At 42.8% G+C, this 127,731-nt stretch overlaps 3 protein-coding genes and 1 non-coding gene across 9 annotated transcripts; all 4 read right to left on the bottom strand.

The window, feature by feature from the left end:
• Positions 1–10,544: 10,544 nt before the first annotated feature.
• Positions 10,545–77,104, bottom strand: LPCAT2 (lysophosphatidylcholine acyltransferase 2). 6 transcript variants are annotated; one of them, XM_086350711.1, is made up of 15 exons: positions 76,732–77,104; positions 70,720–70,859; positions 69,056–69,273; positions 67,447–67,559; positions 65,250–65,310; positions 64,304–64,362; positions 62,791–62,825; positions 60,090–60,144; positions 50,202–50,284; positions 46,773–46,898; positions 44,767–44,920; positions 28,514–28,633; positions 22,830–22,928; positions 17,046–17,181; positions 10,545–13,260 (listed from the first exon to the last, which is right to left on the bottom strand). In XM_086350711.1, the coding sequence occupies exons 1-15, from the start codon at positions 76,915–76,917 to the stop codon at positions 13,076–13,078; spliced, it is 1,770 nt and encodes a 589-aa protein (XP_086206837.1). In that variant the 5' UTR covers positions 76,918–77,104; the 3' UTR covers positions 10,545–13,075. The 6 variants fall into 6 exon arrangements, with proteins under 6 accessions (XP_086206837.1, XP_086206840.1, XP_086206838.1 ...); XM_086350714.1 differs by lacking the exons at positions 28,514–28,633; positions 76,732–77,104 and adding exons at positions 74,875–74,976; positions 76,624–76,720; XM_086350712.1 differs by lacking the exon at positions 28,514–28,633.
• On the bottom strand, positions 29,665–32,908 carry CAPNS2 (calpain small subunit 2). Its single transcript, XM_086350718.1, has one exon. It carries the CDS (start codon positions 30,588–30,590, stop codon positions 29,850–29,852), a length of 741 nt encoding a protein of 246 aa, XP_086206844.1. The 5' UTR covers positions 30,591–32,908; the 3' UTR covers positions 29,665–29,849.
• On the bottom strand, positions 36,106–36,212 carry LOC147353244 (U6 spliceosomal RNA). Its single transcript, XR_015146766.1, has one exon. It is a non-coding gene; the product is annotated as a U6 spliceosomal RNA (small nuclear RNA).
• A 6,000-nt stretch (positions 77,105–83,104) lies between the features above and the next one.
• Positions 83,105–110,168, bottom strand: MMP2 (matrix metallopeptidase 2). The gene is made up of 13 exons (XM_086350710.1): positions 109,824–110,168; positions 106,425–106,651; positions 105,316–105,464; positions 104,127–104,255; positions 103,734–103,907; positions 100,986–101,159; positions 99,948–100,121; positions 97,618–97,773; positions 96,250–96,385; positions 91,891–92,027; positions 90,231–90,390; positions 85,785–85,894; positions 83,105–84,022 (listed from the first exon to the last, which is right to left on the bottom strand). Exons 1-13 carry the CDS (start codon positions 109,977–109,979, stop codon positions 83,919–83,921), a joined length of 1,986 nt encoding a protein of 661 aa, XP_086206836.1. The 5' UTR covers positions 109,980–110,168; the 3' UTR covers positions 83,105–83,918.
• Between the last annotated feature and the right edge of the window lie 17,563 nt (positions 110,169–127,731).

Genomic DNA, 127,731 nt, shown 5'->3' with positions numbered 1-127,731 from the left:
AGTACTTAGGGTTAGGACTTTAACAGGTCTTCTTTGCAGCGGGGATACAATTCAACCCACAACACGTACCAAGATCTCTTCCACTTCTAGCCATTGCTGTTTTCCAAACTGATGACTGAACAATGTCCTTAAAGGCAAAGGCAATTGAAATGCTGCCATGAATGACCCAAGACTAACAGGGCTCAACAGCCTACACTGGTCCACCCAGAGGTCCATTAAGGGGAGGTGTGGATGCCAGATGCAGGGTTTCCTCATCTCATTTAATCTGCATGCTGCTGTTCTGGCCAGGACATCTGAGCATGCGTGGTGCTAGGTAATGCACCAGCCTCTCTGGGCAGTCTGTGATTTGGTTCCAAAGCTCAGGACCCTGAGATTGTCACGTACTTTCTCCTCCCTGCATGCATGCATGCTAAGTTGCTTCAGTCATGTGCAACTCTTTGCAACCCTGTAGCCCACAAGGCTCCTCTGTCCATGGGATTCCCCAGTCAAGAATACTGGAGTGGGTTGCTCTGTCCTCCTCCAGAAGATCTTCCTGACCCAGGGATCAAACTCACATCTCTTATGTCTCCTGCAGTGACAGGTGGGTTCTTTACCACTAGTGCCACCTGGGAAGCCCTTTAATATTCTGAGCTGTTTCAGATGGAGCCTGAAAGCTTTCTGGTGGCTTCTCCTGATTGGTATAGGATTAAGGATCCTAGGCCTCTGGTGCTATCTGAATTGAAGGTTGGTCTTCTTTATGCGATACAGCTTCGAACCAAATCCATTCAGCTTAGATGACATCATATGATATTTAGATTTTTTTCCTCTGGTACACTAGTTATAAAAAGAATTAAAATTTGACTCCTATTGGAATGGATTTATTAGTGGATGTTGGGGATAAACAGGAAGCCATTGCTTAGCTTTCCTTTGTGATTCAAGGGGGAGATAATAATTGGTTTGTTGAAAGCTCTAGGAAATGAGTTGATTTTTTTTCCCCCCAGTTTGGAGTTCTGGGGTTCATGTCACTGAAGTATCCCTTTTAACAAAACTGAAAAGCATGCTTGTTCTGAGGAAAGGAATTCATACTCAACAGAAGGACATAGTAATACTTAAGGCTGCTGCTGCTGCTGCTGCTAAGTCACTTCAGTTGTGTCTGACTCTGTGCGACCCCATAGACGGCAGCCCACCAGGCTCCCCCGTCCCTGGGATTCTCCAGGCAAGAATACTGGAGTGGGTTGTCATTTCCTTCTCGAATGCATGAAAGTTAAAAGTGAAAGTGAAGTCGCTCAGTCGTGTCTGACTCCGAGCGACCCAATGGACTGCAGCCTATAAGGCTCCTCTGTCCATGGGATTTTCCAGGCAAGAGTACTGGAGTGGGTTGCCATTGCCCTCTCCGAATAACACTCAATAGACCTCCACTTTCCCACCCCTACCCCTCATCCAAACTACATTAATAGCTGTTGTTTGGCCCCACCTGGGATGAATCAGAGAACGTCCCTTGGTTCCCTTCGGCTGCTGCCTGGAGGGAGAATGAGCACCCATCTCTCCCATTCCCCCTGGTTCTACCTCTGCCTTTCTCCATGCATCTGCACAGTGGGTGTCCCAGGGCAGGAGGACAACATAGGCAAGATTTCTGCTAAGGTCTGAGATCCTTGGGAGGAAAATACCAGATTATATCCACCCGAGTCTCCAGCTTTCCCAAAGCTCAGACAGTAATGTCAGCTTTCAAGGAAATACTTTGTATTTGCATAGGATGTTACACTTTGCAGGGTTTTCTCTTGCTCTCTCTCACATGCCCTCTCACGCCTGCTCTTTCTGTCTCCCCTCGTCTCTTTCTCTCTCTCTCACACACAGAGTCTGGTCTGAACTGATTCACAAAATCTCAGTGACTTTATGCAAGTGAAGTAACAGCCCCTTTTTACAAATAAGGAAACTGAGAGATGTGACAATATGTCAGAAGGGAAGCCCCTCATAGCTCAGTTGGTAAAGAATCCTCCTGCAATGTGGGAGACCTGGGTTCAAGTCCTGGGTTGGGAAGATCCCCTGAAGAAGGAAATGGCAACCCACTCCAGTATTCTTGCCTGGAGAATACCATGGGCAGAAGAGCCTGGCAGGCTATAGTCCATGGTGTTGCAAGAGTTGGACGTGACTTAGCGACTAAACCACCACCATTATAAGTGAACTCAAGGCAGAAAACGGAATCATTCTCCAAAATGTCCTCTAGGGGCCAGACAGCTGTAGAACAAGACCTGTGATCTGGTTCCTTCACTTCTGAGCAATTTATGGTTTACGTTTGAATGTTCCCACAACTGTCCTGCATTTGCCAAACTAGCTAGTAATGCCTGTGGTGCAGGCATTGCAGGGTGATGATGGGGAAGGGGGTAGTTTTGGCAGATTTAAAGGCAGCTTACTAGCTGGTTGGGTTTCTGTTTACACACAGTTGAAACAGAGTGAAACTGTCACTGGGGAAAGTGACAGGGCATCTCTTTGGAGATTTCTATGCTTTGTTTCTTCATCCAGAAACTCTGAAGTTGAGAGTATTCAGTTACTTATTCGTCCAGAAATAACATGTCAGAGTTGAGGAAGTCACGCAAGGCCTCTAAATGTGGCAGAATTTGGACAAAGAGGAAATATGATGTGTGAAGATAACATTGACACAGTATGAGAGGGTTGGGGGATTATTGAACAAATGTTGGGTTTTATTGCAGGTTGAATCTACTGTCTGAGGAAATACTTGTGCTCAAATAAATTTCCTGCATCAGAAATCTGTTTTAGCCTCCTAAACTTTCCCTTGTTCATTTTGTTTGACAAATCATTTGTTCTCCTCCAGTCTGTGAGTCAGGAAAGTAACCCTGAATAGGGTGAAAAGTGATTTCAGCAGTCCCTGCCAACGCTGTTCATAAGGCCTGTGTTTACCTTTCAAAGGAAATTGCTTTTCCCCAACAACGATGCTGCACACAGAGATTTGGCTTCAATTCTCTCAACTTAGGGGCCCCTGGTAGCTCAGAGGTAAAGAATCTGCCTGCCAGTGCAGGAGACACAAGAGATGCGGGTTCAATCCCTGGACTGCAAAGATCCCCTGGAGGAGGACATGGCAACCCACTCCAGTATTCTTGCTTGGAGAATCCTATGGACAGAGGAGCCTGGTAGGTTACAGTCCATAGGGTTGCAAAGAGTTGTGTCCGACTGAAGCGACTTAGCATGCATGCATCTCAACTTAATTTGGAGCACCTTCTAGTTTAAAACATTGACAAGCAAGTAACTGAATCTAAGAAACTTAGAAAAATTTGAAAATGTACATTATGAATGTTTTCCATTGAAGAAAACTGTGTGTGTGTGTGGAAAATAAATTTAGGGGATACTTCCAGCTTTTCTACTATCAGTTCAGTTCAGTTCAGTTCAGTCGCTCAGTCGTGTCCCAACTCTTTGCAACTCCATGAATCGCAGCACCCCAGGCCTCCCTGTCCATCACCAACTCCCAGAGTTCACCCAAACCCATGTCCATCGAATCAGTGATGCCATCCAGCCATCTCATCTTCTGTTGTCCCCTTTTCCTCCTGCCCCCAATCCCTCCCAGCATCAGAGTCTTTTCCAATGAGTCAACTCTGCGCATGAGGTGGCCAAAGTACTGGAGTTTCAGCTTCAGCATCATTCCTTCCAAAGAAATCCCAGGGCTGATCTCCTTCAGAATGGACTGGTTGGATCTCCTTGCAGTCCAAGGGACTCTCAAGAGTCTTCTCCAACACCACAGTTCAAAAGCATCAATTCTTCAGTGCTCAGCCTTCTTCACAGTCCAACTCTCACATCCATACATGACCACTGGAAAAACCATAGCCTTGACTAGGCGAACCTTTGTTGGCAAAGTAATGTCTCTGTTTTTGAATATGCTGTCTAGATTGGTCATAACTTTCCTTCCAAGGAGTAAGCGTCTTTTAATTTCATGGCTGCAGTCACCATCTGCAGTGATTTTGGAGCCCCAGAAAATAAAGTCTGACACTGTTTCCACTGTTTTCCCATCTATTTCCCATGAAGTGATGGGACTGGATGCCATGATCTTCGTTTTCTGAATGTTGAGCTTAGAAGTTGAATTCCAATTCAGCAATGCTTATTCAAACAACCACTTTGGAAGGAATTTAATTCTTCCCCCAACTCTAGCTCCCCAAATTATCACTCACTTTAACTTTCTCCATCAGACACATTTGCTTCATCTTTCTATCAATGCAGCAAAAATGCATCCAGCGACCTGTGAAGCTACCTACTGGGAAAATCAGTCCGGGTTAAAACTTACTAATGTTAAAAAAAAAAAAAAAAACTTACTAATGTTAAGAATATGAGAGTATATCATTAAGATTATATGAACATCAACAGGATAACACAGGAATATTAAGAACAAATTTATTGCAACAAATTCAACAACTTAAATAATATATATAAATTTCCTGCAAAACATGACTTATATTGACTTCACCAAATGCTAGTGAGAATGCAGAGCCATCAGGGTTTTTATTCATTGCTGAGGGGAATGTAAATTGGTACAGCTACTTTGGGAAAACGTTTTACAGTTTTATGCTTCTGGTGTCAAATTTCAAAACTCTTTGCTTCTCCATAGAGCACAAAGATTTTCTCACACATTTTTCTCTGAAACTTTTATAGTTTTGCATTTTACATTTAAATCTGTGATCGCTTTGAATTAGTCTTTGTAGAGGGTGTGAGGTTTAAATTGAATTTCATGTGATAACATGCAAGTAAATTAATTACCTGTCAGAATAAAACTCAAAACTCTGTTAAGGATAATAGCCAAGTCTAGACACTCGATAAGTTGGCATCTATAATGTACAGGATAAACTGTACACATTTGTGTACATAAAATAATTTGCATAAAGACATGTAAAGAAGGAAAATATGACCCATTACTTGGAGAAGAATCAGCCAATGTAAATAGACTCAGGAATGACACAGATGATGAAATAGGAAACAATGACTGTAAAACTACTACTAATATTATAAATATATTCCTGACGATTAAGAAATCTGTGAACATAATGAGGGAACAAATAAGGATTTCTCATTAGCCAAGTGGGCTTCCCTGGTGGCTCTGGTAATCCACCTGACAAACAGGAGATGCAGATTTGATCCCTGGGTTGGGAAGATCTCCGGGAGAAGGAAATGGCAACCCACTCCAGTATTCTTTTGGGAAATCTCATGGATGGAGGAGCCTGGTGGGCTACAGTCTATGCTTGGTCACTCAACTGTGTCTGGCTCTTTGCGACTCCGTGGACTGTAGCCCACCAGGCTCCTCTGTCCATGGGGATTCTCCAGGCAAGAACACTGAAGTGGGGTGCCGTGCCCTCCTCAGGCTACAGTCTATGGGGTTGCAAGAGTCAGGTGCTATGTAGCAACTAAACAACAACAAACTAGCCAAATAGAAACTAAGAAAAGAACCAAACAGGACTTCCCTGGTGGTCCAGTGCTTAAGACTCCAGGCTCCCAGTGAAGGGGGCATGGGCTCCATCTCTGTCTCCAAAGAACTGAAAGTTTTACAAAAAGTTATCAGAGGAGGATTTTTTTTCCCCCAATCTAGAACCCAGGCCAAGACAGAAAAAATTTCCTCAGTCTTTATTTACCAGAAGATTAATTTTTTTAATTCATTCTTTTACTGAGAGTAGCCCTTCAAGATCTTTTTTTTTTTTTTTTCTTCCCCGAGATCTCAGTTCCAAATCCCCACATCATATAACACCTTTTGTCTCCCATAGCCACAAAATACAACCCTCCTGGTTATTAAGATTGCTGAATGCCCCCATGTCAATGGTAACTCAAGCCTTCACACAGTTCCAGAGTCCAGCTCTGTTTTCATTTTTGACTTCTGAGCATTTCCTTTAGTTTTGTGCATGCTCAGTTACACATTTCAAATATGTTGGTGACATTTTGCTTAACATTCTAGGGGATTTGAGGCCAGAGGGTTCTCAGATTATCTAGTTGCCATGCTTCTGGAACCTTTAATTTTTTTACTTATTTTATGGGTTCAGGTTACATTGGCCTAATCAAAAGTTCCCTCACTTAGAGCCAGGCAGCCTTGGGTTTGAATTTCAGCTCCTGTACTCACCAGTTATATAACTCCGAGCAAGTGACAAAACCTCTCTGAGACTTATTCTCTATATGAGTTTTAAGGATCATAATCCCAGGTTTTCAAAGTTTGTTGTAAAGATGATCTCTATTCTAAATACAAGGCACAGTAAGTGAAAGATACAGTTATCATTATTCATTCTTCAAATACTGAGTGTTCACAGGTATATCCTCTAAATGCTAGGAATAACAGACAATAAATACATGAATAATATATTATATAAATATTGTAATATATAAATATATATTTGTTATACATATATATATATATAAACAAAACTCCCAGAAGTTTAAGTGCACTAATAAAAAGAGTAATAAGAAGAGAAGTGAAAAGCAAAGGAGAAAAGGAAAGACATAAGCATATGAATGCAGAGTTCCAAAGAATAGCAAGGAGAGATAAGAAAGCCTTTCTCAGCCATCAGTGCAAAGAAATAAGAGGAAAACAACAGAATGGGAAAGACTAGAGATCTCTTCAAGAAAATTAGAGATACCAAGGGAACATTTCATGCAAAGATGGGCTCGATAAAGCACAGAAATAGTATGGACCTAACAGAAGCAGAAGATATAAAGAAGAGGTGGCAAGAATACACAGAAGAACTGTACAAAAAAGAGCTTCACGACCAAGATAATCATGATGGTGTGATCACTCATCTAGAGCCAGACATCCTGGAATGTGAAGTCAAGTGGGCCTTAGAAAGCATCACTACGAACAAAGCTAGTGGAGGTCATGGAATTCCAGTTGAGCTCTTTCAAATCCTGAAAGATGATGCTGTGAAAGTGCTGCACTCAATATGCCAGCAAATTTGGAAAACTCAGCAGTGGCCACAGGACTGGAAAAGGTCAGTTTTCATTCCAATCCCGAAAGGCAATGCCAAAGAATGCTCAAACTACTGCACAATTGCACTCATCTCACACGTTAGTAAAGTAATGCTCAAAATTCTCCAAGCCAGGCTTCAGCAATACATGAACCATGAACTTCCAGATGTTCAAGCTGGTTTTAGAAAAGGCAGAGGAACCAGAGATCAAATTGCCAACATCCGCTGGATCATCGAAAAAGCAAGAGAGTTCCAGAAAAACATCTATTTCTGCTTTATTGACTATGCCAAAGTCTTTGACTGTGTGGATCACAATAAACTGTGGAAAATTCTGAAAGAGATGGGAATACCAGACCACCTGACCTGCCTCATGAGAAACCTATATGCAGTTCAGGAAGCAACAGTTAGAACTGGACATGAAACAACAGACTGCTTCCAAATAGGAAAAGGAGTATGTCAAAGCTGTATATTGTCACCCTGCTTATTTAACTTTTATGCAGAGTACATCATGAGAAATGCTGGACTGGAAGAAGCACAAGCTGGAATCAAGACTGCCGGGAGAAATATCAATAACTTCAGATATGCAGATGACACCACCCTTATGGCAGAAAGTGAAGAGGAACTCAAAAGCCTCTTGATGAAAGTGAAAGTGGAGAGTGAAAAAGTTGGCTTAAAGCTCAACATTCAAAAAACGAAGATCATGGCATCTGGTCCCATCACTTCATGGGAAATAGATGGGGAAACAGTGGAAACTGCGTCAGACTATTTTTTGGGGCTCCAAAATCACTGCAGATGGTGATTGCAGCCATGAAATTAAAAGACGCTTACTCCTTGGAAGGAAAGTTATGACCAACCTACACAGTATATTGAAAAGCAGAGACATTACTTTGCCAACAAAGGTCCGTCTAGTCAAGGCTATGGTTTTTCCAGTGGTCATGTATGGATGTGACAGTTGCACTGTGAAGAAAGCTGAGCACCAAAGAATTGATGCTTTTGAACTGTGGTGTTGGAGAAGACTCTTGAGAGTCCCTTGGACTGCAAGGAGATCCAACCAGTCCATCCTACAGGAGATCAGTCCTGGGTGTTCATTGGAAGGACTGATGCTGAAGCTGAAACTCCAGTACTTTGGCCACCTCATGCGAAGAGTTGACTTATTGGAAAAGACCCTGATGCTGGAAGGGATTGGGGGAGGAGGAAAAGGGGACGACAGAGGATGAGATGGCTGGATGGCATCACTGACTCGATGGACATGAGTTTGAGTGACCACTGGGCGTTGGTGATGGACAGGGAGGCCTGGCGTGCTGTGATTCATGAGGTCGCAAAGAGTCGGACATGACTGAGCAACTGAACTGAACTGAATAAAAGGAGTAAAGGATAAGCAGGGAGACCAACAAAGGCAATGCTTTGCAATAGTTAGAATGAAGGTCCTAGATGCTCCACTTCTGGCTTTATCCTCAAGTCCCTCAAACTCTCCTTTATTCAGCATTTACTTTGTTCTGAGAGCAGAGATGTGACTGAAAAGGCCGCTACAGCAGAGGGACCCATGAGAACTAGAAAATGCACTCTCCATCACTGCCCACAAAGGAAAAAGTTTACTGTAGTATCTGGACATTCACCTCATCTTTGGTACAGTAATTGGACTGTTCCTATAGGAAGGTTTCAGGGTTTTCAGCTGACCTATCCTGGGCCACAAGAAGGGGTTGGGAGGGTTTCCTTGGGTAGGCTGTGGTTCGCCAATCTTTCTCAGCCACTGCTTGGAAGGAACCATTCTGAACCACCTCTGTTTCTCTTTAAGAACTAAGTCAAAATTTCGCACAAGGATGAAAATAAATGGCAGATGCTCAACCTACAAATTTTATAAATCAGGCAGCTTTACTACTTTATGTAAATTATTGGAAGCATGACCTTTGGAATCAAGACAAAATTGGGTTTAATTGCAAGCTCTATCATTTAATGAATGACTTAGGGGTAGTTCTCAATTTTGCTTAATAAAACTAGGGACAACAATACCTTTGCTTCATTGAGTGTTTAAGTGTGTATTTGCCTGTAAATCACTTAGCATAATGCCTGATACATAGTAAGGACTCCAAATTGGTATTATTATTACTTATTGTAATAATTAGTAAGTCTGTTACTTTCACAAAGGTAAAAATTCTCTTAAAAAGATGAAGCCTACTTACCTTTAAAAGATATGAACATGTAAACTACTACGTGAAGTTAGAATTACTCTACGGTATCTAGGATAATAATTCAATTTTTTCCTGTAATGAAATTAGTTTAAAATAAAGTTAATAATTTTAAAATCTTTAGGAAATTTTTCACTTTAGAATTCAGAAAGTATAAATAAGCCCCTTAGCAAACTATTCATAATTCAAAACTTATCATGGAATATAGAATTGGTTATTTTTAATAGTCCCAAGATGAAAATGAAACTCATAGTTTCAAAATCTGAAGTATGATCACATGATTATGTTACAGTTATCTGAAGGGAACTTAGGCATACATTTTAAAATTTACATTTCCAGAGTTTAAGGATACTGGAAAATGTTACATTGCAAGTGGAATAGTAGGATATAAATAGCATATACATTGTTAATGATATGTATACAAGACATGTATGTTGGATATATGTTAAGAACTTCATGACGGCCTTTCCCCTCTATCAACTCACAGCATGGCATTGACAGAATACTCTGGTCTAACAACTAAGCAAAAAAATGGCAAAGTCAATCCAAGTGAACAGAAAAGAAAATAAGAATTATAAATACATCTGCATTCCTAGGAAAGGGCTTCTTACTAGTATCTTTTTATCCTCTGTAGTGATACCCTTATAAGGATTCCATAAGGACCTTTGTGGTGAGGAGCCCATGTATTCTAATAGAGTCAGTGGTATATCAATTAACTGCTACCAACTAACCACCTTGCATTTGTAACAGTCTGATAGGGAGAGTTCCTGAGTCTGAGAATCAGATATCCATACTGCCGTGCTTCATACAGATAGCACACCATACGTCTTCTAAAAGGGGCTCTTTTAAGTCTCCATTAGAGGTAGCACTGCTAGCGATCCTATTCAGCCTTGCAAGACTCTAAAAACAGTGGCAGAAGATAATTAAATATACATAAAGCAAGCAACTTGCTCTGTAAACATTCAGTGTGTCGTTATCCTTCAACAGAACTGTTCTGATCGAAAGTTTTATGGTGTATAAGTCTTAGGATCTAGTATTTCTCATTTCAAAGAGTAACTTGGGTCTTTCAAACTATTATATAAAAGCACAGTGCATTTAACTGATTTAATGAAATTTAATTGCTTAACTTTAAATTCTAAGAGAAGAGCCGCTTTGAAGAAAATCTTTGTTTAGATGGCATAAAAGCAGAGGCCTAGTTGGTAGTAATACTAACAGTAATAACTTGTGTTATTACATACACTCCATCAGTCAAAAGTCAACTTTAGGAATACTATTGCTGCTTTGGCTAAAATTTGAGTCATTTATTAGAGTAAAATTATGTGTGATATTTCATAAGGCTTAAATGCAAACAAAATTGATCACATTCACAAATATACAAACTTACATTCAAACCATATTAAAAAAGTATATTACGTTTGAGACAAAAATGGCAAAACCAGAATTTTTAATTGCCAAGAATTTTATGTAGTAAGTTTGTTCAGTAACATAATAAAAGAGGAATAGTACATTGGCAGAAGTGGAATTAAAGAACATAAATATTACTCTAAAACAGTAAAACAATGGGATCACTTTCAAGAGCCTCATAGAAAGCTTGTAATTTAAAATGCTACTTTTTCATGGTTAATGGGATTAACATGTGACTTTTCCATGATAAAAATCAGGGTACCTGAGTATTATATATATTCAATTCCATGTGATAAACAATATTATAAAGATGTACTTTCCTAATTACTTAAGCAATTGCTTTCAGCTCATTCCATTCTTTGTCTAAATAGCTTGCTGCTGCTACTGCTACTAAGTCGCATCTGACTCTGTGCGACCCCATAGACGGAAGCCCACCAGGCTCCTCTGTTCCTGGGATTCTCCAGGCAAGAACACTGGAGTCGGTTGCCATTTCCTTCTCCAATGCATGAAAGTGAAAAATGAAAGTGAAGTCACCCAGTCGTGTCCGACTCTTAGTGACCCCATGGACTGTAGCCTACCAGGCTCCTCCATCCATGGGATTTCCCAGGCAAGAGTACTGGAGTGGGGTGCCATTGCCTTCTCCCTAAATAGCTTAAGATATGTAAAAAGCGAACAATCATACATATATACTTAAGGATGAAACTTTTTAGTAAGCATGCATGACATCTAATAAAATGGCATTTGAGGGAAATTATTGCTTAAACTAAAGGAAAAAAAATGCTAAATTCCTGCCTGGGGACTAAATAGTGGTCTTGCATTAATAAAATAGGTTTTTGGATTCCCTAGCTTTTGGTGATAGTTTGGAACCTTCCTATTTTTCCTGTTGATATTTCAGGCAAGCTCTCAGATGTTAAATAATTTGTGTGCAATGCAGGAGACCCAGGTTTGATCCTTGGGTCAGGAATATCGCCTGGAGAAGGCAATGACAACCCACTCCAGTATTCATTCTTGCCTGGAGAATTCCACGGACAGAGGAGCCTAGTGGGCTACAGTCCATGAGGTCGCAAGGGTTGGACACAACTGAGTGACTAACACTTTTCACTTTCATTTTCTCAAATTTGAGAGGACACTTAATAAAATTCCCACTTAGATGGTAAAATATATTAATTCTGCTGCTAAGTCGCTTCAGTCGTGCCCGACTCTGTGCGACCCCATAGACGGCAGCCCACCAGGCTCCCCCATCCCTGGGATTCTCCAGGCAAGAACACTAAAATAAAGTAAATCTGATTCATTTACTGGGCAAGCACTACATTCTAAACTACCCAACTAAAATGAAACTAAATTCTGTGGCAAACAATTTATTTTCTCATTATACAATTAATGTTACCTTCAATAAGGCAATTCCTACATAGCCTTTGGCCACAGTTGTTGTCTTTAAAACAAAGTTCTAAATCTGTAGATCTCAAAAAAAGGTATGATTTCCTTAGCAGATGGTTAAGGAAATCAACAATAGGGATGCATGCTCAAGAGAATATGAGTTTTTAAGGAGTCTTTGCCAACAAAGGTCCATCTAGTCAAGGCTTTTCCAGTGGTCATGTATGGATGTGAGAGTTGGACTATGAAGAAAGCTGAGTGCAGAAGAATTGATGCTTTTGAACTGTGGTGTTGGAGAAGACTCTTGAGAGTCCCTTGGACTGCAAGGAGATCCAACCAGTCCATCCTAAAGGAGATCAGTCCTGGGTGTTCATTGGAAGGACTGATGTTGAAGTTGAAACTCTAATACTTTGGCCACCTGATGTGAAGGGCTGACTCATTGGAAAAGACCCTGATTCTGGGAAAGACTGAGAGCAGGAGGAGAAGGGGACAACAGAGGATGAGATGGTTGGATGGCATCACCAACTCAATGGACATGGGTTTGGGTGGACTCTGGGAGTTGGTGATGGACAGGGAGGCCTGGCGTGCTGCGGTTCATGGGGTTGCAAAGAGTCAGACACGACTGAGCGACTGAACTGAACTGATCCAATTAACAGAGCTCTCCCTTCCAATCCCCCCACATTCAGTGATCCAAGAAACTGAAATACAAATGGAAGAGATGAATCTGTGAAATTAAAGGTATAAAATTATGCAACATTCCTCAGGCTCTTCATTCTTATTTCCAGAATGGGAAGAAACTGGAGTTAACAGAATACAACCTTATTTCTTTAGAGGAAGGTAGATGAAAAAGTGTTTATACTTAAAATTTTTTTTACAGTGTTGATTAATGCTCCTCAGTAAACAAGGGAGGTCATTTCATTTATTTGGATATGCAAACTAACCTGGAAAATCCATAAAAATACCTTTCTCACCAGTAAGCCAATCAGTATAGCAAAATATTATATAAAAGAAAAGGAATATTGATAAATACATGTGAATAGAAGCCTTTCAATAAAGAAAAATCTATCATTTTTATAAAAAAGCTATCTATTTTAAACATCATCCTTACTCAATCACAAGTAAAATACTACCAATACATGCCTTTGAAGTTTCAAATAAAAGCCACTGTGGTTTCCTTATTAGGAATATTTGTTTTCAGTCGTCCTTTTTATCTGAGGTACTTTCTTCATGACTTTCAGGGCTGACTTTATTACTTACAACTGAGGGAGTTGCTTGGACTTCTTTTGGCAATGAAAACACATGGCACGTCTGGAGATCTAAGTAGGTTGTAAATATCTTAGCGTATTCTGGATGCTTTAGGGCAAAACTTTTAAATTCCTCTAAAAGAGTAGAAAAAAAATTCAATAAATTGAGATGAATCTTCTTTTGGCATGATGCAGATTAACACATGATCTTAATAATATAATGATTGCAAAAGTCTATTACTCAACCCTTATAAATTATACAACAGCTTTGGCAGATAGTTTTTTCCATTATCTAGTCAAGTTGAAGATATGCATACTTGATTCTCAGATAAATAAGCTAGAGGATTTGTGCATACTGTATTCTGGGAGACATGCATGAGAATAGTCACAGCAATGTTATTCATAATAGGTGAAAAATGGAAACAATTCAAATGTTTGTTAACAGTTGAAATGGAAAAATAAATCCTGGCATATTCAGAGAACATAATGCTGTACAGCAATGAAGATGAATGATTAGCTGTGTTGTAACAATGTGGATAAATCTTAAAACCATAATGTCGAATGAAAAAAGCCAAATACACAAGAACACATGTGGTATGAGGCTACTATGCAAGGTTCAAAAACTTAGGCAAAACTAAAATATATTTAAAATTTGTACTTTTGTGGCGAGATGCTAAAGCAAAGCAGGCAGAGATTCCTTTTTAAGTCAGGTCAGCAGTTCCCTCCTTTAAGACAGAGGAAGGGGTTGTATTTTTGGAAGGGGTGCATGGAGGCTTCTAGAGTTACTGAAAAATTCTATTTCTTGATCTGAGTGGTAGTACACAAGTGTTCATTTATAAACCTTCATTATGCTCCATGATTATGTTTTATTGTTATATATAATTTTACTATTTCTCTGTAATAAAAAATGTTTAAAAATTTATTCTCCAAGACTTTCTATTGTGCTGTGCTGTGCTTAGTCACTCAGTTGTGTCCAACTCTTTGCTACCCCATGGACTGTAGCCCACCAGGCTTCTCTATCCATGGGAATTCTCCAGGCAAGAATACTAGAGTGGGTTGCCATGCCCTCCTCCAGGGGATCTTCCCAACCCAGGGATGGAACCCAGGTCTCTTGCATTGCAGGCAGGTTCTTTACCAGCTGAGCCACCAGGGAAGCCCAGGACTTTCTATTACTGACTTTTAAAATGATTTTAACCTTTAAAACTGGTAAAGAAATGAACCATGTTGAAAAGGTGAGCCCTGCCTGACTTATGATCAGTAAGAACAAGTAGAGTGTACAATATAGAATAATCGTATCACAAGACCCCTCAGTCATGGGCCTCCTTTTATCTCAGGTGTTTTGATTTGCGACATAGGTAGAGTACAGAAATTAACTTACTAAATTAACCATCAGAATTTGAACCTTAAGCCCCTAATAGTTTCTGAAATATGATGCTTCCCTCAACTTTGAAATTTCTCTCTCCTTTTCTGTTAGGATGGAGAAAGCTTTATTGAATTTATATAGCAAAGGAAGCCTGGTCTTTGAATAAGCTTGCTATTTGACTCTCTAATAAAAGGCTTTTAACCCAATATCCTATTTCTATCGATTAAAAAAAATCCTCCTATAACCAAGTGTCTACTTCATGGCACATTAGAGTACCTAGCAATTCTTGATGATATAGACAGGTCTTAGTGATGAGGAAGTCACCAGATTGAGCCCAGATCATTCTCTGTAATTACAACATTATTTTGTATTAATAGACTTTATATTTCCAAATCAGGTAAGCTATTAATTATTCTTTCTTAACACCCAAAATAAAGACTTATCTGCATGAGTCTATTTCAGTGATGGAGGTAAAGTAGACATTAAGTGATTTCTAAGATACATAGGCAGGAGAGTTGATCTACAGAAACCATGAGCTTTAATTTTAAGACTTGTGCTCTGGTCAGAAGATGAAGGTCTCTGTCTTCTTTGGGGATGCCAGTGGCATTAAAGAGTAACTCATTTCTAGAAGTGCTATGAACTGGTGATAAGTAGAATTTGGGCATTTATTTTGCTAAAGGAAAACCAAGAATAAAAACTTAAATGATCATATTTAAATAATGTAAATGGCCACATTCATGATAAATTTTTATACCTACTCTTTCATAAAATCATATTTAAATACCTCAAATGTTCCTGCAAAAAAAAAAAAAAAAGTGGGCTTGCCTAATATTGGGGAAGAGGAGATATTCTTTGTATTCTAAAAAGAAAAGTATTGAACTCCAAAAAAAATAAAGTATATTTCTATTAAAAAAAATATTAAAATCAACAGGTAAACATATGACTACCTACAAGTAATTCTCAGGATTAGCTTCCATTGAAATAATAATTCAAAATAGTTTTTCAAAATTTGGTAGCTTTGAGACTTCTTTGTGGTCCAGTGGTTAAGACTTCATCTTCCAATGCAGGGGATGCGGGTTTGATCCCTGATAGGGGAGCTAATGGCACCCCACTCCAGTACTCTTGCCTGGAAAATCCCATGGACGGAGGAGCCTGGTAGGCTGCAGTCCATGGGGTTGCACAGAGTTGGACACGACTGAAGCAGCTTAGCAGCAGTAGCAGCAGCAGGGGAGCTAAGATCCCTCATGCCTTGAGGCCAAAAAAGTCAAAGCATAAAACAAGTAATATTGTAACAAATTAAATAAAGACTTTGAAAATGGTCAACATCAAAAAAAAATTTTAAAAGAATACTAAAAAAAAAAAAATGGTAGCTTGGAGTAATACAGTCTTAATTATGCAATGAAAATGGCCAGAGAATTAGTACACATGAGGTTTATGACTCTTTAAGTTTTACATCAGTATACACTTTCCATTTTATTCTTTCTTTTTTTTTTTTTTAATGAACTTTGAGTAAGTGTCCTAGGCATTTAATTATCTAAAATAGAAGAAAAGATAGCCAAATGACAGTAATTAAAAACAGAGAGTAAGCGTAGTATGTGATCTAAAGCCCCCATCCAATGAAAGTTATCAGGCAGAGACTCTTTGAGCACCAGAAGGAAAAAGGCATTCAAGAGGAATCCTCCTCCAGCCCACCAGAGAAGACTGGGGAAGATAAGCCATGTCTATGACCACATCAAAGCTCCACCAAGTTGTGTTTCCTAAGAACATTATGAAATACATGGAAACTGATGAACCATCCCTTCATCCCTTACAGGACTTATTTTTAAATTTTTGTTTTTATTTAATTTTATTTGTTTTTATTTTTTGGCCACATCATGAGGCATGAGGGGTCTCAGTTCCCCAATCAGGGATCGAACCTGCATCCTCTGCCTTGGAAGTGCAGAGTCTTAACTACTGGATTGCCAGGGAAGTCCCAAGGGCACTTATTTTAATGCATGGACTTGAGTCATTAGGAGAAAGGCTGGTGGACAGACCTGCCGTCTGGCCTCAAGGTCTTCCTCCATGATAGTCCCTCCCTCACAGGGGTGCCATCAACGTGACATGATATAATGAATGTGAAAGCTCACCTAAGCTACTAACAGGAAACATTAATAGACGGTTTAATTACTGTTATTATTACTGTGGGTCCCCCAGCCTGTATCCCTCTACTGTGGCTACAACTCTGACATTTTCTGGTGAATGATCTTAGATAAGTCACTTAGATTCTTTGCATCTTGATAACATAAGAATAATGAAGAGTACTGATTGAATAGGCATGCTGTAAAGAATAAATGAATTAATATATATAAAATGTTTGAAGAGTGCTTAGCATATGGTAATTTCCCAATAATTAGCTTCTACCATTACACCACTACTACTATTATTGCTATCATCATCATTGTTACTATTATTTCTATCATTAACATATTAGAGGAGGGAAACAACACTTGTATGAGGGTCAGTCATAGTCTGCATGCCCTCCTCATACACTGAATCAGGAGCCAAACTGCCTACTCACCATAGGAGACAGAATCCCCCTGGGCTATTTCCTTGAAGAGACCAGAAACATCAAGGTCAGGCACTCCAAGGGAAGCCTGCAGGATGGTGGAGAACTCTTCCTCTGTTATGAAGCCATCCTCATCAACATCAAAGAGCTGAAGGAAAAAGAAAACAAAGCCTAAGAACGAGCTCCTCCAGAGCAATGACAGTATGGAATAATCTTGGAAAATAAATTCTTTAGTAATTCAGACATTCACTGTGCCAGGGGCTTGGGATATATGTCCATATGTATGATCTCTGCTGCCTTCACAATACTTAGAGTTTAGTGGTAGAAAGACATAAAAATAAAATAGGGGCTATAACCACAGTAAGCACAGAAGCACATGGGGGTCCTCTGTAGAATGAGATGAATCCTAGCTGGAGAGGTCAGGAAAGGCTTTATGACATTTGAGTTGGGTCTTAAAACATGAAGAAAATATACAAGGAATATGCAAGGAATATATAGATATTGGTAGGTGATTGCTTGGGGCTCGAGTCAGGAGAGAGAAAGACAACCAAGAATCAGATCATAGTGTATCATCTAACCCTTCAGGATGATGATGGGAAGGCCTGTGGCGTGATCGACTGTGAACTGAGGAAGCTCTCTAAGGAAGAGCGTGGAGGATGGATTGGAGGCAGAAGGTTGAAAAGACTTCTGTTCTTGTTCAATTGCTAAGCCAGGTCCAACCCTTTGCAACCCCATGGACTGCCTGTCCTTGGACTTCCAGGCTGCCTGTCCTTCAGTATTTCCTGGTGTTTGCTCAAACTAATATCCATTGAGTCTATGAGACAAGAAAAAAAATTAAGAGTCTTGGGTGGAGAAGCATGAAGGGCAGGAAGAGAGAATTTATAAGGAAACAAAGGTGGGACTTGCATTTCAGTTAGAGGTCTGCAGTGATAGAAAATAAGGAGCCAGTGATGGCCGAGGTGTTCCGACTTGAGCAAGGGATGAAAACATTATGTTACCCAGAGTGGGAGAGCAGGTACCCAATGAGATCAAGGGTTAGACCTGGAGAGATAAATTTGAATCAGAAGTGTCAGTTAGAAGTAAAGTCTAGCACATCAGCACAGGAGAATGATGAGCTGTGAGATATGAATTCAGTTAAGAACTGAAACTCTAAGTGTGTTTGAGCTTCTCTGTGGAAAATGCACAAAGTAAGGCAGAGTCCTGGAAACTAAGAGTAGAGGTGTGTGCAGGAAAGAGGAGCCAGCAAAAACAACAATAACAAAAGCAGTCAGAGAGATGGAGAAGCAGAAAGAAAGAATATGCATCTTGGAAGCTAGGGGAGGTTTTTAGGAAAGAGGAAGAAACTCTGACTGTGGTAATGGCCAACACAGTAAAATGCCATTGGAAGCAAGGTAGCAAAGAGGTTTGCTGGATTTGGCAATTAGGAGATCCTGATGACAGATGGTAATGGGAGTCAAGGAATGAATAGATGATCCAACCAGTCCATTCTGAAGATCAGCCCTGGGATTTCTTTGGAAAGAATGATGCTAAAGCTGAAACTTCAGTACTTTGGCCACCTCATGCAAAGAGTTGACTCATTGGAAAGTTTCTGATGCTGGGAGGGATTGGGGTCAGGAGGAGAAAGGGACGACAGAGGATGAGATGGCTGGATGGCATCACCGACTTGATGGACGTGAGTCTGAGTGAACTCCGGGAGTTGATGATGAACAGGGAGGCCTGGCGTGCTGCAATTCATGGGGTCGTGAAGAGTCGGACACGACTGAGCGACTGAACTGAACTGAACTGAACTGATGGAGGCAAAGGCATGGGTTCTTCTTTTAAGAAATTATGGAGGGCTTCCCTGGTGGTCCAGTAGTTAACAATCTACCTTGCAATGCCTGGGATACCAGTGGGTAACATAACTCACTTTTACCCATTTGCTCAAGCCAGAACACCTCAGCCACCACTGGCTCCTTCTTTTCCAGCACTACAGACCTCAAACTGATATGCAAGTTCTGTTTTTGCTTCCTTATAAATTCTCATTTCCTGCCCTTCCTGCTTCTCCACCCCAGACTCCTGTTTTTCCTGTTTGATCCCTGGTCTGGGAAGATCCCACATGCCACAACTACTGAAGGCCGCTCACACTAGAGTCTGTGCTCCACAACAAGAGAAGCCACCACAATGAGAAGCCCACACGCTGCAACTAGAGAGTAGCTCCTGTTCTCTGCAACTAGAGAAAAGCCTGCTCAGTGACAAAGACCCAGCACAGCCAAAAATAAATCATTACTTTAAAAAGAAATTATGGATAAAGGGCAGGAGAGAAATGGGATAACAACCATGCACAAAAGGAGGCTGCCTACAGGAAGGGAGAGACTGAATATGTTTATAGGCAGAGGGGAAAGGGTGGGATACACTGAAAGTCAAGTTGCAAATCAGGGATAGTTGATATGTCATATTCAAAATCTTCTCCAGGGTATTCACATTTTTTAAATGATATCAACACTAACTCTTTGCCGGCACTGATCCAACATGTTCAAATCCCTTTACACACTCATTTAACCCTGATGACAGTCTCCCCTAATGAGTCTTATGTAGGGAGGGGTTGTTATTAGTCCTATCTCACAGACGAGAAAGCTGAGGAACACGGAAGCCAGGCAACTTTCCCAAGGTCACAGAGCTTGTCGGTGGTCAAGCTGGCACTCAAAGGCAGGCAGATAATATCTAGAGCTCCTGCTGTTAAGGTATCCACTTCTGACTAAACACATAATCAAAAACAGGCATAGGGTAAGGTGTGATAATCGAGAAATGAACAACAAGCAAATATTGAATAGTGCTTTAATCATCCACTAGGGTGGGAGGAGAAAAACAGAATTTGAAGTTGTGATTTCCTGTCCCTTGATGAGAAGACACAGACTCCTAGTCCATTTCCTACATTGAGCCCCTGAATGGAGGCTAAGACAGTTGGAAAGTACAAAGTGCATTAGCATTTGTTTTTACAAATGGTAGCCCCAGGGCTCTTTATGGGCCTCAGACTTCAGACATGAACAGCCAGGTTGTCACACACCCCACTCCCATAAATTCTAAGTTTTCTATAAAAGTCTTCCATTCCTAAACAATTCTCACCAACTCATCAAATCGTCTAAATTCCTGCCACATTTGGTTCTTTGACGGCTCTCTCTTCTGTATAAGTTCCCTTCACACATCCATCCTGGGGCTTTTACTTCCTATCACAGTTGTTGTGACAAAGGACATTTTGCCACAACGACCCCATAATACCCCTCCATTTCTCTCAATTCCTCATGTTCCCAATAGTCTCTTTGCTACACAGTTCCCAGATCTCAGGTAAATCCCATCCTCTGGGCTCTGGTAGAAGGTTTAACACCCCAGTTTCCTTGGAGAATGGGGGAGTGCTCTCTCCCCAGTGCACAGAATGCTGCAGGATTCTGTATCCATTCAGCCAGTCTGTGTATTTTGGTTGGAGCATTTAATCCATTTACATTTAAAGTACTTATTGATATATATGTTCCTATTGGTATTTTCTTAATTGTTTTGGTTTTGTTTTTGTAGGTCTTTTCCTTCTCTTGTGTTTCCTTCCTATAGAAGTCCCTATAGCATTTGTTTGTAAAGCTTATTTGGTAGTGCTGAATTCTCTTAACTTTTGCTTGCCTGTAAAGCTTTTGACCTCTCCATCAATTTTTAAATGAGATCCTTGCTGGGTAGAGTAAACTTGGCTCTGAATCAAAACATCCTGTCTTCCCTAGCAAGCCCATGGTTCAAGACCACCAGGACCCTGCCTGGCATCTGAATGATGAACAGAGTTTGGAGTTTGTCTCTCTGACAGCAGTGCCCAAGGGAGACGTAGAGCAGTTCCCGCAGCTGGGACCTCTGGAGCTGCCTGCTTCAGGGTCTTCCCAGGGGCCTGCTTCTTGTCCTCACAACTGATTCCTCAGCCAGTCTACTGCTAATGACTGAAGAATGCTGACTAATATTATACCTCTAAAGGTCACCATGGTGATGAAATATGATCAAAGATGGGCAGTTAACTGTGAAGCATTACTCAAATAGAAGGATGAGAAGGGATCCTGTATATATAAAATGATACTGCTAAATGAAAAACATAGAAGCCTGCCAAAATCATTTTCAAAAACATCAAACACCCTTGAGAAGGTTAAAAAAATAACCAAAATAAAGCGTGACACTTGCCTTACTGAAAAAAAGAGCTAATTATAGTTTTAAGTTCTCCTTTCCTTTCCCTACCTCTCCACCCCCAAAACCAAGGTCTAGGCTAGAGAAAAATCTCAGGACTTCTTTAAAAACAATAATTACTATGATTAAGGGCCAAATTTTCTATCAGGTCTTTCATTGGTAAGCCCAAAGTGACCACTTGCCCAGCTGAACTTATAATCACACAGACAATCCCAGAACGGGAACAGAAATAACTGGATCGGAATAAGTTAGCTATGTGCATAATTTTAGGTTTTACGATGAATAAGTCTGTAAAAGCCAAAAGTTTTCAACTTGGAAAGTGTTCTTGCCCTTTCCTTGTGACCATCTGCTAAGCATCAGCCTCTTAGGTTCTTTATAGACCCAGCAGTTAATTCTGTTGAAAACAATCTGAAATAAAAAGTCAACTTGGGGGCTCTCTGTCAATGACAAAACACATGGAAATTCCTGAGGCTATCCAGGACAGTCTCTACGATGTGAGAAAGGACTCTGGGAGGAAGAGTCTTCCTGAATAATAGAAGGGAAGACACTTGTTGAGGACACAGTGGGATATTCTTCTCTGAGAAAATCAGGAAGAAATAAGAGTAGGAAACAGACATGGGAAAGGTCCTCAGGCATATGGTGGATGAAGCAGAGACTCAAGGGGCTGAATGATAAAAGAGTCCACATACACGACTTAAAAGACACATAGTGAAATCAAGCTTTTATTTTACTTGAGAACAGAGCATGTATGATTATCCCATTCAAATACAAATTAGATGAAGCACCTTTCATCTCTAAAGAATTGAAACATACTTTGGGAATGTATTCTTCCCCTCTTTTTGCACATATAAGTGATAAATGAAATCTGAGTTCTCATCATTTAAACCTCCATTAAGTTCTGCTGGGGATGGGGGACATGGATTTTATTCATTGCCCCCTAATCCCCTGTCCTGCTATGACAATATATATGATACAACAGGAAACATACAGGGTGGAAATCCAAGACATCATGGTACAGATGAAAGGTGCTTCATCTAATTTGTATTTGAATGGGATGTTCCTTTCCGAATTCTAATCATACATGCTCTGTTCTCAAGTAAAATCAAAACTTGATCTTACTATGTGTCTTCTGAGTCATGTATGTGGACTCTTATCACTTGATACCACCACAACAAAATAAACTTCATCAGGAAAAGATCGCCAAAAACATCTCTGACACATAGAGTGAGAAAATAAGGATGGATCAAAACTTTCTGCATGGCAAACTAGGATGACAAGAGACAGGTCGTGTTTATTTATAAACCTCACTTTGGGGCTCCCAAATAGGGAGGCTGAAAAGAAATAATCTTTAAGCTAATTTATTAAATCACCTGCTCTTCAATCTCGATGCTGCTAACTGGGCTGCTTCCAAAGACTTTTTTTTTTGCTTAAACGGATGCTTGTGTTTTCTTTATTCTCAGTAGCGACGGTCTTAATCACATTATTCTTGTGTTCATGTCACAGCAAATCTATAAACACTTGTAATGGATGAACTGATTTTCAAATAATACACTTAGAGTCAACACTTGTTTATGAGACAGATCTAGATGCTTTCAGTGGGGCTGACAGTACCTTAAATGCCACCTGGATGATCTCCTCTGTGTTGGCGGGGTTGCACAAGACAGCCAGGCCAATTACATACTCTCGGAAGTCGATACTGCCATCGTGGTTCTGTGAAAGGATGGGTGAAATCAATTAGCAGGGCCATTGGTTGAATAACTATTAATCACAAGGCGAAATTCAGGCAGGCCATGCAACTCAGCATCATCATGCACTGAGTCTATTTGGAAAAAAGCTTGCACTGAGATAGAACAGCTAGTGAGCAGCCCAATTCAGAGGGAAGAAAAATAGATTTGTGTTCAGTGATAAATATAAACATTTTATCACTGACGGTCATTAAGAGTGATTCTATGGATATCAGCATGGGGTTTTGAGCTCAGCCTTGATGGGAGTCTCTCTGGGAAGCAGGATGGAGGATTCATTCCTAGGTGAGACCAAAGCCTTCATCCCACCATTGATGGTGGGCATGCCAGGATGGCCAACACTCAGTGGGTCACGAAGAGACCCTCTACAGGTAGGAAACAGAAGGGAAAGGAAAAGGGCCAATTGAGGCAATAATCATAGCTACATTCTTTCTTCTTTCCAGGCTTAATTTGCAATAAAGCAGGAGCAAGTAAGCAAACATGAGCAATGGCAAGGGCCCCTTAGTGATATCAGGCCCTGGAAGATCCTGCACTTCTAAGCCTCTGGAAACTAAAACTAATTCATATGATGTTAATATCTATACACTTCATCAGGTATTTCATGATGGCAATACAAAAGGATGGGTTGATAATTCTAACCCATGCTGACTGAATGCAGAGTTTTTCCTGCACATGAACTACTCACCTAGACAGGAACACTGAGGGGATGAAATGTGGAGAAAGGAGAGCTTAAGGAAGACAGGGAGAAAAGAAGACAGAGGCAAGGAAGAGAGGGAGGGAAGACAGAAGGAAGAGATAAAAGAGGCAAAACAAACAACAAGGAAAGGGAAAGAGGAGAAAGGAAAAGTGAGACGGAGAGTGGAAGAGAAAGATGGAGGAGGAGAGAGAGGAGTAGAAGGGAGAAAAAAAAACCAAAACAGAATAACAAGCACAATAATTATAATCCCAGGTGTGAGATCATTTTGGCAGCAAAATCTTCAAGTGATGAGTTTCCAGATAAGCTATGAACTAGTAACAACAAAGTTAGTGTGCTCCTTGATAAGTAAGCAGACTTTTGGTACTGATAAGACCATAATCTTTAACTGTGACTAAGTGTCTACATTTCAACTATTAGGAGTTCCCCTAGGGCAAGGGTTGCCTTCCTTCTGTACAGTGTGTTCTCACTGCCTAGCACACACAGGTAGGTGATAAAAACCATGCTACCTTTTCCTCATCTACCCTTACCTACTACTTTGGGTTCACCTTAACACATTCAGGCAGTGTTCTTCACTAGGGTTTCACAGATGAGCTAGAAAGGGAACGCTTTGAAGCCCCTGAAAGGGTGTGCCTTTTCTATACGTACATTATTTTAGGGAAACATTTTGCAGCTTCTGTGAGTTTTGGTTTTGGCTGTGTCATGGTGGCATGTGGGACCCAGTTCCCTGACCAGGGGTTGAACTCATGCCCCCTGCAGTGGAAGCGTGGTGTCTTACCCACTGGACCACCAGGGAAGTCCCCCGTCAGCTTCTCAAAGCAAGCAAGTCTGTCACCATGTTACCTTTATTTTGCTGCAGGGTAGGAACGAAAAAAAGTAATTTACCTTCACTAATCAGCCCACTGGATAAGGTAGAAACAGAGGTTTCAAGAGTTCCCTGAAGTAATAGGGTTTCTTGCTGAGATTAAAAACTCAGATCTGACTTCCATTTTTGTCTGATTTATTGTTGTTGTTGTTGTTGTTTAGTTGCTAAGTCATGTCTGACTCTTTTATGACCCCATGAACTGTAGCCTGCCAGGCTCCTCTGCCCATGGGATTTCCCAGGCAAGAATACTGGCGTGGGATCTGCAGTATTTCCTTCTTCAGGGACCTTTCCGACCCAGAGACTGAACCCATGGATCCTGTATTGGCAGGTGGGTTTTTTACCACTCATACACCTAGGAAGCCCTTTTGTCTGATTATCAGCCTCTAAAAGAGTTATTTTTTTTTCCCTTAATCAACTTCATTGAGGTATCATTTACAGTCAATAACAAGCATCAGTTTTCAGGGTACAGTTTAAGGTTCTTTGAAAAAATGTAGACACCAGGGCAACCACTACCACAACTGACAGCGACACTGTCATCACCCCGAAGTTTCAGAGATGGGAGACTTTTAAGGGACATAAATTTTCCTTGCTGTGACTCTATTTAATTTTCTTATGTACTATGGAGGGCTGTTGTTCATTAGGCCTTAGCGGTTGAACAGCTTATTGAACTGTGGATATATGTCTAATAAGGTAAATTTCTTGTGCAATTGGTTTTTTTTTCCACTAAGAAACAAAGAAGTGTTAAATACAAGTTCTGAAGAATAGATATAAGAATGATCCAGGACTATATTCAATATCCTGTGATAAACCATAATAGAGAAAGATAGGAAAAAGAATGTATGTATGTATGTGTGTGTATATATATATATATATGTATAACTGAATCACTTTGCTGTACAGCAGAAATTAACACAACATTGTAAGTCAACTTAATACACTGATTAAATAAATTTTAAGAAAGAGAATATCTATGGACACTGAAGATACAGCCATAGGTAGTACGGTTACCATCTATTGAAATACTCCTTTGAATTTATTGTGAGGCATCCAATTTTTATTTATACTACTAAATCCAATGTTATAATACAGGTAAAGCATTATAACTTATTTTTGAATGGAGCACCAGAAATCTAAAGAACTCTTAATATTACTGCTATTAATATTAATTAGTAATACTACTGCTATTCACAAATAAAGGTAATATTCTGGGCCCCTGATTTTCATTAACAGTTTTATATGAGTGGCTTTGACCAAAAAAAGAATATTAAAGCAGACTCTTGATAATCAATCACATGAGAAATTATATGTGAGTTTTTATCCTAATAATGTGAAGGAAAAAACATATTATGGAAATTATTCTGAGATATTTTATTACTGGACTAATAAAAAAAATACATTTTTTTTATACCATACAAATTCAGAATAACAAAATTTCAAACTGGGGGGTATCTTAGAAATCATCCAGTCAACTTCTTTATTTTTACTAATAAAAAATTAAGACGTAAGTTTTACTTGAGGTCACAACACTCATTATTGCTATAACGACAATTAACATTTAGGTAATCTGACTCTCATTCAAATTAAAGCAGGTAAATGATAAAATATATTCAAAAACAGATAATAAAAAAGTGTAAGTAAAATGCAGTCCTTTAATTTTCAAGTTCAAATTAGTCCCATAGTAAAAAAAGAAATGATTCCTCAAATCTGTGGGTTTTTTCCTGTAAAAATCAATTGAACTTCTCAGGAAAAGCACTATTATTCAAATTCAATAAACTCTCAGTTATACAGGAGAGTTCAGGAAGAGGCACTGTTTCCCTCAGTATTCTTATTAAGAGCATATTTCTACCCATCTGCATAATTATATTATCAATTTCTAGGAATTAAATTGTTTTAATCCACTTAGCATTAAAAAGACATTAAAAAAAAGTAATTCTGAAAGCACTGCAGGATCAATCAGATCAGATCAGATCAGTCGCTCAGTCATGTCTGACTCTTTGCAACCCCATGAATCGCAGCACGCCAGGCCTCCCTGTCCATCACCAACTCCCAGAGGTCACTCAAACTCATGTCCATCGAGTCAGTGATGCCATCCAGGCATCTCATCCTCTGTCGTCCCCTTCTCCTCCTGCCCCCAATCCCTCCCAGCATCAGAGTCTTTTCCAATGAGTCAACTCTTCACATGAGGTGGCCAAAGTACTGGAGTTTCAGCTATAGGTATATTTAATATCAGTGCCCTGCAGGTGCTTGAGCAAATATTTTTTAAGGTCCTACTGTAGTTGAGTTGTGTAGTATTACTGGTGAAATTTCTGACTGAAGTTGATACATAAATAAACTTTAAAAAACACATGCACTATTACTCAAAAAATATTTTTAAAGTGAACTTTGAGATGATATACAAATTTTGAACGTTTTTGAACATTTGCTGTGTTTAGGTACAGAACACACAGTTCTTTTTCCTGCTGTTACAGGTTATCGAATTCAGTGGATTGTATCAAGATTAAGTGTATTCCAAAATCATATGGGATACTTCGCAATTTAAAAGTGTAAATGTATAATGTCACATTTAAACAAAATCATTATTATTTTCTACTTACTACATTGATTGCATTGCTCTTAAAAATTTTTAAATGATAGAGTTATATAAATCAAAGTCCTTCATCTTAGGCTATCAGTAGCTTTCCATGTAGGAAAGGCAAATTTTTTAAAAAAGTATTAGGTAAACTCTTCCTTTTATATTGAAAATCTGCCTTTAAAACATCAACTTAAAAAAAAAATTGAATGGAAACTAAGAAATCCAATCACTTCTTAAGCTATTGGTTTGACACAATGCCAAAGGTTGGGTTACTTAGAAAAACCCAGACTTTGAACTAAATTTTCTGGGGTCAACTCTAGAGCCTTGGGTAATCTATACAAGTTTTATACAAATTCATAAGAGAATAAAAGAGAAACTTAAGTAATATCAGAATGTTTTGCCCTGGCATGCAGGAAGAGAATCGTAAAAGTAGTAATCCTTTAACGTGAAGAGGAAGAGAATACTCAGTACCACTCTAGTGTGAGATAATTGTCTTAACTTTCATAAAATATTTAGAACGAAGTGAGGGGAGAAAAGTGGGCCTACATTTTCTTTTCCCCAGCCATCACATGGAAAGGTTAAATTATAAACTTAATATTCTTAGACCTTAAAAGGCACCTTGGCAGCTCTCCCCTTTCCTGGCTACATTACTACATCCATGCCTAACATATTAGTGGCTTTATTCTAAAATAGGGATCCTGATATTAATGTGTGGTTTCTGGCAGCAGCCTCACTCTTATATAACCACACCTGGTTTAAGTAGCTCCCCAGACCAAGCTTAAATTACAACTCTCTTGAGGAAAGTGGACATGATCTCTGTGCTTGGCTCAACTCAGAATCACACATATGTGGTATTCAATAAATATTATAAGATGGTGATGATGGTGTACGCAGAGGCCAAATGCCAACCTCTCTCAATTTCAATGGGGATTTCTAACAGGCAGCTGAGTCTGTTAATAGGCCAATTACATCATTTTGAGAGTTACAATTTTCCTCTAAATGAGTCAGAAAGGAAGGATTTATCTTTGAATTTAGGATGATCTTCCAAAGTAGAGTAGGAGAGAGGGAATGAATTAAAAACTAGCGAAACAGGAGGGATAGAAATCAATTATACAGCAGGCAGATGAATGGAGCACTTGCAAATGAGCCCTCTCTAGCTGAGTCCACTGGCCAGGGGATTCCAGATTCTGGTTTACCCTGCTATCAACACCTGAATCAAAACGAAGAAAGCCAGGGACTTCCCTGGTGGTCCAGATGTTAAGGCTCCAGGCTCCCAATGCAGGGTGCTCGGGTTTGATCCCTGCTCAGAGAACTAGACACATGCTGAAGCTTAAGATCCCGCATGCTGCAATGAAGATCCCGTGTGCCACAACTAAGACCCGGCATAGCCAAATAAATATTTGAAAAAAGAAAAAGCCAAACCAACGGGCATCCACAAGGAAGGCCTCCGCTTTTTGGGTGGCGGTTTCTCCATACTCCTATCTTCATTCTTTTGGACACTGGCAACACTGACTCCTGCAGGGCCTCAGTTTTCAGCTGAGGCTGATATGAAAAATACAGTAAAATAGCATAACCTTAAAGCACTGTCAGACAACCTTGCTTGCTCATCAGAATCATTTAAAGTTGGGGAGCTTTAAAAATACTCATCTTTGAGCCCCACCTCTAAAGCTTTTTCTTTAACTCGTGTGGAGTGGGACTCAGCTATCACTATTCCTGAAGAGCTCTCCCAGTGATTCTATGTTGCAGTCAGGGCTGAGAAACACTGCAATAAAGACTCAGCAACATGTATATACACATAATGATTTATATAAGTGTACATTTATGTACACATATGATTTGTGTACATGTTCTTTTTTTTTCTCTTTGTTCACTTTTTTCCCTATCTGCGGTTTTCAAACAAATGAAAGAATATTCCTTGCTAGGAGGCAGGGAAAGACATGACAAGAGCTGGCTAACATCAGCTGGGCATGCCTGATTTTGTGTGTGAAGTACATGTAAGAGGGATCATTTTGATTCATTAAGGCAATCAGTGACATTTCAACTATGAGTATACCCTTTCATTCCTCAACACTCTTGTCCTCCATAAATATATCAAAACAAAACTTTTACATTTTATTTTACTGAAAAAATAAGACTAAATAATTCTAGATTTTAGATAGCTGCTCCACCATTAAAAAAAAACTACCTTATATAAAACTGCTTAATTTCACATTTCTGAGCCTGTTTCTGTACAGTTAAATATGTTTCCAGGAAAGCATATTTTTAATGTAATGGGAAGACCAGACATGAATTAAGAGAAAGACAGATTTTGAATTTCCCACCTCCTCACCTTTTTGAAGGAAAAAAATATGTCTCTTGAGAGCTTTCTTGATTTATCCCAGGATTTTTTTCCAAATCTCATTCTTAACAGTAACAACAACAAATTCCCTGCTCTTTGGAATTAATCCACCAAACAAGCAATGTACTCTTAAAATGTACTCCATGAGAGCCTGCCCTGCATGCCTCCCCATCAGATATATAGGTCCATATAAATTCCAAATCTCAAAAAGCCAACATACAAACCACTCAGAATATTTTTCATGAAAAATCTGTTTTAATTAAGCAATAAAGGGCAACGCAAGTTCAGAAATAGGTCCTGTTGTGCAAGAACTCGGCAGAAAATGACAGCTCCAGATGGGGTATCTGCAACCATGCAGAGAGAATGGCTAGGCTTCTAGCAGTCCTATCCTCCAGGGAGGGTCCTGACTTAATGCCCACTTCAGGAATACATGGTCAGCTGCAGCCACTCTTGGATAGAAACCTGAATCAGGCCATCTGCATCTCTATCCAGGGATTTGAAGGCACGGAACATGGCATCCAGGCGAACCAGGCAGCTGATGAAGTTGTTAAAGTCCATACTTCCATCCTCCTCGGCATATCGGCGGACAATCATTTGATAAAGTTGCTCATTTAGCTGGAAGCCTGCTGCCTGCAGAGCCCCCCGAAGCTGAGAACTTCCCAAAAATCCAGATTGGTCCCTGTCATACTGCTTGTAAACACATTGCCATTTCTTGATGTTGTTCCAGAGATACTTAAATTCTTCAAAGCCCAGCTTCCCAGTCGTGTCACTGTCCATGACAGATACAATGCTCCGGCAGGTGTCAAGACTAAAGCCGTCAGACTTCAGATCCTTGTGCTTAGAAAGGACTTTGTTGAGAATATTCATTAGGTCAGTGGCACCCACCTCCATGTCTGGTCCAGCCAGCTGAGCAAACTGTTGCCGAAAACGCCTAACTTCCTCACTTTCATTGGCCTCCACGTTGGTGAAATGTTGCTGAGTAGGTGGTGGTTCTGGGGTATACTGAGCAGCCGCAGCTTCACTGATAAAGTTCACAATTCCTCCAACTATCCCTCCAATATCCCCTCCTCCTCTTCTCTGATCGCCTCCTCCAAGAAGGCCTCCAAGGGCTTGTCCAAGACCTTGATTTGCTCCTTCCAATATAGCCTTTGCAAGAAACATGCTTTTGGTTTACCCAGCAAGGATAAAACCTGCTGAAATCTTGGAGGTGGTATGAGAGATGAAATGGAGTCTAAGTAGCTTACATGTGGAAGAACTGGCTTTTCTGTACCTGCCTGCACTGTACCACACCCTGGGGTGTGATGCTTCACCTCCTACTGAAGTTGCCTGAATTCCACTAGGTCCTAGCACCTGCCATTTTTCAGAGGGCCTCAATAAAATATTCCTAAATTACAGTATATCTGACAAATTAGAAGAAATCATATTTTAAGTATAATATATTAAACTACAGATTTTTATATGCTGTTAATTATTCTTAGTTCTCTTTCTTAGCAGATGACATGGATTTTCCTACCAGAAGAAAGTAAATGACCTAAGGATATCAAGAATTTCTTCTCTAAGGAATATTTATTGCTAGGGCACAACTGAAGAATTTTTGGGCATTAGAAAAATATTTATCTAATTCTCTTCCTTCAGCAGATTTGCAATATCTAATGTTCTTAAGAAAAACTTGGAAGGGAGATTTTTTAAATGCAGGGTCCCTAGATCCCATGCTCTGAGATTTTGATTCTGTGCAGTTTGGTGTCGCATTCATGATCTGGATTTCTGGAATCTTTTGGAAGTGTAACATTCACATAGAAAACTGTAAAAATCACAAATGTATAGCTCAAAGAATTTCACAGACTGCAATAGCCCATGTTATAAGACCCAGATCAAAACGTAGAACACAAGCAGGACCCCTGAAGCTTCTTCATGTCTCTTTCTAGGTACTCTCCTCTTCCAAGGGTAACCATTATTCTGACCTCTAACACCACAGATTCAATTTTGTACTTTAAATAAATGGAATCGTACAGCATATGTTTTTTTTGGTATCTTGTTTTTAAATTTTAAAAAACTGTGGTAAAATACATATAACATAAAATTTACCATCTTAATTTTTAAGTACACAGTTCAGAGGCATTAACTACGTTCACATTGTTGCATAACCATCATCACCATCCAACTCTAGAAATTTTTTTCATCTTGCAAAATAAACTCTGTCCCCATTAAATATTTCCTTCTCCCCCTAGGCCCTGGCAAGCACCATTCTACTTCATGTTTGTATGAGTTTGACTGTTTTAGGTATCTCATATAAGTGGAATCATACAGTATCTGTCCTTTTGTGTCTGGCTGATCTCACTGAGCATAATGTCTTCAAGGTTCATCCATGTTGCAGCATGTGTCAGAATGTATTTCCTTTTTAAAGCTAAATAATATTCTATTGTATGGATATAACACTTTGTTTATCCATTCTTCCACTGATGGATGCTTGGGCTGCTTCCACCTTTGGGCTTTGGTGAATAATGCTGCTATGAACATAGGTGTACAAATATTTCTTCAAGTCCTTACTTTCAAATCTTTTGGATATCTACCCAGAAGCAGAATTGCTGGATCAAATGGTAAATCTGTTTTTAATTTTTTGAAGGACCACCATACTATTTTCCACAGTGGCTACACTATTTTACATTCCCACCAACAATGTACAAGGGTTCCAATTTTTCCTCAGACTTTATTTTTTTTATCATAGCCATCCTGATGGATATGAGATGATATCTTACGGTAGCTTTAATTTTCATTTCCCTCATTTTCATATACCTGTTGGTCACTTGTATGCCTTCTTTGGAGAAAATGTCTATTCAAGTCCTTTGCCTATTCTGGATAGGGTTGTTTGCTTTCTTGTTGCTATTTTGCAGTTCCTTCTACACTCTGGATATTAACTCCTTATCAGTTATATGATTTGCAAATATCTTCTTCCATTCCATGAGCTGTCTTTCCACTCTGTTGACAGTGTCCTTCAATGCATAGAAGTTTTTAACTTTTATGTAGTTAGTCCAATTTATCTAATTTTTCTTTTATTGCTCATGTTTTTGGTGTCATATCCAAAAAATCAACAAGGAATCCAATGTCACAAAGCTTTTCCTCTATGTTTTTGTCTAAAGCAAAACATAATAGTTTTAGCTCTTATGTTTAGGTCTTTGATCCATTTTGAGTTAATTTTTATATATGACATAGGGTAAGAGTCCACTGCATTCCTTTGCTTGTGGTTATCTCAGCACCATTTGTTGAAAAGATTATTCTTTCCCCATTGAATGGGCTTGGCACCCTTGTTGAAAATCATTTGTATGCACACACATGAGTTTATTTCTGGGCTTTCTATATTATTCCATTGGCTTATATATCTGTATTTATGCCAGTACCACACTATTTGGATTACAATAGCTTTGTAGTAAGTTCTGAAATCAGGAAGTGTAAGACTTTTAACTTTGCTCTTTTGCAAGACTATTTTGGCAATTCAGTCTCCCTTGAGATTCCATATGAATTTTAGTATGGATTTCCCTAATTCCGTTAAAAAATGTTGTTGAGACTTTGATAGGGATTGCACTGGTTCTGTAGACCACTTTGTGTAGTACTGACATCTTAATATTGTCTTCTAATAGATGAACATCAATGTTTTATCACTTATTCATGTCTTCTTTAATTTCTTTCAACAACAGTTTGCAGTTTTCAGTGTATAAGGCTTCCACCTTCTTGGTTATATTTATTCCTAACTATTTTATTCCTTTTAATGCTTTCTTACTTCCCTTTTCAGATTGTTTATTGTTTACAGAAACACAACTTAGTTTTGTGAGTTGATTTGTATCCTGCAACTTGGTTGAATTTGTTTATTAGTTCTAACAGTTATGTGTGTGTGTTGTCTGCAGGGTTTTTTACATCTAAGATCATGTATTTTGTGAGCAGAGATAATTCTACTTCTTCCTTTCCAACTCACATTCCTTTCATTTCTTTTCTTGCCCAACTGTTTTGGCTATGACTTCCAGTACTATTTTGTATAGATGTAACAAAAATCAGGCACCTTTTCATGCTCCTAATCTCAGAGAAAAAGTTTTTAGGCTCTTACCATTGAGTCTGATGTTGGCTGTGGGCTTTTCATACATGATTTTTATTATGTTGAGGTACTTTACTTTTATTCCTAGTTTGCCAAGTGTTTTTATCTGAAAGAGTACAGAATTTTGTCAAATGCTTTTTCTGTATCAGTTGAGATAACCATGTTTTTCCCCTTCATTCTGTTAATGTAGTTTATTACATTGACTGATTTTTCCATGTTGAACAACTCTTGCATTCAAGGAATAAATCCCACTTAGTCATGATATAAAATCCTCTTAATGTGCTATTGAATTCTGTTTGCTAATATTTTTTTCAGGATTTTTGAATCACTATTCATATGGACATTGGTCTTTAGCTTTCTTTTCATGTACTGTTGACTCTTGAACAAAATGGGTTTAACTATGTGGGTTCATTTCTACTAGGATTTTTTTCAATATGTATGTACTACAATACCACACCATCTGAGGTTGTTTGAAACTGTGGATGCAGAACCATGGATATGTAGGGCTGATTTTAAAGTTAAATGCAGATTTTTGACTGCACAAGGGGTTGGTTCCCCTAACCCCTGCATTGTTCAAGGGTCAACAGTAGTATCTTTTTCTGACCTTGGTATCAGGATAATGTTGGCCTCACAGAATGAGTTAGGAAGTATTCCTTCCTCCTCAATTTTTGGAAAGAGTTTGAGGAGGACTGATACTTAATTCTTCTTTAAACATTTGGTGGAATTCACAAGTGAAGCCATCTGGTCCTGGGATTTTCTTTGTTGGGAGGTTTCTTAAAAATTACTCATTCAATCTTCTTACTAGTTATAGGTCTGTTCAGATTTTTTTATTTCTTTGTGATTCAGTCTTGGTAGGTTGTATATTTCTAGGAATTTGTTCACTGTATCTAAGTTACCCAATTTGTTGGCATAGAGCTGCTCATAGTACTCTTTCCTAATACCTTTGTTTCTGTGAAGTTGGTAGTATTGTCCTCTCTTTTCTGATTTTGTGTGTCTGGCTTTTTTGCTCGATATTACATTTGTGAGATTTGATTTTATGTTTTTAATATCTATCTTGAAAAGTCAGTCTATGACAGGTAGTCTCAGACAATATCTTGAGAAACCTCAGCCTTGATACTAGGTAGAGTCAGAGTACAAGTCCTCCAGAAGTCTCTGGAAATTCTATTGGTAAACTCAGGGAAAAGTAGCCAGGATGTAACTAAATCATTATATCTCTCAGCATTTTGGACCTTAATTTCAATCTCCAAGATGATAATAATAGTATCTCCCTGTCTACTTTATAATGATTCAATTTCATTTATCATGCTTCAGGACTTAGACTCAATATTTAAGAGAGATAAATGAATGCATCAGGGTCACTGTGCTTATGGGTAAGAAGACCTATAGAAACCTAGGTGTTGTAATTATAATCTGAAGTCTATTTCACATCTATACCATTAATACTAAACTATTACATTTTTATATAATATTTGCATATAATATTCTTTGGTATCTAGGTCTCATATAATTCCTCTGAAAGACACAAACATTCAAGATAAGGAAAGAAAAACTCAAGAGATGTTAAGCTACTTTGAAAAGGTCATACAGCTAATATATTATCTAAACAGTGGATTATCAAACCACTATGAGTCCCCAAAGAGGGTAGCAATAAGTTCTGTTGAGGCAAAGGATAGGAGAACATTTATCTATAGAAAAGATAATGTGTAGGCCTAACTATAGGCTAAGTCAGAGTTCTCCAAACAGACAAAGGATATACATGAAGGGGTGGTATTGTGAAAAGACAGAGGAACTAAAGGATGTGTGGAATTCAATAGATGGTGAATAGTTCAACAATGATGAGAGTTTATTGCTGGAAATGATAGGAGATAAAGGCTCAATAGGATAGAATGAAATTGGAGAGGACTTTGAATAGCCATTTGACAGAGTCTATCTCACAGGCTACTGTGGAAACTCCTAAGCTTCAAGTATGAAGTCAAATAGTACTCCATTATATGAATATATCACATTTTTGGTTACTCATTCACCTGTTAGTGGATATTTAGGTTTTCAGTTGCTGCTGCTGCTGCTAAGTCGCTTCAGTCGTGTCCGACTCTGTGCGACCCCATAGATAGCAGCCCACCAGGCTCCCCCATCCCTGGGATTCTCCAGGCAAGAACACTGGAGTAGGGTGCCATTTCCTTCTCCAATGTATGAAAGTGAAACGTGAAAGTGAAGTTAATCAGTTAGGTTTTCTACTTTGGAACTACTATGCATAGTGTTGCTAATAGCAATCATGTGTCACTGTTAACTTTTTTTTTTCCCCAGGAAAACCTTTTATTTATTTATTTATTTTGGCTGTTTGACCTAATAGTTTTCTTTCTTTCTTTTTATTTTATTTTTTAACTTTAAAATATTGTATTGGTTTTGCCATATATCAAAATGAATCTGCCACAGGTATATACGTGTTCCCCATCCTGAACCCTCCTCCGTCCTCCCTCCCCGTACCATCCCTCTGGGTCGTCCCAGTGCACCAGCCCCAAGCATCCAGTATCGTGCATCGAACCTGGACTGGTGACTCGTTTCATATATGATATTATACATGTTTCAATGCTAAAAAATATGGAACGCTTCACGAATTTGTGTGTCATCCTTGCACAGGGGCCATGCTAATCTTCTCTGTATGGTTCCAATTTTAGTATATGTGCTGCCGAAGCGAGCACCACTGTTAACTTTTTAAGTTCAATAACTTAATAACTTTTTAAGTGCAAATAGGAGATTAAATGAAAAATTACTTCATAAACTGTATAATTCTTGAATTAAATAATGATTATTCTGTGTATGACTGGGGAGAGAATAGTAGCTGGGAGACCCTGCTCTACGTAGGACATGGGGGCAAGGTCTCCTGCCACACCTAGTGTTTTGTATAAAATTCTCTGCCAACTAGTTTTATGGCACTAGGACTCCAATAACTGGTCTCAGGGGCACCATGAAATGGTCTCTGTAAATACCAAAGGCGAAATGTCTTCCTTTACCACATTGAGGAAGCACCACAAAAGGACTTCTTCCCTTTAGGGGATTACAAGGGGCCATCTGGCCTCAGACAGATTTAAATCCATTCATATAAGCTTCTCTCTGAGGAAATTACATGGGCTTTGTTTTTATAATATTGCAAAATTAACTTGACAGCATCCATTGCCATATAAAATGTGCCTCCTTATGCCCATCTGAAGTGTTTTTTGCTGAAGTTTAAATCCAATTCTTCTCATTTATTTTCTGTGAAGATAGAGAGCATTTGGCTAACAGTTTCTCATAAGCCATCATGGAATAAAAGACTGTTATTAGATTAACAAGCCTTTTCTTCTCTGGACTATTTAATCCCCTATGGCTATTTATTAGACCATTAATAGGAACTTTGGTTGCTGTCTGGGAAAACTCTACTGTCCAGATCTGGAGAGAAAGAGTAGGGGAAGAGGCCACATTCAATGGAAAATTTAACCTCAGTTTGAGGAGGGAAGAGTTACTGAACTTATTGAACTTAAAAAGTCAATAGTGATACTCAGATGCTATTAGCAACACTATTCATGATAGTTCCAAAGTAGCAACAACCTAAATATCCATTAACAGGTGAATGAATAAACAAAATATGATATATTTATATAATAGAGAACTACTTGGCAATAAAAAGGGATGAAATTACTGATACATGCAACAACACAGATGGACCTCAAAAACTGCCAGACACGAGACTATATATCATAGGATTCCATTCATTGAAATGTTCAGAAGAGGCAAATCTATACAGACAGAAAATCTCTAGTCTTGATTCTAGACCAAGTCTAGAATAACACACGGGGACTTACAACTCTACAGTGGTTGCCTAGGGACGGGAGATAAGTAGGTAACAGGAATGAACAGTTAAGGACACAAGGAATAATAATAGAAAAACTCTAAAACTGATTTATGGTAAACAGTAAAAAAGTCACAGAACTGTATGCTTAAAATAGCTGAATGTAAAATATGCCTCAAGAAAGTTATTTTTTAAAAAGTCCAGAGACAGTCTGTAGTAAAAAGAATACTGAACTAGGACTTCTGCTCCCAGTCCTGTAACTAACTAGCTGTGTAGTCTTGAGCATGCAACTTCCTCTCTTGAGCTGGAAGCTTTGTGCAAAATGAGGAAGATGGGCAATTTCACACTAATCATCCTTTCAGCTCTAGAATTCTGAGTCTAGATCTTCATGTGCTATGAAGTAGCAGCTTCATTCTTGCATTCTGTTTCCTTCTCGTGCCTGAGTATTTTTATGCAATATATGAATTTAATCTCATCTTTTTCTTGGGTCTGATTCTATAACTTTTAAAGACATCCTTACTTACTCTTATTTTTGCTTTGACATACTGTCTTGTTTTCAAAAGTATTTCGACAACCTATCAAGTATGTTGCTCCTCCAGACAGGATTCCAAGGTGGGGGGACTGCAGTGGGTAAAACACAGAAGGACACATGGCTCCCACTTTCAGTGAAGCCTCTCTGTCAAGTGGGGCTTTCACCTCACTGCAACATGATCTGAACCAGACCTTCCTAATTTATTGATGAGAATGTCATGTTGCATGAAATCAAAAGCCTTTCTAGAGTCCATATAGATAATATATATTTCTTCTTTATCATCTTGGACTGTCACTCTGTCATAGGAGGAAATTAAATTGGTCTGACACAATTTGCTCTTTACAAAGCCCTATTCTTTACCTCCTTACACTCTTTGAGGAGGCCAGCAACTGCTCACTTGCTCCAATAAAAAAGTTAAGCTTTAATCAATGCCCTCTCCTTCCTGTTTCCTCTAAGTGTCTCCTCGGTAGATTCACACTGCAAAGCCAAAAAGAAAGCATATAATTCTCATGCTTGGAAGAATATTTCTAAATAAAACAGATAACTGTATAGCACAGGGAACTCTACTGGGTGCTCTGTGGTGACTTAAGTGGGAAGGAAATCCTTAAAAGAGGGGATATATGAACACTGATTCACTTTGCTGTGCAGCAGAAACTAACACAACATTGTAAAGCAACTGTGTGTGTGTGTGTATGTTCAGTTGTATTCAACTCTTTATGACCCCATGGACTGTAGCCTTCCAGGTTCCTCTGTCCATGGGATTTTCTAGGCAAGATTACTAGAGTGGGTTGCCATTTCCTCCCCTCCAAGCAACAATAATCCAATAAAAATTCTTAGTACATAAAAAAAAAAAGGATATTTAGAACATTCAGGGAGGGAAAATATTGGGTTAGTCAAATGTTACAGAAAACTCAAATGAATGTTTTGGCCCACCCAATATTATGATGGACTACACGGGGAGACTGAGTTAACCTGAGAACTGAAGAGGGAAATGGTTGGTCATATAGGACCGTCCAACTTTCAGGATGGCTTGTACAACTGGATAGAAATGTTCATCTAGTCCACTCAGAAAGTTATATCCTTCTTCTGTTAATTATATCATATGAGCTTTAGAGTATATTTCATATAACAAATTCTATTAAATGAGATTAGAATCAAGATGAGTTCTTTTCACATGAGTTATGAAATATTAAAGTACATATCAAACCTGAACTGGAAGTTTAAAGGGTAGAAGAAAGGGGAGCTAGGGGAGGGGTAAATTAGGAGTTTGGGATTAACAGATACCTACTACTGTATGTAAAACAGATAAACAACAAAGTACTACTATATAGCACAGAGAACTATATTTAGTATCTTATAATAACTTATAATGGAAAAGAATCTGAAAAAGAATATGTAAATATAGCTGAATCACTTTGCTGTACACCAGAAACTAACACAACATTATAAGTCAACTAATACTTCAATTAAAAATTAAAGGATAGAAGACTTCACTCTTTGTTGCAACTATTCATGTCTGGCATTGTGTAAGAAAGCAGACATGGGCAGTACGTAAATAAATGAGCATGGTTGTGCCCCAATAAAGCTTTATTTATAAAACAAGCATCAGACTGGATCTCATCCATCAAGTGTAGTTTACTGTTACTTTCTATATTTTCTAAACATATGAAAATAAAATATGCTGGTAAATTTTAAGGACTGGATTGAAGGACTGCAGTCAGGGTTCATGGTGACCACTGTTCCACATCTGATTTAAAAGAGGTCACTCTGAATCTTTATTCTCGCCATATCTGTCTACTTCTTATTGACATCCTCCCCATTTCTAATTAGTGGTATATCATTCATCTACAAAGATGACAGGAACTAATCACTCAGCTATAGTCTGCCACAAGTTCAGTCTTTTTACCAAAACCATTATGTACACGAGAGACCACAGGCTAAGAAAATTTAGATATTTCCATTTTGTAAAAAAATGTGAAAAGTATCATGATTTTTCCCATTTCTGCCTTCTAGCCAGTACTTAATTCTTCTGGTTTTACTATGTACTTTGTTTAAATATTAGACAGGAAAGATGTGTGTGTACTTTAGCCCTTTGACAATCCAGCACTTTTGACTATTACAAATTTTCTGGAGATCTTTTAGGACTGTTTCTCATTGTGTGGAATGAATGTGTTTCTTTATCCCAAGTTCTTCCTGTATGCCCTGTTCTTGACATTAGTTCAAGTGTTAAATCATGAGCCAACAATAATAAGCATCCTTGTTTGCCATTCCCTGTAGGGTGCTGGGGAGAGAAGGTAGGGTGCTGTATTATACAGATTTCCATGCTGAGAGTTAGGAAAGGGTACTTAAGAGGCTTAAGTGACTGGAAATAAACAGAAAAAATCTTCTAAGTGGGGTGGATTAACAATTTTATTCAGTTGTGCAAGTTGTGCTCAAAGTTTAGGACCAAATGTCCCACAGAGTCAAAACCATTTACTATCTAGCTCTTTGCTGAAAAAGTCTGCTAACTGTTGAAATACAGGTTTGCCAGCAGTGAACACGAGAGATGTGGGTTCAATCCCCAGGTTGGGAAGATCCCCTGGAGTAGAAAATGACAACCTGCTCCAGAATTCTTGCCTGGAAAAATTCCAAGGACAGTGGAGCCTAGAGGGCTACAGTCCATGCGGTTGCAAAGAATTGGACATGACTGAGCACACATATACATATGCATGGTGATAGGTGCCAGGTGGAGCATTACACTGAATGTATCATGAGATGTAGCCTAGACGAGATGTGACTTGTCCCTAGTAAGAGGTGGATAACATGGTATATTGTCAAACTAGCAACAAAGAGACAACATGCGTTCTAAAACATTTGAGAACTTTGTCTCATGGGTATATAAAATACTGCTGGCAGGGCAGCACAGGTTCAGCTCAAGGATACAGCACTGAAGAATGAATGAAATAAAGTGATGCTGTGTGGACACTATTATAACTGTAAAAATGACTGTGTTATAATCATTTCTGACTTAGCCAGTATTGTTTCTCAGTCCCATTAAGTGCATTTAAATCCCTTTGAGAGTGCTGGCAAAAAAATCTAGTCTTGAAAACTGAATTATGAATATAAAAAATATTGAGAAGCCACTATTTTAAACTATTGTCTCAGCTCTCAACTCTAACTCATCTGAACTCTGTGACTAATCCAAATCACCCTCTGATCTAGAGAGTTCAGTGTACATTCAGGAAAATAAAGAGGGTGAATGAAACCTAACGAGCAAAAGGGTATTTTTCCTTTTTTGTCAAAGAGATGAGACTTCTCCTAAGGAAATGATCCCAAACTACTGAACCATGCCATGCTTTGGATCATGAAGGCCATATTTCTGTTGAACCTTTAAATTATCTGCCATCACATATCTGACAGTCTAAAAGAATGTGTGAGACTATCAGAAGGAACTGAATAGACAGAATTTTTTTTTTCAGGAACCAGACTGAAATGAAAACCATTAAGAAGTTTTTTGCAGACTAGCCAGGAATGTATGTGGGAAAAAAAGAGTAAGGGAATGTGGAGAGATACTTAGGTCTCTCTGCTTCCCCCAAATACCAACCACAACTGCACAAGACTTGGGGAGAGACTGAGAGAAGCAAAGAAAAAAAGGGGGAAAGGAGGATAAATTGGGAAAGGCACATGGGAGGAGCCCTCTGCCCTGCAAGAATTTATAGCTACTGAAAGAACAAGAGGAACACCCCACCCTCTCTCTTTCCCACCCTTCTTCCTCCCCCACCCCTCATAAACACTGAGTTTAGGAAGATAAGCTACTCAGACAGAAACAAACTATGACATTACTGAACTTCTTTGTCTTTCCTGTGGAACACACACATACACACACACATTCCCCAGCTAAATCTCTCAGAGAGCCTGGGATATGCACAGGGTGTGGCAATGACTGCATAGTTCAGCTTCTCAAAACAAAGCAAATCTTCACAGGCTCAGACATGCAGGGATATGAAAAACAAAAAAGGAAAGAGAAAGAAGAGACAGAGAGAAAAGAAAGGAAAGAAGGAAAGGAAGAAGGAAAGAAAGGTCAAATGCATTCTTTGTTAATTCTCCAGATTATCTTCTCTACCTTCCAGGGTGCCGGAGATCAAAAGTGTTTTAAAGACCAACTCATGGTCTATATCTAAAGCCAAGTCTACACACTACACAAAGAAATGAAGAAAACTCACAGAAATAATTGGTATGTGATGAAGGAACGCATGCAAAATTGTGATTGATCACACTGGCCACAAAGGCTCACCAGTCTCCAAACTGCTTGGAGTCAATTGTATTCTCTAGATCAGAGTGAGTCACTCTGGCTTACTAGGGTTTATTGTAATCCTTGGTTTACACTCCCTTCCCTACTCCCAAATCTTCCCGTACATCCAGTGCTATAGAAACAATGAGGCCACTGGCAGGTATCATTAGTCACCAAAGACAGAACTGGTGTCAATACAATCCTCTCACTGCTGTTATGACACTTCAACACCTGAAAGGTGGGGCAACCTCTATAGAGATTATTTTTAATCTTGATTAAAAATCTTGACAAGCATAACGTCTGCTGTGCTCTGAACTTCCTTGGTCCCTGTTTCATGTCACTTTCCATTTCCGCACTTTCTGTCCTTATTTGTACGTCCCTGCCATATTCCTTCCTGTCACCAAGGTCATATTTCTAAAAACTTTAAGATTGCTTTTATTGTTCCCAGAGCCATACCAAAAGATGCTATATAAATCTCACAGAAACACAAGTAATGGTACAAATGAAAAGAGCCTTTCTTTTCCCAATTTGCACAGTTACATCTAGTAATTTATCTCTCCTTTCCCTTAAATCTTCATTACACTTTTTAGCAGCACCATCACAGTGATACATGACCTGTTCTTGGACAAGGAAAGATTATTTGTATGCTGCAGTAAGCCCGGAAGGGAGGTTTGCACAATTCATACAGAAGACGGTTGCTTATCTGCCTCATGTTAAAGAATAGTTCATCTAAGAGATCACAGAGTAAGTTATTAGGAACATTAATGAGCTCTGGGTAAGAAGAAAAAAAAGCAAGCTCTGTCCTGGTTTCTGTCATCAAGCTATAATTTCTTTGCAAAGTATCTTTTCCCAATGGTAGATAGAGAACTGGGACTTCTGGTGCCAGCCAGGATGGAATGATCCCAGGGCAGCCTATCTCTCCTTCTCACTACAATCACAGACTCTCATTGAAATTCAAAAATCACTACTTCTGGGATTTCCCTGGCAGTCCAGTGATTAAGACTGCAGGGGCATTAAGACTGCCCCCAATGCAGGGGGCATGGGTTCAATCCCTGGTCGGGGAATCTAAAGATCCCACATGCCTTGTAGCCAAAATAATAATAATAATGTAAAAAAAATTTTTTTTAAAGACTTCCCTTTCCCCTACAGAAGGCGGGGCGGGGGAGGGGAGCGGGCGGTGGAAGCAAGCACTAACTCTTGCAAGCAGGAGGTAGTTGAAAAACAACTAGTTAAGCAGTGCAATCATGGAGGCCTGAAGGCAAAAGATGAAATTATTAAATTGTTGAAAGGGAAGAACTCTATACAGAATTCTATATATGTACAACCAAAATGTCCTTCAGGAATGAATGCAAAATAAAAAGATCACAACCCCAAGTATTTAACCAATCCTAAGTGTTTGCCCAAGTGAAAGGAAAATCTACATTCACCCAAAAACCTATATGTGAACACTTTGAACAGTTATATTCATAATAGCCCCAAGCTGGAAACCAAATGTTCCTCAATTGGGGAATGGATACACCAAGTGTAGTACACAATAGAAATACCACTCAGCAATAAAAGGAGACAAATTACTGATACAGGCAACAATATGGCTGGATCTCAGATGCATTATGCTGAATGAGAGAAGCCAGACCCAAAAGGATATACAAATGATTCTATTTGTATGGCATCTGGAAAAGGTAAATCTAAAGGGATGGAGTGACTGCCAGCAGTTAAAAGTGAGGGAAGGGCCTGACTACAAAAGCATACCTACAGGGAATTTTTCCCCCAATTATTGTGTATCTTGAATGTGGTGGTAGTTACACGCTTCTACGCATTTGTTAGAATTCACAAAACTATAATCATAAAGTGAGTTTTACTGTAAGTTTTACGTATTAAAAGAACAAATTGAAAGAAAGAGAACTTGAAGTCTTGATGCATTTTTCCTAAGGAAACTTTTGACAATTCAGTTATCTAACTCCGTGTACATACATATTCATAAGCAGAAAACTGAATCCCCACTATAAGGACAAACAGTCAAGCTTTAATTAAAAACTTTGTTATAAATAAACTAAAATCTATTTGGTCTTCAGATGTTTTGGGGAAAGTCCAGAAACCTTCAGAATAGAACAGTGCCACCAATGTCATCAATGCATGATTTTGACATAAATTTTAAAATTCTTGCTAATTATATAAACCTTTCCAATTCTATACACAAATATGGTTATATGGTGACAATATTTATTTCTGACCTGGAGTTTAAAAGAAACAGAAACCACAGTTGTTTGGGGGGTGGGATGGGAAGGAGGCTCAAGGAGGGGATATATGAATACATATAGCTGATTCACCACAAACTAACACAACATTTGTAAAGCAACTATATTTCAATAATAAAATAAAAATAAAAAATAGACACTCATAATTGTTGCCATACACATATTCACAATTATTATTCATTACTATTATTATTACTACTAGTACTACTACTACTGTTAAGGGGAAAAAATCAAAATCATGCAATTTAACTATGGGCTCAGTCTTGTTCTTTAACAGTGACCTAGCAAGTTTTTCTAATGCCTGCCATGCTGATTTATATTCTGCAGGGACTTGTGAAATAAAAATGTTAAAGATTAAACTTTAACCTACCCTGTCAAAGAGTGCAAAAAGTTGTCTCAAGACATCTGAAACAGGCAACTTCAAATACTCTGCAAATTCTTCAATTCCAATTTTTCCTCCTTTTGAGGAACTTGCAATAGCGGCATACTCATCCAAATGCTTTCGAATTCCATCCCAATCCAATCTAAACAAAGAGTTATGAAGACACGTTATTAGCCCTTCACAACCCACATGGACATTTTGTGAGTGCTATTTTATTCATGTGTCTGTGTTTGAAGTGTTAATATCTGAAAAGGAGAATAAAATGAATTATTTTAAAGCACATATTGGATATGATTACAGACTTCTGATTTTTTTTAAGAGTATTAGCATAACTGTAATTATCCCAAGTATCTGAGAGAAAGAAAAGTAACTGGGAGGATGAGCAATGTGGTAGGATAATAAATGATTCCTGAGAAGAAAACAAGGACTCACATTTTAATCTAAATAGTACTTAGTAAGTCAACAATACTTACTGAGTTGTTTTAAAAAAAAGATATAATTCTTGCTTTCAAGGTGTTTTCCAGCTGATAATGGGCTCACATTTCACAAAATGTTGTGATGGGGGATTCATTAGACTATGCACACTTCCTCCAATGTTAGTTATAAAAAACTTTAAAACCCTGGAAAATATACTGTGGCTTATATCACATCCTATAGAATTAAACAGGTGACTTAACACATACTTCTACATCTAAGTTCATTGACTAACTAAAGTTTTCATATCTATAGGAATATTGTAAAAATATAATATCACAACATTGTTATGTAGAAGATATAAATAGTATTTCCTACATCAATTATCAAAAAATATTCTTTTTAAATCTTATTTATTTATATGTGGCTATGCTGGGTCTTTGTTGCTGGACTCAGGCTTTCTCTAGTTGTGGTGAGGGCGGATGCTATTCTTCATTGCGGTGCCTGGGCTGCTCATTGTGGTGGCTTCTCTTGTTGCAGAGCATGAGCTCTAAGGCACATGGGCTCCAGAGCTCAGGCTCAGTAGTTAATTGCCCGCGGGCTAAGTTGCTCCTTGGCATGTGGGATCTTCCCAGACCAGGGATCAAACCCATGCCCCCTGCACTGGCAGGCAGATTCTTAATTTAGACCACCACAGAAGCTCCCAAAATATTTTTTTTTATTTTTGAACTTTAATACAGTAACTGGTTCTGCAGCTCCCTCCAAGAGAGGATGCCAAGGTCTACTGAAGTAATAAATTCTGCAGATCCCTGATGCAGCTGAAAACAATGAACTGTAATCAGAGAGGGATGAGGAAGCTACACCTTCATACCATGAACTACAAAGGGAATGTTCTAAACAGTCTTAAACTAGATCATAAAATCACAAAGGAGTATTTTGCCTTAAAAAAAAAAAATTATGTGCCCAGAAGGAGAAGGTTGATCTAGGGAAGTATTTAAAATGTAATGATGATCAGAGTTGCTACTCTGCAAGTCAATTCCTATTTCACATGAGAAGTTCTGACCACCTCATGCCAGTACCATATAACTGTGCCATCCTTCTCTTTTTTTATATAGACCATTTTTAAAGTTTTCATTGAATTTTTAGAATATTGCTTCTGTTTTATGTTTTGATTTTTTGGCTGTGAGGCATGTGGGATCTTCACATCCCAACCAGGGGTGCACTCCAACTCCTGCATTGGAAGGCAAAGTCTTCACCACTGGACAGCCAGGGAAGTCCCTATGCCATACTTCTCATAAGAAGGTGGCAGGACTGACTGACTGCTCTGAGCCATTTCTGAGTAGAGAGGCAGATTTGTGCTGACCCATGTTTACTATCTCTTGTTCTCCCACTACTAACAAACATTTCTGAAGTAGCATTTCTTTAAAAAACAAAATTGTATAAACTAAATGGCTTTCCTAATAAACACCATGTAGGTTCTAGAGCTAGGCATTAATGAAACCAGAGAAAATAAACATACAGGATTTCAGATCTCTTTCAGACACCTTTAGGAAAGTGTGGTGATTTAAAAATATGCTTACTTCAATTTCCGGCTGATTTTGGTAAATTCCACCAACCCAGCTTCCATAGGCAGTGTCAACTGGCCAGCTGAAATCATCAATCTGCAGTCTTCGTAGGTGTGATCTGTTACTGGAATTTTCAGAGCTCTATAAAGTATTAAAAAGCAAACAAATTCAACTTTTTTAAAAAGGTGATGATTTTTCAGTAAGCTTGAATTGGTCAACAAACAGTAAATGGAAAAGTATTTACTACCTTTTGAACCAGTGGCTTTGGCTTGTTATTGCCAAAGACACATATTTCTTTACTTCACAGATTTACTGTGGCCCAAGTCAATCTCCTCATGTCTGTGTGCTCTGCCAGTTCACCAGTTTTGTGTTTTGACTACAATGATAATAGTAGTTGACTTCAGTCCATGGAAAGTAATGAGAAAACTTAAGTTCAAGACTCTATGGAGTCTTTTACCAGCTGTGGCACTTTTGGCACTTAACCTAAGCCTCACTGTTCTCATCTGTGCGTAGGAATAGTCACTTCCTCCACTGGGTTACTGTGGGCTTCCTTAGTGGCTCAGTGGTAAAGAATCCGCCTACAATGCAGGAGATGGCTGGAGCCACGGGTTTGATCACTGGGTCAAGAAGATCCCCTGGAGAAGGAAATGGCAACCCGCCATTTCCTTAAATAACCCTGGTTATTTCCTTAAAATAACCCTGGTTATTTTAAAGACCAACTAAGAATCCCTATGGACATGCTATTTAAACAGATAAATGACACCTAGATATTATAAGTGAATAGTTTATACAGATCACTAGTCATCTGCATTTTTTCATCTTTTAAGTTTGAAGATTGTCTTCTTGCTACCCAGCAATCTTCAACAAATACTGAACAGAACTGATAATAAGATCATATTTCTTACAAACCTAAACACCCTCCATCCTCAAAGAGGTGCACAACTCCAACCACCTCCCTCCTGCTCAGAGATCTACTAATAGGGAACCAGACTTGGCAAAAATACATATTAACAAGAACTTGAAAAGACACTTGATTGATGTTTGGCAAAACTAATACAATTATGTAAAGTTTAAAAATAAAATAAAATTAAAAAAAAAAAATAAATAAAACCAAGGCTGGCAAATCCAAAAAAAAAAAGACACTTGAATGACAAGAAGAACACCTGTGCAGTACATAAATTTCCTGCAGATCCCTCTTGGCTAAAGTTTTATTCACACCTATTCAGTGACAATCATAACATTATGTCATCAGCTGTTATTTGATTTTGCTGAATCATGGCTAAGAACATTAAATTTTCAATGAATGCAATATAAAGAAACATTTTTTTCTTACCTGCAACTAAGCTGTTTTGATTAATAACTATTTGGTGTAAAAAATATGAAGAATTAAAAAACACTTCAGGAATTATAACAGTGAACAGAACAAAACAGTCAAGAACTTGGGCTTTGGTAACATGAAGTATGGCTCTGAATCCCAGTCAAGAGACTCTCACTTCCCTGGTGGCTCAGTGGTAAAGAACCTGCCTGCCAATGCAGGAGACCCAGGTTCAAGCCCTGGGTGGGGAAGTTCCCCTGGAGAAGGAAATGGCAACCCACTCCAGTATTCTTGCCTGGAAAATCCCATGGACAGAGGAGCCTGGCGGGCTACAGTCCATGGGGTCGCAGAAGAGTTGAACCTGACTTAGTGATGGAGCATGCATGCCAGAGACTCTCACTATCCACCATGGTCTTGAACAAAACACTTTGCCCTCAGAGCCTCTGTTCCTCACCTGTCTCAGAGCTGCTGTGAAGATTATGTTACATAACACAAGTAAATGGTCTAGCATAGCGCTTGGTAAATATTTATTGGTGGTCGACCACCATGATTTACTTTGACTTGGCTCTTTACCATTTCAAATGCATTCAACAAATACTTTCCTACTTGACTCTCATAATAACCAAAACCATGAGAAAGGCCAAGCAAGGATTAGAACTCCCACTTTTACACATGAGGAAAGGAGCCTTGGAGGGAACTTGTCCAAGCTTGTGCAACTAATTGAGGTCTTTCTTGCTCTTTTTTTTTTTTTTTTGGTCACCCTATGCAGCATATGGGATCTTAGTTCCCCAAACAGGAATTGAACCCGCACCACATGTGCTGGAAGCATGGTGTCCTAACTACTGGACCACCAGGGAAATCTGCTTCCTTATTCTTTATCCAAGGCCCTTCTACCTCCATGCCTCCAAATCCAGGAAAAGGATGCTTAAACAAATCCTTCCTCTGTTTTTAGGCACACACAAAAAAATGTTTTTAGACATTTCAGGAAGCCAAAATATCTCATATAAATTATGTCATTTCCTTATACTTATCTTCCTTCCTAACTTTTGGACATAAGCTACTATGAAAACACAAGGGAAGAGGGAAGAAAACAATATCAAAGCAAATTTTGTAGCTGCTCAAGAAACTAGGTAAATCAACTACCTGCTGGGACATACCGTAACAAAACTTTTTCAGCCAAAGACTTAGACATTTATTTTTTTGAAAATAAAGTTAGTTTCCTGTGAAGTATTAATATATATAATATACATAAACATACTGATATAATGTATATAATCTTGTTTATAATGCCAAATTCAGCTATGAAGCTAAATTCAGAGTTCTCATTGCATTTTCACTAAGAGAATAAATACAGCTGGTTTATTAGCTCCAAACCCACTGCTGGACATGACTGAGGGAGGTGGTGCTGGGAAAGCGTGTACACACCTGGAGGGCTCTGAGACTGCCTGGGTGGTGAGGACAGTATTGGGTTGGCAAAAAAGTTCATCAGGGTTTTTGAGAAAAAATGAACTCAATATAACACTCTTTCATTATAGGAGGAGAGGTAATTTATATAATCAGAAGAGCAATCAGTTAAAACTCCTTTATGTGCAGGAAAACACTTGGCTTATGTTTTGCAGTTTCTAAATCCTAAATTATAGCCATCCCCTTAGTGAGGGTGACTTTTCCCCTTTTTTAGGCAGCTAGTGCATTCCTTGCAGACTTTTTCCTTTTCAGTGCTGTAATCATTTATGCCTTTGAAACACCCAACCTCAGCAGCTACATGGAGGCTGAGAGGATAGAAGGTGGGTCATGGCACGAACGGCTCAGACCATCTTTGGCTGATGGTGACAGGCCAGGTTGGGGGAATCCATCCTTTGGAAGTCACTGGCTGGTTTCTTCTGGGTCATGTACCCTTCCTGCTCCCATTCTGGCAGAGGCACGTTACCAATAGTTTGGGGTTACATCTGGGAAAATATTTATAGACTGTCTTACTGACTACATTCCTGGGCACATTCTTTTTCCTTACCAAAATGAGTTGGGGAATGAGGCCCTCAGAAAGAAAAAACAAAAACTTCAAACAATAGTAAATGTCATTTACCAATAATTTAAAAACTATTTACTGATTACAATCACATATAGATACTTACTCTGCCATTACATTCCGGATTGTACTGGCAAAAAGGACAGGATCACGTCTTTCTTCATCACTTGGTACTTGAACAGGCATAAACTGAAAGGCAAATAAACCTTTCCATTACAATTGTGAGGCCTAATACTTTAATTGCTAAATAAATTAGTTTATAAGCTGTCATTATATGAAATCCCCTGCCTTTCTAGCACACAGGTTACAAGATAAAATGTAAAGAACACACTGTCCTTGGACTCAGGAGATGTGAATTCAAGCTCTGGGTCTTTCTGTATGTTAACTATTATGACCTTTAAGTTTTCTGAACTGTCTCCTCAACTCTAAAAAGAGGGCTATGATCACCCACATCCCTGGTTGTGGTGAGGATGAAATGAGTCAATGTCTGGAATTCTGGAAGTCGTAAAGCTGAAACTGCTCAGATCTTATTCTCAAAGCTGCCTTTTCTCCCACCCAGCCTTTGTGTTTGAAAATGTTATTAGGAATAGCACTTTGTTTTTTGCAGTTTATCTTCTCTATCCATTCCTATATCAGTCATACTTTATCACTTGATCAAATTTTGTTTTATCATTTCTTCTGCTTGTTTTTTAACCCTATGTGGGCTTTCTATCTTTTGTCTAACATCATGTTTTCCTTTATCATTTTAAATTTTACTTTTTTTCTCCACGTGATATTCTGTGATACCTCATTGATACTACCCTTGTTTTTGATTATAGTCTTCTAACATTAACAAGGTTCTGGTACTGTATTTAAGTCATTTTAGATTTTTTGAGCACCTACTATGTATCAGGTAAGAACAGGACCCTAACTCCTGCTCTAAAGAAGATACATATCTTAATAGGGTAGACTGACACAACACACACGAACTATCATTACCCTTAATGATAGGGCTTAATTAACTTACTTAAAGTTATATAGGTCACATGACCAGGATTCAGCCCAAGGCCTGTCATATTTTACAACTCTCCTGGAGTCTGAGCATGAGTGACAGGAAATGATTAATTTGGTCAAGGGGCTGGAAAAAGCAATCAAAGAGGTTTTACAGAAAAGCGAACACTTGATCTTGAGTTTTTGAGGATAAGCATGATCTTGTCAATAGCTGCCGTTGCTAAGTCGCTTCAGTCGTGTCCGACTCTGTGCAACCCCATAGACGGCAGCCCACCAGGCTCCCCCATCCCTGGGATTCTCCAGGCAAGAACACTGGAATGGGTTGCCATTTCGTTCTCCAATGCATGAAAGTGAAAACTGAAAGTGAAGTCACTCAGTCGGCCCGACTCTTGGAGTGGATAACCAAAGGGGAAGAGGCTCAGAGTTTTTGAGCAGTAACTTCGGTGGCAGGGAGTGGATAACCAAAGGGGAAGGGGCTCAGAGCAGGGAGGAGCCCTGGAGACAACTGCAATCAACGTGAGTGATGGTAATAACATGAGCAGAGGGAGGGAGGATATAGAGGCCAGAATGGACCCAAGGGACATTTTTAGGATAAAATGGACAGAAACCATAGGATAATGTCACTTTACTTCTCACATTTTTTTTTTTAACATCCTCTCCAAGAGGACAATGTCACAGTGCGGAGACAGCATGGGCCTGGGTTGACGCCTTGGCTCTGCTATGCGAGATCCTGGAAAAGTCATTTAGCCTTTATAGGCCTCAATTACCTCTAGTGTCAAAGGAAAAAAATTGACTAGATTCCGTCCTTTTCAACTGGACTTCTAAGTCTAGCTTTTCACTTAGTACCCAGTCATTCTTTAAGCTGGAAAAATAAACTAAGCCACCAGAGGTCCCCACATCACTTATATATCCAGAGCAACAAACAATGCAAATAAATATTTCCAAAAGTTCCCTCCATCATGTTCAGGTTAAAATCTCTTACAGTTGCTTAGGATAAAATCCAAGGGAGAAAACTATGTTAAAAGAGATGTTCACAGAAAAACTAACAAAATAATATGATCAATTAAAATTTTAAATTGTCGAATAACTATTCATTTTTAAAAAGCCAAAGGATCATTTATAATACACTTGATTGGTGGGTCATAAAAGCACATACTGAAAACCCTAAAAAAATAAATTGCTGTTACACTGCTAACCGAACACAATACAATGAACTATGAGTTTGGTTGCTTTTAGTGCTGGAAGTATTTTCCACAAAAACAAATTCCACTGAGAGTCCAAAATAATTAACAGTCTGGATTTGACACTCATAGGTCTTGGAGGCCCCCAACCCTTCTGAGAAGCCATTCAGTGGAAATTCTAATAAGTCACTTCTCCTTGGAGAAGACTTTGTCCTCTATATCACATTTCCAATTTGTACAAAGTCATTCAAGGTTCACTGCATTAACATATCTTTTATTTGGAAGGAAGATCAGCCAGAGAGAGGGTAACATGATTGCCATTATCTATCACTGAACCCTAATACACACCTAAATACCCCAGTGACCCCAACCACAAATTTTCTACCACAAAGTTTCTACCTTTATCTTCTCTTGCTATCCTCAGTATCCACACTGATGGCCTATCTTGATTTCACAGCCCCTTCACCTGGCCATAGATACCCTTCTCAACCCCGCCTTGGCCATTCTGACAAGGTTTTCCATGAGACTTTCTCATTATCTATCAGTGTTTACTCCTCCCTTAACCTAGTCATGCAGAAACTCCAAGAACCTGATGGTCTCTCTCAGCACCTATTCATCCCTCTCTATCCACCCCCTCCTGGCAACATCTGTCTGCCTGTCTACACTGGACTTTGGGAGTCAGACACTTCTATATGACCTTTCTGTCACCTAAATCTGCCACTCCCGCCATATGCAGGGTGCTAATCACATGCTCAGTCACCTCTCCTGATCCTGCCTTCCTACTCCTGTTAGAGTGATGCTAACTGAGAGATGCTCAGCAAAAGTACAAAACCTCATTGGCTGAGGCTACTACAAACTCATGTTCAAGTCCTTGGAGCTGCTTGAAAAATTATGTAATTTCTCAAGGTGACCATGCTGGCTCCAAATATAAAAGTACTTTTTTGGGAATTCCCTGGCAGTCCAGTGGTTAGGATGCCACTCTTCCACTGCAGGGGACATGGGTTCAATCCCTGGTCAGGGAACTAAGATCCCACATGCTGCAATGAGACAAAAAATTTTTTGGTTTATTATATTGAAGATCTTTTATCCTTCTAGTTTGTGCAGGTGGGCCAAAATATGTGATCTTAACACCAAGTCTATTTTTTTTTTTTTTTTATTGTCGATGTGATGGGTGAGGATCAAGTTATTTAAATCGAACCTCACTGGTACTTGGAAGTCCTCTTATATCCCTCTTTGACCTGCTGCCGTCCTATTTTCCTGTTTCAAACATGGTCCTTGTGTCTCAAGTTGCAATTCCACTTTCATTTCAATGACACTTCATTTTCAACTTTAGAAAGAAGACAGTGAAGGAGTTCAGGACATGCCACACCAAATATGCCTCTTAGATATATTGATTATTTTAAGCTGAAGACACTTAAAAACAGCAATGGAGGGAGAGGCTTTCTCTAAATTCCCCTTATCTGCCTATGACAGATCTTACAAAAGGAACTTAATTGTCCTAAATCTCCTCCTAGGGAGTTTCATCATACAGGCAAGACTGACTCTCATCAGAGGGGAGGAGACCAGAAGGCAACATCACACCCAGACAAACTTTATCACACACCATCACATCTCCCATCTCTTCTAAGAGCCTACTGTTCTTTCTTAAAAATCATTTATTCTCCCCTAAGTGGCCTATGCCCTTCCCTCCCTTGCTTTCATTATTAATAATAAGGTATGCTGCTGCTGCTGCTGCTAAGTTGCTTCAGTCACGTCTGACTCTGTGCGACCCCATAGACGGCAGCCCACCAGGCTCCCCCATCCCTGGGATTCTCCAGGCAAGAACATTGGAGTGGGTTGCCATTTCCTTCTCCAATGCATGAAAGTGAAAAGTGAAAGTGAAGTCAATCAGTTGTGTCCAACTCTTCGTGACCCCATGGACTGCAGCCTACCAGGCTCCTCTGCCCATGGGAAATAATAAGGTACTCAAATCTCAGTTTTTTTGGGTATTCACTTTTTATCCCCTGTGATGCCCTTGTGCATACCATATGGAAAGTTAATAAATCTGTATATATCTTTTCTGCTGTTAATCAGCCTGTTGTCAGTCTATTTCATAGACCCAGGAATCGAACCTGGATAGGTAGAGGGAAATCTCTCCTCCCCTACAGCATCCCATGTGAACTTCAATTCACTTTCCCATTGCACCTGAGATAGACTCCCCAGGTCCATTCCCCTCCTCACTGCAATCTTCTCTCCTCCCTTACTCTATTTACTCTGTACCATTTTGACCCAGACGAGGAGGAGGTCAGAGTCTAACTGGACTGCTTCCCACACTAGCATCCTTTGTACTTTTGGTCCCAAAAGTACCTCCTCAAGGGCCTTAGACTCCACACAAGATTAAGCCCCAATTCTCCCAAGCATTGTTTAAGGCTCTCTGTTACCCAGAGCCAGTCTTTTGCATGAATACTCTGAACCAGTAAAGCTGGTTTATTCGTTATTTAATGACCACATGAGCACATTCCTTTCTATTAAATAAATGATGACAAGAGGCAGATTGATTAGTAATGATACTACAATCAATCTTTTCCTCCTCTAAGTAACAGAAAAGGATTTTAACAGATGAATCTTAAGAAATGTGCAGTTCTTTGAAATAGTGCCATTTGCAGAGATGTAGATAGACCTAGAGCTTGTCATACAGAGTGAAGTAAGTCAGAAAGAGAAAAACAAACACCATATAATATCACTTATATTTGGGATCTAAAAAAATGGTACAGATGAACTTATTTGCAAAGTTTGCAAAGCAAAAACAGTCATAAGCATTGGACCACCAGGGAAGCCCCTTGCGAGAGTCTTAAGCCATGGTGCGCATATACTTAGTGCCTGGTGGGCCTCTGGGATACATTTTGCAATTACAGCCCACCAGTGAGGGATTCGGAGAAGGCGACGGCACCCCACTCCAGTGCTCTTGCCTGGAGAATCCCACGGACGGAGGAGCCTGGTGGGCTGCAGTCCATGGGGTCTCGAAGAGTCTGACACAACTGAGCGACTTCACTTTCACTTTTCACGTTCATGCATTGGAGAAGGAAATGGCAACCCACTTGTGTTCTTGCCTGGAGAATCCCAGGGACGGGGGAGCCTGGTGGGCTGCCGTCTATGGGGTCGCACAGAGTTGGACACGACTGACACGACTTAGCAGCAGCAGCAGCAGTGAGGAATTAACATATTCAAAAGTCATAAAGTAGCTAGGAGTCCCCTGGGTGAAAGGCAGACTCATAAACTTCAAATTACAATTAAAATAAGAATTTGGGCTTCCGGGTGCGCAGTGGTAAAGAATCCATCTGCCAGCGAATGAGATGCAGGTTTGATCCCTGAGTTGGAAGACTCCCTGGAGAAGGAAATGGCAACTCACTCCAGTATTCTTGCCTGGGATCCCACGGACAGTGGAGCCTGGTGGGCAACAGTCCATGGGGTCACAGAAGAGTTGCACACGACTGAGCAACTAAACAACAACAACAAAAACCAGAATACCCAATTTGAACTCCACAAATTTCCATCTTCAATTCTTACACCTCAAATCCCTACCTATTCAGCTGTTTTCAACTGGTTGAAAGCTGTTTTGAGTGTGAAGTCATCGAACAAAGGATATATTCTTTGCTTTGCAGAAAATATTATCTGAATGGTCTAAGAACTGGTAGGAGGATGCAAATGCTGTAATTGAAAAGAAAGAAAGCGAGCCCCGACCCAGAAAGGAAATGTGGTAACAATGGTCAGGGCAAAAGCACGAGGAATTTGCATACCTCTGTTGTAACAGAATTTGACCACTGATATGTGTGCTAGACGAAAAAAATGAACAGTTCTGTGTGCATTTCCACATCTACTGCCAGATCTTAGCTAAAGAGGGGTAACTTAAGAGGAAGGAACTCTATATATAGTTATATAGTTATAGGCTCCTCTGTCCATGGGATTTTCCAGGCAAGAATACTGGAGTGGGGTGCCATTGCCTTCTCCGATATATAGTTATATAGTTATATATATAGTTATAGATATATATATATATGAGCTTCCCAGGTGGCTCAGTGGTAATGAATCTGCCTGCAATGCAGGAGACCTGGGTTTGATCCCTGGGTCAGGAAGATCCTCTGGAAAAGGAAAAGGCAACCCACTCCAGTATTCTTGCCTGGAAAATCTCATGGACAGAGGAGTCTGGCAGGCTACAATCCATGGGATCACAAAGAGCCAGACATGAATGAGTGACTTCTCACACACATATATAAAAACAGTATCTCTGAATTTGCAGGGAAGATAGTATGGCTGTTTTATGTTTGGGTTTTCTTTTCCTTTTTTGATTAAGAAAACAGGGCTAGCTATCTGAGAAGCTATTCAAGAAGGAAGAGCAGTGCTCAGAGTACTTAGAAGTAATAAGATATTTCTTCCCAACAAGGTTTCCCAAAATGCTATTCTATGGAACACTGGTTCTAGGAGCTTTCCAGAGAGAAAAGGGGTTCAGTGGTCAAACATTTCAAAGGCACTGAGAAGTCTCAGAAAAAGAAATCTGATTAATTTGCTTCTCCTCATACTTTCTAAACTTATTAGGATACAGATGAATAAATTTGTATATACCTTTTCCGCTGTTAATCTGCTTGTTGTCAGTTTATTTCATAGACTCAGGAAATTGAACCTGTTTCTCTAGAAACATCTAAGATCTAGTGTTTTCTGGTCACATGGAAAGATACTGAGCTGGTTTAAAAGTGGGGAAGTGTGACATGTAATTAATAAACAAGTATTTTCATGGCAGGCAAGCAACTTGCAAGTCTCAAGAAAATTTCATTGTAGTCAAACTCACTCTGACATAATTTGAGCTCCTACAACATTTGGCATTATTGACATCTAAATGGCTGAATAACCAAGCTATCCAACAAGGTAAAATAAGATTCTTATAACTTAAATTCCACAGTCTTGTCACTTAGAGCACTGGCCCCCACTCAGGACTCTGAATTACATATACAAACTTAGGGTTTTCATTACAAAAGCTGTGGATGCAATTGGAAAATCCAAGCAAAAATCTGGAGAACCACTATTGTGATCCTCTATTCAGAAGCTACTTAAGGGTATCACCAAAGCCAACAAGATTCTGAACTCAAAGGCCCATTATTCCATGTCATCCCTAGAAACTAAGCAGAGTTCTTGGAATCAATCTTCAAAGTCTTAAAAATCTGGTCAGAATTTTCAGAACATTCTAATTACTCCTCCACTCCCCACCTGCCACTGTCACTGAACGTGAAAAAGTGTCCTGTGAATGATGATATGAGCTACCTTTATGGCTCTTCTGCCTTAATGGCTCACATAACACGATTTCTTCAGGTTTTCCATGTACAGACTATTCTAAAAATGAGAGTTTTTGACTCTGTATCTCTCTCACAATCTCTCAGATTTCACGGAACATAAATCTTCAAGAAGCTGAGGGGTTCCACCAGCTACTGTAGCTCCTTTGGTCAAGATGTGAAGGCTTATCATGAAACTTGGCAGAGGTCAGCATTCAGTTCAGTTCAGTTGCTCAGTTGTGTCTGACTCTTTGTGACCCCATGGACCACAGCATGCCAGGCCTCCCTGTCCATCACCAACTCCTGGAGTTTACCCAAACTCATGTCCATTGAGTCGGTGCCATCCAACCATCTCATCCTCTGTCGTCCCCTTCTCCTCCAGCCCTCAATCTTTCCCAGCATCAGGGTATTTTCCAATGAGTCAGCTCTTTGCATCAGGTGGCCAGAGTATTGGAATTTCAGCTTTAGCATCAGTCCTTCCAATGAACACTCAGGAATGATCTCCTTTAAGATGGACTGGTTGGATCTCCTTGCAGTCCAAGGGACTTTCAAGAGTCTTCTACAACACCACAGTTCAAAAGCATCAATTCTTCAGTGCTCAGCTTTCTTTATAGTCCAAATCTCACATCCATACATGACCACTGGAAAAACCATAGCCTTGACTAGACGGACCTTTGTTGGCAGAGTGATGTCTCTGCTTTTCAATATGCTATCTAGGTTGGTCATAACTTTCCTTCCAAGGAGTAAGTGTCTTTTAATTTCATGGCTGCAATCACCATCTGCAGTGATTTTGGAGCCCCAAAAAATAAGTCTGACGCTGTTTCCACTATTTCCCCATCTATTTCCCATGAAGTGATGGGACCAGATGCCATGATCTTCGTTTTTTGAATGTTGAGCTTTAAGCCAACTTTTTCACTCTCCTCTTTCACCTTCATCAAGAGGTTCTTTAGTTCTTCTTCACTTTCTGCCATAAGGGTGGTGTCATCTGCATATCTGAGGTTATTGATATTTCTCCTGGCAATCTTGATTCCAGCTTGTGCTTCTTCCAGCCCAGCGTTTCTTATGACGTACTCTGCATATAAGTTAAATAAGCAAGGTGACAATATGCAGCCTTGATATACTCCTTTTCCTATTTGGAACCATTCTGTTGTTCCATGTCCAGTTCTAACTGTTGTTTCCTGACCTGCACATAGGTTTCTCAAAAGGCTGGTCAGATGGTCTGGTATTCCCATCTCTTTCAGAATTTTCCACAGTTTATTGTGATCCACACAGTCAAAGGCTTTGGCATAGTCAATAAAGCAGAAGTAGATGTTTTTCTGGAATTCTCTTGCTTTTTCGATGATCCAGTGGATGTTAGCAATTTGATCTCTGGTTCCTCTGCCTTTTCTAAAACCAGCTTGAACATCTGGAAGTTCACGGTTCACGTATTGCTGAAGCCTGGCTTGGAGAATTTTGAGCATTACTTTGCTAGCATGTACGATGAGTGGAATTGTGTGGTAGTTTGAGCATTCTTTGGCATTGCCTTTCTTTGGGATTGGAATGAAAACTAACCTTTTCCAGTCTTGTGGCCACTGCTGAGTTTTCCAAATTTGCTGGCATATTGAGTGCAGCACTTTCACAGCATCATCTTTCAGGATTTGAAAGAGCTCAACTGGAATTCCATCACCTCCACAAACTTTCTTTGTAGTGATGCTTTCTAAGGCCCACTTGACTTCACATTCCAGGATATCTGGCTCTAGATGAGTGATCACACCATTGTGATTATCTGGGTCATGAAGATCTTTTATGTAAAGTTCTTCTGTGTATTCTTGCCACCTCTTCTTAATATCTTCTGCTTCTGTTAGGTCCATACCATTTCTGTGCTTTATTGATCCCATCTTTGCATGAAATGTTCCTTTGGTATCTCTAATTTTCTTGAAATCTCTAGTCTTTCCATTCTGTTATTTCCTCTATTTCTTTGCACTGATCACTGAGGAAGGCTTTCTTATCTCTCCTTTCTATTCTTTGGAACTCTGCATTCAAATGGGTAAATCTTTCCTTTTCTCCTTTGCTTTTCACTTCTCTTCTTTTCACAGCTATTTGTAAGGCCTCCTCAGACAGCCATTTTGCTTTTTTGCATTTCTTTTTCTTGTGGATGGTCTTGATCCCTGTCTCCTGTACAATGTCACGAACCTCTGTCCACAGTTCATCAGGCACTCTGTTTATCAGATCTAGTCCCTTAAATCTATTTGTCAGCATTAAAAGGAATAAAAAGATAGGAGTGAGTAATGAAAATATGGCCAATCAGGGTGGTGACATGTTGGAAATTCCCAGAAGCTAGGAGGTTGTGCTTCCTAACACAAGTTTAAGGGCTAGTTCTGACAGCTTGGGTTTAGATACACAATTTGCAAAAGAACAGGGCTTATTTTCAAGGTGGCAAACTTAACTTCCAATCTTTCTACATCTGGTCTCTCCAGACTGAAAATTCACTATGATAAGAAAGGCCAAACCACAAGTTTCAAGGCTACATTTTGAACCACTTACCTCAACTTCCACCCTTGTGAAGGGCTGGCACCAAGTAAGCACACAAAGTTGAATGCTGAGGAGAAAAGAGAGAAGGCCATTTTTATGTGGTACTACCTAAAGTTGCTCAACCATCCTTTCCTGACAAACAAGCAACGTTTGTCACTCTTTGTACGTATTCTGCATTTATAAATGCCACTCTGCTGCTTTACCACTTTTTGGGCTTAGAGACCTATTCTTTTTAAAATATTTAAAATTTTTTATTATACATTCTTTTTAATATTCTTTTCCTTTATGGTTTATCATGTGCTCAGTTGCTCTGTCATGTCTGACTCTTTGCAATCCCATGGATTGTAGCCCAACAGACTCCTCTGTCTTGGGATTTCCTAAAAATACTGGAGTGGATTGTCATTTCCTTCTCCAGGGGATATTCCTGACCCAGGGATTGAACCTGTGTCTTGCATCTTCTACATTGGCAGGTAAATTCTTTATCACTGCGCCACCTGGGAAGCCCCCATGGTTTATCATAGGATTTTTTTTTTAATTGGAGGATAGAGAACTATTCTTGATATTCAAAAGTTAAATTGCCAAACACAATACCAAATATGTATTTGTGGGTCAGAGCCACAGGTCAGCAGAAGGAACCCCAAATTTGAAGTCTCTTTGACAACTAAGACTCCTAGACCTAGAGAAAACTACTCACAGTCACATTTTAAGATATAGTAATTTGTCTACAGAAAAACTCCTGAGTAGAATATTATGTTACTAAATTATTTTTAATAGTGAAAAAAAAATGTGGGCCCATAAAAATAAAAGCCAATCCACATTCTCTCTCATTAAGTAAGTTTTTCTTTAATGATTAACAGAGAGCTTTGGAATTCAATGATTTAAATATTGATTTGAAAATTCTGAACACTATTAAAAGAAAATGAAACCACACACAACATCTCTTGAAACTCGACTTGTCCACACTACAGACAAACCAAACAGCATTTCTTATGGAATTCTCAAGGACAACTGGGGAAACTGATTTGGACATAACAGACACAGCGCTAAATATAAGATGATGGAGATGAGAAGATAAGGTAAAAACGGGAGGTTACCACACAAGTGCGACGTGACTTAAGATGAAAGTTGTTTCTTTAGGAGATCTTGTGTTTGTTTACAAATCCTAAGATATCTTTAACTCTGAAAATATTTTTTTCCTTTCTTAGCTGTATTCTCTCTCCTATTTTTCCTCCTGTTACATACTTCTCAGGTTAGAAGCCTAGATTAAATACTTAACCACGCTATTTACCCCCAATCTCCTATTTGACCTTCATTTCCACTGGTCCAGCTGCAAAACCAAAAAAGTCACAATGAACCCAAAGTCACTATCTCTAAGCAGACCTGTAAAGGTCCTGAGGATGACATACCTCAGGAAATAGAAATATGTTATCCCTCAATTTTCAGGTATTTTTTTCCTAAAATGTTCTCATACTATTTGTTTCTGAAAACCAGGAATTCGAAATTAGTAATGACAGGAAAGATATTCTAGCCAAGGGAATAAATAGATATCCTTTACAGTTTATGTGCCCTATTTTTAGTGTTATTTACTTAACTCTGACGACCAAGGACTAAAGCATAACAGGAATATAAATGTCTCACAAGTATCAGTGTTTATTAACACATGTAATCAGCCCATCTATTCTGATTTAAATGTGTTATTTCAAAGCAATTTACATACACAAAAAATGGAGAAAATAAGTTTGTAGTGAAAAAAATCTAATTTTCATAAGTTGTTTGGATTGTCTACAATGTATTTGAAGGCAAAGTATGATTTCTTTTAAATATTTCCAAGTGATGGTCACCTATCCATCAATGATTTGAGCTCTGTGTGTAACAGTATCAAAAGGCATTACTGCATAAGCTCTGGGAAAGCCCTCAAATCCAAAATGTTGTCTTTTTTTTTTTTTTTAATTTGGGGGAAGGTTTGTCATTTTATTTTTCTCTTCTGCAGCCCAAGGCCAGCCAGGTTCCTTGAGGTGAACACTGAGGGATGTCAATGTTGTCTGAGCAGGTACCAAAGGAGGCACCTGAATAGGGAGGGGAACTAAACAAAAGAACTTCTTGAGAGAAAGTAAGATTCTATGTGTTCTGCTCTTTTTAAAAGGTCTATTTCACTTCAGCTTGCTTAACAGTGAAACAGTATTCCTCTCTTCTCTTAACTGTTTACAGAAACTGCTGATTTCCCAGCCTCTCAAAACCAAAGAGTGGAAGTGAAAACTTGCTTAGCTATTTCCTCAACTCAAATCAGACACATCACAACTATTTCAGGCCATATGACTAAACTGCTCTGGACTATTTAAACCAATGAGGTAAAAAAACAGATGGAGACACCAGATAACGTTAAATTTGCACTGAGAATGAAACTACAAAATTTAAGCTAAGGAGGATGCAAATGAGATCACTGGAATGTTTCTTAAGAATTGGTAAACACTTGAGATGCATTAGAACTGACAAACAACTAGAATTCTGCACATGGGAGAATTCTGCACATCAAATTCTGCACGTTAGGGTTTAATGGGCAAGATAGTTATGTTCTCTACAGAAACTTATCCGTTATTTAAGGCTCTGATGAGAAATCTTTACTTCTATAAAAACAAGGCTTAAAAAAAAAAACACAAATTCTTTCTTTCTTCACTTAAATAAAATTTATATAAATGAATAATAAGCAACTTACAATGTATATCCTTGCCACGTCCAAGTCACAGTATCCTAGAATAACAATAGTATTTAAACTATTACAGAAAAAATATCAAACAAAACCAAAAATTTTATTTTGATATTGGTATTCATATACTTCCTTTTTGAATTAAAAGCAATATGTTGAAAAGCAAAACAAGCACTAAACAATAGTGAAGTGATCTATCAGTTCTTGGATTATATATCTACATGGCAAAGAGCTGCCTTCTCATCCATATGTAACCACGTATCTTTTTCTGGAATTAAGTTGATCTGAATTTTTTTTTTTAAAATGATTGTGTATGCTTAACTATTTTCCTAATAAAAACATATCTGGATAATTAATTGGCTTACAAAAACCAGAATACGTCAGTTCTCAAAAAGAAGTTTATATCGGAGAAGAGACTATAGAAATGAAATAGTACAGAGTGAAAAAATTTGGATAAATGACAAATACAAATCCATAGGCAGAAGTATATTGAGTAAAAATTTGATAAATTTTAACTAAAAGTGTGCAAAGCTGAGAAATCAACCACTGATAGGAAGTTGATCAAGAACTCAATCTTAAATAACATAGAGCATGAATAATTACATCCTGCCTTTTTATGTAAATTCTGTAGTAAAGAAAGTTCCTCTCAGAAACAAAATATCCATCTCCCTGCCAAAAAATAACTTTCTTTAGGAAAATGGTGACACAACCAATATCCAGAAGACGACAATACATCTTGCTGGAGCAAAGGCTATTTCCTGAGCCCACATGGACTTTCTGTAGAATGTGAAGTTCTTTGCAGCTATTTTCTTATTTAAGCTACTTGCCAAGTGTCTCAGCTACTAAGTACTGAGTGTCATTGAACACCAAGCCTCTTCCAAATTTATCCTGCTACTTCAATCCTTCTCCACCAGTAATAACCATTGAATCAGGAGATGTTTTCCCTTTCAAGCTTAATGAAAAATCAGAACTTTGTGAGAGCTTTTTCAAATCTAATCTAAGAGACCCTGGAGCTGAGACATACTCATACCATCACAGGGACAACAGGGCAGAAGCTAAGGAGATATCTTCCTGTAGCTTAGTAATAGCAAAAGCAGTATCAAAAATTGGTATCAACCAATTTGTGCCTACCTGGCAAGTTTTTCTTAAGAAAGTATCTTTTTTTTAAGGTTATAAACCAGGCTTCAGACTTTTAAAAAGAAAACTTTATTGAATTTGTTACAATATTACTTCTGATATTTATGTTCTGGTTTTTTGGCCATGAGGCACATAGGATCTTAGCTCCTCAACCAGGGATCCAACCTTCACCCCCAACACCAGAAGGTGAAGTCCTAACCCCGGACCACCAGGGAACTCCCCAATCTTGCAAATTTTTAAAAACTAAATGTGGCAAGGAGAATGAGACTGCCCACCTGTTCCCACCATTTACCCATTCATCAATTTATTCAAGCAAAAGGGGTCCTAGGATATTTGTGCTGTTTGGAATGGTGAGATTCTTTTCATAGTAAAATTTGATGCTTACCAGCTTGTTTGGGTATCTGAGGAGAATTGGCTGCACTGGAACTCCTGGAATGAAGGCTCCTATAACCGCATAGTGAAATTTTATAACATGCTCTTTATATGAATACAAGTTTTACAGTGAATTAAAAATTAATAATAAGTGATGTAAATATACTAAATGTTTTAAGAGTACACATAAACTATTGGCTGAATGTTGGTAAATTCCTAATGTTAGCCAAAATGAGAGATTTTTAAATTTAGAAATATGTAAGCAAAATATTAAATGTTATGCCTAAGTCACTTAAAATACTATTTTTATATCCATTTGTTTTCATTTTCCAAATACCTTTTATTCAACAATTTTTTTTTTAAGAGGAAAAGATAAAATAAAGAGAAAAAAATGTCGATGAAACTAAAAGCTGAACCACTAACTACCACACTTGCTAGAGTGAGTTCTGACTTTGGTTCTGAGCATTCTAGCAGCCAGTACAAAAACATTTTAAAATATTAGTAATGACTGTTAAATGACATATGAAATTATAAATTGCTATAAAATTCACAACTTCATAATATTTTAAAAAGGCATGACCCTCAGAAGGAATTGAAAGCATTATAATGATAATTTAAATAGGTTTTCTTTTTTTTTTTTTGAAATAGGTTTTCTAACTTGATAACACGGACCCCAAGTGTCTGTGGGGGTTGCTCTCGGAGGAAAAGAAAAATTGCTAGTGGTTTCTGCTCAAACACACACACACACACACACACATACACACAACATTCCAAAGAAGAAGGTGTTATGATACCAAAAGAGAAAGTAAAAGAGTGAGTTGTGGATTCACAGTATTAAAAACATTTTATCAGAAAATAAGAAATGCTCCAAGCAAACTGATGAGTTAGTTTGTATATTTATTATTAGCTCATTTGAGAAATCATTATTTTGTCACAATACATAATTTAATTGATCTCACCTGGTTTAAAAGTAATCAAACAGGACCGATTAGTACAAGTACCTTCTGGGAAAACTAGTATCTTGGGAGAAAAGGAATAGATTTAATATTTCAGTCTAATTAACAGATTACCTCTATACTTGCTTTCTTATGACTTCACAGTTGCCAACTTTTATAAAGCAAAAATAAAAGGCTAGCACTTGATTTCAGTGAAACCTAGAATCAGATCGTTCAGTTTTGCTCTAAAAGAGGTATAGTCTGACCATTAACCTGAAAATGAATTAAAGTTTTGAAGAGAGAATATACGCAGTAAATGTTTCTTAATGATGATGCTAATGATCTGAAAAGGGTTCAAAGAAGCTGTAGACCCTGAATCATGGTCAAAGTTGCATTCATTTTATGCAATGTTAAATTCTTTCTTCTACTGGTATACATCTTTAACTAAATCATTTGCTACTTCTGCTTCAATTTTCCCATTAAATGATATTCCCTCTTACAACATACAGTTTCAGGTTGTACTGAGAAAAAAGGAGGAAATACCAACAATATGCTTTATGCTTACTTGAATTTGTTGACATACGGAATACAATTTAATACTCTTTTCTGAGGAGGTGTTTTTAGTTTTTAATATATTATGATTTCCACACAAAAACTATGCACTACAGTTCCCCATTAACTGAATAAAACAGCAGGTTGATTTTTCTGAAACTTCTGGAATTTAGCAATGAATAAATTGCTAAGCACAGAAACAAAATCCCTGCACTTACAGCATTTAGTAATGGGTATTTTGTAATAATTAAAGTAATTAGTAAGCTAAACTGCCATAAAACAAGTTATTTGTAAAATAAAAATTGTGAATAGGTGTGATTCCATTCTCCAACTTAAAAAACAAACAGGTTTCCTATTCCAATTAGATACAATAACAAATATAATTCATGTAGTGGATATTCTATAGCTATACCATGAAGAATAAATTAATATAGAATAAATCATAAACTCTCAAGAATCCCAGGGACGGGGGAGCCTGGTGGGCTGCCGTCTACAGGGTCGCACAGAGTCGGACACGACTGAAGGGACTTAGCAGCAGCAAGAACTAGAAGGGGCATTAAACATCATATAGCATCTCTAATACTTGAATTCTTTTTATAATATCCCCTCAAGTGGTTGCCTAGCCAATGCCTGAACATTCCAGAAAGAGGTTCCAAATCAGACCATTCTAATTTTGGACAGGAAGTTCCTTGAAATGAGCAAAGTGAACTGAAATCTTGTTTACTTTCACCCACCAGTCCTAGATAAATTCCTTGGAGCCAAAGAGCAAAATCAAATCCTTATTCCAAATGTCATTTCTTCCCAGTCACTCTTTAAATCATTCCTCACATGCCTTGGTTTCTAAAACCTCCTGGCTGATCATACGCCTCTTAGTACTTTAATATCTAAACATTACCACGAGTAGCCAGATCACCTCAGGACCATGAGTTCTGCTAGCGATCACTTGTTTTCACCTGGGCAAAGGCAGGGGGGTACTTATCAGAATCACCCATGAGGCTCTATTTATGCAATAAATGTTGCTCCTTCCACACCTTCAAAAGCATTCCAGGGACTTCCTTATGGCCCGGTAGTTAATAATCTGTCTTCCAATGTGTGGGGGAGGTGGGTTCAATCCCTGGGCAGGGAACTAAGATCCCACATGCTGTGGGGTAACTAAGACCAGACACAGCCAAAAATAAATAAACTAAAAAAAAAAAAAACCATTCCAGGGGAAGGAGGAGATGGGATGGTAAAATGTAGAAAAGTTCTACAGGTGATTCTGAAATGCCCCCTGAACTGAAAAGCACTATCTAAATATACTTCAGATAATCTTAAGATATTAATCACTTTCAAAAAATACCCACCCACCATATTTTTGAGTATAACTGAGCTTTAGTATCTCATCTTTAAAATGATAAATTCAGAGGTAGAGAATTATGTTTTATGACACAAAGTGAAAACCAGTTCAAAGAGTTTGGAGAATAAAAAAGAACGATACATTTAATTCTAGGAGTATCTCATGCAGAAGAGGACCTCTTAATCCCTACTCATTTATCCTGCTTTTATTATGCTAAAGACAACTAGCATACGGTGTACCCTGATATTGTTATCTGTGGATCCAAACGAATATATACTAGTGTACAAAAAATAAATTCTCAATATATTTAAATAAATATCTATTGTGTTTTACCTGGGGCCATTCCCCTCCTGATGTGGCCCGCCTTATTATTTCATTTATTGTGTTTTTTCGAGAATCTGGATCTACACGGGACACCAACACTGGCTGCAAGGCCCGCAATATTCCTTTAAAACAAATGAAAGGTCATAAGTCATTTTTTGGGCTACAGCTACTATAGAAATGATACCAAATCATAAAACAAATTGCATGGAAAATTAAAAAGATAGCAAATTAAAGAGAACAACTTAAAAAACCCTCTAACTCAAAGTTTGTTAGAACTTATTAATAGATTCTGGCTTCAAAAGGACAGGTGGCTATTTATACCTAAAAATATTTCATTGATTTCACAGAAGTTAGCAACAGGAATATGAAAAAAAAATGCAATTTTCTCCCTAAAAGACTTCTCAATTTACATTAAACATTCACAATACGCTATAAGATTGTCTTGTTTTATTTTGGGAATATTCCTGCAATAATATTGCAAACTGATTATGTGAAGCCATAGTACATGTGGGTAGGGGGCAATTGCTATTTATCTTAATAAAATTTTCAGTGCAATAGTCTTTTAAGTAGGTAGCTTCCCAGCACAATAAACCTCATTTCACCAAAAATCTATTGCTAAACAACTTTGGGGGGAAATGTCATGTTACACAAAGCAAGGTGGTTATCTTTAAAAAAAAAAAAAGAAAGAGTGTGTGTCTTTCTTAGCTGAATGACAAAGCTGTGAGAACTGCTATCATTTTCTCTAGAGTACCAAGACAGCATCAGGCAATTTTCAAACCTACCCTCTCACCACCTGATGCTTGGCAATAGCCTTGGGACAACTGGAAGCAGTTACTTAGAGACTAATCCCCAGGGGAGAGAGCAAAGCATCTGGTGGGAAAAAACATTCCACTTGTTTCATTATTTTTATGTCAGGAAGCATTTATTGTTCTACGTCATAATTTTCAACAAGTTACACATTTTTCCCTCATGGAGATTTGGGGGCAATAATGAAGAAAACAGAGTTAGGAGAAAAGACTTATTGCATTTATCAGCCTAATACCCTGAAGAGAAATTCACTGAAATACTAGGTAACTGGTGCTTTCACAAATTCTTCAATTAAATTCTCTCTTAAAAAAATTTACCATATTTTGTATTGAAAAACTGTTCTTTTGGGCTTAGGAGCAGGAAGAAGTGATGGTGCAGCAGCAGAGGTAAGGTTTAAAAAGAATGATAGGGGATTTCCCTGGTGATCTGGTGGTTAAGACTCTGTGCATTCCCTGCAGGGGGTGCCGGTTTGTTCCCTGGTAGGGAAACTAAGATCCCACATGCTGCACGGCACGGCCAAAAAGATAAATGAAATAAATAAATAAATATTTAAAAGAGTTATATCTGAAAGGTTTAAAAATTAAAAAGAAAATAAAAAGAATGATGAGGTATATAGGTAGGGAGGTCTTTAATCTTTTTTCATAAATTCATTCTTTTGATATTATACCTCATTAAAAGCAATGAAATATGTTTGAAGTGTTTTATTATTTTTAAGTCTTCAAAAAATTTATCAGTAAACTATACAGAACTTTCTAAATTTAAAGCATGAACATGAAAATATTTTATCACTGTTGTCTTACAGAGTACTTACTGCCAAACAGAGGCACTTGCACATTTTCATTTCGAGACACTATAGAAGGTAATCCAGCTGCAACACAGGCAATTCCATCAAAGAATGTTGAGTGAGGGGCAACGACAAAAATTGGTGCTTCCAACGGAGTTGCAATCTTTCCTTTCACAGTAACTACAAACCCCATTGAGAAGAACATGGCATGGCCTAGAAACTTCAAGACTGGATAAGTAATTTTCCTTTGGAAATAAATATAAAAATGGACATAAATAGCTTTACCAATTGCAGCTACCAGCAGGGTTTTACTCTAAAGCACAAAGCAAAAACCAAAACACGTCAGCACTTCATTTTAAAATATCAGCTAGGAAGAATGGCTAACACTTCAGCAGAGCTCTTTCTGCCAGGCACTGTTCTAAGTACTTTATGCATATTAATTTCTTTAATCCCTAGCCCAATTTTATGAAATATAGAGCATTTATCATTATTCCCACTTTACAGATGATAAAACTGAGGCCCAGAGAAATAATTTTTCCAAGGCCACGTGGCTAAGTGGCTCCATTATTCTGTGACTATAAAGTAATAAGAATGAATTTTCAACATGCATCCCCCACTGAGAAATTCAAATCAGTCTTGTCCTTCATATGAATCACCTTAGATATCTATATTTGTGTAACAAAGATGCTGCTACCCCCCAAAACACTCTTAGAACTAGCATGCTGAAACAGTCCTCAGAGTTATTTTAAAAATAAAATTTTAAAAGTAAGCTTTATTACTTATATCATTATAGCCCTTAAAAATCATGAAGAATCTTAAGAAGTAAATTTATTATCTCACTTCCTGGAACAAAGATGCACTTAATTCTGGTTATTGATTTGTTTACTATTTTAAAAGAATCTGTCATTAAAAATTAATTAAATCAAATTGTGCCAGGAATTCTGTTGGACACATAAGACAAGTAAGATCCAGTCTCTGTCTTTGATAAATTCAATTGCATAGAAAAACAAAAACACAGTCCTAGAAGTGCAAACACACAATGGACATCTCAGTATATGAATAAGCATACAGCTTTTCATGAAAAATATGTGTCTCCCATAAGACATCTAACAGGAGTTTTAAAAAATGAGCTTCCTATTGAATTCTCTCAACATTCACATAATAATATTGTGAGGAGCTATTAAGCAACTAACTCCCAAGGAAGTTTCTCTAACTTTTATTTCATGGTGAGAAGTGAGACACAGAAAGCCCAAGTACTTTTCAGGAGGGCACAGGGAAATGATTACTCTCTCCTTGCTCTGTAGTTTAAGAGCTGAGATCTTTATTTATTTAGAGATAAAGAACTCACCCCATCACAGAACTTTCAGACCTGTTTTTGATTTATAGTGATGTAGCCTCTAACAAGGTCCAATCCCCGGGTTGGAAAGATCCCCTGGAGGAGGGCATGGCAACCCACTCCAGTATTCTTGCCTGGAGAATCCCCATGGACAGAGGAGCTTGGAGGGCTACAGTCCATGGGGTTGCAAAAAGTCGGACACGACTGAGCGACTAAGCACAACACAGCACAGCCTCTAACGACTGCATTCCAAAAATATCCTATATTCAGAGCCACAATTGTTGATCACTGCCTAAACTTCAATAAATTCTTCTAATCTTGATTCACCTAATATTTAGACATAGTTACTTCTTACCTCTTCCAACCAGTTATTGGGTGGGTCAGCTTTTCAGGACAGCATGCTGTTGAAATTGCAGCCAGCGACCACGACAGTAATAAAATTATTGCAACCAATAGGGCACGAATTGGAAGCAGGATAATTCCAAGGAAGAAAATCTGAAAGTCAAAGTTGATTTAAAAAAAAATAGATGACATTATTTTAATGCTGTAGTTATCAAACAGACATACTTAAAAGAAAAATCTTAGGGTATTCAAGCTTTCACTCAAAGATGAATTGAGCATTACCCTGCACCAGGCAACGATCTAAGCACAAAGGAAATAAGACATTACATCTGACCTCACAAACTCTGCTAGGTAGCAAAAGAAATAGGGGAGAAAACCAGTGAATGTGAATAGGGGTTGCTGGGGAAACAAAGAAAAGGTGTGTTGGGCTTAGTGATAGTGCGGGATTAGTAGTTGTGACACAGAGGCTTAGTCGCCCTGCGGCACATGGAGTCTTCCCAGACCAGGAATTGAATGCCCTGTCACTGGCATTGCAAGGGTCTTAACCACTGGAAGTCCAGTTGTATCATTTTAAAATGTCACTGGTAGTGTATGAGAATTTCAGTCACTGTTATATCCTTGCTGACATTTGGTGTTTAAAATCACTTCAAAAAATCAATTTTATGAAGGCATAATTTACATAAAATACAATGCACCTATTTTAAATATGAGCTTTTCAAATGCATAGCCCTATGCAGACACCACCATAATCAAGATATAGATCATTTCCATCACTCAAAAAAGCTCCCTTGTGTCTCTTTGTAGTCAATGTATCCTCAGTGTATGGCAACCACTGACAATCTTTCACTATAGTTTTTGCCTGTTCCATATTTTCATATAAATGAAACCACATGGTATGTACTCTTTTATGTCTGGCTTCTTTCACTTCATATTTTTGAGATTCAACCATGTTGTCATATGTATCAGTAATACAGTCTTTTTCATTGCAGAGTGATATTCCATTGTATGAATATACTGCAATTAATTTACCTATTAATCTGTTCAGGGACCTTTAGCCTATTATAAGTTCTTATCTATATGAGTAAACATCAATTTTTGAGACTCATTTGAGACATACATTTTCATTCATGGTGGATGGTGGTAAAATTGTCAGGCCAGGTGAAATGTGCTTAAAGAACATGCTGAATTGTTTTCCAAAGTGGTTGTGTCGTTTTATACCTCCACCAATGAAGTGTGAAAGTTCCTGTTGCTTCACATCATCAATTTTCAGTGTTGTCACTCTTTGTAGCCATCCTGGTGGGTGTAAAATGATATCTCATTGTGGTTTCCTTAATGAACAATGATGCTGAGCAAATTTTTTCACGTGCTTATTGGTCATCCCTTTAACCTATCTGTTCAAGTCTTTAGTCCATTTTCATTGGGTTGTTAGTCCTCTTCCGATCAATTTTTAGGAGGTCTTCATATATTGTTTACAAGCCCTTTTTCAATATATATATTGAAAATATTTTCACCTATTCCATGGTTTGCTTTTTCATTTTCTTATTGGTTATCTTTCAATAAGAAGCGTTTTAATTCTGATGAAGACTAATTTATCAATTTAGTTCTCTTCTGCATCCTTTCTAAGAAATCTTTACCTATCTCAAGATCATGAAGATATTTTATATCTTCTTCTTCTAGATGATATATGGATTTTGCTTTTATGTTCAAGTCTATGATCCATCGTAAATTACTTTCTGTGTGGTGTACAGTAGAGATCAAGTTTCATTTTTATCTACAGATTTATCTAGTTGTTCCAAAACCAGCTCCGCCACCCCACCCCCCCGCCCCCCCCACCCCCAACCCCCCACTGCCCCCCGCCCTGTCCCCCCCACCCCCGGACCTGCCTCCCCTGTGAGGCCTGTGGGATCTTAGTTCCTGGACCAGGGATCAAAGCTGTGCCCCTTCCAGGGAAGTGCAGAGTCTTAACCATTGGACCACCAGTGAAGTGCCATCCCCAGAACCAAATTTGAAAAGACTCCACATTCCCCAATAAATTTTGTTGGCCACTTTGTCAAAAAATCAATTGAACATACATGTAGGCTCTCTATTCTGTTTTGTTGATCCGTTTGTCTGTATGTCTGTCAATTCCCTACTCTCTTAATTGCTGTAGTCTTGTAGTAAGTCTTGAAATCTGGTAGCGTATGTCCTCCAACTTTCTGTTTTTCAAACTTCTTTTGGGATAATCTAGATCCTTAGTATTTCCACATAAATTTCAGAATTAATCTGTCAGTTTCCACACAAAAAGCCTGTTGGAATTTTTGTTGAGCTTTCGATGAACTTATAGATCAATTTGGGAGGAATTACCATCTTAATAATGTTGATTCTTCCAACTTACAAACATGGTATAGCTCTTTATTTTATGTAAATCTTCATTAATTTCTTACAATAGTGTTCTGTTGTTTTCATTGTAGTGGTCTTGAATCTGCCTGCAATGCAGGAGACCCTGGTTCAATTCCTGGGTTGGGAAGATCTGCTAGAGAGGAGACAGGCTACACACTTCAGTATTCTTGGGCTTCCCTGATGGCTCAGCTGGTAAAGAATCTGCCTGCAATGCGGGAGACCTGGGTTTGATCCCTGGGTTGGGAAGATCCCCTGGAGAAGGGAACAGCTACCCACTCCAGTATTCTGGCCTGGAGAATTCCATGAGTCGGACATGACTGAATGACTTTCACTTATTGCTATCATGAGATTATTTAATTTCATTTTGCAGTTGCTGCTGGTATACAGACAAAGTTGATTTAAAATTTTAATATTTAAACATTATTAAGATGACAAAACCAATTTTGAGTAACTGTTGGATTAAGAGGATTATGCATCATATTTTCTTTTGGTAATAAGTTATCTCTGTAGGAAGGCCTTCTTTTGACACTATTGTGATTATTTTCCTCTCTTTCTTCATAGCACTCACTAAGACATGGAATTATATATATTTCTATACTTGCTTATTTAACTTTTTCAGTGAAATACAGGCTTAAGATAGGCAGAGTCCTTTTTTCTCTTGTTTATTATATCTCTATCTCCAGAGAGTAACATTGTGCCTGGCATATGGAAGGCATCCAACAAATATTTTTGATATGGTAAATGACCCATAGTTATAATTCCATATTCTATTGAGGAAAGAAAAGCTAGGCTAATTTTCTCCATGCCACTATGGAACAGACCCTTAAACAGTCAAAAAGAGAGGAGGAGCAGTAAAGCTAAGTAAGCCCTATGAGATGCAGAAGTGACAACAATCCTTAAACAAGATGTTGATCATCATTTAAGATTAAATTTAGCCTATATTCACCATATTGAGTCATCCTTAAACACAAGTATATCAGTCTTTTAAACTGGATAATACAGACAACATTGTTTTTCAATCATGTCTATTGAAATTTTCCTCTACCCAGACTGTTTAAGCCATTGAAACTACTTTGGAATCTCTGTCTACATGCATTTTAACGTTTTAAAAAATATTGCGACTATATTCATTTCTATCCAATCCAAGTGGTAAGTTTTAACTACAGTATACAATTTGTCGGAGAATGCAATGGCACCCCACTCCAGTACTCTTGCCTGGAAAATCTCATGGATGGAGGAGCCTGGTGGGCTACAGTCCATGGGGTCGCTAAGAGTCGGACACGACTGAGTGACTTCACTTTCACTTTTCACTTTCCTGCAATGGAGAAGGAAATGGTAACCCACTCCAGTGTTCTTGCCTGGGGAATCCCAGGGACGGGGAAGCCTGGTGGGCTGCCATCTCTGGGGTTGCACAGAGTCAGACACGACTGAAGCCACTTAGCAGCAGCAGCAGCATACAATTTGTAGATAACAAATGGCATTGATAACTATCAAGATCAGCAAGCAATACCAGGTTCTTTCACGTATTATTTCACTTAAGTTTAACCCTCCTTTGATGTATTATTATTCCAATTTAATAGATAAGGAAAGTGAAGTTCCGAGAGGTCAACTGACTTGGCCAGTCATACAACTTATAAATGACAGGGCCTGAGCAGGTTTTCTAAGACTAGTGATCATTCCATTATATCACAATTCTTATAGAGTTACTTGGAAGTGCTCTCTAAATGGTTGCAGTCATACTATTTAAAAACCAAAAACTCAGTAATCCAGGCACAATGTACATACTTACAAACATGCCACTTTGAGCTTCTCTCCAATACATGAACCAGAAGAGATGGACATACTTTCATTTAAGTATAACTGATTTGATGAACTCAGGTCAAAAGGAATTCTGAATGAGAGTCAATGAATTTGTTAAGTGTTTCTGAGTGACTTTCACCTTCAGAAATTTTAAGATATCATGGGAATGTCAATGTGGGCTTCCCTAGTGGCTCAGACGGTACGGCATCTGTCTGCAATGCAGGAGACCCGGGTTCGATCCCTGGGTTGGGAAGATCCCCTGGAGAAGGAAATGGCAGCCCACTCCAGCATTCTTGCCTGGAAAATCCCATGGACCACGGAGCCTGGTAGGTTACCGTCCATGGGGTCACAAAGAGCTGGATATATCAATCCATTTTAAGACACATTTTAAGATCACATTTTTAAACATTTAATTTCTTTACAAAGAGGTATTGCTACATTCATTATCTTCCTCTTCCTTTCTCATACCTTCGCACCCATCAACCAGTACTGTAACCACCACCCACACTGCTTAGCCCAGCACTTAACCTATCTCTGCCATAGAGGACAATGGTCTCAGTGCAGATAAGCATGCTGTGCAAAAATTACACTATTTCAAATCCAAAGTAAATAAATATGTAAGATGGACAGGAAACATTAAAACTATTTTTTTTCCCATGCAGAACACATAGAACAAATGTAGCTTGCATAGTCTATCTTGTTCTCTGATCACTAACTTCACCAAAGAGGAAGTCCAAAGAGTGAGTGTAACTGCTAATGGTAAAAGCAGTGCTTTACAAGAAAAAGGAAAGGACAGGAACTTCCTTTTTGTATAGAGCTGTTTTTAACAACCAGAGAAAGTCTCTCGTCCTTGAATCTACGTCCTTAAATCTAAATCTATGAGAAGTGTTTGGGTGAAAATTGATTCAGGACCAAAAACTCTTGAATACCTTAAACGGACCCATATTATTCCTTTTCTTAGGTTGTGATTTCCCACCCTTGACGCAACTGCTCCACCAAAACATCCCACCTTTCTTTTGGTTCTAATTTCAGACCTGGGTTCTCTGCCTTCTCCCTCACTCTTCTCATCCCAAAAGGACTCCTCTCCTTCCCTCAGGCAAAACAACAACAAAAAGCTCCCCAAACTCACTCTCCTGCAGTACAATGAGCTCCTACTACACATCCACACACTCAGGTTGAAGTTCTTCTCCCAGAGCCCTTCCCTCCTCTCAGTGCGGAATGTTTCCTCTGCCATGGGCCTGCTCAGCCTCCTCCTGTTTAGCACCTTCTCCCAAGACCCACATGCTCTTTGCATCTTCTCTTCTCACACACACACCCAGACCTCCAAGCATCCTCCAAGGGTCCTAAATTCTCAGCGCAGCATCTCTGCCCCCTGCAGACTCCTGGCCCATTCAGAAGCCCTCCCCTCTCAGATCTACATCCCTTTCTTCCTCGAGCCTGGCTTCCCAGACTCACTCCTCTCAGTCACTTCCCCTTTACACCCACACTGCCGTCTAAAACAGCCTTCCCTGACGGACCCATGGCCCCCCTCAAACTGCCTCCTCCCTCAGATCCACACCCCTGCCCTGCATCTGTCTCCCCTGTCAGGCGTCCCTCACCTGGACTGCTTCCTCCCTCAGACCCACTCCCCTCACTTGGACCTGCCTCCGCTCTCAAACTCCGGTCGCTCACCAGAATCTGCTTTGCCTGTCAGTCTCTAGTCACTCCCCTGAATTTTAGTCAGACTCACATCCCTCACCTGGGTCTGCCTCCCCTGTCAGACGTCCCTCACCCGAATCTGCCCTCCTCCCTCTAACCCATGACCCTCACTGGAATCCACCTCTCCTGTCAGACCCTCGCCCCGCACCTGGATGCGCCTCGCCACGCCCAGCCGCGTCTGCTGCACGAAGGGATTGAGCACAGGTGGCGGGAAGAAGGACGCCTGGCGGGGCACCATCGGCGGCCGCAGCCCCGCATTCCCGACGTCAGCTCCCGGCACAGTGGCCGCCAAGGCCCGCGCGTCAGCGCACCGGTTCATGGCCGACCCTGGCATCTGACTAGAGCGAAGCGACTCACGCGGAGCGCGCCAGTGGGCACCGCAGCCAAGACTCAGTGGGAGCCGCTTAGGAGTCCGGGGCTTCTGCGCAGGCGCCAAAGTTACCTAGCCGCCCTCTGCTCTCGCCCCGCCCCGCCCCTCTGGCTCCGAACACGCCCAGGTTCTGGCCCCACCCCCCAACCCCCACCTCAAGCACAGTCCCACCCTTTTAGGTGTCTGGCCCTTCCTTTTGGGATTCATAGCTCTGCCCGCTTGGAGGTGAATGTTTTTTCCTTCAAAGCGACGCACCCGCAAGAGAGACAGTTTAGACTGTTCTCTGCCCCAGCATCAGGCCAACCTGGCTTAACTTTCGCTTTTACTGGCTCTTTGGCCAAATCATTGTCTCCATGAACCTCCGTGGCCCCATTCGTAATACCAAGATAAACAGAACCTGAATCTAGCTATTGTAGGAGCAACTCGTGGGCTGTTCCATTAAGAGGGCTCATTATCCAGGGTGGATCTGATTTCTGGTGCATGTTTTGCTTTTGCTTAAACCAGTTTGAGTGTCATGTTTATCAGTTACAGCTGAAAGAGTCCTGACTAATATAGAAACTGGAGCCAGGAGTGGGCTGTCTTCCAGTCAAAATATGGACTGACAACGTGAAGATAGTTTTCCCAAGGAAAATTGAGCTGCAATAACTAGAAAAATACAAAACCACCATGGCCCTCTGAACTAGATGAGGAACCTGGTCTCAAAAAAAAGAGAAGTGACTTGGAAACTTGGAGACTGTTTGTCTCCACTTTACTCGCATCAGAGTCTGAAAAGAAATAAAAAGCATGATCAGAAGACCCACCAATGGAGCTGCTGCCAGGCTGGCTTCAGGAGAAGGCAGGACATAGGGACAGCAAATCCATGGAAGAAGGGAAGCGTTTTGATGCCCCTCAGCAAACACTCATCAGGCAAAAATGAAATCAGGTGACATGATCAAGGTATGAAAAGTGACTCTTGAGAATTGGAAGTGGCTTATGGCAGGTTTCAAGGAATCAATTGAAATATGTAGCGCCTTAGAAACAAACATTCTGCCTGTAGCACTTCACTGTCAGAACCAGAGAGATCATGTGGTCTGGTGAAAAAAGAGCACAGCCTTGGAAATCCCAAAACCCAAAAGCAAGGTTGAAGTCCAGGGTTAACTTACCACAGACCCATGACAAAAATCACTCCCCTTATTGAGCCTTTGTTTTCACTAATATAATGGAGAGAACAGGGTTCAGGAGTCCCTAAATTCTGCCTCCTGAGAATTCTGTATACAGGTCAAGAAGCAACAGTTAGAGCTGGACAAGGAACAACAGACTGGTTCCAAACCAGGAAAGGAGTACGTCAAGGCTGTATATTGTCACCCTGCTTATTTAACTTATATGCAGAGTACATCATGAGAAACGCCGGGCTGGATGAAGCACAAGCTGGAATCAGGATTGCCGGGAGAAATATCAATAACCTCAGATATGCAGATGATATCACCCTTATGGCAGAAAGCAAAGAAGAACTAAAAAGCCTCTTGATGAGAGTGAAAAAGTTGGCTTAAAATTCAACATTCAGAAAACTAAGATCATGGCATCTGGTCCCATCATTTCATGGCAAATAGAGGGGGAAACAATGGAAACAGTGACAGACTATTTCTTGGGCTCCAAAAATCACTGCAGATGGTGACTGCAGCCCTGAAATTAAAAGACACTTGCTCCTTGGAAGAAAAGCTATGACCAACCTAGACAGCAAATTAAAAAGCAGAGACATTACCAACAAATGTCTGTCTAGTCAAAGCTATTCGGTTTTTCCAGTAGTCATGTATCGATGTGAGAGTTGGACTATAAAGAAAGCTGAGTGCTGAAGAATTGATGCTTTTGAACTGTGGTGTTGGAGAAGACTCTTGAGAGTCCCTTGGACTGCCGACTCAACGGACACAAGTTTGAGTAGGCTCCAGGAGTTGGTGATGGACAGGGAAGCTCGGAGTGCTGCAGTCCATGGGGTTGAAAAGAGTCAGACATGACTGAGCGACTGAACTAAACTGAAATTAAAAGTGAAATGAAGGGAAAAAAAAGCATACCTGTTGCCAAAAATCTGCTCCAAATTAGCTCCCCTGTATTATAATTGTCTCCATAGGAGCTTTTATTTTTAAATTTTATTGGACTATAGTTGATTAAGATGAGTGCCAAAGAATTGATGCTTTTGAACTGTGGTGCTGGAAAAGACTCTTGAGAGTCACTTGGACTGCAAGGGGATCCAACCAGTCAATCCTAAAGGAAATCAACCCTGAATATTCATTGGAAGGACTGATGCTGAATCTGAAGTTCCAATACTTTGACCACCTGATGCAAAGAACTGACTTCTTGGAAAAGACCCTGATGCTGGGAAAGATTGAAGGCAGGAGGAGAAGGGGACAACAGAGGATGAGATGGTTCAGTCGTATCACCAACTCGATGGACATGAGTTTGAGCAAGTTCCAGGAGTTGGTGATGGACAGGGAAGCCTTGCATGCTGCAGTCCATGGCATCCCACAGAGTCAGACTGAGCGACTGAATTGAACTGATTTACAATGTTGTGTTTGTTTCAGGTATACAGCAAAATGATTCAGTTATACATATATTTATTCTTTTTCAGGTTCTTTTCTCATACAGGTTATTACAGAATATTGAGCAGACTTCCCTGTGCTATATAGTAGATCCTTGTTGGTTATCTGTCTTATATATAGAACTATGTATATGTTAATCCCAAGCTCCTGATTTCTCTCTCCCCACATTTCCCCTTTGGTAACTGTAAGTTTGTGTTCAATACCTGTAAGTCTGCATATGAATCTTTTTAGATCTCACAAAATTATTTTAGGATAATAAACCAAGTGATGATTAAAACAGGGAATTATTCTCTGGTGGTCCAGTGACTGGGACTCCAAGCTCTCCATGTCGAGGCCCAGGTTCAGCCCCTGGTTGGGGAACTAGGGTCCCACAGGCCACGCAGCACAGCCAACAGAATACAAACAAAACAAACAGAAAAAAACAAGTGATGAATAAAACAGGAAAAGAAAGAACTACCATGGGGCAAGGACATGCATTATCTTGGTATCTGTAGCTGAATTTCTTTAATATATTATGAAGAATTGAAAAACACAGCAAAACAATTTCACAGTTTTCCCATCAAGAGGCAAGAGTCTTTCCCCATCCCTAGAATCTGGGCTGACCTCACAACTTGTTCTGACCAATAAAATGTGGCAGAAGTAGTACCATGTGAGTTTTAGAGCCTGGGCCACAAGGGGCCTTATAATTTCTGTTCTCAAACTCTTGCCACTACTTAGGGAGGCTCAGGCCAACCTGCTGAATGACAAAGAGCTCATAGCGAGGGAGAGGCCCAGTGAGCAGGCAACACCAAGAAAGTGAGACAGGAGCTTCCCCAGTGGCTCAGAGGAGCTTTCCCAGTGGCTCAAAGAATCCACCTGCTGATGCAGGAGACACAGTTTCAATCCCTGGTCCCAGAGGATTGAACATGCTATGGAGCAACAGAGCCCATGTGCTACAACTAATGAGCCACAACTAATGAGCCTGTGACCTAGAGCCTGGGAAGCACAACTACTGAGCCTGCAAATCATAATTACTGAGCCTATGTACTACAACAACCGAAGCCCGCATGCCCTAGAGCCCGAGCACTGCCACTAGAGAGTAGGCCCCCCCTCACAACTAGAGAAAAGCCCATGCAGCAACCAAGACACAGGACAGCCAAAAATAAAATAAATTAAAATTATTTTAAAAAGAAAGAAAGAAGGAAAGTGAGGGAGGCCTCCTTGAACCCTGGGCTGCCTTTGTGGCTCAGCTGGTAAAGAATCCGCCTGCAATGCGGGTGACCTGGGTTCGATCCCTGGGTTGGCAAGATCCCCTGAAAAAGGGAAAGGCTACCCACTCCAGTATTCTGGCCTGGAGAATTCCATGGACTGTATAGTCCATGGGGTCGCAAAGAGTCAGATACAACTGAGCAACTTTCACTTTTTCACTACCCGGAAGAAGTTCAAGGGCCTAGCTGGACCTTTCGCTGGTAGGGGTTAGGGAAAGGATATTCCCAGTACCTGAGACCAGTTCGTCAAGCCCTGAGTGGCTGAGAGGTAGATGGAGTTGGTGAATGACATGCTTATCAATCAACTGCTCAGAGTAGCCTGAAGGCATGATGAAACTCTGACTCTGGGCCCTGGGACGGCTGCTCCTTCCAAGGTATTCACTGTAGAAATCTCAGAATCTTCCTACCCTACCAGATAGATGTAGCCTTTAGCTACTCATGTGACCTCTCTGAGCCTGCATACTCATCTCAAAATGGGAAGATTCATTCCTACCCAAAATAGATTGTGGTAATAAGTAAAATAATGCCTGTGTAGTGTTCATAGCAGAGAAGGCAATGGCACCCCACTCCAGTACTCTTGCCTGGAAAATCCCATGGACGGAGGAGCCTGGTAGGCTGCAGTCCATGGGATCACGAAGAGTCAGACATGACTGAGCGACTTCACTTTTACTTTTCACTTTCCTGCATTGGAGAAGGAAATGGCAACCCACTCCAGTGTTCTTGCCTGGAGAATCCCAGGGACAGCAGAGCCTGGTGGGCTGCCGTCTATGGGGTCACACAGAGTTGGACACGACTGAAGCGACTTAGCAGCGGCAGCGTTCATAGAAGTACATGCAAGAAATGGCACCTTTCAGGTATTACACGTGGAGCAGCTGGATTTTCTCAGTATAAAAAAGAACCTTAAAACAATGTATTACAGCCATGATATAAACTGTCCCTAGGGCTTCCCTGGTAGCTCTGTGGTAAAGAATCTGCTTGCAATGCAAGAGACCTAGGTTTGATCCCTGGGTCAGGAAGATCCCCTGGAGAAGAGAATGGCTGGCAGACCTGTGTGGCCCTTCAGCACAGAAGGAAGTCTCTCGAGTCCTTAAGAACCTGAGTGATTGAACAGGCCACAGGAGAAAAGAGGACTCCATTGAGGTCACCTCCAGAGACCTGTCCATTCCTCATCCCCTCCCCACCAGCCCTACCATGAGAGGAAGTAATAGACTGTTGGAACCAGGGAAGGTCTCTGAAATAACCCCAGGCCTTAAGTTCTGTTAGCAGCTCTGGTAGCTCAACTGGTAAAGAATTTGCCTGCAGTGCAAGAGACCCCGGTTCTATTGCTGGGTGGGGAAATTCTCCTGGAGAAGGGATGGGTTACCCACTTCAGTATTCTTGGGCTTCCCTGGTGGCTCAGCTGGTAAAGAATCTACCTGCAAAGCAGGAGACCTGGGTTCGATCCCTGGGTTGGGAAGATTCCCTGGAGGAGGGAATGGCAATCTACTCCAGTATTCTTGCCTGGAGAATCCCATGAACAGAGGAGCCTGGCAGGCTACAGTCCATAGGATCGTGAAGAGTTGGACATGACCGAGTAACTATGCACAGCACAGCTCAGCAGCTCTAGAATTTCCATATAGGAGGGGATTAAGGATGGGCAGTCTGCTGGGAAGGAAGGGTAAGGAGCTTACCCATCAATAGAAGCTGTGTTTAGAATGCACACACAGTTCTCCCCTAGCTGTGTTTATTAGAGAGTTTGGGGGAGGGGAGATGGAGGGTAATGCTGCTGATGGAGATACTCGGTTTCCGACTAAAGCTTCTTCTCTAGGTCATCTTTGGCCTTACTCAGGATGTTATCCAGTATCTATGGTACCCTTGGAAAATCACTTTTCTCCAAGCTTTAGTTTCCTTATCAATCAAAGTTGACTGATAATAGCCTCCCTGTTTTAGGTTGCTGTAATCTAAATGAAATGATGCATGCGAAGGGTCTGGCACATAGTAAGCATCGTATTAATGGAAGGGGTGTTACTGTTAAATTCACTATTATTAGTATCAGAATTTATGTTATTGTCAAGGCAGAAACTGAGACTCAAGAAGAAAGGAAACCTTGAACAAGACCCTGCAATTAAATAACAGAAACTCTGCTTTGGCTCTTTCCATGGGACCAAGGGACTCCAGCTCACCCACCCAGAGTCTCTTGGTGATTACTTTAGCAGCTGTGACCTTTCCAGCAGATGTCACCTATGCCCTGCAGGGAGCAGAGATTTAGACTTTCTGTTTCCTCTTTGAGCTGGGGCTGGGGCTGGGGCTAGGGGTCCTCTCTAGGCTCCACTAAAACAGCCGGCAAACACATCCACTCAATTAGTGTCTTTATTCGTACTCACTGATTTTTCCCACGGGGAAACTGTTGAAGGGACAGGAGGGCAGGGCTAGGCAGGGGGAGCCATGGCTTGGTTTTCCTCCATCCAGTGAAGGAAGTGACAGAGGAGGGACATAACTAAAGAGAGTGACCAAGGGGACCATCACTACGTGGACTGAGATGCATCGTGCAGTGACTTCAGACAACCTGAGTCCTTCCGTCGGGAAATGCAATGTCATAGTGGAAAAGTAAAAAAAAAAAAAAGATCCAAAGAAAAGAACAAAGTGCATACAAAGCAAACTGCTAATGTAGGGACAGTTCTAAGGCAGCCAGCAGGGAGAAGGCCAAATGTCTGGGGTGGTCACCTGACGGTGCCCCACTCCCACTGCCCCATGCCAGACCAGGCTGTCGGGCCACCAGTGCCCTCTCGACGTAGTCTCTGTTGGCTCCCAAGGTGCTGTAAAGCCACAGAAAGTTGTGGAAGGAGGAGAGCCTGAAGTGTGGCAGCACCAAGGCAGCCCCAAGGCATGGCTGCATTGAGAATCTCAAGGCATCTCTTTGGGGGTGGCTCTGGAGGGCCGGTGAGATATGGAGGGGGAGGGACACCCAGGAGGGGTACAGTCAGCACCTTTACTTGAGCACAGGGCAGAGCCACTCTAGGGTTTCTTAAATTACCAGGTGGGGGTGAGAATGCTGATTAATTACAGAACTGAGGGCTGCCACGCCCACCCGGGTCCTTCCCTGGTGCTCAGGCCCTGGTGTGCAGCAGGTGATGGAGGGGGAGGCCCTGGGGGAGGCGGGGCCAGCTCAGCAGCCCAGCCAATCGGATTTGATGCTTCCGAACTTCACGCTCTTCAGACTTTGGTTCTCCAACTTCAGGTAATAGGCGCCCTTGAAGAAGTAGCTGTGACCTGGAATGAGAAAAAGAAGAGCCTGTGACCAACCCATCCTCAGATGTTATAGCACAGAGAAGGTTCCTGAGAACTTTACAAGTCTGCCTGTCATAGGGAAGATGTTTCTAATTTTTAAGATTTTTTTTTTATGTGGATCATTGCTAAAAGTCTTTCTTGAACTTGTTACAAAACTGCTTCTGTTTATGTTTTGGTTTTTTGGCCAGGAGGCATGTAGGATCTTAGCTCCCCTACCAGGGATTAAACTTGTACCCCCTGCATTGAAAGGTGAAGTTTTAACCACTGGACTGCCAGGGAGGTCTCCAGGAAGAAACTTTTAAATCACAGAAGACCCCTCTGGAGGCTGGAGGAAGGAATTAAACTCTCTGAGTCCCTGTTTCTTTATCTTTGAGATGTGGCTAAAGATACCACCTCTTAGGGATTATGGTGATGATAAAATGAGATGATATATGCTATGATTAATATAAATAATAGCACTGTGCTGAGCACAAGCACCACTTTGCTTTCCTAGAAGTGGCAAACCAAGAGACTGCTATCCCTCTCAGATGGCCCACATATGGGTTTTATTTAGTCCACACAAGTTTTCTGTTTTGTTTTGAATAATCTGGAAATTTCATATGAAAATACAGATTTATCACTTCTTTTTAAAAGAGCTAGACTATCTAATAACACTATTCCCCTTTTCTCTCTTTTTTTGGGAGGCCGCACCAGGTGGCATGTGGGATCTTAGTTCCCCATCCAGGGATTGAACCTGCACCCCCCCTTGCAGTGGAAGCATGGATTCTTAACTACTGGATTGCTGTTCCTGCTCCCCTTTTCTTGCAGGGCAGAGATCATCAGAAGCAGAGAAGCAGCTGTCCCCAGAAAACAAGCCATGTACTCTCTGATGCTCCACAGACCACATCACTCCCCGCTGTCTGCCTTGCCTGCTTCACTCATTAATGCACCAGCTTGGCCCCTCAGGGTTTTGGAATTTCTTACTCCTGACACATATGACCTCATTTACTTCTTTTCAAACCCCTGACATACAGGAGGTGCTCAACAGATGTTTCTTTCTGAAGATAATCCTTAACCTGACACCTGGCTGTACCCTTCTTTTTCTTGGACATGTGAGAGGTTTAGTCAGGGCCATGTGCTTAGCATGTGATAGGAGCTCAAAAAGCATCTTTGTGAAATTTCATTGAAATCTCCTCTAAAAAGCCAAACTGGACTCATTTCCAGGGCCCTAGAGACCTCCCAGAAGACTCCTCAGGAATCTGGTTTCCAAACTCCAAATTCTAGCCCTTGCTGGTTTGGTTGTTTTATGCAGCAAAGGAACAGAGACAAATGGGCCATCTTTGCCACCTCAGCATCAGGGCCTGACAAAGTTGGTCCTGTCTCAAATGGAGCCATCCTTCTGCTAACGGGAGGCGGTCACAAGGCCTCCTGTGGAACCCAAAAGGGCCTGGATCAAACCCCAGAATGAATCCAGGGCACCAAGCCCAGGTTTCTCGCCCCCGGCAGGCCTCCCCTCCTCCCCGCTCTCTGGCTCCAAGCTCTGCAGCTGTGAGGGGCCTTTCTGGGTCTTACTGCCTGGAGCCAGCTGAGTGAACAGAGGTCAGGGGTCTGGATGCCTTCCCAGCGCTGGGCTGAAGGGGCTGGTTTGTTTTCCCCGGGCGCCGCCTGCCTCCCCACACAATGAGGGAGTGTGTGCTTGTGAGGAACAGGGCCCTGGCTGGGGGCAGGGAGTCCTAGAAAGCGGCCAGAGGCCTGGGCAGCTCACCCCCGCCCTGCAGGTCCACCACAGCATCCAGGTTATCAGGGATGGCGTTCCAGGCATCGGCGATGAGCTTGGGGAAGCCAGGATCCATTTTCTTCTTCACCTCATTGTATCTGCAAGGAGAATGGCCATGGTGAACGAGTGGGGCTCCCTCAAGGCCAGCCCTGCCCCAGCGTGACCAGAGGATCCGGCTGATGGCTCCTGGGTGAGCCTGGGAGGCCAGCTCTAACCCTTCAGGGAGGCCCCTGACTGGAGCTGAGGGGCAGGGAGTCAGACCTGGGTAAATCCTAATTACACGACTCACTCATTAGGTGACTTGGGACAGTCCCGTAAAAACAATCTTATAATTATTACTGACGTTTAAACAGTGTGTTACCGACTTTCCATATACTTTCTCAGTCAATCCTTATGGCAATCCTATGACAGTTACTACATAATACTCATTTAATATACCAGAGGCTTAAAAAGGGGACCCAGTTTCTAAGTGGGAGTCCAACTCAGGCCTGACTGGCTCCAGGGTGGCAAACTCCTCTCTGAGCCTCAGTTTTACCATCTGTTAGATGGGCTATATTTAATGTACTGATATTTAATTATCATATATATGAATGGAATAATAACACATGCAAAATGCCTAACAGTATCTGAGAAATGTTAGTTCCCTTAGAAACTGCTGCAGTACAAAGAGCACTGGACCGGAAGCCCAGAGACAAGGTCCTGCCCATCACTGCTCGGCTTGAAAAAATGCTGCTGCTTCATCTGTCAAGTGAGCTGACAGTCCACATCTGGGGCAATGATCTCGGCTGAGACATGAGGTTACAGTACAAGGTGGTGCATGAGCCCAAGCCCTGTGAGTCACAGAGCAACTTCCTGTCATCTCAGGCCCACCGGCAGCTCCCAGGGCAAGTCATTATCCAGGGCTCTGCCTTTAATTTGTGTAAATACCTGGAGTATTAGTTGGCATATTCTTTTCCTGGCTAGCAACATCTGTCTTTTTCATTTTAATCTTGGGAGAACTTTTAAAAGGCTGAGGTCATTTTGACTCCACTGCTTCTCTACCTACACTCCATCTATTTATTATTCTGCAACTATTTAATGACCTCCCACTATGTCGCTGTGGATATTGTAATAAACAAGATAAAATCTTACCCTCATGGTGCTAATTTTCTAGATAGATCTGTGTTTGTATCTCATTCTGGTGACAGCCCAGTACCAGCCTCATAGCTGACTCTTTTCTTCTCCACAGCCAGCTTGCCAGCCTCCAATCCCAGACACCAAAAACAGCTTCCCCTATGAGCCCCCTTCTACAGGAGTCTTCCCCCTCTGCCCATCACCCTCAGAACTGCCAGAAATGCCTTTCTTAATCCCATCTCTGTCATGAGACTTCTTGCAAAACCTAACATGCTTCCTTGTGACCTGAGGTACCAAAACCAAGTTTCCCAGCTTGGGAAAATTCCAGGATCCTATCCACATCCCCTGTAACTACATTCTCTGGAGTGACAATGGCTCGGAGCTATGTGCCCTTGAACTTGCCCTCGTTTCTTTCTCACTCTACCCACAGAACGCAGGGAGGGCAAGAATCAACTGAGGCTCAGAGAAGTGAAGGAATGTGCTTCTAAGTTCTTTTCCTCCAGGAAGAATACAGCATGGAGCCATCGGGAGATGCCGGCTCTGAACAGGGCCATGTGTCTTCACTCTCTGTCCCCAGAGCTTCCTCCTATGGTGTTTCCTGCTTACTGGGACACTTTCTGAAAGCCTTCTCTGTGACCCTCTGACCTTCTCCTCTCCGGCTGTAGAACTGTAGTGTAGAGTAGGTGTTACGAGTACAGACATTTGTGTCAGAGATTTTTCAAAGGTATATCCTTGAGGCCACCTGGAAAACGCACCTAATATAGTGGCTGCCCTAAGTGAGAAATACAGGTGAAATGCATAGCCCGGGATGTGGTACAGGGCCCATCGTGAGAACCATCACCATTTTATTTGTACATGTTTATATCTCTTCCCTTCATGATATTGTAAGTTCCACCAGGCAGAGAGCAACTATTTCTTTTTTCTCCTTTTTTAAAAGAAGTTCTGTGCTATATTGATTTCTCTGCCATATGGGATCTTAGTTCCCCAACCAGGGATCGAACCCATGCCCCCTGCATTAGGAGCACAGAGTCTTAACCAGTGGACCACCAGGGAAGTCCCAGAGAGAGCCTATTGCTTGACCACTATCTTCCAGCACCAAGGTAAATGCCTGGCACATAGGAGATACTGAATGCATTTTTCTGGGCTTAGTGAAAGCTTATAGAAGCAAGGGCTAACCACTCCCTGGGGTTGCCCAAGCTGGAAGCAGCTCCTTGTCCTGTATCATTCTGGAGCGATTTCTCCTTTTCCAGCAAGGAAGCCTGGGCCTCTGTAGACTCTACCAGGACCAGTGTCTCAGGCTCATTAACTACCTCTCCTGGGAAAAAGATCTGTCTCCTTTAGAAACCCCACCCAGAACCTCCAATAGATGTTTCAGTTCTGCTGCTTTTAAGGAAGATTTACAGAGCTTTCCCTGTGGAACAGGCTGTCCATCCCAGATCTAGGCTTTGGCAGGTAGGCTTGCTATTGAAAAGGACTAGAAAGTAGATAACTCTGCCCAAAACCCAGCAAGATGCCAGCATAGCCTGAGCATCAGTGTGTGTGTGTGTGTGTGTGTGTGCACGCAGGCAAGCGATACTCATGATTACACACGGACACGTCTGTTCCCATATGTTTACATTCACAGTGTGTGCTGCAGGATGATTATAAATGTCCTTTCAACACTGTGATTCAAAGACACTAGGGCTCTCTGATTCTAAGATTTGGAGATGCAGAGTGACTACTGTGCTGAGATGCCTTTCCACACAGCACGGGCATGTGCCTGGGAGTGTTCTGGAGCCTGTGGGCAGAGCACTGTGGTTTCCTGGCTGTTTCCTTTCCTGAGGCTTGAGATATCATTCAGCTTAAGTTGCTAAGTATCTTAGCAATATGTCTGGAATTCCACCCTGACACGGCAGCTGGGGACATAAACAGCTTCTGAATGCAGGGCAACTGGGGGCAGGTGGTGGGGAGGAGTGGGGAGGACAGCGGACTCTGGAGGGAAGCAGGATTGTTCCAGGAGTGGCAAAGGTTCAGATGCAGGCACAGGAGGAACGAGAATGCTTAGGAGGCAAAGAGGAAGACCACTCCTCCACCGACCCAATAACCCTGAGGGTACAGTGCCAGGGGCCTGGGGTTAGACGGCAAAAGAAGCAGTTAAAATTCTACAATCTGCGTAATCAGCAGACAACACTTGCCTATAAATAACTTAGACAACTTAGTTCATCTCTTTGGACCTCAGTTTCTTCATCTAGGAAATGGGAAGATTTGTAATGAAAATTCCTGAGATCCAGGCTGCCTCTCACTAACCTTTCCTGGATATTGGACTCCCTGGCCCTCAGCCCTGACCATGGTCTCTTAGAATCAGATCCTTCCCTTTATTTTTAAAATTATTTTTAAAAATATTTATTTATTTGGCTGCACTGGGTCTTAGTCGCAGCTTGCAGGATCTTTTTCAGTCTCATCAGGCTAGATCTTTAATTGTAACATGCAAACTCTTAGTCATGGCTGTGGGATCTAGTTCCCTGACCAGGGATTGAACCTGGGGCCCCTGCATTGGAAGCACAGAGTCTTAGCCACTGGACCCACCAAGGAAGTCCCTAGACCCTTCCCTTAGATGAGCTGGGGCAGAGAGCTACATGCTTCCAAACTGGCCTCCTGCCAGCTTGCCCCCATAGCCAGGGGACCTGTGGAAGCTGGGCCAGAGGGTGCCGCTGTTTCCAATGAGGCCAGATTTGGATGCTAGCTCCTGTGGGTACCCGTCTAAGTTTTCATCCTGTGTTTGCCCTCTGCCATCCCTGCCTCCACCACTCCCATCTCTTGGGACCCCACTACCTCAGGTATAGTGTAGAAAAGTGGAGAATAGCATGTTCTCTGGGAGCCAGAATTCTGGGGTTCAAATCTCAGCCTGCCACTACTTGGCTGTGTGACGTTAAGCCAGATACTTAAGCTCTCTGAACCTATATCCTCACCTATAAAATGGGAAGAATAATAATACCCACCTCATACATAGGATCAAAGTAGCAGCTATTATTTTTATTACCCCCTTCTTCAGTGAGTCACCCTAAAATACAAGGCTCCAGACCAGACAGTCATGAGCCCAATCCAAAGACTTCTGAGCAGGGAAAGGAGGCCCTAACCAGAACTGTACCAGTAACGTGCCCAAGAATAGTTCGCCCTTTGGTGACTGCTCAGAGGGCCTGTAGCCCTGGCGGATTAGAGACCAGAGAGGGGGCATCCACAGCCCACCAGCCTCTGAACTCAACCCAAGAGGCTCAAGGCCAGTGTCTTCTCTCTGTTGACACGGCTGGCGGTGCGGCTCTCCTTCACACCACCCTCCCTTACCTCCAGAATTTGTCTCCGGCGAAGATGTACGTCTTCTTGTTCTTGCTCCAGTTAAAGGCAGCATCCACCTTCTGGACACCAGGGGGGAGCCCCAGGCTGGTCAGTGGCTTGGGGTACCCTCGCTCCAGGGTACTGGCTGAATAGACCCAGTATTCGTTCCCTTGGGTAGAAGCAGAGGGTGCGTTGGTGGCAAGTGCTCAAGGCTGTTCCTCCCACCACCAATCTGCCAGCGACCCCACTGTGGCCTTTCTCAACGGGTACACGAGTTCTGCTCACTTCTGGATTCAGTGCCCAGAATCGGGGCCTCCATGTAAGGCTTCGTAAATTGGTTATGGAAGGTCCCTGGCCAAGAAGGTGAGCAGGAATGATTCCCACCCTGGCTTCATTCATCAAGTCAGAGATTCTAAGTGCCACAACTGCCGTGAAGAGGCACCTTTTTCTAATTTGCACCCAGGTCCCCTGTGAGCCAGCAGCTGCCCTGGTCACTCTGGGATGGAGGAGCTGGGGGGTCCACCGGTGAGCATGCACCCACAGCGCTGTCTGAGCCTTCAGCGTCAAGGAAGCTGTCCCTGTGTCCCCATCTCAGCCTTCACCCCCCTAACCGCCACAGCTCTTCCTGAATCCCCTCCTAACAGCCTGTTTTTCTGTCTCCCCTCCTGGCTCATGAGCTCCCTGAGAGCAAGGGTTGCAGCCCTGGGGACATGGGAGGCACTCGAATAAAGAGGAAAGGAGCAAGGTTTCCCAGATGTTACCCATGTGGCCCTGCTGCTATTGTTCAGTTGCTAAGTCACATTCAACTCTTTTGTGACCTCATGGACTGCAGCCCGCCAAGCTGATCTGTCCATGGGATTTCCCAGCAAAAATACTGGAGTGGGTTGCCATTTTTCTCCAGGGGATCTTCTCGACCCAGGGATTAAACCTGTGTCTCCTGAACTGGCAGGTGGATTCTTTACCACTGAGCCACCTGGGAAGCCCATATGACCCTACCTCAATGATTTTTACCACTTATAGAGACTCCTCATGGGCCTTCCTGGTAGCTCAGTAGTAAAGAATATGCCTGCCAATGCAATGCAGGAGACGCAGATTTGATCCCTGGGTTGGGAAGATCCCCCAGAGAAGGAAACGGCACTCCACTCTTGCTTGGGAAATCCCACAGACAGAGAAGCCTGGTAGGCTACAGTCCATGGGGTTGGAAAGAGTCAGATAGAACTTACCAACTAAACAACAAGAGTCTCCTCGTACTATTACTTAACTCAACATTCTGCTTTCAAGGAATTCATTTTGAAGTCTATAGAAATAAGTGTAAACATTAAAAATAGAAACAAATCAGTGTTTAAAAAATTCTAACTAAAACTGTCATCTGCCTAAGGCACTAACATTAGGAAGGTATTAAAGGCAGTAGCACTGAAGTGTCATTTTCCTTTCCAAAGTGCCATTTGATTCCTTTGGAAAAGGAATCAAAAAGATTACAAAGTGAGTAAAAGGTTACTGAAATGTTCATTCTGTGAGCCAGTGCTGGTTGATGCTGGATGTCTAACCAATCTCCCAGATGATGGTTGAAAGAGTGGATCTGTAACTAAGGGGAGCACCCACCGGTGTACAGGACTCGCGGTACAGCGCCCCCTGGAGCTGAGGGCCAAGAAGGTCCCCTCCCACAGACCTGCAAAGAACACAGCCTTCTCCTCCTGTGGGTCTTCGTACACAGCATCAATCTTTTCCGGCAGCTCAGGCCAGAATGTGGCTACCAGCAGGGGCCCTGTGGGCTTGTCACGTGGTGTCACTGTTCGCCAGATGAATCTGGGTGGGGGAAGGGGACACAGGAAACCACACCTTCAGTCCCTCTGCAGCTGTAACCACACATGCCTCCCCAAGCCCACTCAGAAACATCCCAGGATAATTCCTTGGCTGGGTAGAGGGGAGGCAAGATCAAAGGAAGGGTGGAGAAGGACTGGAGAATGAGCAGAGTCCCCTCAGTAAGAAGCCAGAGCAGAGAAGCAACCACTTTGCTCCCCCTCCTGCTCCCTCCTCCAGGAAGCCTTCCCTAACTACCTCTCTCTCCATACTGTGCTCTCCCCACTCTGAGTCTCTCAAAACTGGCAACACCAAGTGCCTGTAACAGTAGTTTGATTGTTTGGTTTTTTTTTTTAAGTGTTTTATCTTTCCTGCCAGATTAGAAGTCAATTGAGGCAGGAGCTTACGGCACTCAAAAGCATTTCCCGAATTGAAATGGATTCATGCACTTTGGCAGGAGTAATAAAGTGTGTGTGCATGCTCAGTTGCTCAGTCATATCTGACTCTTTGCAATCCCATGGACTGTAGCCTGCCAGGCGCCTCTGTCCATGGAATTTTCCAGGCAAGAATACTGGAGCAGGTTGCCATTTCCTCCTCCAGGAGTACTAAAGAGCCTTCATTTATTGAGGGCCTACTAAGTCCCAAGCACTTCACGTGGCTTGTAAAATGTCAGCCTTACAATATTATAAAATAATATGCAGTCTTGGTGGTCTACCCAGCACCTATGATTTATTTCCCTGTTATCCTTCCTCACAACATACCCATACTTACGGACCCTCCTTTCCTATAGATGGATCCAGTCCCCATTTTGATAAGTTTAAGCTACCCGCTCTCAAAGCGAGATCTCCAGACCAACACGTGGAACTTATTTAAAATGCAAATTATTGGGCTCCACTTAGGACCCATGAATCATACCCTCTGGGCTTGGGGCCCAGTAATCTGTGACTTAAGAATCCTTCCAGCCGATTCTAATGCGTGCCAAAGTTTGAGGACCAGTGATCTAATCCTATCAGAGCTTAGCATTCCCCAGCAACTGTTATAGATTCAGCAGTGGCCGTATGTCCTATGTTGGCACAATAATATTGAAGACATACACTTGTATTTCACATCTGGAGATCTCTCTCTCTCAATCTCTCTTCTGCTGCATGTGGGCAAGGAAGTTTACAGCCCCAATTGCCATTGGTAGTCATCGTGTGACCCCAAGGGACTCAGCCTTAGGAAGAAGTCAATGCCAAGGACGGTAGTAGACAAAAAAAAATCACTGAATCCGTGACCCTCTTTCCGCCCCTGGAGGCAGCCCTACCCCTGGACTTTGTACCACATGGGAATAATTTCTTTCCATTGTTTAAGCTGGTTTGAGTTGGGATTCTTTGTTACTTGCGACCAAAACATCCTGATATGGGAAAGTACCACGATCCTTACTTGGCAAATGACGCTCAGAGAGGTGGTGGAATTGCCAGGATTCAAATCCAGATCTGACTCCAAAGTTGGAGTTGAATTATCCTTCAGTACTGCCTTTCTAGTCCCCCACAATGTCCAGCACCAATTTCTGCATATAGTCAGTGTTTAAATACTTACTGATCAATTCAAGGAGCCCATTAAACACTCATCAACTTCCTTTTGAAAGAAAGTGGGATGTGTCAGACCAGAGATGGCTCCGACCTGGGCCTAGGCACCACACCCTTTCCCAGCTCTGTACTCAGACCCACCAGAGTGGTCAAGGTCTCCTTAAGGAGAAGTGCAGCAGATCAAGGGTGGTGCCAGAGCATGGGTTCCCTGGGCTCACCTCTTCCCCATCCCTTAAATGAGGGCTGCAGTACACACTGAGATCTGTTGTTACATGTCCTGGTTTGGGCATTTGTGGACTGATGGACCTGACTTCTCAGTGCATTATGGGTCTCATCTCTCTCTGGCATCTGCCCCACTCCTCCCACCCCCCACCCAGCACCTAGCCTAATGCCTGGAGCAGAGGACCCCCTTCACAAGAGTTTTTGGAACATCTTCAGCCTCACCAGGCTCTCCTGGGATAAGCCAGTAACTTTGCATCTCTCCAGCTTCGCTCTTGCAATTCCCTTGTCTCAACCTCGCTCCCACCCTGCCAGCCCCATCACGTCCACCTGCACCTGCTTCTCCTCTAATGTTCCCGCTTGGGTATCACTTCACCTGCGGAGCCTGCCTGGACTCAGACGTGTCCACAAAGTGTTGTGCTATTATCTCTGCCCTCACATCTCTTTCATTCTGCCATGACAGTCCTCTCTGCCTCTGTTCCCTAAACCAGACGAGTGGCGCTCAAACTTTAATGTGCATCAGAATCATTGGGGAAATTTTTTTTTCTCTTTTTGGCTGTGCCTTGCAGCTTGTGGGATCTTAGTTCCCTGGCAAGGGGGTGAACTTCACCCCTGGCAGTGAAAGCACAGAGTTCTAACCATTGGACCACCAGGGAATTCTCATGGGGAAATTTTTTTAAACGTACATGCCTGGGACCCATTCCCAGAGATTCCAGTCAGAGGGCCTGAGGGTGGGGGCAGAAACTTTTAACCCTCACACTCTAAGTGATTTTTGTTGGGGAGATTCATTGACCTTTTTTTGAGAACACTAATCTAGGCATTGGGCTTTCCTGGTGGCTCAGCGGTAAAAACCCTCCTGCCAATGCAGGAGACGTGGGTTCAGTCCCTGGGTGGGGCAGATCCCCTGGAGAAGGAAATGGCAACCCACTTTAGTATTCTTGCCTTGGACATGCATGGACAGAGGAACATGGTGAATTATGGTCCATGGGGTAGCAAGAGTCAGACACGACTTAGTGACTAAAACAACAATCCAGGCATTAAGCAGCCCCTCTGTCCACAGCACAAAACACCTCACTCCCAGATCCCAAAACTTAGCAAAGGATTTGGCACAGTAAAAGCCAAGTAATTATTTGTCAATAAGGACAGCTAGTATGATTGAACACACTTAGTCTTTGTCAGGCATTGTTCTAAGCACTAAGCTCATCTAATCTTCAAAACAGCCCTATGAGATAGGTTGGACTATTAATCCCATTTTAGAGATGAGTGAAGTGAAGTGCAGTGGAGTGAAGTGAAGTGAAGTGAAGTCGCTCAGTTGTGTCTGACTCTTTGCAACCCCATGGACTGTAGCCCACCAGGCTCCTCTCTCCATAGAATTCTCCAGGCAAGAATACTAAAGTGGGTTGCCATTTCTTCCTCCAGTGGATATTCCTGACCCAGGGATTGAACCCGGGTCTCCCTCATTGCAGTCAGACACTTTACCGTCTGAGCCAAAAGAGTAATTTGAGGTAAAAAGAAGATACACAATTAACTTGCCTGTAATCATGCAACAGGTTAGTAGCAGGTCCAGGATTCTAACCTAAGCAATCTGGCTCCAGAACCATTCTCCCAACTATTATGCTCTATGGATGGACAGATGATGAATGACTTGATGATGCGCATGAATACATAACGATGATGGATGGACAGATAATGGATGGATGGGTGGATACTGGATGATAGATGCATGATGGATAGGTAGGAGAATGGAAGGATGGATGGATGGATGCTTTAATGTAGTTGTAGATTTGTTGCATGCCTCTAGGACAGCTGGGTGAATCACAGCCCTGGTGGATTGAGTGGGGGCCTTTATTTATAGCCTGAAGGACACCACCTCTCTGCCCTGTGGTGACTTGTTCCCCAAACATAGAACATTTGAGGTCAAGGCCATTCCAGGAGAAGGTCTATGGTAGATGCATTGTTCCTAAGTCTTCCCTCCATCCCTGTTTTAGAAATCTATATCCATGTGTGATGTCACATGACTGTGCAGTACCACCCCCTAGAGTAGGTAGTGGGCTTGGCCATGTGAGTAGCTTCAGCCAGTGAAGTATTCTCAAATATGCTCAGACTGGAGGCCTTAAATGTATTTGTGTGGTCTGATCTGGCCTCCTGTGCTCCTGCCATCTGTCACGAGTAACCGCTAACCCCAGGAGAGGGAGTGACATGCAGACCATCCCTGAATGCATACTGCAGCCCGAAGCTGAGACACCGAGGAGATCCACAGGTTAGCAGACAGCACAGGAAGTGCCTGTTGTGGTAGCACCAAAATCTGTCGGACATGCAGCAAAAATGGGTCTCATACCGGTCATTCTGTGAAGCCCCCAGTGGGGTCCTTGAGCAAGAGATGGGGGCATGAGAATAATGGAGACAGGGCAGAGGGCAAAGAAGCCATCTCCTACACTCACCGGTCCTTGAAGAAGAAGATCTCCCCACGGATCTGAGAGATGCCGTCGAAGACGATGTCCTGTTTGCAGAGCTCAGGAGTGACGGGGCCCAGGGTTGGGGTGGGGCCGGTGCCAGTATCAATGTCAGGGGAGGCCCCTGGGGGAAGACACCCGACCTCAGACTCTCCCCAGCCCCAGGGGTTCTCCCCCACAGGCTGAGCCCCAAGACCGGCCTACCCAATCTGCTAAAGACCATCAGAATAGCATTCTGGCCTCGGTGTCAGCCCAGGGAAGACAAGGGAAGAGGCCTGCACTTGGAAAGGAGACTGAACAGAAACCAGAATCCTGTGGTCCTTCACCTTGTATGAACGTTCTTCCCCGACATCCCCTGAATTATTTCTCTCTATATGCCTAAGAGGTAGACATCATCTTTACTCCCATTTTACAGATGAGGAAACTGAGACCCAGACAAGTTTTGTATATGACCTGCCCAAGGATTTAAACTCAAAGCCCAGGTTTCTGAGCCCACAAGAGAGTCAGTGTCAGAGGCGAGACCGTGTGGCCAGCACTGGGGGTGTGGCAGGCACCTCCTTCACTCCTGAGGGTAACCAGCCACCGTTTAGAGGTGAGGAAACTGAGTCCAGAGAGGTAAAGGCCGGCTCCATCCCTTGAAGCTGGTGAGTGGCAGAGGTGACTCTCGAACCCAGAGCCACTCACTCACTCTACTGCAGTTCTTTCCCAAGTCCTGTGCTCCCCACACCTCTTCGCTCCAGAACCATTTTCACGATTTCAGCCTTGTCTAAGTGCTGCCAGTACTATTACACGTTGATTTATTTTTAAAAATGGAGTCACTTTGTAAACTCTAGCCTCATTGCAAGCATTAATATACATAAATCAGTGGTTCCAGGTACTAGCTGTACTGATCCTACTACACGTTAAAATAAAAGAATTGTTTGGAGAACTAGAAGTTTTGCACTCCTGTATCATTAAGGTCATTCCAGGTGCTGGGAATTTCTACCCTGTATTTAGCTATTAATACTTCTCCTGGATTCTAAACCTCACTTGGATGCATAAACCTCATTGACCTTGAGGCCAGAAAGTTACCTTTCTCAGCTGACTCACCTAGAAAATGGAGAGCCCATTTCTGCCCCACCTGCCTTGCAGCGTGGCTCTGGGGAGCCAAGTGAGGCTCAGACACTGGTGTTATTTGGAAAGGAAAGGGCTGTCCGAAGGCCTTAGAGTAATGCTCCAATATCCCCAGACCAGGTTAATACTGCTGCCCTTGTCTCCTGCAGTCCCAGACCTGGCTGGTTCCCCCCACTGGCACCCTACCCCCAGTGACACGACCTCCCCAAACCCCTGCCCCAGGGACCCCAAGCTGAGGCTTACCATAGAGTTCTTGGATGCCCTGGATGTCATCATGGGACAGGCGGAAGTTCTTAGTATAGGTATAAATGGGCGCCATCAGGGCTCCAGGGTCCTGTGAGTGCTCCAGCCCCATTGCATGGCCAAACTCATGGGCTGCCACCAGGAACAGGCTGTACCCTGAGGGCCATAGGGAGGGGAGGCAGGCAGAAGGACAGGGAGAGAGATAAGGGACAAAGTCAGATCAGGGGATTTCCCTGGTGGTCCAATAGTTAAGACTCTGGGCTTCCAAATAGGGGGCACGAGTTTGATCCCTGATTGGGGAACTAAAATACTACATGTGACTCGGTGCAGCCAAAAAAAAAGTAGTAGTAGTCAGGCCTGGCTCTGACAATGGGGACATTTGAGGACATCTCCATGGTAGGGTTCAGAGCATGGAGGTGGCACATATTGATGTTTTCTTCTTCGGACAATTCTGGGGTTAACAGACCACACCTTTTACTTTCAATTAGAGTCAACCCAGGTCCCCTCATCCCTTTCCATGTGGACCGCACATGTGCTATAGAGGGGAGCACGCAGCATTGGCAAATCCTGTACTTAAAGGCCCGTTTGTTTAAAAATCCCATTACCTGGCTCTTCGTTTTCTCTATAAAGAACAAGAGCAAAACCTGCTCTGCAGAGTCTCCAAAAAGGAAACCCAGGGGAAGCAGTAAAAAGATGCTCACTTGGAGTGGTTGCCCAGGCTCAAGCCAGACAGTGGGCAAATCCTATCATTGCACTCGATTGTGTGTTGAACTGTGTCCCTGCAAAGACATGTTCAGGTCCTAACCTCATATACCTGTGGCTGTGACTTTATTTGGAAATATTGTCTTTGCAAATAAATTAAGCTACAAGTTAAAATGAAGCCATACTGCAGAAGGGTGGCCCCTTAATGCAGTGTGACCCACGTCCTTAGAAGGTACTTGGCCAAATAACAGAGGCAGAGATTGGAGTGATACAGTCTCTAGTGAAAACGTGGCCTTACCCAAACCTTGATTTTAGACTTCTGGATGACTCAGAAGGGAATAAATTTCTGTTGTTTTAAGCCATCTGGTTATGGCGGCCCTAGGACACTAAAACGGGCTTCCCTGGTGGCTCAGTGGTAAAGAATCCACCTGTCAATCGGGAGATGCAGGTTTGATCCTGGGTAGGGAAGATCCCCTGGAGAAGGAAATGGCAACCCACCCCAGTATCCTTGCCTGGGAAATCCCATGGACAGAGGAGCCTGGCAGGCTACAGTTCATGGGATAACAAAAGAGTCAGACATGACTTAGCAACTACACAACAGCAAGAGGACACTAATACACTGCCCCCTCCCCCAACCAAGTACACTATACCTGCTCTGGAGTCTTAAACCACTCCGGCAGGTGGAGAACCCCACCTTTAAATAAAGGCTGGAGCAGAGCAGGTAAAATCAGGGTAAGTCTTAGCATGGCACTTGGGGGAGGACAAAAAAATTCCCTTGGCCAGCCTCTGTCATTAAAAAGAGGCTGCCCTAATACTGGCTGGCCCCAGCCCAGCATTCTCACCTGGTCATCTGGGTCCTTGAACCCAGTGACACGGGGCCCTGCAGCCTAGAGTGACTCCCCGGTGCCCTCAAGGATCCTGTTCATTGCAGTGACCACACAGTAAGGTCACAGCCTGTCTCCTGGTTACTCTCTCCCTCAAGCCTGTGAGCCCTGGAAGGCAGAGAGCTGTCCCTGGCAGCTGTGTTTTCAGCACCCATTACTGACAAGGACTCCTCCATTCACAACCTGGCAAAGGATGGTGCCCATGGGGCAGGGAGGGCCATGAGGGCTTCCCCATTCTGCGTGGAGGGTGGGGAGAGCAAGGATGAGGTGCCTACTGTATTCCTCTCTTCTGCCCACCCAGCTCCCTGAAGGCAGCTCTCTGCTGGAGTGGGAATGTCTCGCAGGAGAATCATCTCTCTGGAGCAGGGTTCCCTGTATCGAGCACTGAAATGTTTGGGAGTGTGACAGACCCACCTGGAGCGGTAAAGAGGTGGGAAAGGAAAGCAGCATCTGCTGGGGAAAACTGACTCCCACTCAGGAACTGGGAACTGGGATGGATCAGGTCTTATTTTGGAGGCCACCTCTTTGCCCAGAGAAGCGGGGCTAAGCAGGCAAGCGGTCCCCACTAGGAACGGCAGCGTCTCTGGTGAGTGGGAGGGTCCGCAGTAGAGATGCCGGTAGGTGGGTGTCTAGGGGGCGGTGCCTATGGCTGAGGTGGGTGGGGACTCTGGACGGTTTCCCCGCCCACATATGGGCGGGGCCGGATGTGCGGCTTCTCTGACCTAAAGCCAGGGCTCCTCATACCTTGGTCGGGGCAGAAGCCCCACTTGCGGTCATCATCGTAGTTGGAGGTGGTCGCACACCACAACTTCCCATCACTGCGGCCAGCGCTGGTGCAGCTCTCGTGCTTGTTGCCCAGGAAGGTGAAGGGGAGGACACATGGGGCACCTTCCGAGTTCCCGCCCACAGTGGACATGGCTGTGGGATAAGGGACATGGGTCAGCGGAAGGCAGGGGGTCTGAGGCCACCACCAGGAGCAACGACAGGACGTGGATATTAACAAACCAGACTTACTGAGTGCTCGCTCAGTCCGGGCCACTGGGTCAGGGGCTTTATACACATCTCACATCTTGGCCCCTCTTAAACAACCCTGTGTGGTAGGGACCCTAGATTATCTCCTATTGCACAGATGGGAAGACTGGAGCTCAGAGAGATTAAGTAACTTGCCTAGGCAGTGCTGCTGAGAAGTGGCAGGGCTGGGATGCAGACCTAGGCAGCCAGACTCCAGAGCTTTTAAAATTAGCTTTCCATGGGTGGGGCCATGGTGGGGCCAGAGGAAGCTGGGCAGAGCTGAGGATGCCAACACCCCTTCCAAGACTGGGAGCTCCATCACACATGGGCCAGTGGGAGACTTACCTGTGTCCTCTGCAGAGAGCAGGGACTCGGCAAATATCTGTTGAAGGAAGGGAGGAAGGAAGGGAGGGAAGGAGTTCTTATTGAAAAACAAAGATCAAAAGAGATACAGACTAAGACAAAGAGAGGCAGGGAAGAGAGACTCTGGGATGAGGGGGAGGAAGAGACAAAGACCAGGGAGGCTGGGAGAGTGCAGGTCATTCTGAGGGAGTCCTGGGCGGGCCTGAACCAGCTTAGGCTGGTGATGCCTAAGCATCACCAGCCAATTCAGCTGAACTGGCTGTGGGTGCCCAACATCTGTTCTGACTTTGGTGTCCGTGCTGGGCCAGCCGCTGAGCGTCCTGATTAGCACCCCTGTCCTGGGGAAGCGGGGTGGGGAGGGCTCTCGTGGGTCTGCTATCAGAGGGTGGGGAGAGGCGCGACACCCACCGGTCTCCGGGCAGAAGCCGTACTTCTTGTCGCGGTCGTAGTCCTCGGTGGTGCCACACCAGCGGTAGCCGTCCGTGCGGCCCTCCGTGGTGCAGCTGTCGTAAGACGTGCCCTGGAAGCGGAACGGGAACTTGCAGGGCTGTCCGTCGGCGTTGCCGCCCATGGTGAACAGGGCTGGGGTGCAGGAGAGAGGGGGAGGGTGCGAATGTGAGCATCCGCTGGGCACCTGTGTGAATGCAGAGCTGGCTGCCCACCTGCCCACTCACACCAGGGAAGTCATAGCATTGATAAAATATTTTTGAAAAGTCTATACTGGTTGGTAAACTGTTGCTTCTCTGAACTTCTGGGGGTAAATACTCCTTCCTCCCTTGCCAGCCCCAGCCTTTTCCTTGGACCTTATGGATTGCCCTCCTCTGTCTCAGCAATAAAATAGTTAACCCCTGGCACATGGGAGGGGCCTCCAGAGCCCTACTCCAGCCCCAGGGTCACCGTCCACTCTGCCTGATTGATGCTTGCATCCCTGCAGATTGCTAAATATATCGTCCAAGGTGGGCAGGATGGCAATATCTCTCCATTTGACAGAGAGGGAAACTGAGGTTTGAAGAAAGCTGGCTCCAGAACTACTCATGATCACCTACATGGATGAGGGTTGTAACTGAGAACTACAAAACACACTGATCTCCATCTCTGCCTTCCTCACTCTGTCATTCACGCTTGCGCACACAGAGAAAACTTCACCTCCCTTCAACCCCAGGCGTTTTCCCAGATGCTGTGGTCCCTGCAGGAGGGAGAGGAGAGGGAGGGCGGGAGGGGGAGGTGGTATCTTTGCGAACCTTTTAATACACACCCCAGGCTCCCACTCTGACCGCCCCAAGACATGGGCCATGACTGGAGGGTTCAGGGGAGACAGTGGGATTAAGAGTCTGGGCTTGTCTATCTTGGGTTCTCCCCCTGCTGCCCCGCACCCTCATCCACCCGAAGCTACAGAATGGTGTGTCTTTGGATTTGCCAACTAGCAAAACCACAAGTGCGTAACAAGGACCATCTGTGAACAACGGCGCCAGAGGTGACCTCACCAGCCCCCATTAACTCCACCATGGCCAGAATCAAGCCCAGTCCCTGGCCACCCCCACAAGTCTCAGGGCCCCTTACCCTCACTGCTCCCTTCTCCCCAACCCAGAGACCTTCTCCTGGAACGCCAGAAACAAGGCGGCTGATGAAGACAAGCTGCCTTGGTGGCCTTGAAATGGGAAAGGCGAAGTGTTAACCTCAATGGAGACCAGTCTCCACCTCTGGCCTCCCATCAGCAGCATTTCTACCACCCAGGAAGCCCCCATCTCTTCCCAAATCCTGCCCCCAAAGGGATGGAGACAAGCAGACACTGACTCAGCAGTCAGGAGGGGCTGAGTAACCAGAACTTCTGCCCCAAGACCCAAACACGTGCATGTCGTGCGTACTTACATCTGGCTAAGGACCAAGCCAATGGTTAATGTCCCAAACAGGGAAAAACCCTTCCTCAACTTATGAATTACAGCTGTTTCCCTTCTATTATCAAGACATTCTGTTCTAAACACAGGGGTTGACACATGGAAGGTTAACGCCATCCAAATCCCTACTGGGAAATGCAAGATACATTAAATATTTTTGGTTTTAAGTATTTCTGACTTATTAATGGCCAATGGCTTGAACTTTACTTAATAAAAAAGTATTGCATGAGTTTTGGGTACTAAAAGCGTAAACAGGGACACATTTAACTAGCTCTTTGTTTCTTTCCTTCTGTCAACAGGGCTGGTACTTAGGGTTCAGTTGCAATAACGTCAGAAAGATTCACAAACGTGTAAAATTACAGCTAAGAAGACAGAGGTATATATAGATCAAGGAGTCTTTATGGACTAGCAAAGAAAAAAGGTATTTTAAAAGGTTTTGGACTTTTTCACATTTTCTCCACATCTTCTCAGCTTTCAACCTCCTGAATCATTAAACATGATGACTTGATAAGAGTATAAGGTTATATATGCTGTCCTTTCATGATTTCTGATTATGAAGTACGTCAAGGATAAATTAAAAAGAACTGAGTGTATATGTCAATACCCTCACCCTTTAAAAAAAATTCCCTCTACATTGTTTCAAAATATCTAGAGCTTATGTCTCAAGCACTGACAAAAGCACACATATAAATACTAGGTCAAACCTGATGCCTTTGCCAAGACCCAGAGATGCAGCCACAAGCCACGATAGATGGAGACCAAGAAAGGCAGATGGAACAGCCCCCAGACACACAGAGTCAGCATCAGAACCAGAAGCAATGGCTGAAATCCCCCAGGTCGGTGTCCCCAAGCCAGGTTGGATACTGGCCTCAGTACCAATCCCATTGTTAGGCTTCTGATTCATCCCAAGGCTCTCCTCAACCCTTGAACCTCCAATTCTGCTAGAGGGTAGAAAGTAGTTCTCAAGAGACCCATTGGGCATTTTAATCATTCTAAGTTCAGTTTAATGTATGTTGGAAAAAATAATTAGCACATCAAACTAATGAGTTCAAAAATATTGCTAATGGTGAAGCTTAAAAAAGGAAGTGAATAAATGAAAGTATTAAGTGAATAATGGAACAGATGAGAAGGGCACAGTGATGGCTCAAATTGGGATGTGGGGGCTGAAGGAAGTGGAGGGGACACTGGCTAATTGGCCGTGCCAAGCCTGAGGAGTATAGAGGCTGGGAAGGTCAAGGCCTGAAGCCAGGAGGACACTCACCTTCATGGGGGCAGAAGCCATACTTGCCGTCCTTGTCAAAGTTGTATGTGGTGGAACACCAGAGGAAGCCATCGCTGCGGCCTGTGTCTGTGCAGCTGGTGTACTCCTTGCCGTTGAACCGGAATGGGAACTTGCAATATTCCCCGTCAGCATTCCCGTACTTCACACGGACCACTGAGGAGCCACACAGGGTGGAGGGTGAATCTCTCTAGGCCTTTCTTTGGAGACCAGGATTGTGACTCATCGGGGTGTGTGACCTCCCTCCCCCTCCCACCTGAGCAGATGGAGGGGTCTACAGTTGCCAGGGACGCCACAGTCTTCGTTGCTAGGTGACAGGGAGGCATGCAGAAAATCGGCGAGGAGGCTCAGGCATGTAGATGGTCATACTCTTACCTTGTCCTTCTCCCAGGGTCCACAGCTCATCGTCGTCAAAGTGGGAATCTCCCCCAACTCCAGGGCCTGGGGCGAAGGCATGAGCCAGGAGGCCGTCTTTGCCATCAAAAGGGTACCCATCTCCATGCTCTGAAACACACTGGATCTCAGCTTCTAGTTACCCCACTGGGGGCTGAACCCCAGCCACATCTCATCCATGGTTGGGGCCCTTCAGCCCATCTACCCTCTGACCCCTTCCCTCGCCCTGTTGGATTATCCAGGACTGAGGACACAGCAGGCCAGTAGAGTGTTGCTGACTTGACTGTCAGCATCCTATGGTCTACATAGCCCTCAGAATCTCTACCACCAGCCTTCATTGTCTACACTACTGCTGATGACGCTACACTTACCCACATAGCTACACTGCCACACCAGTCTCCTCGCCACCACCCTCGCTGTCCCCAGTGTCTATAGCAACTACCTTCACATCCTCTCTTAGCCATATCACCTCCCTTCAAGTCATATTATTCCCAATGGCCACAACGCTAACCCTCATAACCACTTTGCCACCCAGGGCCATACCATCTACCCACATACCTGCACTGTCTCCTGTGCTACTTACCCTCATTACTTTCCACTCACAATGTCTACACTGCTTACCTTCATGTCTACACTACTGTGTTCCCACCCCAACCCACATGGTGCCCTAGACCCCGGCATCCATTCTGCTTACTCTCAAGTCTACACTGGTCCATTGTATCCGACCCACTTTCATATCTAGAGTTCCTCAGCGTCTATGAGTGTCATCCAACAGAACTTCTTGCCGTGATGGGAATGTTCTTTGTCCAACTTATTAGCCTCATGTGACTACAGGGCCCTTGAAATTTGACTAGTGTGACTAAGAAACTGAATTTAAAATTTTATTAATTGTAACTAATTTAAGAGTAAGTAGCCTTGAGGATCCAGGGGCTACTATACTGGACAGTGTGGGGAGACCATTTGCTTTCAGTGTCACACCACCTCCAGGGAGTCAGATCATCCACTTCGCGTCAATGTGGCTTTCCCATGTCTGCTCCAGTCTACACCACTCTAGTGTCTGCATCTTCTACCCTCCTAGCTAAGCTGGAAAGGAGACTCCCCCCGTGCCTCTCTAATATCCAGATTGCCCCTTTGTCTCTACACTGACCCCCTGCGCCCCTCCTCCGCCTACCCCAGCGGCCAAAGTTGATCATGATGTCAGCCTCTCCATCATGGATCCGAGAAAACCGTAGCGGAGTCACATCGCTCCAGACTTGGAAGGCACGAGCGAAGGCATCATCCACTGTCTGGGGGTCCAGATCAGGTGTGTAGCCAATGATCCTGGAGGTAACAAAAGTGCATGTGAGTGTGTGCAGGTGTGCAAAGGCATGTGCGTATGCCTAGGCCTACAAATGTGTATGTATGTGTGCAAGGGTGTGTATATGTGATTGTGTGTGAGTGCAATGGTGGGTGCGTGTGCACAGGTGTGTGAATGTGTGCATACATGTGACAGGTATGTGTCTGCATAAGTGTGTGCATGAGTGTGGATGCACACGCAGGCATGTGTGTACATGTTAAGTAGAGCTTCCTTGGAGAGGAGCCCACTAGAGCGCCTTGAAGTCCTGCGGAGCCTTAGATCAACCCATACGGATAGGAATGTAAACAGTGCATTCCAGGACCCTGCAGAGATGTCATCCTTGGAGTGCAGCACGAGCCCTACAGAACAGAGCTCTCTCAGCCCAATTAACAACCAATTACAACAACTCTATACCATAAAACCCAATTATCAATAGCAACCAATCATCAAGTTCTCATTACCCACTCAATAACCTCATCTAATAATGACAATGACTAGCATTGATTATGGGCTTCTGTGGTGGCTCAGATGGTAAAGAATCTGCCTGCAATGCAAAAGACCCAAGTTTGATCCCTAGTGTGGGAAGATCCTCTAAAGAAGGGAATGGCTACCCCCTCTCACTACGTGCTGGACACTGTGAAACCCTTTTATGTACGCGGTCGACTTCCCAACCTACCCATAAATAAGGTTTTGTTTTAATTCTGTTTTGTAGAGTGGAAAGTCAAGGGTCAGAGCACTGAAAAAGAAGTAGTTCAATGCCCCACACCCAGGAAGGGTGAGATTCAAGTCCTGGTCCATTTGACTCCATTCCTAAGAACTTTGTACGCAAACTCCTTAGGATGCCAAGTCCTCCCAAGATCCCTCCTGGGTACCCGGAGAGGGGAGAAGACAACGCCCAATGAGACACAATATCCCTTGGACCAGGGCCCGCCCTGCCTTGGCACCTGTATGTGATCTGGTTCTTGTCCCACTTGGGCTTTCGGGGGAAGAAGTTGTAGTTGGCCACGTCGGGGTTGCCACAGCGCGGCTTCCGCATGGTCTCAATGGTGCTCTGGTCCAGTTCACCTGTCTGGGGTAACCCGAAGAACTTCTGCATCTTCTTCAGGGTGTCCTTCAGCACAAACAAGTTACAGCTCTCCTTGGGGCAGCCGTAGAAGGTGTTTAGGTATTGCTGGAAGAAATAAGGACCCAGGCACAAACAGCCATGTTAGGATGGTATAGTATTGGCCAAAGGAATCAGCAACCCCAGGGCACTGGGTAGAGTCCCAGGTTCCCAAACCACTGGTTAAGTGACATACACACTCCCAGATGGCCTCACACTCCCATTAGCCGAGTGACATACAAACTGTAGATACTGTGGTTTGGGAGTACATGTTGGGTGCCCACTATATGCCCAGGTACTGATGTCAGCATGTGTTAACTCATTTGATGCTCACTGCAGGGACTTCCCTGGTGGCCCAATGGATAAGACTCTGCTTCCACTGCAGGGGGCACGGGTTTGATCCCTGGTCCAGGAACTAAGATCCCCCCAACGCTGCGCAGTGTGGCAAAACAAAACAAAACTTCTCATAGCCTCTATCATGTAGACAGTATAACTATCTCCATCATACAGAAGAAGATACTAAAGCACAGAGAGGTTAAGAAACTTACCTAAGATCACCAGCTCTTAAATGGCAGAACTGAACTGGGACCCAAGTAACTGGCTCCAGAGCCCAGGCTTAGAACTGTTATCTCTCTACCACCTCTCTTTACCTCCATTGTCTCTTTTAATCCACCAAAATGCTGATGACATAGGGATTATTTCCCTCACTTTTCTTATAAGGGTTGTGTGCCCTGGGCTCCAGCAAGAGACAGACCTGGGTTCCAAATCTGAATCTGCCATTTTCCCAAAGAAAACAATCCTGTCCCTCTGTGACTGTGCAGCTGGCTCAGCCCAAATGCAGGCCAAAACCAAACAGTCCCTTGCAGGGGGTCAGAGACCAATCAGTTCATCTATTTATTTAACAAATACTTTCTGACACCTATCAGGTGCCAAGCCCAGTCTTAGGGCTGAGGGTCAAGTGGTGAGCATGACAGATGTTTCTAGTCTCAGTCTCTAGGGTTCAAAGCCCAGTATAGGGAGGCTGACGGATCACAAATAAGTGAAAAATTAAATATGTGATAGGAATGGTGGGGAGAGCCTTATTAATGGGGCCCTAACCTTGTTTAGGCAGAGAAGGCAATGGCAACCCACTCCAGTACTCTTGCCTGGAAAATCCCATGGATGGAGGAGCCTGGTAGGCTGCAGTCCATGGGGTCGCTAAGAGTCGGGCACGACTGAGCGACTTCACTTTCATGCATTGGAGAAGGAAATGGCAACCCACTCCAGTATTCTTGCCTGGAGAATCCCGGGGACAGAGGAGCCTAGTGGGCTGCCGTCTGTGGGGTCACACAGAGTCGGACATGACTGAAGTGACTTAGCAGTTAGCAGTAGCAACCTTGTTTAGGAGGGTAGTTTGGAAAGAGGAAAGAAAGGGTATAATAATAATATTAATAATAAACGATAATAACATATGATGACTAACACATTGAGTGCTTTCCATGTCCCAAGTACCCTTCAAAGTGTCTAAGATTACCTCTCCTTTATTTTCCTTTATTTATTTTTTGTTGTCATGCCACGAGGCACACAGGATCTTAGTTCCTCCACCTGGGATCCAACGGTGCCCTCTGTAGTGTAAGCATAAAGTCCTAATCACTGGACCACTAGGGAATTTCCTAAGATTATCGCTCCTTTAACCCCAAGACAGGAACCCTTATTACCCTCAGTTTGCAGGAGAAGCTCAGAGAGAAGTCACTTGCCCAAGATTTACTAGGCCAGTTGGTTAGTGCACCCCCCTGATTTGAAGTCAGGTGGTCTAAGTTCAAAGTTTGGTTTCTCAAGCCCCCCACTGTATGTCTCTGGGCAACATGGACCTCCATAGATTGTAGAAAGTGTGGGGGCCCAGGTAGCTTCGTGACTGATACTCCAAAGCTCCACCTTCGCCCTCAACCACAGCCCCATCATTATGCAGACCAGCTCCATTTGTCCAAAAAAGGCAGAGACCTGGATGCTGGAAAAGGGGCAGGGCTGGTGTCATAGCTTGAGAAGGAGTTCCCCGGGTGACCAGGTGACCAAGGGCTTGACGATCCTGTCCTGGACAGTGTGGGGAGGATAAGGGCTTTCTAAGGCGGTTGACTCAGCGACTAAACAACAACAAAGGGTGGTTGAAGCAACTAATTGGCAGATGTGCGCTGGAAGGAACGTGTTGAGGGGTCCAGACCCAGCCCGAGGTGCTTACGGGGAGAAGGGGGAGTGCCCTTCCGCTGCCCCCATCCCTGCTTGTGCAACCTCTTGGCGGGGATGCCCCTGGCGCCAGGCGCGCGCACTAGCGCGCTCTCAAAACGTCTGAGCCGCAGCTCGGAACCCCGCCATGAGGGAGGGCTCCCTGGCTGCTCTCCCGTCGGAGCCGGGCTCAGTCCGCCCCCGCCCCACGCGCCGGGGCCCTCGTGCTGCCCCTCCCTCCGCCCTGCTGGCCAGTTCTCTCCCTCCGTCGTCCGACTCCTTTGGAGAAGTTCGAGGAAACTTTCTGAGGTCCAACCCTTGACCTTCGTTGACCAACTTGTTCATTCAGCCACTGAGAAAAGATGCGCTGGTCGTTTCCCATCGGCCCCAAATACTTGCCAAAAGGACTCCTGAGAGGTTGGTCCAAGGGCCCCTCTCCAGATGTGTGCAGAAGGTTCCTAGACGTTGGCCAAAGTTCTGCTTTGCCCAGAGCTCCCACCCTCACGTGTGCAAAGCTTTATCCAAATTGTGTGTCAAAGGCTCCCTCTTCCTTAAAATGGAACCCCTAAACAGGGGTTTCAAGGATCCTCCACTGTTCGCAAAAGAGACCCCTTCAGGCTTTTTGCCAAAGTCCTCCAAGGACGCTGGCCAACTGGCTTTGTCAGCCAGCCCCCCAGATGTGTCCAAGAGTTGTTTACAAAGCCGCCCCCCTGTTGCCAAATCCCAGATCCTGGACAATGTCCTTGTTATTTGCAAAAGGGGCCCATTCCAGAGGTTTGCCATAGCACCTCGGTTCCTGACCCTGCTGGTGGTGCGCCCCCCCTCTGGGTCCTGAAAGTTGCCAAGCAGTTTATCAAAGGCCTTCTCCTCTTACAGCAGCTCCACCATCCCTCCTTCGGCGGTCCAAAGACCACCCCGCGCGGTTTACTGAAGCCCCTCCCCCACACTGTAAGCCCACCATGGGGTGGGGGGAGGGGTGGCCCTTCCCCCCGCTCCAAAGTTTCTCTAAACTTGGTTGGATGAGGCTAGCGTCGCAACTCACCACAGCCAACTCTTTGTCCGTTTTGGGGGCGACATCGCCGGGAAATTTGATGATGGGCGACGGCGCGGCGGCGGCACGGCCCAACAGGCAGCCCAGGACGCAGAGCGCCCGCAGAAGGGCGGCCAGCGCGCCCCGGGACACTCGCGCCTCGGTCATTGCGCTCCCGGGCCCCGCGCGTCGCCCGGGGGTGGCAGGCTCGGTGCGTGTGGCCGCGTCGCCGCCTGGCTGGCGCCTGCTCCCCCGCGCGGCGCTGTGCTCCGAGGGGCTATTCTATTCGGTCTCCTCGGCTTTGCCCGGCTCAGCAGAGCATGGCCCGGCCCCCAGCCCGCTCCGCCGCCGCCTGCTCTCGCCCAGTCCTGGCAGAGCCTTTTTATGTTTAAAGCTCCAGATGCGTAGCCTCCAGCCACCGCCGGAGGAAGTCTGGATGCAGCGGAAACAAGGGAGGGCCGCCGCCAGATGTGGCCGGCTGGGCTGGGAGGACGCTGGCAGGGCTGCGGCGGGTGGGGTTGGGGGGGCGCTCGGGCCCGCCCCTCTCCGCCCCATTCCCCCTCTTGCCCTCCGCCTCTTCTCTCCTTTCTTTTCCTTTCTCCGCCTCCTCTCCCCTCAGCTAGCTGCTTTGGGCCTCTGTGAGCACCATGAGTGCGCGACCTCCCAACCTCTATACTCCCCACGGGGGCGCAAAACCTAAGGATCCCCGCGGAGAAACATCCGGCGCGACCACTCTAGACTCTGACGTCCTGGCGAGCAGCACGGCCTGCACTCCAGGGTCGTGGGTCAGAGATGGGGAGGAATGGTCAAAAAGAGATGATCAGCCGCGCCTACAGATCATCAGAGAGAGAGCATTTAGATCATTAGAGATGGAAGGAGAGAGATGAGGGAGATGGAAGGAGAGAGATGAGAGAGATGGAAAGAGGTACAGAGATGGAAACAAAAGGAAGGGTCCTTCCGTCCTCCCCTCCTTCCCTCCTTTCCTTCCTTCTCGCCTCCCCCGCCCCGCTTCCTTCTCTCTTCCCCTCCTTTCCTTCCTTCTGTGAATGTTTAAGCATTTACTTGGCCTCAGGCTTAATGCTAGGTGCTAGATATCCACTCGGAAACCCAGCAGTCCTGGTCCCTGTCCCTGAGGAACGTCCCCTTCCTCTCTCAGGAAAAAGAATTCACTGCGTGCTAAGCTGTGATAGGACTCTCCAGCAGGTGTGGGAATACCTGATCTCAGTCCCTAAACTAGTATGGGTGGTCAGGGGAGGCTTCCTGGAAGAAGTAACTTCTGGGCTGGGATCTGATGACACGAAGTGTTAGGTGGGGGTTGGGGGTGGGAAGGATGGTGCGGGATGGTCTGTGCGGTGCTTAGTCGCTCAGTCTTGTCCCACCCTTTTCCACCCCATGGACTGTAACCTGCTAGGCTCATCTGTCCATGGGAAGTCTCCAGGTAAGAAAACTGGAGTGGGTTGCCATGCCCTCCTCCAGGAGATCTTCATGGTCTAGGGAGCATCATTTACAAAGGTCCAGAGAGGAAGGACAGCAAGTTCCCTCTGTCTGGAAATTGGGGGTGAAGTGGGGGAGGGGAAGAGATGGGACTGAGGGGCAGCAGGGACCAATGTGAGGAGCAACATCATGGGCTGAAATGGTCAGTGAGAATCTGCCTGTGAGGGTGTCGGAAGTCAGGGTGATGAATCTGGTCTTTATTGTAAGATCCAGAAAAGCCTCTGCAGCTCGGGTCTCAGTGGGTTTCAGACAAGTACAGGCTTGTCTGACAGGCATGCCCTGCTGGCTGGTCAGAAGTCAGTCTGTAAGAAACCCCTTGGGAGGGACTTCACCCCACAGGAGGGAGCCTGGCCCTTCGTCCTGACCCAGAGAGAAGCCTTGCCTGTTTTGGGGAGGGTGAGTCTGAGGTCAGTGGGGGAGGGGGATTGCCTCCTGGCTTAGCCCTGTTTGGCTCAGGTCCACATCCTCTGGATTACCAGAGAGCCAAGTTGGAGAGCAGAGAGCTGGGAGTGAAAATGGAAAAAGTTGTCTCACTAAAGCAGGGCTTACAAACTCGTGGCCTGTGGGCTGAATCCCGCCTGAACAGCATTTTGAAACTTGTAAAAATCTGACTTTCTGGTTTTCTTTAGAAATTCCCCCAAACCTGGCAATACTGGGTGCCAGTTTCCACAGGGGATGATAGCTGAAGCCAAATAGCGGCTGCCTTTGTTAGATGAGGTGTGGGCTTTGGTTTGCCACAGTCCCCACCATTCTCTATTGCCTCACATGTGACTCGGCTCAGTCTTGCTCATTTACATCACTTGCCCCTTTTGAGGTTTAGTGTTTTCCCCCAAAACCTTTGTAAGACATTGGGTACTTCTGGAACAGGGCAGCTTTGACTATACCTCTTCACAACCTGTGCAGTTTTGGCATTTCCAGGGCGTTGGTGCCCAGTGTAGGTGCTTGGCACCCATTTGTTTTATGGAAAGTTTTCCTTTTGTTTCAGGCTTGAAGGATTCATTAACAAAAGAAACCACTTGTCACACACAACCATTTCAATATTTATTAGAGGATTCTTTAACTTAATTCCAATATGCAATCATTAAAAGAAAAGACAAATAAGAACAATACATATACATCAACAGACTTAAACAGTGTGCTGGGAAGTCCTGAGCAACTGCAGTCTGGAGTCCCAGATGGGAAAAGGTCTCAGGCAGCGTGTCCATGCCACAGGTGAGACTTCAAATTGTTATTTTGGGGGTTCCTGCTTATAATCCCAGGCCGCAAACTGATATCATCATCACTTTGTGTCCCCAAATGCAGCTCTGGTTTGACTTTTACCTTTTCACAATGCTGTTTGTCTCACCTTGTGAGTCATAGGATTTCTTTAGACCCCAGAGGTTTGGCCATACTCTCAGGGGCTCAAGGATTCCGAGATCTACTCTCTTTCTTATCTGAAGTGCTGCGTGACTTCCTGTGCTTGAAGGAAAGTACAGAATCTGGGCAGTGTCCAGGCAGGTCAGAAACAAGGTCAGAGGCTTGTTCTCCTGCTTCTGAAGCCTGAACAAGACTTCTTCCATTTTAATTTCCCTAAAAGTCAACCTTGGGATTATTTAGGTTGGAGAGCATAGGAATAAGGCAAAATAATACAAGCAGTCTTAATTCTATAAGTCAAGTAACGATTGCAGATAGTCAACAGAAATAAAGTGACCAAAGACACAAGTAATGGGTTAAACATTGCAGAGAACAATTTTTGAGCAGTAGAGGATTTAGTAAAGAAAAAGTTTCAACATAGAAGTATGCTTTCATACATCAACTCTTACTTCCATTGTTTTATTGGCAGCAATAGTGGTAATGATACAATGTTCTATCAAGGCACAATTGCAGTTATCTGTGAAATTTTGTAACTCTTTGGTTCCTTGCAAAATTTTACATAAAGGTTCTAAGGAAAATCTAATATTAGGAAGAGACAAAATAGGAAATAACATCTGAGTCCTTAATAAAAAGTTCTCATAGGAGGAAAATAATAGGTGGTCCCTTTTCAATATAAATGATCAACATGTGTTAGGCTTCTGGAAAAAGGGGTTCCTAACTGATACACAGAAGCAGTTTCTACATCATTGGTTACAATACATATAAACTGAGGGGCTATTTCAAAAAACATATTAAAGGATTTAGGGAAGATAGTCCATTCACAATAGTTGGTGGAGTACTCCAGTAAGCATGGTTCCTCAAATGTGAGAAGTTGGTCCATGTAGCAGTCCTTAGGTAGCTTTGTCACAGTCTATCAGTAAGTGGGCACAGTTATTAAAGTAACACAGGAAATTGGCACATAATACTTGTATTCAACGCTTGAGCTGTATCTTTAGCAGTGCTGTGTAATCTAGAAAACAGGTAAATTTTGTCCATAGACAGTCAAAGTTAAGAAAGGACAGACCTTGTTGGCAGGGCAGGAGAAGTCATCCTGAGTTTGGGTCTGGCTCATGTTTCTCCAGCCTGAAGATTCCCCAATAGCTTCCTTCATATTTTTCTTTTAATTGTAGCCTATCCTTGAAGGTTGGGGTGTGAATGACAATCCTCATTACAGGCTTAGTTGAAGAATAGTCTGTATGTTGCTTTTTCTCCCAGATGGCCACATTTCTGGTGTGCCCACAGAGTCAAACCTTTTAAGTCGCTGGAATCTGGATAGACTTCTACTGCTTGGATTCAGGCTTGAATAATAGAGTTATACCATCGTCCCATAGAATTTGGAACCCTGTGAGCATCTACATGAAAGACTGAAACGTTAGTCATTTTAACAATTTCCCAAATGTTAGACCGTAATTTTCCCCATAGCTCTTTGGAGTCAGTTACTCTTTACTTACAGTGGAAGCCGGGTGGCCCATCCATTGGCTACCGACCAAGAATCTGTGTATATATGGCATCCAGTTAGATTTTCTTGCTTTAATACCTGATAAACAGCATCAGTTCAGTTCAGTCAGTCAGGCATGTCCCACTCTTTGTGAACCCATGAACCACAGCACACCAGGCCTTCCTGTCCATCACCAACTCCCGGAGTCCACCTAAACCCATGTCCATGGAGTCGGTGATGCCATTCAACCATCTCATCCTCTGTTGTCCCCTTCTCCTCCTGCCCTCAATCTTTCCCAGCATCAGGGTCTTTTCCAATGAGTCGGCTCTTCACATCAGGTGGCCAAAGTATTGGAGTTTCAGCTTCAACATCAGTCCTTCCAATAAACACCCAGGACTGATCTCTTTTAAGATGGACTGGTTGGATCTCCTTGCGGTCCAAGGGACTCTCAAGAGTCTTCTCCAACACCACAGTTCAAAAGCATCAATTCTTCGGCGTTCAGCTTTCTTTATAGTCCAACTCTCACATCCATACATGACTACTGGAAAAACCATAGCCTTGACTAGATGGACCTTTGTTGGCAAAGTAATGTCTCTAACTTGGCAAATTGGCTACTTTTACCTTCCCTGATAGTCGTCAGTGATTTAGTAGTGACCAGATTATATGTCACCACTTTCCAGTAGCGAGTGGATCCTATATATTTAGCTGATCCATCACTAAACCACGCATGCTGTTTTTCTTGCACAAAGGGCATTCACCATTTTACAAGTAACTTAGTTATCTTAGGCTTAATTAGAGCCTGTTGCTTGAGCCCTTTTGTAACATTTTCAGAAATTCTTTTGTGTAATGCCGTGAACTCATGTGGCCCAGGTTTGGCTTGGTCCTGAATGTATCATTTCCATTTTATTATGCTGGACTCCTGGGCTTGCCCAATCCTGTGGGTTTTGGGTGAACTTTGTACTCATTGAATGCTTGTCACTTGAGGTCTTAATATTACAGTATGATCTATAGTCAATTGTTTCGTATCAATCAAAGCCCAGTCAGAAGCCAACAACAGTTTTTCAAAGGGAGTGTAATTTGTCATAGCTTTTCTTCCAAGGAGCACACATCTTTTAATTTCATGGCTGCAGTCACTGTCCGCAGTGATTTTGGAGCCCCCCAAATGAAAATCTGTCACTGCTTCCACTTTTCCCCCTTGTATTTGTCATGAGTGATGGGACCGGATGCCATGATCTTAGTTTTTTCAATGTTGAGTTTTAAGCCGGCTTTTTCACTCTCCTTTCACCTTCATCAAGACGCCCGTTAGTTCCCTCCCACTTTTTGCCATTACAGTGGTATCACCTGCATATGTGAGTTTGTTGATATTTCTCCTGGCAATCTTGATTCATCCAGCCCTGCATTTCCCATGATGTACTTTGCATAGAAATTAAATAAGCAGGGTGGCAATGTACAGCCATGTCATTCTCCTTTCCCAATTTTGAACCAGTCCATTGTTCCATGTCTGGTTATAACTGTTGTTCCTTGTCCTGCATACAGGTTTCTCAGGAGACAAGTAAGGTGGTCTGGTATTCCCATCTGTCTAAGAATGTTCCACAGTTTGTTATGAATGGAATATTGTGTTGAGAAATGGAGTATTTCCTGCCATATCAGTAAATTAGAATGTCACAGTCATCAGCAATTGCAGCCTTCTAATGGGAAAGATTGAAGGTAGGAGGAGAAGGGGATGACAGAGGATGAGATAGTTGCATGGCATCACCAATTCAATGGACATGAGTTTGAGTAAACTCCGGGAGTTGGTGATGGACAGGGAGGCCTGGAGTGCTGTAGTCCATGGGGTCGCAAAGAGTCGGACACGACTGAGCGACTGAACTGAACTGAACTGAATGTGAGTCTGTGAGCCCTAAGGGAGCGCAGGAAGGAGAATACCTGCTATCTAACAACCATCAGGGGCTTCCCTAGTAGCTCAGCTGGGAAATAATCTGCCTGCAGTGCAGGAGACCTAGGTTCGATCCCTGGGTTGGGAAGATCCCCTGGAGAAGAAAATGGCAACCCACTCCAGTATTCTTGCCTGGGAAATCTCATGGACAGAGGGGCCTGACAGGCCCCAGTTCATGGGGTCACAAAGAGTTGGACACGACTGAGTGACTAACAGTTTCAGTTTTCAGCAACCATCAGACTACAGCCATTCCCTATGGTGAGCCCCGAGGAAAAGAAGCTCAGGGTGGGAAAACACAGGATACTGGCTCCGATAGCGGAAATGCATATGAAAGGAATAAATTCAGTGAGCCCAGACTCTTGCATCTTCCCATACATAGGAAAGAGCTAAATTCCTCAAGTTGGGATATCTGGTTTTCTTTAATTAACAATAACCTTTTGATGTTCAGACTACATGCCCTTTGTTTGAAAACTTCTGTATAACCTGGCTCCTCCCCTTGCTTCCTGGGAGCAGTTCTCGCAGGGGTACTTGAGATCCTGTCTCTTGGGCTTGAAGTCCTAAAAGTTCCCACCCAATAAAACATAAATCTCATCTTTTAGGCTGTGAGTATTTTTTAAGTCAATACATGTAACTAGAATTATGACTGATAACATTTTATCAGGACATGTCAGAGCCTTATGAATTCTATTTAATTTCTAAAATAGCTGTATTCGTAACATTTGCCATACAATATAACCTGCGAAGATTTATTACTTATTTGACAGTATTTCCTTTGTACCTTTGACTTCCCTGCTGGTTCAGATGGCAAAGAATCTGCTGCGAAGCAGGAAACCCAGGTTCAACCCATGAGTCAGGAAGAACCCCTGGAGAAGGGAATGGCTACTCACACCAATATTCTTGACTGGAGAATTCCATGGACAGAGGAACCTGGGGAACTAGAATCCATGGGGTTGCAAAAAGTCAGACACGACTGAGAGACTAACACTTTGACTTCTTTTCCATGTACTTTTAACATACCAGATGAACCTAATTAGTTTAATATCTTTCTTTGGAATGCCTCAGGGCCCTCTGAAGCACCCTCAAAATTAGTTAGAGGTCAAAAGGGCTTCAGGGCTTCCCTGGTGGCTGAGACAGTAAAGAATCTGCCTGCAATGCAAGAGATGCTAATTCGATCCCTGAGTTGGGAAGATTCCCTGGAGAAGGAAATGGCAACCCACTCCAGTATTCTTGCCTGGAGAATCCATGAATAGAGGAGCCTGGCAGGCTGCAGTCCATGGGGTCACCAAGAGTTGAACACGATTGAGTGACTAAGCAGGCAAACAGACAAAAGAGTTTCTTTAGAATTAGATTTTAGTAAGTTGTGTCAAATATACCAAAGGGTTTAAATTACTCAGTTAGATAAAATCATAGGTCACTATGAAACAATAGTTATTCATTCAGCCAAAGTAGCAATAAAAGATTTCAAAGGCAAATATAGAACAGATCACTTAAGAGGAAAAGAAACTTAAAATCTGTTATCAAAGGCAGTTCAACATCCCAAGAACACTTGTACCATGCCTAGAACTCTTTTCTCGTGATCCGCTTTCCACAAACCTTTCTTACCACTGTCTGTATCCTTAAATGTATTTTCCCATTCAAAAACAGACACTGGTAAGTCTCACCTACTTCCTTTCCCCTTAACAAAATGCAATTCCATTCTTCATACCTTCTTTACCAAAAACACACATTCTACTTTCCTTAAGCAACCATGAACTGTCCTTTATATTAGCATTCTATAGGTTCAGTTCAGTTCAGTCGCTCAGTCGTGTCCGACTCTTTTCGACCCCATGAATTGCAGCACGCCAGGCCTCCCTGTCCATCACCAACTCCCGGAGTTCACTCAGACTCACGTCCATCGAGTCAGTGATGCCATCCAGCCATCTCATCCTCTGTTGTCCCCTTCTCCTCCTGCCCCCAATCCCTCCCAGCATCAGAGTCTTTTCCAATGAGTCAACTCTTCGCATGAGGTGGCCAAAGTACTGGAGTTTCAGCTTTAGCATCAGTCCTTCCAAAGAAATCCCAGGGCTGATCTTCAGAATGGACTGGTTGGATCTCCTTGCAGTCCAAGGGACTCTCAAGAGTCTTCTCCAACACCACAGTTCAAAAGCATCAATTCTTCAGCACTCAGCCTTCTTCACAGTCCAACTCTCACATCCATGCATGACCACTGGAAAAACCATAGCCTTGACTAGACGGACCATTGTTGGCAAAGTAATGTCTCTGCTTTTGAATATGCTATCTAGGTTGGACATAACTTTCCTTCCAAGGAGTAAGGGTCTTTTAATTTCATGGCTGCAATCACCACCTGCAGTAATTTTGGAGCCCAGAAAAATAAAGTCTGACACTGTTTCCACTGTTTCCTCATCTAATTCCCATGAAGTGGTGGGACCGGATGCCATGATCTTCGTTTTCTGAATGTTGAGCTTTAAGCCAACTTTTTCACTCTCCACTTTCACTTTCATCAAGAGGCTTTTGAGTTCCACTTCACTTTCTGCCATAAGGGTGGTGTCATCTGCGTATCTGAGGTTATTGCTATTTCTCCCGGCAATCTTGATTCCAGCTTGTGTTTCTTCCAGTCCAGCGTTTCTCATGATGTACTCTGCATATAAGTTAAATATGCAGGGTGACAATATACAGCCTTGACGTACTCCTTTCCCTATTTGGAACCAGTCTGTTGTTCCAGGTCCAGTTCTAACTGTTGCTTCCTGACCTGCATACAGATTTCTCAAGAGGCAGGTCAGGTTAGTGACCATAAATACCAGTGCTAATTTCTAAAAAAAATATTTACTTGCTTATAGAGAAGATCTCAGGATGGTACCTAACATATTCATTATGTCAGCCACAAATTGGCACTTGCCATGCCGGTTTGCCATCTGCCTCTACAAGGATTTCTACCTCTACAAGGATTAAATCAAGTGCCACTGCAGCTGCTGACATTCAACGCTCCCTGAAGGAGTTGGGTGGAGAGCAGAAACGAGGCACTCTGTGCTCCGGGAAAACTGGTAGGACAGGTCTTTAGTCAGTTAGATATTCTTGGGAGCTAATTTTATGAGCTCAATTCTTCTATCTCCTCACATCTAGAAAAGCACTAAATTGTTCATGCTGACGACTGTTTCTCATGAGTAGCAGAAGCTTCATGAGACCAGCAGAAACTTTCTACAAAAAATATGTGCCTGCATGTTTGCACTCCCCCCTTTACCAAAATCACATATACATTGTCCCTTCCCCCCGCCTCTTTGAAACAGTTTCTCAGAGCTACCTGGGCTTCGGTCTCCCGGGCTGCAGTCTTCATATTGCCCCCAATAAAACTCAACTCAGGACTCTCGCTTTGTGCAGTTTTTTTAGTTGACAATTAATAGTCCAAAATAGCGTTAGTTTCTCTGCAGGAGGAAGCCAGTGTTTAGTAATTAAGGTTTTAGCATCTTATTTTATTTGGAAATGGCCTAATTATTTAATAAACTTCCATCACATTGAGCTACTTTGTAAAGTGAACGCAATACCTGACTCAAATGTGGAATATGTTGCCTCCAGAAACCAAATAGCCTTATATATTTTTGAGTCTCCTTTTTGCCTGGGGAGTTTTAAAATTCCATTATCTGTTGTTTAGCTTTAGGTAAAACCTCTCTAGGGCTTCCCAGGTGGTGCTAGTGGTAAAGAACCCACCTGCCAATGCAGGAGCCGTAAGAGACGTGGGTTCAATCCCTGGGTAGGGAAGATCCCCTGGAGAATGGCGTGGCAACCCACTCCAGTATTTTTGCCTGGAGAATCCCCATGGACAGAGGGGCCTGGTGGGCTGCAGACCATGGGGTGGCAAAGAGTTGAACACGACTGAAGCGACTTAACACTCACACAAAATCTATGTCCTTTAGCCCACTGTATTTCTGAAACCTTTACAGTCTAAGCAGGTCCTTGAATTTTGGAGGGATTAATCTCCCATCCCAAGCATCGGGGTCCCAATCTCTTCCTGCTTTAGCTGTCGCCAGATGAACTTTCTTTTTGTTCATCTGCTGATATCGAAAGCACTGCTTTTGCTATTTAACTTCTGCAACCTTTACAGCAGCTTTTCTGCCTACTGACTGAAAAGTGGAGACTTGGTCAGCTAAAATGTAACTTTGACATTGTAACATGGACAGTTATCCTTGTAAATTGCATAACTCTTTATCCGATTTTAATTTCTCTTCAACCAATTTTAATTTGGCTTCCTGTACCTTATAGGTAGGCAGAGAGGAGGATCTGGCCTCTCCGACTCAGCACTGTACATTCTTGTCGTTTCTCAGTTGGCACAAGCCACAATCAATAAATTCTAAAGCTTCAGTCTGCCTTAACTTGGGGTCTCCGTTCTCACACAATCCAGTGGATATGCCCCATTCAGTAGCTAACGAACAGTAAGGCAAATCTTCCCATCCAGGAATAAAATCTTCATTAATCTTAACCTCTTTCTTCTTAAAGAGTGGCATTTTGTTTCACGAATCCTGCGCATGTCGCCAATTTATGTTTTGCTAAGAGTTTTTCTTTGTTTCAGTTTCAAAGGATTCGTTAACAAAAGAAACCATTTATTACAATTTCAATATTTAATAGAGGATTCTTTAACTTAATTTCAATATGTAGTCATTAAAAGAAAAGAGAACTAGAAACAGCAGAGAAGAATAACAGCATGTACATCAACAAATCGGGCCAACCAGCATTCACACTTGAATGGCATGCTGGGAAGTCCTGAATAACAGCAATCTGGAGTCCCAAACAGGAAAAGCTCCCGGGCAGTGTGTCCACTGCATGGCTGAGACTTCAGATTGCTGTTTGGGGGATTCCTACTTATACTATCAGACCGCAAACTGATATCATCATCAGTTTGTGCCCCCACATGCAGCTCTGGTTTGACTTCCACGTTTTCACAATGCTGTTTCTTTCACCTTGTGAGTCATAGGATTTCGTTAGACCCCAGAGGTTTGGCCAGACCCTCAGGGGCTCAAGGATTCCAAGACTCACTCCCTTCCTTATCTAAAGTGTTGCCTGACTTCCTGTGCTTGCGGGCAGGCACAGGATCCCGGGAGTGTCCAGGCGGGTCAGTCAGAAGCAAGGTCAGAGCACTGCTCTCCTGCTTCTTAAGTCTGAACAAGACTTCTTCCATTTTAATTTCCCTAACACCATTTAGAGACATTGAAAGCTGCAGAAGCAGGTGTTCATGGTGACCAGCAGAGCCGTGGCCGTGCCCAGCAGTGGTTAAGGCCCAGGGGACTAGGGGAGCATAGGAAATATCTAGTGGTAATGAACTTGTTGGTGAGCACATGCCATACATTCCAGGACCCCTGTGCATCCGTTTAGCTGTCTCTGCCTTGGCGACTTGCTGTGATCACCCTGGGAGCTGTGGTAACCCCGAGAGCCCCATGGTGATGTGGCAGAACCACAAAATGAAAGCAACCAGTCCCACTTACCACTGCAGACTTGGTAAGTGGAAAAACAAACTTGGACATAAAAAACCACTGAGATCTGGGGATACGGTTGTTACTGCAGCATCTTTTAGCCAATTGTAATATGTATAAATAGTGTGCCCCCTGGGACTTCCCTGGTGGTCCAGTGACTAAGACTCCACACTCCTAGTGCAAGGGTCCTGGGACTGATCCCTGGTTAGGGAACTAGATCTTCCATGCTGCAACTAAGAGAATGCAAGCTGCAATGAAGATTGAAAATCCTGTGTGCAAAGAAGAGGCACAGCCAAATACATAAATAAGCCCTTAAAAAATTGTGTTCCCCCCAAAAGATGTGTTCTACTCCTAACCTCCAGTACCTGAAAATGTACCTTCACTTGGAAAGAGAGTCTTTGTAAAAATCACCAAGTTTAGATGGGGTCATACTGGATTAAGGTGGGCCGTAATCCAATGACTGGTGCTCTTAGCAGAAATTTGCACACAGAAACACACATGTGACCATGGAGGTGCAATCTAAAATAACACAGCTGGAAGACCAAGAATCCCAAGGACTGACAGGAGCCCCTAGAAGTTGTGAGAGGCGAGGAAACATTTTTCTCTAGAGCCTTTGCAGAGGGCATGATTCTGACAACACCTTGATTGTGAACTTCTAGCCTCTAATAGAATAGATAATTCTATTATCTAGAATTGTGATAGAATAAATTTCTGATTAAAAAAATTTTTTTTAAATTTATTTGGCTGTGCCAGGTCTGAGCTGCAGCAGGTGGGATCTAGTTCCCTGACCAGCGTTTGATCCCTGCCCGCTGCACTGGAGCACAGAGTCTTAGCCACTGGCCACCAGAGAAGTCCCAATTTCCGGCATTTTAGTTTTAAACCACTCAGTTTATGCTACTTTGTTACAGAAGCATTGGGAAATTTATACAGGTCTCAATTAGGTGACAGGCTTCCCTAGTGGCTCAGCTGTAAAGAATCTGCCTACCAATGCAGGAGATGCAGGTTTGATCCCTGAGTCAGGAAGATCCCCTGAAAATGGAAATGGCAACCCACTCCAGTATTCTTGCCTGGGAAATCTCATGGACAGAGGAGCCTGGTGGGCTACAGTTTATGGAGTTGCAAAGAGTCAGACACGACTTAGCGACTAAATAACAACGATTAGGTAACACCAAGATATGGCATCGATTTCTGCCATTCATTCATTTATTCATTAATTCAGGAAAACTTTAATGAACACTGTTTCAGGTGCTGGAGTATGGCAGCATTGAGATGAAGTCTGTATCGCTAAAGAGGGAAAACAAGGATGTGAGATATTTAACATAAGAAGACTGGACCCAGGGGAGGCAGTGGCCGTGTGTTGTTTATTCCTTCCCAAGACCCTGTCTTCTTGCTTTTGGTAGCTGCCCCTCCCCTTCATTTTCCTTTGGGGAACTTCCTCTCCCAAATTCTTGGTCTATGAGGTTCAGTGGATGTGACCTGCTTCCTGGTTCCTGACTCCATGTGACCCAGGCCTGGCTAAAAAGTGAACTGAGTATTACTGGTTAGGTGATGATTCAGAGGGAGGCTTATGAGTCCATTGGAGCCCATGAAAATTAATTCCAGGATTTTCACTGGAGGTACTTGGGATGCAGCTACACTTTCGGCTCTAAATGGTGTGATGCAAAAGTGAGATGCCCTTAAGGACGGAGGCTTCCTGAGGCTGAAGCTACACCAAAGAGAGCAGACACGCTGATGCTGAGCACCTGCGGCATCCGCAGAACTCCTGGACCCAGCCCTGCCTGAAGCCTGAATATCCTGAGCTTTTGCATTTGTGAATCAATATATCCTACCCCACTGCCCCCAACTCCTAAGTTTGCATGTGGTTTGTTATTTTGCTGAAGCCTGTGTGGGTTGAGTTTCTGCCACTTGCAATCTGAGATTCCTGACTGATAGTGAAAGACTTAGCTGAGAAGTCAGATCCTCCACCTGAGGTCACAGACCTCCCTCATTTTGTTTCTGCCTCTGGTCCCAGGAACATCTGAGAAGCAGACGTGCAGAAACACGAGTGTGCCAACAGTCAGTCCTAGAGGAGCATAGTGGCCGTTCCCTGGGGCCAGGGAAACCCTTTGAGGTTTCCTGCTGGGACCCCAACCACAGCCCTGGTCTACAGATCCCAGGCCACGTCCTCTCCACACAGTCAGGAGCCCAGGAGGGAGCAGTTGGCACTCTCGGAGGAGGATAATTCAAGGAGAGCTTAGTGAGGAAGGCATTAAATACAAAGCGTGTGGGTGGAGTGTGGCGAGGGGGGCAGTGGGCGGGAAGCAAGATTGGGATCAATCAGGCCCAGAAGGTTGACAGAATGGTGCAGTTACGGGAGAGCAGGTGCCTTCAACGAAAGGACAGTCCCCCAACCCCCTCCTCTAAAAAAAAGAAAGAAAAAAATCCCGGGGAGGGATCCTGGAATAAACACCCTCCTTTGTCTTCCTTCCTAATCTTCTTTGCTGGGCTCCCCAGGCGCGGGAGGAGCTGGGCCCGGGGCGGGAGATGGAGCGCCACCTGGAGGAGCAAACGGGAAGCTGACCCGCCCGCCCGCCGTCTCCTCCTGCCCCTGCTTTATCTGCAGCCACGCTGGCTTTCTCTCAGTTCCTGAAAGATGGGCAACCCCCTGGTGGCGGCCGTAGATCTTCTTTCAAGAAAGAACACGCTGTTCAGTGGCAAAGAGTGCACGGAGCTGACCGCCTACAGCAGCAGGAATCAGCCTCAGCTTTTGAGCCTACGCCGTGCTCATTCGGTCAAGCCTCAGAGGGTCCCCGAGCACACAGGGTACCTGGGCTTCAGAGCTCCCGGCTGGGGCCACCTGACCTTTTTGGAGGAGCTGTCGTGGAAGCTGAGACTCTCTGGCCCATCCTGCTTCCTCACTCTATTTCTTTCTCTGGCCTTATCTTCCCAAACTCCTGGACTCCCCATCCCAGAACGTATTCCCCGGAGGACCCAGCTGAAACATGCCTGTCCTCTTGGCCTGCGCCAATCTTATCCATTAGATCTCAGCTCAAATGTTGCCTCCTCCGGGAGGCCTTCCTTGACTGACCATGCCTGGAAAGTATCCACCTCCCTGTGTTATTTCCTTCCTGGCAGCTACAGCTGTCTTGAAACCATCCTGTTAATTTTCATTTCTTGATTCCTCTTTGACTCCTGAACTAGAATGTCAGCTGTGGCCCCAGTACTCGAACAGCTAAACAGCTTTTGCATATAGGAGGTACTCAATTCATTAATTAATGATTCTGGCTAGATGTGGGGAGATGGCAGGGTAGGCTAAGTAAGCAAAGGTGGGAATGGTGCAGTGGTCCCCGGAGTATAAGGAAAGGCCAGAATGAGCACCCAGGAACTCTGAGCTGGGTTAACTAGGAGCCATTTTGGACAACTCAAAGCTCTGGGGCTTTTCTTATACTGTAAAGGCACAGGCATCACCCTAGGTCTTCCCTTTTCTGCCACGTGGAGGTCAGGTGGGAACAGATGGCTTTTGGAGAGGCTCAGGGCAGAGTTGTTAATTTGTAACCAACAGCAGGAGAAACTCAAGGTAGACTTCAGGTAGGACTTCCCAAGAGTGACTCAAAGGAATGAGGCCTTAAAGGGTCCAGAGGTTAGGCTGAGACAGTGGCTTCTCTAAGGGACCTCAAGGAGACAGAGGACAGGTGAAACCCTCTTTTGCCTCGCCTGGACTAGTTGGGTGGATGCAAAAACCTTCAGGCAGCAAAATGACCCTGACTAGGCTGGGAAGGACAAGTGGGCTATTGGCTTCCGTCCCTGCCACCCCTGTCTTGCCCTTCGGCCCTCCATTTCCTCTCCATCACACCCACATGGGATCTCTGAGCCCCTGGGTCACTGGCTGCCCTGAGGTTGCGCCCCTGCCCACTCCCTCCTCCCCATACTGCCACGTTTGTTTTTGTCCAGGCTTCTGGCCGTGATCATCAGGATAGAATGTAGTACTGGCACAGCCCTTGTTTGTGCCTGCTCCACCCCCTTTCTCCATTCTCGTTAACAGTACACTGGGTTCTTCTTGGGAAACTACACCTTTCTCCCACAGGGCCCAGGCCTGGCCAGTCGGAGCATCCAGCCCTTAGGATCCAGGAGCCACTTGCTGGTTTCTATCCAAGGGGTAAAACTGGTCTCACAGTGGAGGCAGGAGCAGAAGACGGATGAGGGAACAGTATTTGAGACCCTGGATCCAGCTTTACCTGAAACCATCTCACCTGGTCTTTCTGCTTGAGGAACACTTTTAGACTTCATCTGATTTGGGTAGCAGTTCCATCACTGTACCTAAAAGTGTGCAGGTGAATCCACCTGGTTCCTGGCCAAGGCTCACCACTGAGGTGCTTCTGCTGCCAGGATGCAGCCACATGGTCGGTGGATGAGCCTGTGCCAGTGTCAGTTTGTCACTAAGCCGGGCAGAGAACCCGCCTTCCTCAGTTCTTGGGGGTCAGATCTTCCTGTGCAGGCACCACGCTGTGGAAGAGATGGGGGAATGCAGATCCTGCTGGTGGGCTCCAGGGCATCCGTGAGGAAGGGCCTGCATTCCCGCCGCTGCTTGAATGGCTCTGAGAAGCACGGGTCATGGTGGGAAGGTAGATGGAAACCAGGTAGTGAGCTCCCTGTCGTTGGATGTGTTCAGACAGGCTGCCCCCCAACCCCCATTCCCCATCAGAGAGGTCGCAGAGAGGACTCTTGAGTGATGCCCTCTGCTGTGAATGCAGTGATGTTTATGCATTTGAGCTGTCCATTCATTTGTTGTCAGCCACCTTTCCAAGCTGGCCGTCCTATAGGGTGGAAGGGCACACTGGTCTGGGGAAGGGGAAGCCCAGATTGAAGCACATAGTCTGAGGTTATGGGGCTTACCCGGGCACGTTGGGCCCCCCAGATGAGAGGCAGGTGTAGTCAAGAGGAAAAAAAGAGAAAAGAAGTAAGAGGCTGTTAACTAAAGAAGAACCAGCATGTCAGATCTGGATGGCTCCTAAAGAGGGTCTGATTGCACCTCTCAGTTTAATGGAAGTCACCTCTGGAAAGGGGCCTTAGGCACTGGGCCGGGTCTTTTATGAATGTTGAATTCTCATGATGTTCCTCTGACAGGTCGTGTGTTAGCGTCTCTGATTTATAGTTGAGGAAGCAGAGAGAGATGGGCATTGCTAAGGTCATTGTACGTAGTATCACTGGGGCTCCACTGACATCGGGGCCCTTGTACTCAACCAGCATGCTACACAGACGCCTTGGAGAGATGAGGAAACTGAGGCACACGGGAAGGTTTGCTGGGGTCACACAAGGGAAGGGAGATGAGCCACCTGCAGGGGCTCAATATGATCCAAGGACTGAGGCAAGCACCTTCTCAGAGGTCACTGTGCTTAGTCCTCTCTTTGAACTCGTGACTAGACTACAAATACGAGGGGAAAGGGGCTTCTCCAGTGGCTCAGCGGTAAAGACTTCCACTTGTAATGCAGGAGCTACAGGAAATGCAGGTTCGATCCCTCCAATCTGAAAAATCCCTTGGAGGAGGACATGGAAACCCACTCCAGTATTCTTGCCTGGAGAATGCCATAGACAGAGGAACCTGGTGGGCTACAGTCTATCAGGTTGCAAACAGTTGGACATGACTGAAGCAACTTAGCATGCATGCTGGTGAGTGGGCATAAGTGAGCCCAGAGAAGGTAAGTAACTTAACCAAGGACACGCAGCATCTAAGTGTAAGACTGCAACCTGAGTCCATTATTCATTCCCCTGCAGCAGCTGCTCCTCCCTCAGCTCAGCAGTCCAACCAACCCCACAATCTTCCACCCCTCCCAGCACCTCTGTGGTCATACCCCTCCCTGCCCTCTGCTACCCTCAGCTCACTGGTTTCACCCTTGCTCAGGGGTCTTTTCCAAATGCCCTCACTCCATGACTCTACTTGCAGAGCTCACCCTCAGGAAACCCTCCTTGACTCAGAGTCCTTGCCCTGTAACCACAGTCCAGTGCTGACTATGACTTACTTGACTGTGTGACTCTAGGTGTCTACACCTCAGAGAGGCACATTCTCTTTATTTGTCCATTATTCATAACAGTCATCTCTCAGGACTGGGTTGAGGGTATGTTAGTGTTTATGAACCACTTAACACAGTGTGTGGTGTGCATGCAGTAGGTACTTTTAATGGAGCACTTTCTATAATAATTGTGTTCCCTACAGGGCTCATCAAG

The sequence above is a fragment of the Bos grunniens genome, chromosome 18 (genome assembly GCF_055505025.1).
Source record: "Bos grunniens cultivar Pamir isolate PY7600 chromosome 18, Bosgru_T2T1.0, whole genome shotgun sequence".
NCBI classification, from domain to species: Eukaryota; Metazoa; Chordata; class Mammalia; order Artiodactyla; family Bovidae; genus Bos; species Bos grunniens.
This window is presented reverse-complemented; position numbering and strand designations above follow the sequence as displayed.

Bases quoted from the DNA above. Each gene is read 5' to 3' on its own strand.
- LPCAT2 (XM_086350711.1), bottom strand. From the start codon at position 76,917: ATGCCAGGGTCGGCCATGAACCGGTGCGCTGACGCGCGGGCCTTGGCG. The intron at 46,899-50,201 runs GTAAGTATCTAT...AATACTTTATAG, and splicing joins ATCCGGAATGTAATGGCAGA to AGCTCTGAAAATTCCAGTAA. The intron at 13,261-17,045 runs GTGAGTAGGCAG...CTACTCTTTTAG, and splicing joins GGGGGATTCTGTCTCCTATG to AGGAATTTAAAAGTTTTGCC.
- CAPNS2 (XM_086350718.1), bottom strand. From the start codon at position 30,590: ATGTTTCTTGCAAAGGCTATATTGGAAGGAGCAAATCAAGGTCTTGGA.
- MMP2 (XM_086350710.1), bottom strand. From the start codon at position 109,979: ATGACCGAGGCGCGAGTGTCCCGGGGCGCGCTGGCCGCCCTTCTGCGG. The intron at 106,652-109,823 runs GTGAGTTGCGAC...TATTTCTTCCAG, and splicing joins CGGACAAAGAGTTGGCTGTG to CAATACCTAAACACCTTCTA. The intron at 85,895-90,230 runs GTAAGGGAGGGT...TTCTCCTTGCAG, and splicing joins GCCGGAGACAAATTCTGGAG to ATACAATGAGGTGAAGAAGA.